Source organism: Vulpes vulpes, chromosome 3 (genome assembly GCF_048418805.1).
Source record: "Vulpes vulpes isolate BD-2025 chromosome 3, VulVul3, whole genome shotgun sequence".
NCBI classification, from domain to species: domain Eukaryota; kingdom Metazoa; phylum Chordata; class Mammalia; order Carnivora; family Canidae; genus Vulpes; species Vulpes vulpes.
In genome coordinates, this window is record NC_132782.1 from 25,024,811 (window position 1) to 25,168,989 (window position 144,179).

General features: G+C 41.3%; 1 protein-coding gene across 1 annotated transcript; it reads left to right on the forward strand.

Annotated features, from left to right (window-relative positions):
* Positions 1–1,880: 1,880 nt before the first annotated feature.
* UBE2E3 (ubiquitin conjugating enzyme E2 E3) lies at positions 1,881–87,489 on the forward strand. The gene is made up of 6 exons (XM_072752093.1): positions 1,881–2,127; positions 3,208–3,426; positions 5,347–5,397; positions 81,568–81,700; positions 85,487–85,634; positions 86,850–87,489. The coding sequence occupies exons 2-6, from the start codon at positions 3,233–3,235 to the stop codon at positions 86,945–86,947; spliced, it is 624 nt and encodes a 207-aa protein (XP_072608194.1). The 5' UTR covers positions 1,881–2,127; positions 3,208–3,232; the 3' UTR covers positions 86,948–87,489.
* Positions 87,490–144,179: the final 56,690 nt, after the last annotated feature.

A 144,179-nucleotide genomic window follows, 5' to 3' on the forward strand; every position in this document is an offset into this window, starting at 1 on the left:
TGGTGGTGGTGGTGGTGGGGTGCGGTGGGGGGGGGGTGCCCTTCTGTGTATATTTTTACCAAGTTCTGTCCACATGCAGCCTTCGATCCCCACAAATCAAAACGCCTGTCAACACACATAGCAGGCTCCCTCTTCCCCATCTCTTGAGACCTGGTGGTTGTGCTGACTCGAGGATCCTTCCTCCTCACCAACCTGGAGAGCCCCAAGGATCTGTTCCCCTCCTGGACTGGGCGCTTCGGGCACAGCGAGCTGGCTTGGCCCTCGCACCGCGTTGGGTGGACTGAGCGTGCAGCACCGAGCAGCAGGGTGCACCGCGTGCCTCTGCATCTGGAAAATCACAGAAATGTGATTTACTCCTCGCAGTTGTACGCAACCCTTAACCCAAACTTTCCTACTTGTTGGAGAAGGTAAGTAAAATATGTTGGTGCATTCAGCAACCCCCCCTCCACCGCCCCCCCTGCAGATTTCTTCTCTTTCTTCCTTTGAGTCCGGTTGCTCTGTTATGGCTGCTGGTCCCGCCGCCTCCGGGAGCTGCACAGGCTCCAGCACCCCTGGCCCTGCCCCTGCCCCCGGCCCCGGCCCCGGCTCCGGCCCCGGCTCCGGCCCCGGCGGGACAGGGATCCACAGCTTCCCGCGGGGCTGCATCACTGGAGCACGTTCCCAGGAGCTGGAGGACCTCTGGGCGGCCCACAGGAAGCTCTGGTACTTCGCACCCCACAGCAGAGAAGGTGCTGGAACGAGCAAGAGCGGCCTGGAGGACGCCGCTCCGAGGCTGCCCCTGCGCGCACGCTCCGGCCCGGCGTGGCCCAGGGCTCCCCGCTGCAGGACCAGGACGGTTGCCCGGCGTGCACACGGGGCCAGGCCGCCAGGGGAGGCAGCCTCGGGGAGCCCCGCGAGCTCAGGCTGCAGCAGGACGTTGAACCCCCCCGCCCCCGCCCCGATTGGGATTATTTTTTAAGTTGTGAAAGCACCGGAGGGCTGGGCTGGCTGCCCCTTGGGCGCGCGGTCCCCGGGGCTGTCAACCTTCCTTCCTCCTCCTTCGATGCCCTCGACCTCGTGTTGGCCTTGGGGCTCCGGGGCGGGCGGGGGGGGGCAGGAGCAGCGCGTCCCCCCTCCCCGCCCCGGGCCCCGCCTCCGCCCTCCCGGGGCCCGCTCCACGACCCCGCAGGTTTGCAGCTCCCAGGGCGGGGGCTCCCGGGCGCGCATCCAGGGCCGTGCGCACCCCGGGGGACCTCGGGGCGCCCCTCCCCCTCCCCCCCCTCCCCCTCGGGAGCGTGCACGGAGGCGCCGCGGGCGGGGGTGCGGGTGCGCGCGCGGGGGCGGGTAGCCCAATGGGCAGCCTCGCTCGGGAGGCGGGCTCAGGCCGGAAGCCGTCCCCGCGCCCCCGCCCTCCCCGGCCCAGGGCGGCAGGGTCCCCGCCCGCGCTCTTTGTCCGGGGCCCGCGTGCGCCCCCGCATCCCCCGCGCGTCCTCCGCGGGGCTCCCCGGCCGGGGGCGCGCGGGCGCGCGGGCGGCGCTCGTGCCCGGCGGCCCCGGGAGCGCGCGCCCCCCCGCCCTCCGCCCTCCGCCCTCCGCCGCCGCCGCCGCCGCCGCCGCGCCCGCCCCTCCCCCTCCCCCGCGGCCGCCGCGGAACTTGCTGACTGCGCGGCCGGGAGGAGCCGAGCCGGGCGGCGGCGGCGGGAGGCCACAGCGCGCGGGGCTGCCCGCGTCCCCGGAGCGCGCCCTCCCCCGCGGCCCCCGCCCCGCGCCCCGCGCCCCGCACGCGCCATTATTTATTTATTTATTTATCCTCCCCTCGCCGTTTATTTATTTTCCTCGCGTCCTCCCCGTCCTCCCTCCCTCGCCTCCGTCCCCTTCCCTCCCCGCCTTCCTCCCTTCCCTGCCGTCCCCGCCGCGGGCGCGGGCGCGGGCGCGGGCGCGGGCGGCGCCACCCTCCGGCCGGAGCGCGGTACTGCACGGCCCCCGCCGACTCTCAATGTTCCACGCTCCCCGGCCGGAGCCTCCGCGGCTTCTTTTTTCCCTCCCCCCGCCCCCCCCGCGCTGCCTCCATTTCCTCAAGGAAGGGTTTTTTTCGCTCTCCCTCCCCCACAGCGTAGCGGCGCGCGAGCGGGCCGGGCGGGCGGCCGAGGTGAGGCGGCGGGGCCGGGGGCGCGGGGGGCGCGGGCGGGCGGGGGCGGGGCGGGGGCGGCAGCTTTGTTCGCGGGCGGCGGGCGGGGGCGGCGGCGGCGGCGGCGGCGGCGCATCCCTCGGCGGCCCCGGCGCCCTCCCCACAAAGGGCCGCGGGGCTGCGGGGCCGCCGCGGCTCGCCGGGCGCGGGGACGTGCTGCACTTCTTGCGGCTTTTGTTTGTTTGTGTTTGCCTCCTCTTTCCCTTTTTTTTTTTTTTTTTGGTTATTTCTGGACAAAATGTCGGTCCGCGATGCGAGCGCGGAGCGGGGGGCCGGGGCGGCGCGGGGAGCCCCGCGGGCGGTGCAGCCGGGGGAGCTCGGGGAGCTCGGGGAGCTCGGGGGGAGCCCGCCCGGGGCACCGGCCGCCGCCGCTCGCCCCCCCGCCCCCCCGCCCCGCGCCGCCAGGGCCGGCTGCACCGAGCAGGAACCGCCACCCCAGCGAGCAGGGGCCGGCCCCGGGGTCCGCGCTCGCGCTGCACGAGGGGACCCGCACGGTCTGCCTGCGCCTGCACCCGTGTCAGCGCCTGGATATTGAGACGTTACTGACTCCTCTCTCTCTTCTCTTTTTTTTTTTTTTTTTTTTGCACATTTTTCAGCCCCAGATCTGTTATGCACAAGGTGTCCTCAATGCTCGTCGCCTAAGTTCCCTGGCCAATGTGCCTCATGCCTTCTGAGAAACTACACAATTGATAGATTGTCCAAGGGATGCTGGAGGGGGGGGGGGGGGTGGAAGGGAAAAAAGAAAAAAAAAAATGTGAGTGGCTTTTTTTTTTTTTTTTTCGTTTTTTTCTTTTTTTTTTTTTTTTTCCTCCGAACTTGAGTTCGGCCAAGGCTTGAACGTGGTGAGACACATCACCTCCCCGTGTAACCTTGCTGGGTGCTGATGAGATCAGTGTGAGCACTGGCAAGTGTTTCTCATTAAAATGCGAAATGTAGGGGAACCTTGGGAGGAGAACGTGCTGTTTGTTGTTGGTTGGTTGGTTTCTCAGGCTTAATATTTCCTTTTTCTCTCTCTTTTTTTTTCCCCCCTCTCTTTAAAAGTTTTCTAAGAAACAAGTTCACCAAGATGTCCAGTGATAGGCAAAGGTCCGATGATGAGAGCCCCAGCACCAGCAGTGGGAGTTCAGATGCAGACCAGCGGGACCCCGCCGCCCCAGAGCCCGAAGAGCAAGAGGAAAGAAAACCTTCTGCCACCCAGCAGAAGAAAAACACCAAACTCTCTAGCAAAACCACTGCTAAGTTATCCACTAGTGCTAAAAGGTAACGTGTCAAAAAAAAAAAAGGACGGAAGCACAGGATGCCGGTTGTCTTCCAGACGACTCACTGTTGGTTTTTTATTTTTATTTATTCATTTATTTATTTTTACATCACTAGCCAGGGTTCGGAGGTATTTACTCGGTGATCACTTCTATCTGCACTTGAATAGCTTGTCATTCTTTAGGTGGGACGTAAGGCACCTCCCTAGAACTGTGCTTCTAAGGGAACTTAACTCTGTACTTTGGTTAACTTCAGGGAGAGTGTCCTTGAGTAGAGAGAGCTTGGACTCCCATCCTGACAGATTGTTTGAGGAGCTGCTGGCAAGGGAAATTTGGTGCGCCCAAATTAGCTGGTACATTGAGGATGTTCCTTTTTATGAGTCATACTCCTCTTCTTCTTCATTGAAATTGACACTTCTGGAGGATCAGCAGCGCCTCTCCAGCCTCTCCATGAAGCCTGATGATTAGAAAGGGGAGTGTGTTTGCTAGGAAATTGGTCAGTTCAAGGCCTGGACTATATTGGAGAGCAGATTTAAAATTTGGGCTCCCCGTTTGCTTTCAGTTTTGCAGATAAGGACTTTAAGTCACGCATCCCAGGTAACTGCTCTTCTGTAGTTAACGGTTGGTTATGCCTCTCTATCCTCGTGAGTGCGCATAAAACTGCAGAGGAGCCATTTACCATTTTGGATGGCACCTGGCTGTCGAAAACTTTCATTGTGTTTGTGGCCCTTCCCTCTGAAACTTGTGGATCTGCTTGACGTGTTAATACCCCACAGCAGAAGAAACCTGTTTTGTTGGGTATATACGAAAGGCCGTTTGTTTCCTGTTGATTTTATATCATCTTTGATGGCAAAAAAGAGAGAGAGAAAAAGAAAAAAAAAAGGATTCTGTCGAGGGGACTCCATTGGTGGCACTAGGGGAATATCCATGAATTCTATTAATTCTACGTCACATGTGTCTATAGCGTTAGCTCATATTGACATTTTGTTGGTTTTTGTTGATCACAACTAAAGGGAGAAGAAAATATAAAAAGTGTTCAAATACTGCGTTCTGTAGTGATTTCGAAGTACTCTTATTTTCCTGTGGACTTTCACCTCTATCAGTAATCGCGTATTAATAACTTGAGAGTAATGTTTTATTAAATAACAGCAGTCTTTTAAATGATTTAGAGTCCCCCTCAATTTGCTGTAATCTCGTTGAGGGACGTGTTAAACACATCTTAAGTTTTGAAAGCGTTTTAAATTTGAATAAAATCAGAGAACTGCTTCCCCTGCTCTCCCCCCCCCCCCCCCCCGCCCCCATCTCAAGGCTGTATATCCTGGTATTTCTTTCCTCTCCACTTTACTCAGTCTTAGTCCTGTACTGAAATTAAGGTCAAGGAAAACAGAATTGGTTAAGTAAGAATGTCAGAGTCCTTTAGAAGTTTTTCACTGGTAAAGAGGTTTGTAAATTTTAAACTTTTTTTTGGCCCCAAATATCCTCAAAACTGTTAACGTGCCCGCGTGATAGCTTGCTGATGCTTACCTCTATAAAAGTGACTTGAAGTCATTGTCAAAAATTCTAGTGCTTTCCCTCCTCCCTTCTTGTCTCATTTGCATATAAGCTTGAAAAGAGAATTTCTTTGGTAAAAAGTGTTTTGAAATAGATCTTCTGTCCTTTATTGAGTCCTAGTAGAGGACTACTTCTCAAATCAGGTGTGCATGTCATACTTATTTACAGTGGCGAGTGAGGAAAAAAGCTGCAAAGTTTCTGCTAAGGGATTTGGGTTATGCCTCTGAGAACAAAGAGGAAGCAGCCATGTTAGCATTACTGAAGGCAAAGCCAGCCTTGCATTTAACTGCATGGTGGTAGAGGGCAGTGTAATTCCCCGGTTATTCTGTAGCCTACCTCAAATCCTTTTTGTCTGTTCTCATTTCACTAACAGAATTCAGAAGGAGCTAGCCGAAATAACTCTGGATCCTCCTCCTAACTGCAGGTAAGACACACATTTTGTTGTTCCGATTTCTTTGAAATGTGGAAAAATATCAGGAGATCGACGTATCGGCTCTGGGTATGTGTGCTGCAGAAGAGCAGCTGCTGTTTGCTTCTCTTCAGTTCTTGCAAGTGGAGCAAATAAAAATTATCCGAGGTGAATTAAACCAGTTTTTTTTGGGGGGGGGGGTGGAATACTCTTCAGCGTGTGTCATACCTCTTAGATTTAGGAATAGACCGACTTCTGGGCTTCTTACTGACATGGGTGTGAGTGGTGCTGATTTTTGTTCCGTTGTAACATCTCGGTAGGGTGTTTTATTCAGAAGTATATTGCAGAAACTTCTACAATTTTGCTAAGCTTTAAAGTTACTGCTCGTGTGCAATCTGAACTGACCTTCCAGATTTAGAAATCGCTGAATGTGGTGTTACAGAATGTAAATGCAGTAAACAAGAGTATAGTTTCTGTTTGATTTATTCAGTAATGTGCCCTAAGGACAAATTTTATGTGCTAAGCTAATGCTTTTAGTTGTTTTCTAGAGAATGCATTGGTGGAATTACTTACTTGTTAATCAAATGTCTTAATTACTTGGGAAAATCCTTAGGAGTCTTGGTCCCTGTAATATGTGTATGGAAAGCAGTAAATGAATTGGAATTTGTAGGAAGAATTCATTACAGTGACATCATGTAGGATAATTTAAAACGGTTGGTTGGTACAAGGTGCTTTAAGTGGTTGACAGTTCTGTTTGTGAACTTTTTTTTTTTTTTTTCCAGTTTGTCTTAGTGCTCTGTTTTCAGCAGTGATTATGTGGCTTCCAAAATTCATCAGACTTAGAAAAAAAAAAAAAAAACAGTGTTGTAGAGACTTTGCATACAGATATGTGCTCAAGAGCAAGAGTGGCAGCTAGAAACAAGGCAGGGTTACGGTTGGATAGGAAAATGATTTTCTCGTCCTAACCTGTATTTTTGATGTGAGTTGTGTTCACATGAGATGATCAGACCTAGCCCTGAAGTCTACTTGAGATGTAATTGGGTGTAACTCCATTGCTTCTTGCTTGTGTGTATTAACCAGATCCTTGGATAAGGTGATCTGATCCTGATTTATTCAGTGAATTAACAGTTTTGCTGATATTCGTAATCAGCTATTTCAGTTCAGAAGGCAAACGTGAATGTAAGCTAATTTTAAACAGGTAGTGGGTATGTTAGATCTCGAAGTTCTAAGAGCTGTGCTGTCCACTAATGCAGCCACTAGCCACTTGTGGCTCTTGACCACTTCAGTTGTCCAAAATGAGATGTGCTCTAAATGTAAAATACACATCAGATTTTGAAAACTTAGTATGAAAAAAAGAATGTATACAGAACCTTAGTAGTGATTTTTAAAACTATCTGTGACGTGTTTAAATGAGAAGTCGGGTATGTTGAGTCACATAGAATGTTTTAAAGTTTTACCTTTTCATCATCTTAATGCAGTTATTAGAAAACTTAAAGATACGTTATGTGGCTTGTATGACATTTCTAGTGAGCAGTGCTGCTGCTTTAGAGAATAAATACATCAAAGTTTTCCTTCCAGCCTTCTCGATTGGGCTGTCAAATCTGTAGCCATTTAGTGAGGTCAAGTTAGATTTGCTCTTGGAAGAATCACTTAACTTGCAGAGTATATTCTGATATTTCCCTTTGTAAAAGATGTAAAGATCTATCAGTTCAAAACCTAAATTGCATGTGAGGTCAAACATTGGTTTCTGTTGATTTTCTGCAAGTGGCACAAACTAGCGTACGTGCATAAATCTAAAGAGTCTAGTAGGCGGAGTGTTGAATGCCCTTGGCGCAGTAGTGTAGTGTTGCAGTTACTGAAGAAGTGTGCTTTACATGGTTAGCCCAGGAATGGTTCCCCAAGGTCACTGAGGATTATTTTAGAGGAAGTTGAATGTTTCTGGGAGGCAGAAAGTTTATTATTCTGTTTATGTGCCATGTTTCATTTTAGTCTGAAATTACGCTTCGCATTTAGTGATCATTGAAATAGCGAACCCGTGGGCTTGGGGACGGTGACATGGACTACATCATCTGTGCGTTCCCTGGTCACAACTTGTGATGATTGTAAACTATTGCAAATTACATATTTCGGTTCTCTAGTTCTTTTAATATTTCAGGGTGGGTTTTTTTTTTTTTTTTTTTTTTTCGGTGGCTATGTGACTAAAGGAAAAACAGAAAAAGTGAGTCTTGACAGGGAACTGGGAGAAGTTGTGTCTTACTAGTTTGGGGACCGTCTTCTTTATATGCCTGACGTAAAATAGATACTTTGTGTCTTTTATTTAAAGCGTCTGGAGATTGTTTTGGGGTGGAAGATGATCTAGTCCTGTCCTCGAGCAGGAATTTGGAATATTGAGTGTTTGGTGGAGACACTTTGGGATGTTGACAATGAAGTCTGAATTGGTGTTGTATTTTTTTTTTTACCTGTCGGAAATGTGTGACAGATCGTGGTGTTCTTGTAGTTCACAGGTGCATGGGTGAGGATTTTAGCTTTATGGTGATTGTATAGTTTAAATTTATTGATTTACGTTATAATTTAAAATGGGATTCCATGTTAATAAGTTTTAAAATGTGTGAGTTCATATTGCCTGAAATCTATGAAACCTTATACTCTCTTGACTTTGATGTTTAACTTTCATGTGCAGTTAATTAATCAGAATTCCATTATGGTTTTGAAAATAATTTTTACAAGCTTGTCAAAGTAGGTGACAGATTTAATTCTTCCTCAGGGAAGAAATGTAAAGTATATCTGTGTACATTCAGGAAAAAGTTGGTTGAAATAAAACTCAGCAAAACCAGAATTAGACAAGACTAAGAATTAGATCCCATCCTCCCTTCTTGTGCTTTATTAATAAAATATTCTTCTCTTATGTTATATATTCCCTTACTATTATATGTCTAATATGTGTATATCGAGAGTGATCTTAGGGTAGACTTACCTGTTGAATTAAGTGTGTGGTTTTAAACAGGTTTGAATATATTTTTGATAGTAATGATATTTCTTTTCCTGATAGTATAAAAGTTGGATAAAGGACTATTTCCAGTGATTTGATGGCATTTTAGTTTTTAGGTAGTGGAGTTCTAACTTAGACCAGAGCATTCTCAACATAGGGATTTAATATTTAATGTAGTGGCCTTGATTTATATGGTTTACATAGTGTATCCTGTGTTATGGTATAGTTGATTCATCAGTGAGAATGAAGAATGAATGATTCATCAGTTTTTGGAGAAAGTGATTGACTAGAATTGTTGAGTACTGTGCTATTAAGACATTTATGTTCCCTCTTTCCCAGAGGGTGCCCTTGTCCTTTCACAGTAACCACTTACAGACCTTTAGGAGGTTGCTAGATCTTTAACTCAACCTCTGACTCTTTCCGTATATGATAAAAGCACAAATACGCACTCTTAAAAAGTTCTTTAATGTGTTGAGGTTGAATCCGTGTCAAAGTTGGATATTCAGGGACGTCTGTAAGTAGTTTTGGATGTGGGAAAGGCCTTACTGGAGGGGGGCCTAATAGTATCAAGTGTGTGCTTGCAGAACTTGAAAAGGTACTTTAATACTTGTAAATTTTGCTAGCAGCATCCTTCTTTTAAAAACAAAATTAATACAAGAGGCAATTAAGTTCTAAACCAGAAGTTGGCAACTCTTGATTTGCTCATAAGCCTCTCATTGTCTAACTGTGGGTGAACCGTACCTCGTGAGGGCTATCGCCGCTTGCCACCATTTTCTAGGGTAGACCAGAATTTTGCTCCTCAGAGAGTGATCTTTAGGTCAGCAAGGTCCGCATCGCAGGTAAGATTGTTAGAAATGCAGAATCTTGCCTCCCCCCGCTGCAGAAGTACTGAATCAGAGACTGAATTTCAGCAAGAATCCCGGTGAATCAAATGTATATTAAGGTTTCAGAAACATTGGTCTGAGTTCAAATCCTCGATCTGCCTCTTATTAGCTGTGCTATTTTAGATCAGTTAGGATCTATTTCTGTCTTTCAGTTTTCTTAAATGTAAAATGGAGATTTTTTTTTTTTAATTTTATTTTATTTATTTATGATAGGCACACAGTGAGAGAGAGAGAGAGGCAGAGACACAGGCAGAGGGAGAAGCAGGCTCCATGCACCGGGAGCCTGACGTGGGATTCGATCCCGAGTCTCCAGGATCGCGCCCTGGGCCAAAGGCAGGCGCCAAACCGCTGCGCCACCCAGGGATCCCTAAAATGGAGATTAAAATAATTCCCCTTCTACAGGTTGAGGATTAAATGAGTTGTTATGTTTTAAAGTTTTGTAATGGTGTAAATTGGGTCAGTAAAGTGACCACAGCATAATTAAGGGGAGAGAGGCAGGTTAGACACCTGTCCTCACTCTTGCTGGCATTTTTCCAATGGATCAACATCGTACTCTAGGAGTAATGTTATTTTAATCAATTTAGCATCTATTTTATTTGAAAACACATCAAGCAAAAAATTTTTAAATACGTATTTATTAGTTAAAGGAGTTCCTTAGAACTTGAGTAAAAAAGAAAATTAACCTAAGGACATTGGGCAAGGATGAAGGACTAGTATATCCCTTTTAGAGGAATATACATAAAGTTAATGATACTTAATTCAATAGAGAATGATCTCTCTCTGCAGTAAATTACAATGAAAAAATTTTGAAAATAAGGGTGATAGTTACGTTTTCCCTTTTTAAAATATCCTGTTTTAAAAATGTGCAGGTTTACTGAGATTGAGATTATATCAATATTTGTAAAACTTGGATTCTGATTTGATGTAGTTTACCAGTAACCTAAATATAAGAACTTTTTTCCTTGCCTGTGATTTTGGAAGCTTTCTGTAATTGGTATATGAAGGCAAGTAATAATCAAAATAACATGTGATATCTACATTGCTTAGTTGGTTGCTTATACAGCATTTTATTTTATTTCATTTTGTTTGGGGGAGGGAGGCAGAGAGGTTGGGCCTGGATCTCACAACCTTGAGATCATTACTTGAGCGGAAATCAAGAATCAGGTTGCTTAATAGATGAGCCACCCAAGTGCCCTTACAGTGCTTGATTTTTTAAAGTCCTCCACATTTATAGATAGATTGCTTTTTTTCTTTTTTACTTATACATGTGTTGTTGTGGTTGATATTAGGTAGCATGTGCTATGTGAAGGAAGATGCCCTCTTTTGTGAAAGATCTCTCGTCATCTAGTCATTTTCAACTCTTCAAAAAAAATTCTGGAACTCTCTCTCTCTCTCTTTTTTTTTTTAATGGAATCTTTACTGGAAGCACAAAGAACTACTCTGATTGTTTCCCTACCACCCTATTGTGGTCATCTACTGATAGATAGTTCTTAATGTTTTATTAATTAAGTTTTGACTTCACAGACTTTCAAAAATCATGAGGATTTTTTTGGAAATTTGGGCATTACTGATAATTTTAAATGATGTTTTATGTTTCATTAGGCTAATACTAGCTTCAACACAGATGAAACCCATAATACAGTATGTTTATGTTGTAGACTATAATTATTTACTTGTTTCTACCTTCTGCAAGGGTAAGTGTTCCTCTGAAAGGAGGGTGTGGTCTTACACATTTTTGTAACTCTTGCTTTACACAGTATTTTGCATATGAAAATTTGTGAAATTAATAGATAAATCGAAATCTGTCGAATTGACCGGAATATAAAGTCCAGGCAAAACAGTTGACTCTGGGTTGGAGAAGACTCTCTTAAAAATACCATATGTTCTGTACTTTTCTTTATAGTAGTAATTTTTAGTATGATTATTCAAAGGCACTTAGCTACTGTTTCTATTATAGAAGGAAACTGATAATACTATATAGTAAGCCTAATTATTTGTCTCATATGCAAGAGTGCTGCAGGAAGACCCAGTGCTGCTGTGACTAAAAACTTTTCCCAAAAGAATGACATGATTGAAAACAGTATTTCTTCCCCTAAAAGGTCATGTTTTTATTAGGGACCTATTATGTTCAAAGCAGATAGTGTAGTTAGAAAGTAGGTGAAAACACTGTGTGCCTTTATTCCCAGTTGTTTTGTCACTTTCTATAGTTAACCAATTGGTACCTTATTCCCTCCTTGAAAAGAGTTGCTGTTAACAACAGATGGATATGTTTAGTTACAAGAAAATCAACAAATCCTTCTTGCTTTGAGTGCAAGGGCATTCAGATTGAGAACGGAGAGCTTGATCTGCCATTCTCATCTTCCCCATAAAATTGGGATTAAAAACATACGATAAAACCACTTGTAGACTTAGAGAAATAGAAATGATTTTTTTTTCTTCCTATACGGCTTTTGTCAGGGAAGTATATTTGTCATTTTATTAGAATCTAGAAAAGAAACTCTTAAACTTTTATTCTTTCTTTTGCCTCTGGATCAGTGGTTCTCAACTGTCGGTGATTTTTGCCTCCCTACTTCTCTCTACCAGCTCCTCCCCCCCCCCCCAAAAAAAAAAAAAAAGCCTAAGGAACAGAGGAACAGTGGACAATGCTTGGAGACTTTTGTGCTTTCTTAACTGGGAGAAGGGGGGGGGTGGCTGCTGATATTTAGTGAGTAGAGGTCAGGGATGCTGCTAAATGCCCTGCAGTGTGTAGGACAACCCCCTCCAACAAAGAATCATCTGGACTAAAGTGTCAGTAGTGCTCAGGTTGAGAAATCCTGCTGTAGATCCTTAACTCTGATACCTTGCTGCCTGAATTGTTGCATAGTTTTCTTTTTACCACTTTGCTATCTTATTAGCGATGCCTGCTTAGTATACTCTCCTACACCTTCTTAGAGCTGATGGCTCTACCTCCCACTACTCCTGTGCTATGGTTTATATTTATTGTGTATTTTTTGACATATGAGTATGTTGTTTTTATGTGAAACCACAGGAATGGCTACCTTGAATACCTGCTAAATTATGGTCTATTGAGGCCAGAAATGCTTTCGGCAGTATTTTTATTTCTTTTCTGTCTTCCACCAGTTAATTATACCCCTGCATGATCTAGCTTTAGGCTGTTGTATCTGTGTTCTACCAGAAATATTGAAGTACGATGCATCAAGGAGAAATACCATTGGAAATTCATCCGCATTCAGTTTTACATTGAATTACAAACAGGTTAGAAAGCCATGCTCTTGATTTGGTTTTTCGTTTCATCGTTAAGACAGTACAGAGATTATTCACTTCTATTATTGTTCTAAGTCCACAGTCTTTTATTTCCAACCCTTGGGGCTAGATGTGTTTCAGGGGACAGAAAATTTTTGATTTTAGAAAGGGAATATGATGTGCTTGCTGTATCTTATATAACAACCCCAGTGGGATCTTCAAACACATAATATTTTTACACCAAAAATGTATGAATATTTATACTAAATGGGATAATAAATAGACATTACAAGTAATTTCAGGTTAGTTCATGTTTGGTGTTGGCTGCCAAATTATTTTTCTCCAAACTTATTTGATTTTTAGAGCTTTTGGGATTCCAGAATTGTGGATAAGCAGTTGTGGGTCCTCTACTCCCTGTGTTAGAATGACAATCGACTACAGCCATTTACAGTGAAAGTGTTTTGAAGTTGGTCGACTTTCCTTTCTTCTACCTGTTTTCTAATAGCAGTTTTCAGTTTCTCACTTTTTATTCTTGGATAATTGCTTTTGTTGTTGTATGACTTGTATGTTTTAATTAGAAAAATAATTTAGCCTCTTGATTTTAGAATTCTTTCTGCTTAAGTTGAAACTATAAGTATCTGTTTCTTTTTAACTCGCGTATAGTGGATTACTTTTCCACTTTGTTCCTAAATACAGTCTTTTAATCATTTCGTTTTTTTTTCTTAATGCACGAAATTACACCAAAACCAGTGCGTCCTTCAATACTTAAACAGAGGACTTGCCATTTTTATGTATGCGTTTTGTCCTGTAGCATTTGAGTACAATTGAGTACAATTGAGTACATTAAATTTTGCAGTGTTGGAAACATATAAGGGTTTACTTCTCTTGCTCATATGAAGTCCACTGTACATGCAGGAGCTCTCCTGGGTAGGTCTTCCATGTATGGACTCTGCTCTCTGCTTCTTGCATCCTGTAGTTGTGCCATTTGAAACCTGTGTCCAAGCAAGAGAGTTAGAGGGTCGTGTGCCAGCTTTTAAGTGCTTCGGTCTGGAAGTAAGACATGAATTCAGCACATGGTCTCAGCTAACTGCAAGGTGGCTGGAAAGTGTGGGGGAGCATATGGATATTCAGTGAGAAATCAGTTTTTCCGCCGCAAAGGATGCATACTTCCATGAATAGATGACTTTCACTCTTACTTCAAAAGAGGAAATAATTGAGCATCCAGCCTGACACTGTACTGGAGTCCATAGTATAATACTTAATACTCTCACTTGTTTAACTCCCAAAAGAACCCTCTAAAGAATCATTCTTTTTAAGATTTCAAAACTGAATCTTAAGAGTAGTTGAGAAAATTGCCAAATGTCACATATGTAGCACATATACATAACAGATGCGGGGCAAAAATCTATGTTTACTTTTTGACATAAAAGTAAGCGCTTCTGCTTTTGTACAGTGCTGCTTGAGAGATCTGGTAAAGACATTCCCAGTTGATTATGGGTCTGTAGGTACATGCTTAGTTTAAGTATATCTCCCATTTGTTTGTTTATAGTTTTTCGAAGGATCCAAAAATACTGTTCCTTGTAGGGTTTTAGAACCTGGCAAGTAAGGTCCAGATGGTGAGTTGGAGAAAAAAAGAGTTTCCTTCTTTGGCTTGGGAGTGCAAGGCTTTCTTACCTTTTTTTTTTTTTTTAATTTATTATCATTTAAGCTTTTTTTTTTTTTTTTTTCCCAGGGAGCATTTCCCCAGTTGTCAGCTCTCTTGCCTTATTCTCTTCCCCTGTAAGAAAGAAGGTCAGGGACTGAGTATGATCATAACGGAAAAAGCAAATCTTTGTTCTCTGCCTTGTAGTTCTTTGTGTATGGCTTTCCTGTGGGCAAAGGAATATCTTTAAATCTACCTCTGCTTTTTTCTCTGGGGTATTGTGAAGCAGTCCATGTTTATGAATTGCTTTGAGGTTGGAAAAAAAATCCATCTGTAGATAAGAATTCCTAGCTTTATGGAGAAAAGTCCCAATCACATAGGATTTTAGGAGAATTTGAATGCTGATTTCTCAGCACCATGTGCACTTACTATTTTTTGATACTGGCACTAGATCTCACTTTTTAACAAATTTGGCTTCATGTTCAAGTTAAGTCCTCTTAATTTTGTCTTTTTTTTCTTATAGCTTCATAGTTCATTTAATCACTGTTTTCCTAAATTTGTGAATTTATACAGAAATTAGATACATGTAGTATGGGGATTTGCTTTTTCTCTTACGAGTGAGTCTCTTTGGAAAAGGAGCTGGTCCACTTAGCAAGACAGACCTACTAACGTTCTCAGGGTGACCTGCTAGGTTTATGTAGTTCATTTTAGATTAATGAGATTAGTTTTATGAATCAATCTGTACCTTGCATTTTGTCTAAAGGCAGTCTTGAATTTTAAACTTGTGGCATTTTCCTCTTTGTTGACATTTCATTGGTTTTATAAGGGTGTGTAGATAAACAGCATAAGCTTATTTTATAGCACTTGTTTTGTATGTGATGGTCAGTAGGAAGCGATTAACCTCAAAAATAACAGCAATGGGGCCAAATTTTTAGATCATTACATTTAAAAAGATTTCAGTCCTTTCTTGATCCTGAAGGTATGATTATTTTAATTTAATGGTTATTTGCAGCGAACAAAACTGAAAGGAATTGCAGTATTTCCGTGTTCATTCATTGTTTGTGGTTTAGTCTGCCTGTTTTGGAGAGATTTGGACCAGTTATTGCCCTTCCAAAGTTTCTTTGCTGCTTCACTGTCCCAGAGCAAATACACTTTGTCATTCTGTTTAACTTCTAGCTTGTCTGGGGAAAAATAAAGACATCTCTTGTCTGAAATTGCTTTTGGGAGTATAGCTCCACATGTTTTGGTCGGAATGAAAGGCCTAGGGAAACATGAATTTTGTTACCTTTTTATTTTATTTTCCTTTACTTATAAATCATCATGATGATCCTCCCTTTACATCCTTGCCTCTCACTTTTTATAAACAACATTCATTCCCTTTCTAAGGGTGGTTATTTGTAGTTTGTTTTGCCATTTACAATCTTATAAGTCCTTTACAAATGGATCATTTTTTCACATTAAATTTTAGTAGGTCAAGAATCCATTTATTCAGGGTCCCCAAGAGCATCGATCTCAGAAGATTGTGGCTACATATTTTTTATGGCTTCCTATTGCTTTCTGTAGTCTTCTCAATTTAAAGAGTAACAACAACAGAATATAAAGGGCACCATAAGGCCTTGGCTTTATGGTTTTATTTTTGTTTCATACTTGTTTCTAAGAGTATTGGTAATATTTGTTGGATCTGTGAAGTATATGCTTGTGGTAAATCCACCTGCTATCACAGTGAGGAAAAATCTGGCCTTTGATGGGTTTGAACATGAATTTAGATGCATGTGTTCCATGTGGAATTAAGTGGCAGTTTTTAACTAGTATTCCTTTAGATTTTATTTTATTTAAACCAGTGTCTGTTTAAAATTTTAAAAGACATTTCTGTTATATCTTCCCAGATGCTTAATATCCCCATATCCATTAGAGGACTATGCCAAGCATGCATTTTGTTCTTTTTTAAAACCCTAAAATAAACATGTTGCAAATGATTGCTTTCCCCTCCTGCTGAGGTTTCTTAGTTTTTTTAAATTAACTTTTTATTATGGACGATTTGAAACATATATGAAAGTAAACAGACTATTATGATGAATCCCCATGTAGCCTGCACCCAGTTTCAGTAGTTACCAATCCTTGACCAGTCTTGTTCCACCTCTAATCCCATCCATCTCACCCTCCCGTATTACATTGAAGCAAATCTCAGACATCATTTCATCTATATTTTTAAAGAACAGATACTGTGCTATGCATTTTCAAAAGATAGAGACTCCTTTCTAACTTAACTACAATGTCATTAACACACCTACATTTAAAAAAATCTAAATTCCTTAATTGTTCAAGTTTACAGATGTCTCATGGATGTCCTAGACAACTGCTCCCTCCCAATTCCCACTCCCTAAATTTACCTGAATCAGTGTCCAAATAAAGTGGACGTATTGAGATTGGTTGGTATGTCTTTTATATCTCTTTTAATCTCTAAATTCTCTTTTTCCCCATTTTTTGCAGTGTAATGAAAGAACTAGGTGAAGTTTCTGAGAGTAGACTTTGCTTATTGCATTTGTATAGTATAGTTTAATATCTTTGCTTTCAATATTTCCTTTAAATTTGGGAGTTTTGTCAAGAGGCTTGATCAGTCAGGTTTGGCTGTTTTGTTTTCTTTTTTTCTTTCCTTTTTCTTTTCTTTTCTTTTCTTTTCTTTCCTTTTTCTTTTCCTTTTCTTTCCTTTCCTTTCCTTTCCTTTCCTTTCCTTTCCTTTCCTTTTCTTTTCTTCAATTGCCTTATGGGTAGTATGGTTTTCTATCAGGAGACTTGTAAGATCTGATTTTCTTCTTGTGATGTTAGCAACCATTGGAATAGATCTCTAAAGAGAAACTTACTGCATCTTCCATTTGTTTACCCAGTTGGGTAAGTTACTTAGTGAAGGCCGACTGTTTTATTCCTTCTCTTATTTATCAGTTTTATTTTTTAGTGCTTTTTCAAAATAATAGTTGGTTTCCTAGTATCCTTTTCAGAATCATTGTGAACTCATATCTGTTGTGTTTCAGTCCCTTGCAGCACTTCCGTATGTTGCCATTATAATCCTTATACACCTGCTTAATTTTAAATAAACTTCAGCTTAAATTGCTTTGCCTTAGGGAACTTTGGATGCATAAAAATTGCATGGACCTATTTTGTGGTAAAAAATAATGCAAATACATACATTCAGCCTAACCATTGCCCTAGATATTTTTTCAAAAACTGAGTACTTTTTTACTCTATTGTTTTAAACAAGTGGTATTCTCCTAGCCACCTCTTCATCATTTGTCAAGGGCTAATTATTAAGTCTTAGCATTAGGATGACTGAAATACCTTTATTGGAACTACAGGTCTGTTTTTAATTTCTGAATTAAAATAAATGAAGGTGGAATGCAGAGACCTTTATCAGAATGAAATTAATTTATCACAAGAAATGAATTTAAAAATCAACCCTGTTGTAATCTAATAAGATCTAACAAGATAAGCAACCTTCCTTGATTGCTTACAGTGTTTCTCATCAGGGTCCCCCTTGGCATTTGGGGCTGGATTGTGCTTTTCGTTGGAAGACATTGAGCATCCTTGGATTCTGCTCGTCAGGCCTGTCCCAGTATTAGGGCCACCAGAAACCACCTTCTCCCATTTCCAGATGTCTTAAGGAGGGGAAAGGGGTTAATCACTCCCCATTACAAATTACTGGTGTAGATTCCACATTGTAATGCTAGCAAATCATAATAGTGTAATAAAAAATTGTATAGCATTGCTTCAAATAATAATGTATAATAATTTTTGGTAGATTTCTAATGTAAAGTCTGTGATGACCCAGTGTGTATGATTTAACTGCCTATGTAATTATCTTTGCAAAAAAATAGATGTTTTCTTCCTCTAGCATTTTACTTTTTACACCTCCCCCAAACTCTGAACTCTCATACTAAATATGAACTTTGTGCATGAGCTCAACATATATATATACACACACACACATTTTTGCAAATATGTATGTATATACATATCTTTTGATCTTTTTGTTTAGAGAGTTCTATTTTATTTAGAGGAAAACCTGTGTACCTGAGGGATTTTTCTGCTGGCCCATTGCCTCCATTAACCTTTCCTGTTTTTCAGAAATTATTAAATTTAATTTTAAATTTAATTATTAAAAGCCCGTTTAATTCTGTCATCTTTTCTCTCCTTATTATCTCCTCTCTGGCTTCTCACTTATCTTTATTGAGCCATGTATGTAGCTATCTCCACATTTGTCTTTTATCTCTTTCATCTTTTTGTAATCTGGCTTTTCGTCTTCTGTTTTATTTCAAAAATGTCATTTGGTAATCTTGGTTGTCCATGTTTTCTTCATATGACTTATTTGTAATTTTTTTAAGTGTTCACCTTGTTATGTCTCTTTACTTTTAAACTTGTTTTCTGTTGTTGATGAAATATTTCTTCTTTCTCCTAATTACTCTTCTTTTGTATTTAGTATTTGTTTCTTCTTAAATGTGGTACCTATTCTTTCTTCACATGTGTATCCTTTTTTTTTTTTAAAGGTTTATTTATTTATTAGAGAACATGAGCGGAGAGAGGAGAGAGGAGGGAGAGGGAGAGGCAGGCTTCTCACTGAGCAGGAACCCAGGATCATAACCTGAGCTGAAGGCAGATGCTTAACCGACCGAGCCCCCCAGGAGCCCCACGTGTGTCTGTTTTATCTCTTATCTTCCCCTGGGCACTCATGCCACATTGTGTCAGAGGGGCCTTTGATTACAGAATTTCCTCAGAAATCTCAGTAATTGTGGGCCACCTGGGTGACTCGGTTCAGCATTAGATATTTGGTTTCTGCTCAGGTCATGGTCCTCACAGCCCTTAAATTGAGCCCTGCATGGGGCTCCATGCTCCCGGGGGAATCTGCTTCAGATTCTCTCTTCTTCCTCTGCCCTTCTGCACCCTCTGCTTGCATGCATTCATGCTCATTCTCTCTCTCTAAAATAAATAAACAAATCTATATTTTCATCTCTTAGTGTAATGTTCTTGCATTACATTTTAGAATAATTTTAATGAACTTGTTAGTTGAAAGCAGCTCTGAAACTAGCCAAACTCTTTTTAAGTATGGAGTGCGCCATAGGAACCCTGCATTGACCATACATCCTGGCTTATGATTATTAATAGCATTAATATTAATAGCATTTGTTTTTACTTTCAGAAATTCCCCATTGTGCTAAATTATAGGGTCATCTTACTCTTACGCTAATGTGGGCAATGTTCTGGTTTGGCTTGGTGAATTAAGATTCTTGTAATCAATTCTCCAGAGCCGAGATTCTGATTTAGTAGTTCCAAGGGTGGCCTGAGGAGGATGTGCATTTTAAGAAGCATGTCTTAGGATTCAGATAGTAGTGGCCCTCTAACCATTTTCTGAGAACTAGCACTCAGACTGAAGATCTTAGTTGGGTTGGGGATAATGGGGAAGCGGCAGAGGAGGTAATAAAATACCACTTATTCTCACTAGAGGAGAACAATTAAGCTCATATTTCTTTCTTGATTTTAATGGCTGTTTTCTTAAGTATCACCTATACTTTGAATGCCAGTGTCATAATACAAGAGTATTGGTAAAAGTGTGTGTGGGAGGAGTCTGCTAAACATTAAGGCTCTGCATGTGTGTATGTAACTAATGACTTAATGAGGACATGAAATTTTAGTGCAAACAGCTGAAAAATACAAGTAAATCAGAACTTAGGCTACAACTTTGGAGTAAGCTGGCTGAGCTAATAACTCCAGAGACAGTTCTGAATCTCACTCATGTGTTTCTATTTTTTTTTTTCATGTGTTTCTATATTTAAAAAAACGAAGAAAATAAAAACACTTCAACAGCAGTCTCTCTTCAGGTATTTAACCAGAGGATGATTGATTTGAAAACCTGAAGTAGATTATTTGTAGACTAACTTTAAAAAATTTATCCTATATACTTTTGTTATATAGCTTTCTCTATGGATTTATGGATATTTCAAACTTCTAGGTGATTTTTTTTACCTTTTATTCGAGAACATAGGAAAACATGAAAAACTATCTTAAAAACTACCTTAAAAATGTTTTGAAGCAAGAATAATCTAAATTCCCAAGCATGATCCCACACTGCCAAAATGACAGTTGTATAATCTCACTGAAGACCAGCAGTATTAAAATTATGGAAACAAGTAGAATTCATTTATTAGACTATTACCCCGCACACAAAGGAAGTTTGTTACAAGACTGTGAAGAGTGGCAGTTTCCAGTCCTGTGACATATTACTACCATAGGCTACAGAAGAAAAAATATAGAATATTTTGAAATAAAGAATTCAAGATAAAAGCATTTTATATATTTTATCCGTTCATCAATTATGGATATTTAGCTCATTTCCATCATTTGGCTGCTCTGAGTGGTGCTGCTGTGAACACTTGCCTACAAGCATTTGTTTGAATACCTGTTTTCAGTTCTTTGGGGTGTATTTCTGAGAGTGGAATTGCCATTTCATGTGGTAGTTCTGTTTAACTTTTTGAGAAACTGCCAAACTGCTTTGCACAATGCTGTAGCATTTTAGTTTCCCACCAACAATGTATGAGGGTTCCAGTTTCTTTACATCCTTGTCACACCTATTTTCTGGTTTTTTGACTATAAGCATCTTAGTGGGTATGAAGTGGCATCTCATTGTGGTTTGGATTTACATTTCCCTAATCTCTTGTGATACTGTGCATCATTTGGTGTATTTTAACTGACTCCCAATTTAAATATTGAAGTAGAAGAGAATTCTCCCTTAAAGTAATAAAATATGCTTCCCTTTGAAAAAGCCAATATTCTTATTGAAAATACTTGTGAACAGTTCTTTAAATTTTGAAGGGAGAAAAGCCAGGGATGCCCCAATTATAACTAATAACTGAGTGACTATAATATAAACGTTGAAGAAGAAAAGATAACAAAGAATATAAATATTGGAAAGGCAGAGACAACCTCCCGACTGCCCCCCAGATGCCCTTTTTAATATATTCAGGAATTCCAACTGACTTAGACAAATAAAAGTTCAAGTCCCGACTCCACAAGGTAGCTGTGAGATTTTGAGCAAGTTAATTTAAATTTCTGTCTCGTAAATGTGGATGATAATCCTATTTCATCTGTTTTTGGTGTATTAGATACTCCGTATCTGGTGTATGTTACATGTAATGGTAAATAGCTGTTTTACAGAAAAATAAACCAGCGTGTTTATGAAATAAGACTTTGAAAAATGAGGTATTAGGGTCAGTTATATACAAAGATTTAAGAAATATTTCTAGTCCACAAAGAGTAGTGATGAGTGGGATAGCATGGCAAAAAAATCTGACATACTATGGTCATTGACTTCTATGGTAAGACTAAGAATTTTGTGTTCTACAGCCATCTTTTACATTTTATATTGTCAGCATTTAGCAGTTTCTGGCACATAGAAGATACATTATATATGTTTTAAAGTTTTGTTGAATACAGGTTCAGGTGGAGACTTATTAGTATATTAAACAAATACCTTTAAAAATACTCAAAGTGACTTTCCAAAACATGATGGAGTTAAGATTACTTAATATGTGAAATCGGAATAAACAAATAGTGCTTTAAAAAGTTGTCACAACTTTTATGATATAACCTCCAGATGGATGAAAATCTTAAGTATATTGTAAATAAAGTCAAACTGTTGGAAAACTTCAGGAAATGGGCCTATGTATTGTTTATTGTTCTAGAACATCCATAGTGTACAACTGCAGGGAGTGTCATTTACACTGTGCTCTGTTCAACACGCCGTGGCACAGACTCTACCATAAGTGGCACCCTGGGGGTTGGGCAGTATGGTGGCCATGATTAGACCTTGACGATTAACTTTTAATTCATAAGTGAAATCATAAAGGAGATGGTTGAAATTCTAATATATATGTAAAGTAAGAGTTCTTGTGCTATGAAAGGAACAGAATTTTAAACAAAGAGAAATACATCTGCATTGCAAAGAATGTATATAAGGAGCTCATATCAATAATAAAACTATTGATTCCTAATGATTAGCTGAAGGATATGAATTCACACAGGCTCCTAAAGACACAAAAACTGGAAACAACACTGGAGGGGTTGCACTCCTTGGACTGCTTCAAAAACCTATCGAAAGCTTATGAACCAACTCTTCAGGGAAATATATGCAGGACATTTCGGGAAGTTTAGGACACCATGAAGATCTTACTAAGCTCTGGAATTTTATAAATGAATTGTTACATTTAATGTCAGTTAGTGCAAAGAAGCAAAATATGCCCGTCACTTTTCAAGAAAGATAGGTGGGAGAGAAATAACTCTGTAGCCTCCAGAAAATTGAGAGCTTGCATGTTGAAAGTAGAATTTAAAGAGTTTTCTTAAATAGCTGGGGGAAAGAAAAATAAAATTATGTTTTGCCTTGAGTCCTGGAAGTCCACCTGCCAGCTATAAATGTGTAAGGGGACAAGAAGTGGAAATAGAGCAAAAGAGATGATTTGGAGAAGGGGTGGTTTGAGACAACATGTCCAGCCCAATGGAAGGATTAGGAAGAAAAGTAGAAAAAAGCAGAGATTAGGCTGGATGTGGTCTGATGAGACCTCTGACACCTGCAGGCAAGCATCCTGACGCAGGACCTGTAAGGGCATTCGGAAGTCTTTGCAGGCTGTTGAAAGGGGAGTTGGGATTTGAGGGTAACAGATTAGCCTGCAGCTTGAGTTGTGGTGGTTAGACAGCCTTGGGTAACTAATTGACAAATAGATGATTCTGGTGGGGACAATGGTCCGGAAGCAGTTCCCCTTGAAATCTGTTAATTACGCGGTTTTCAGATAGTGATGAGGAGATTTTCTAATTTTATTGTTTTAACCTTCCAGTAAGACAGTGCTCCCCTCATTATGAAATATTTAGTAGCTAAAGAAAACATACAATGTTTGTCCGTGTCTGTTTTTTAATAGTGGGAGTTTACGAGGAAGTTGTGCTTTTCTGGTTGTTGCACGTGGAGATTCAAGGTCAAATATCTCAAGCAAAAGGCGATACAGGGGAAGCCCAGTTGGCACTAGCTGGAAGTATATGTGGCTTCCCACACCTCTCTGGCAGTTGGAAGTCTAGGAATGAGGTTGACATTTTCGTTGGTCTGTGAAGTGCCCCTTGGAATGGATTTGTTTTAATGAAAACATCTACCAGTTATTGGCTGTGTGATAAAAACTCTAGTCCGTTAGTAACGGCGTAATGTTTTCTGGTCTGTTTTCAACTGTAATATATATCAATATGTTTCTTTCGTATTGCTCACTGCTGTCAGCAAGGCCTGTTAAGAAGTTATATGAAAATGTGTGGAAGGGGGACAGGAAGTGTAGATCATGCAAAGTGGCAGATACATGTCTCTTTTGTTGTTAAAAACAAATTTAGGAAGCATTACAAACGAAGAAAATGTTCTAAACTCTTAAGTTTAGGTGCCATGATTCAAAATAGTGCTATTTAATAAAAATATAGTGCAAGCCATCTATGTAATTTTTGTTTTCTAGTAGCCACATAAAAAAAAGAAATTTGTGAAAAAATATATATATGTATTTTTTAACCCGAACCATCTCTCAATTTATTTAAACCACTTGAAAGAAACCCAGGTGGTATGACAGACTGGGAGTAAACTGTGTGATCTTGGGTGCCTGACTTCACCTTTTTTGAGTCTTCAGCTATTAGAGTGAAAATTAATTATATTTTTATTAAGTCAAATATCCAGAATTATATTTCAACATGTAACCAACATGAAATTACTAATGAGCTATTTTAACTTTTTTTTGTACAAGATCTTTGAAATCTGGTATGTATTTTACACTTAAAACATATTTCAGTTCATACTACGTAGTCTGTAAGTGCTTAATAGCCAAAGGTAACTAGTGGCTGCTGTATTGGACAGCATGGATTTAGAATGTTTGCTCTGTGTCCTTCCACATATTATGGATTAACTTGGTTTTGCCACCTTATACCTCATTTTTTTTTTGTGCATAGGTATCAAGAATTGGGGCACACCCCTACTTGTAAAAGGAAGATTAATAACCCCTTTGGGCTAGAAGTAATTAGATGTGAAGATCCAAAAGTTCAACAGTACAGAAATGGCTGTTTTCCAAAGGATTTTGTTTTGAAACACAGATCTCTCTGCCCATGGTTCTTCATTATTGGTATCTTATGGTAGGATATTCATAATTGAGAGGGAGTCTCTCTCTATTCTTCTTTTATTGTTTCATTGGTTTTAGAAGCTGAAATGCCATTTGTTGGGTTTGATTTTTTTTTTTTATATCAACACCTAAGCAAACATGAGCTAACATATATATAAATGTTTTACCTTGTTAGAGATAATCTTACTATCAGCCATACTCATATTCAGACAGCCTTTAATGAGAAAATTTAGTGTTCTCATTCTGGACATTTAAAGAAATACTTTGTAAGTAACTTTAATTCAAATTATTTATGTCTTTCTAAGAACTCCTAGGAAGGATAACATCTCAGGATTTAAAGTTCACATAATCTAATTATAGTTTGTTGGACTTTATTTGCCGTAAACTTTAAATAAGATAGAGTTAGTTCCATTTTTTTTTTTTTTTTTGGATCGTGATTTTTCACTACTCTAATGCCATAAGGCGATTTGCTATTTTTGAACACTAAATTTTAATATTAAAAAACTTCCTAAAACAAACTTTGTTTGTACATAGTACATGATAGAACCAGACTATATTTTCCAAGATCTAGTGTTGTACATTTTTATTGCCATTTACTCTTTTCGTCTGTATTGAATTATGACAAGCGTCACTTAATTATGGCAGTGCATGTCCATTTGAAACAATAGCTTTTACTTATTGACTATGCTACGTCCTTTGTTATATAATTTACATATATTTTAAAATTCTTTCCCTGAATATCTCCCTAAAAGGGAGATGTTCTAATCTTTTTAGAAATAAGAATAAATCTTTGAGAGGTTATGTAACTTGTCTAAAGACATACTAATTAATGATGGAAACAAGATTCAAACTTGATCTGATCCCAGAGGTCATGCTGTTCATCACACCCCGTTAGATGTTCTCATGACTGAATCAGGTGTGTGTGGGCAGGGTAGGGGTGAAGAGTAAGGACCATCAGTTTATACAGTACTCTATGACAAGGAATACTTGTCAGTTTATGTTTGTATTGTACACACACGCGTGGGGCTTGTTTCTTTTTAAAGAGGTGAAGGCATAGTTTACTGCGGGGGAAAAAAGTAATACATGTTATATAGTAAGGAAAACCAAGACCACTGTTGCTTCTTGCCAAATGCAGTTGTGAAGTCTGGCATTTGTATGTTAAATCTTTAGGTAGATTATATCTTACATAGAAAATGTTTTGAAAAAATTTCAAGTAAAACCCAAGGGCTTATATTTGCATATACTTACTTGCATATTGGCAGCCTACAAGCCAAACTCAGCACTGTTTGTGTGTGAGTTATTTTTAAAAATTGACTTTGAATGCCTGTATCAAGACTCATTTTGTTGCAGTAGTAGAAAACTTAGACTGAACTGGCTTAAGGAAAACATGTTTGTTGGCATAACCGAATAATGAATGGTACAGCTAAAGAAGTTGTTGCACATAACCGAGAAGTTCAGGGTGGAGTTGGCCTTTAGGCACGTCGTCAGCATCTCACTGACTTGTCCATCTGTTAGCTCTGCTCCCATTTAGTTGACTCCATTACGAGATGGGTTTTCCTGTTGTGGTCACATGATAACTGCTGGTATCACCCAGCTACATCCTTCAGTGTCAGATGCAGTGTGAAATAGTGTGAGAGTCCTGGCTCCGGTATTTTCATCAGAATTCTAATTGCATGTCATTAACACTAATTGGATTCATCATTGAATCAGACACAATGGGGTGAGTGGAGTGGGGTGAAATGTTCTGTACATATGGTTCATGCCTAGGTGACTGCTCTGTCTTCCGACTGGGTTAGAATTCACTCCACTGGAGGCATATATAGGTGCTGAGAAGGGCTGCACATGTGAAATGAGTTACCACAAGTTAGGTGCATAGAGCTGAGTAGCAGATGCAGTGTGCATCTCTTTTGGGGGTGGCAGGCATGTTCTGTTTCACCATAGCCCTCACTCTTCCCAGCATGCTGGCTTACTTAACTAATTTGCGTTACTTACTTGGCAACTTTTGAGCATTTGAGTTTGATTCTCCTGGCTTATAGCTTCCTGTTATAAGGACTATTGAACTTATGGTTATATAAATGTATACTTTTCTCAATTTAACAGATTTATTTTTATAGTTTTAATCTCTGGGTATCTGTGTCTTAGATGTTCTTATAAGTGCATTTGTTTGAGTTGTTGAGCAGCAAAGATGTTTATAGACATACTTCTGAGATGTGGGGGTTCAGTTCCAGACTATTGCAGTAAAGTGAATATCGCAAAAAAGTGCGTTAAATGAGTTTTTTGGTTTCCCAGTGCATATAAAAGTTATGTTTGTGCAATGCTGCAGTCTATTAAGTGTGTGATATCATTAAATTAAAAAATGTCATACCTTAATTTAAAAATGCTTTATTGCTTAAAAACCCTAATCATCATTTAATAAGCTTTCTGCAAATCCTAATTTTTTTTTTTTTTTGCTGGTGGAGAGTCTTGCCTTGATGTTGATGACTACTGACTGATTAGGGTGGTGGTTGATAACGGTAGGTGTAGCTGTGATTGCTTCTTAAAATAAGACAACAGTGAAGTTTGCCACATTGATTGACCTTTCTTTTACAAGTGATTTCTGTGCAGCATGTGATGCTGTTTGATAGCATTGTACCGGAAGTAGGACTTCTTTCAAAGTTGGAGTTCGTTTTCTCAAACCTTCCCTCAGCTTTATCAACTAAGTTTATGTAGCACTCTAAACCTCTTGTTGTTTTTTCAACAATCTTCACAGCATCTTCACCAGGAGTAGATTCCATCTCAAGAAACCACTTTCTTTGCTCATCCATAAGAAGCAACTCCTCATCCACTCAAGTTTTATCATGAGATTGCAGCAATTCAGGCCCATCTTCAGGCTCCATTTTCTAATTCTTGTGCTGTTTTTACCACATCTGCAATTACTTCCTCCATTGAAATCTTGAATCCTTCAGTCATCAGTGATGATTGGAACCAACATCCAAACTCCTGTTAATGTGGAGATTTTGACCTCTTCCCGTGAGTCATGAATATTCTTAATGGCATCTAGAATGGTGAATCCTCTGTAGGAGGTTTTCAATTTACTTTGCCCAGATTCATCAGAGGAATCATTGTCTATGGCAGCTATAGCCTTATGACATGTATTTCTTAAATAATAAGCCCTGAAAATTGAAATGACTCCTTGGTCCATGGGCTGCAAACAGATGTTGAGTTAGCAGGCATGAAAACAACATTAATCTCATTGTACATCTCCATCAGAGCTCGTGGGTGACCAGGTGCATTGTCAACGAGCAGTAGTATTTTGAAAGGAATCTTCTTTTCTGAGCAGTAGGTCCCAACAGTGGGCTTAAAATATTTAGTAAACCACGATGTAGACGGATGTGCTGTTATTTGGCTTTCTTTGTTATTTCATTTATGGAGTACGGACACAGTATATTTAGCAGAATTCTTTTTTTTTTTAAATATTTTATTTATTTATTCATGAGAGGCATAGAGAGAATGGTGGAGAGACAGACACAGGGAGAAGCAGGCCTTGCAGGGAGCCTGATGCAGGACTTGATCCCGGGACTGGGATCATGCCCTGAGCCAAAGGCAGATGCTCGACCACTGAGCCACCCAGGCGTCCCTTTAGCAGAATTCTTAAGAGCTCTAGGATTTTCAGAGTGATAAATAAGCCTTAGCTTCAACTTAAGGTCACCAGCTGCATTAGCCCCTACCAGGAGAGTCAGCCTTTGAAGCTGGAGCCAAGCACTGACTTCTCTCTAGCTATGAAAGTCCTAGAAGGCATCTTCTTCCAATAGAAGCTTGTTTCATCTACATTGAAAATCTATTCTTCAGCCACTTTCATTAATTATTTTAGCTAGATCTTCTCATTTTCACTAATTATCTTAGCTGCATCTTCTGGATAACAGGCTGCAAGTTCTACATCATCACTTGGTGACTCACTTCCTACTTTTATGTTATGGAGATAACTTTTTAAACCTCGAGAACCAACCTCTGCCAGCTTCATGCTTTTCTGCAGCCTCCTCACCTCTCTCAGCCTTCATGGAATTGAAGAGAGTCAGGGCCTTGCTCTGGATTAGGCTTTGACTTAAGGGAATGTTGTGGCTGGTTTGATCTTCTGTCCAGACCACTCAGACCTTCTCCACATCAGCAATAAGTCTGTTTGACTTTCTTCTCATTTGTGTATTTACTGGTATAGTGAGAGACCTGCACTCTTCCCTTCACTTGAGCACTTAGAGGCCATTGTAGGATTATCAATTGGCCTAATTTCAATACTGTTGTGTCTCAGGGACTAAGTAAGGAGGCCCGAGGAGAGGTAGAAACAGGGAATGGCTGGTCAGTAGTGAGAACACACAGCATTTATTAAGCTCTTCTTATGGACGTTGTTCGTGGTGTCCCCAAACAGTTATAGTAGTAACATTAAAGATCTCTGGTTACAGATCACTGTAATAAATAGAATAGTAATGAAAAAGTTTGAAATACTCTGAGAATTATCAAACTGTAGCACAGACACAGAGTAAGAAGATGCTGTTAGAAAAATAGCCCTGATAGACCTCTTGGGGTAGGGTTGCCACAAACCTTCAATTTGTAAAAACACAGCATCTGTGAAGCACAATAAAGCAAAGCGCAGTAAAGCGAAGTGCAATAAAATGAGGTATGCTTGCGCAGAGGATTTGAATTAGTTTTTTAGAATTATTTATTTTTAATTTTTTAATTTTTTAAAGATTTTATTTATTTATTCATGAGAGAGACAGAGAGAGAGAGAGGCCAAGACACAGGCAGAGGGAGAAGCAGGCTCCATGCAGGGAGCCCGACGCTGAACTTGATCCCGGGACCCCAGGATCACGCCCTGGGCTGAAGGGGGCGGGGCGCTAAACCCCTGAGCCCCCCGGGCTGCCCTTGAATCGGTTGTTTAGAGTGACTTTTCCAAAACAAGTTTGTTTACTTGTTGGTTGAACGTCAGCTGGATGTCTTGAACTATTTCACTGCTTCGGGCAGGTTTTAGAAGAGCCTGTAGCTAGATTTTGGCTTGTTTGTATTAGTTACAACTAGACCAAAAGCTACTGATCTAACCCAGTAGACGGGCTGAGCGTCAGGTGGCTGCTGTCGCTGGAATGGAGGGGCTCCAAGCCTAGTTCTTCTGTAGGAACAAAGTGGAGACATTTCCAAAGTCCTTTCGAGTACAGGCCTGAACTCAAGAGCATAGAGAGGCGCAGGTCTGTAGCACTATTTGGGATTTGTGTCAACAAGATGAACTTAACAGAGTGGGAGCTGGATGGAGTTGAGCATAACTAACATAGAAAAGAATTTCTCCAACAGGATTCTCATGAACTGGCATTAGATTCAGCGGCTTAGGGTTTGCTTGTATGCATGTCTTTACCTGTTTTAAAAGCTTATCTCTGTGTAATGTCTGTGTTTATCCATATCGATTGTGATTTCAGATCTTGTCAACTTCCCCTTTTTGCCTAATTTCATGAAGGCTAATACTTCATGAAGATTTCATGAAGGCTAATACTTTTGGGCCTAGAGAGGCCAGATAAAATATAGGACACCTCATTTAAGCTGAATTTCAAGTAAATAACAAGTAACTTGTTAGTGTAAGTATGTCCCAAATATATACAGGGTATACTTCTAAATATTCTTTGTTTATCTTAAATTTGGAATTTATCTGGTTATTCTGTATTTTTCTTCCTTTTTTTTATTTTTAGATAATTGCAGATTTGTGTGCAGTTGCATCAAGTAATTCAGAGAGATCATCTTGTATTTTTGTTTGCTAAATCGAGCAACCTTTTCTGGGTCTTTTTATCATAAGGCAACCCAACCTCAAAACAGTTGTGTTTTGCAAAAAATAAATACTAGATAGAAACCCTTTGGGGGCCCTCTGACACTTTAGCAGAGACTGATACTTGAAAGAATAATCTTTGAGGAAAGATACTACTACTAAAAGTGCTTAAACATTTCTAAATTTCAGAATAAAATTACTTTAAAAGCTATACAGGATTTCGGATATTTTATAATTCCATCTCCTTTCTAGCAAGGTGTAGTGTATTGGAAATATTATGAAACAATGAACTAACTTGGCTTGTGACATCTCTGAGCATTATTTTGAGCCAGATAGTTTCACGTCTCTTTCCTCTCTCAGTCTTTCAAATTTGTTCCAACTCTCTTGACCCGGATTTGGCAAGAGGGTTATTATAATCCTGTCTTTTCCTGAAGTTCGTGGTGATTGCAGGCTGGAGTCATAATTTGAATAAATCAGAACCTAAATGCCTACCACTCCGTTGAATAAGATCAGAAAAGAAAAGAAGTGATCCTTCACATTTTCAAAGTTCTTGAGTCAGGGTTACAGCTTGTTTCCCTTTTCTTTTCCCTCATCTGGATGGTGGGTGGTAGGGCACAGGGAGAAACATGGCCAGCTTGTTTCCCACACAACTACTTAGTTCCAGCTGTTACTCCCCATTGGTAAACAAACTTGATTAGTACTTTTTTTGTTTTATCAAGCAAGTAGATTGAACTGGGGAAAGAAGAGGAAGCGGAACTAAGTAAAACTAAACTAAAATTGATCATCTCTTTTTTTCCTTTATGCTTGGAAATACCTGGGTGAATGGCTATAGAATGTTGTTCTTTAAGGAGGAGATGGAAGTTGGAGCTTCAGTTAGTTAGGCTGTTGGACCTTCGACTGGATCAGTTTTGGTCTCCAGCTTTACTTCCTCTGAAGGAGCTTGGAATCAGCAGGATTTTTCTGCCACGGCTCAGTGGGAGGCAAGACAGTGATTGGAGGCCAGTAGATCAGATGGTTAGTGCCATAGGGCTTTGCGCCAGTGTTGTCCAAAAGAACTTTCTTCAGTGGTAGCAAAGTTTGATATCTGTCATATGTGGGAACTGAGCACTTCAAATGTGGCTAGTACCACTGAATGACTGAATTTGTAATTTAATTTTACTTATTTATTACATGTAATCGCTCCATGTGGCAAGGGGCTAGCTACCGTATTAGGGATGGAGTCTTGAACCTTCATCGAAACTTGTACAGGAATGAAGAAGTCATTTTGTGCTTATAATCCAAGCATACACTGAAAATAAAATCATACAAATACAGTATTTTGTATTCTGAATAGTCTGTAGTCTGGCTTTTTAAAGTAGGACTTCACAGGGACGCCTGGGTGGCTCAGCGGTTGAGTACCTGCCCTCGGCCCAGGGCGTGATCCCGGAGTCCAGGGATCAAGTCCCACATCAGGCTCCCTGCATGGAGCCTGCTTCTCCCTCTGTGTCTCTGTCCCTCATGAATGAATAAATCTTAAAAAAATAAAATAAATAAACACACGATTTTATAAACAAAGTAGGACTTGAGAAATATTAAGATAATGCATTTAAAGCTTTGGCCTTCATGATAAAATTACTAGTTGTGACATCGTGGGGTCTCTGCTATAAACAAATATGATTGCTCTGCCACTCAGGCATTTATTTTGCATAAGGGTTTTATTGAGGTTTGGCTGGACACTTTGCAAATAATTCTGCTAATGTTTACTGAAAATTACTATATGCCAGGCATTGTTCTGAGTCTGTAGCAGTCTTATGAATGTTATTTTTACATTGAGATGAGAAAACTGAGGGACAGGGAGTTAATTACCTAATATTGTATAGGTGGTAAAAGGGGGAACTAGGATTTGAACTCAGGTTCCAGAGTTCATGCTCTTACCTGCTACACTGCTCTGGTCTAGCAAGTTGTTGAAGCCGCCGTAGGTATTTTGTTTGTATGCACAGAGGTTGACTCCTGGTGGAAAAGCTTTCTTTGTTCCAGCTGAGGGATCTATATTATAGCCCTGCTTGTGGCAGGAAAGGTTTCCTAGTTTTCAGCTATTGAGGGCAGTTTTACAGGCAGCTCTGGGTTCTAGCAGCAGGAGAGCTGGCTCTGACACTGTGTGTAGTAGTAAAAGGAGGGTAATGGAGAGGGAACGGAATTCCTCCATGGCTTTGGGCTGGAAAAGGGCAAACTGCAACTGGGTTGGAGAGCACTGGGCATGCTTTAGCGCAGGTCAGCTTCTAGGAGGAAACATTAAACAGTTACTGGGAGGTGAGGGTTTAATTTCTTGAGAGCTAAGTTTGGAATAATAATTTGATAGATTATGACCATGATTGTCCCTGATAGTCTTTAACAGAGTCAGTCATTCTCACATTATTCTTTTTCTCATCACACTAGGCTGTAATTTGTTTTAACAGAATAACATCGGGTCTTGATGCATTAAATACAATAGGAATGCTAAAGGTAATTATTCTAAAACAGCGTATTTTATACTATTTGCATAAAATGGTAAAAAGGCATAAGATACAGTTATTTTTGTAAGCCAACTGATTTAGTCACCTGCCTGTGCCTTTTGAAAGAATATCCTATCTAATCCCTGATTTTCTTCAGTAATTATTAATTTAATGCTACGTAATGTTTTTCCTGGGCATGTAGTATTTTTGATACTGAGAGATTGGGCACATTACAAAACAAAACTGAAGGGTCTTTTTTCACTATTTATCTATGAAGTTATCTATGAATTATTAAACTGCCACATTGCATTTGTTTGTTGTGGTGTATAGACCTGCTTGGAGTCAATGAACAAATATAATTTACTTCCTTTCAGTGTTTATTTTCTTCTAAAGGGGTGATTGTGAAAATTTCTTATTTTACTCCTGCACTCTAAAGTACATGCTAATACGAATTCCTCTAAGAAGTGGACAAAGCACTGTTTTAAGAAGTTGTTGATATCTAGAATCCAAGGTGGTATTAAAGCACATTGGTGCTTAGCTACTTTATATTTTTATTGTAAAAGGTACAATCTATTATTTTTCTTGATAAACTATTCCAGTTTAATACATTTGTTTAGTCTTAATTGTCCTCCGATGTATTTTTATTTTGATATTGTAAATGCTATTACTATTTTCTATTATATTCTGGCCGGATACATGGTTGTAATAAGATTCCAGTCACGTCCTTTTTTTTCTTTTTTTTTCCTTAACCCTTTCTGGACCATTGTAATGTTTTTATAAACTAGAAACAGAGTAAGATGAAAGTCACCTAAAGTATTATTTCTGCTATAGTACTGGTATAATAATTAGAAGATACGTAATTTGTGGTAGGTCAGCTGTATTCTTTTGTATTAACTGTGCTTTACTGTATAGTTCCTGTGTTCATTCAAAAAAGTCATTAAGTAGAAGATGCAATTTCAGGTGTGTTAGAACTGGTTGCTGACTTGTTATTGAATCATTTTCTTGTTTGTTCTATCCTTTATAATGACTGGTTAATTTTTGAAGTGGTCGCTTTTAGCTGATTGCTTTTTAAAGTAAGAGTAGTGGTTGCTTTTCCTAGCTGTAGAAGAAGTCAAAGGGATATTCATATTTCAGTTTTGCCTATCTGCCTTAATCTTTTTATGTGCTCTTTGGTAATAGGGGGATCTTTAGCAGGTTTTTAATATTTCTATAAGATAGAAAATCTTCCTTGCCATGGTGTAAAAATTCGAGTAGGATTGGCACTATTTTAGTCAGATTTTGGCAATTGTTTTATAGCTGCCAAAAATGGATTCAGAAGTTACATATGAAGTTGGTTTTACAGTTAGATATAAAAGGAAAACAGTAGCTAGTAGAATTTTTCTCAATATCATATTATACTTTCCTTTTTTTATGTTTGGATAAACAATGTTTTCTAGTGGGACTTCAGAATAACTAAAACAGCCTTTGATGTTAGGGGAAAAAAATCCTTTTTGATGAAGTATGATGTCTTAAGAGTATTGGAAATATATACTTCCTGCTGGCAGTTTGTGCTACATCCTCTTCTTTTTTTTTTTTTTTTTTTTTTTTTGCGTTTTATTCCTCCATGGATGTGCTTATTGGCAATATTCAAATATGTCTCAGACTTAATGTGTGTTTTGAGTACCTCTGCAGAAATGAACCTACTTGTGTCCTTATTAGTGAGTGATGGGAGTTAAAATTTCCTACTGAAGGCTTAGCTTTTGCACATCATATGCCATGCAAGGCCATTATGGACCTACCTCTCACTTTGTTAGTAAAATCAAGGAGTGACTTAGTGACTTGGCCACAAGATCTTGACTCCTTTTGATCAGAGCCAGAAAAAATCCAGATCTCTAGGCTCGAGTCCAGTGTTATTTCTAGTGCTCCTCAAATAAAATTTTCTTTTAGAAAGATAACCCAGAGACTGCAAGGGAACCACGCTATAGAAGTGTCATTTCTAACTCTATTAGTTGCCAGGTAATATGCTTCCATTTTTCAACTTTTATCTTAATGTCAGCATTGTGTGAGCTATAACAGTTTAATCACTGAGATCCTCTGGCAAGTAGTGTTAGAAAAATTGGATCATACCATTATTTATTGTTCTTATTTTAGCTTTTCAAATGAACAAACCACATGTCCCTCCTTTTAACTGCTTTTAGGAAGAACAAATGATAAAGATTGATTAACATTTTTTCCCGATTATCTAATTTCACTTTATGGACAGTAATTTTTTGTTTATTTGCTTTTAAATTCCCTGAGTAAGGTTTGTTAGGCAAAGTGGACTCCATAGAATTCATCATGTTTTCATCACTTTAGTGATTTCAGAACTAGACTATCATTTTATGTGCAAGGGGCAGCTCTGTTTTGCTTCACTGTAAGGTAGAAGACTCAGTTACTAGGTGGAAGGTGGAAAAATTAATTATTTTCTTTTGAGAGAAAGCATTGTGATTGGTCACTAGCTATGGATTTGTTTTGCCCCCTGCCAAGTACATTTTTGAATAGTATGCATACTCCTTTTTTATGCAGCAGTGCTGCTAGCAACACCAATTAGATTAGTTTTAACAAATCTATTATATGTAATAGTGTTTGCTATAAATTTGCAACATAGCTCAGACACACTTTTTTTATTCACTTGGTTAAAAGTCAAGATGGCTTGTCATTACAGTTGTCATTTGAAATCAGTATTGTCTTATGATTTACATTATTTCCTAGATAGTTTGCTGTGTATTTTAGGTACCTGCTAGCCCTTAAAAACAAACATGGTCAGGGTGGGTGTGTCTGTTCGCATGTATATGTTGTATACACACATGCATATGTATGTGTATTTTCATAGATTCATGTCTGTGTAATTTTAAGTTATTTATGCAACAGCCAAACATTGTCAGATAAGCCCAAGGAGATTTAACACTTATTGTCACCGGACGTAATCTCTTTGTTATGCCTGAAGCCAGTTTGGAAGATCTAACTAGTAAAATGAGTGCAGTATACTTTATTTACTAATCCTTTGGTACACACATAGAAACACACAGTCCTATTTCTGTTTGCCATTTATTTATTTATTTTAAAGATTTTATTTATTCATGAGAGACAGAGAGAGGCAGAGACACAGGCAGAGGGAGAGGCAGGCTCCATGCAGGGAGATCCCAGGACCCCAGGATCACAACCTGGACCTGAGCCAAAGGCAGATGCTCAACCACTGAGCCACCCAGGGGCCCCGTCTTGTCACATATTCATATATATTTACTTACTTGTAATTTTGTGTTTTAAATTGAGGTATTAAGGCATTTGATGACATCAACACATTAAAGTTTTATCATTATCTTATAACACATTTATAATTATGAATTTAGAGATATTGGTAAGCATTGGCATCTTTCAATGAATATTTCTGGAGGACCTACTATGTATTAGACATTCCTTGGTGTCCAGCATGTAACAGTGAGCAAGGAAGGCTTTGTCTCTGCTTATTTGTTTTTTTTTTTTTAGGAAGCTGCATACATTTTTTTTTTCTTTTATTGCAAATATGTGGGGCACCTGGGTAATTCAGTAGGTGAAGTGGCTGCCTTGGGCTCAGGTCATGATCCCAGGGTCCTGGGATAGAGTCCCACATTGGGCTCCCAGCTCAGCCAGGAGCCTGCTTCTCCCTGTCCCGCTGCCCCACCCCTTGCTTTTGTGCGTGCTCTCTCTCTCTCACAAAATCTTTAAAAAAAAAAAAGAATTTCAAGCATGTTAAATATAACAAAAATACTAAGTGTTATCATAGGGTACCAGAGAGGTTGTGTTAGTTATCTATTGCTATTTAATAAATTGCTCCCAACTTAGTAGGCCAAAAGAGGAAACACTATCTTATACTTTCTATGAGTCAGGAATTTGGGAGAGGATTAGCTGAGTGGTTCTGGTTCAGGATCTTCCACCAAGCTGCCGTCATGGTATCAGCAGGCTATAGTTATCTGCAGACTTGATTAGATTAGAGGATCCGTTTTCTCGGCGGCTCACTCACATAGCTATTGGCAGGAGGTCTCAGTTCCTCACTGTCTGTTGGCAGGAAGACTTAGTTTTTTGCCATATAGGCCTCTTCATAGGGTGCTTAAATGTCCTCATAATATAGAGCTGACTCTCTCCTGAGTAAGCATTTGGGCAAGCATTATGAGACAAAGACTGAATGAGAGGGAGACAACTACGTGGAAGCCTCCTTGCCTTTTTGTGATCTAGCCTGGGAAGTCATACAGCATCACTTCTGTACTCCGTTCACCAAGTTACTTCCAGAGCCTCAACCAAATTCAAAAGAGGTCTATCTCTCGATAGACCATGCCTCTTAATGGGGAACGGCAAGGTTCCAGAAAAGCATTTGCACCACAAGTATCGATGTCATTTTTAGAAAATATAATCTGTGGAAGGGAGAATGAGAGGAGATCCTAGCAGATCCGTTAACATGCTTCTGGTAGTTCAGGAAAGAGGTGATGGTGGTGGAGATGGAAAGAAATGGATACCTGGAAGAAATATGCCAGAAGATGGAAAGAATCTTGTGATTGGAAAGATGTGGGTGGTGAAGGAGATGGGATATCATGTATGACTCCCATGTTTCTGACACGAGCAATCAAATGAAGGTGGTGTGATATCTGGCATAGGGAAGTCTGGATAAAGGCCAGAGTGGCTACCGAGGTTTATTTTGTTTTTTGTTTTTTGTTTTTTTTTCTCAATGGTTGTGGTTGTGGTGAGCTTAGCTGGTGGGAAGATGCTAAGTTCATTTCTGAATGAACTGAGTTTGAGTTACATGAGAGACATTCAGTGGAAATGGAATGTTGCTAGTCTACGTAAGAGATGTAGTCTGGGCTGGAAATAAATATTTGAGAATTGTAGGTTTATAGCTGGCAATTTAAAGCGTGTAAGTATCAAAGTTCAGACTTGGGCACATGTAGACTGAGAAGATAAATTTTAAAAAAGAGCTCTGAGGAATAACATCTTTTAATGGTTGATTAGAGGAAAGCTAATCAGCAAGTAAGGCTGAGAAAGAGTGGCCTGAGAGGTAAGAGAAAAACCAGAAGGATAGATGTCAAGAAAACCTAAGGAAGATTGTGTTTCGGGCAAACCAAAGTCAAGTAGGTTGAGGATTGAATAATGTTTACTGGATTTGGCTTCTTAGAGGTGACTTTAGCAAAATTGTTTTTGAAGAATGTTGGTGGTGAAGGCAAGTTGGAGTAGTGTGAAAAGTGAGTGGGAAAGGAGGCAACGGAGGTGCCCGGTGAGACCACTCTTACGTTGAGTCGGTGTGGGGAGAAGAGGGACTGAGGCCACTAGCTGCAGAGGAAGGTGAAGTACAGAGATTTTTTTTTTTTTTAATGAAAATTTTCCCCTTTTAAAATGAAGGGGATTGATACCTTGAAATGTTAAAGGATCAAGAAAGAGAAAAACGAGGACAGAACTGTAGTTATACTGTCAACTTAGTTTAAAGGGACATACAAAAGGATACTTAAATATTGAAATAAGGTATTCATGGCCCAATATATAAAGCCACTCTTAACCTATAGCCACATTTAGCCTTTCCAAAATCACAGTTTTGGTAAAAACAAGCTAATTGGCTTAGGAAGTCCCCAAGAAATAATAGATATTTAAAAAACAGATGCTACAAATTCCATCAACAGTGAATGGTAACCAAAATTTGGCAAGTACTTAAAAGAATGTAAAGTAGTCTGAAATGGATTTAGTCACTAAACAATCACTTAGTCCTTGCCCCATGTACTAGAGATGAGACTTACAGGAATTACAGCTAACCATACTGTAGAGCCCAAGTAGAAATTGGGTCCTATTCTCACCCTGTTGAGAATGTTGTATAATACCATGGAGCATGTTAGAGCTATGAAAATGGGATTGGAGTAATTGCCAGTGAAGATTAAAATTTGACCAATTAGCCTAGTTTTATCAAGTTACAGGAATTATTAGGAAGGTAAAAAATATCTGCAGTGCTGCCTCTGGTGTTCATTCATCTGCAGGCTTTGAAATAAATGCTAGTGAGTAGTGTAAGGGGTTCAGTGTTAGAAGAACTGAATTTTAATCTAAATCTGCTACCACTTTAGCTGCACAAACCTGGGTAAGAGCTATAACCTTTTTGTTCCTCGATAAAATGGTGGAGCTGGAGTCAGGCTATGAAAAAACTCAAATTTATTAAGCAGCAGCTATGTTGACAGGCATATTGTCATTTTCTTAATACTTTCTCGTTTAATCCTTACAGCCATCCTATGAAGCTGCCCATGTCCATTTCAGAGATGAGGCTAGGTAACTTTGCAGTTGATAAAGGTGGAAGTCCGTTGACCCCTAAACTGATGCTTTTTACACAGCATCATGTGTCGCAGACTTCATTCATTTTTGTACCTTTTTTTTTTTTTTTTTTTGAGAGGAAGAGAGAATCTTAAACAGGATCCACACCCAGCGTAGAGCCTGATGGAGGGCTTGATTTCATGATCCTGAGGTCATGACTTAAGCCAAAATCAAGAGTCAGACACTTAACTGAGTGACCCAGGTGCCCCATTTTCGTACCTTTTAAAAAACTGTTGCCCTTTTGGTGTGTTGCTACTACTGTTATTTATTTGATATTTTTCTTTAAGTCTATGCACATATTTTACTCAGATTTATTTCAGAAGGAAACTACCTGGCAAATAAAAACAAAAATGAAACAAACTGATGTGGAAGACTGGAAAGACCAGGAGTTCTCCCTCCTTTCCTTGGGGTGGGAGGGGGAGGGAGGGAAGGAGGGAGGGAGGAAGGAAGGAAGGAAGGAAGGAAAGAAGGAAGGAAGGTAGGTAGGTTGGAAGGTAGGGAAAAAAAAAGGTAGGTAGGAAGGTAGGTAGGAAGGAAGGTAGGAAGGAAGGTAGGAAGGTGGTAGGAAGGTAGGTAGGAAGGTAGGAAGGTAGGTAGGAAGGTAGGTTAGAGGCCAGGGCCTGGAAATGCCAGAACATTACAGAGAAGTGTGTTTGGGACTGGCAATTTGAATCCCAAATGGGAACTATATCACAGACAAGAAGATGGAAATAAGTCAGGAGCACCTGCATTTGATTTAAAAGAGCTGGGGGTTAGGAGAAAGACTTGGGCCAGGAGTGGAACCTGGATTATCAGAGGGTCTGGAACTGAGAGGTTGGAATGCTTCCTGGGAGAGGGGAGAAGGGTAGAGCCTCAAAAAGTACCACAAAGATTGGGAATTATGGAAAAAAGAGGACAGGGAGCTCAGATTAAAGCAGGACAGTGGCTGGAGCTCTCCAGAGACTGAAGGAATGCTCAGGTGAAGGCTGGGGCCCTAGCTGGAGGCTCAGAAATGAAAGCTTAAAGGTGGGTACCTCTAAGATTGGGGCCCTAGAGGCTGAGTTGGGAGCACAGGGATGGGGAGGGAACCAAATGTGATTCTCTTCAGTATTAAGCCCATAGTTTTTCTCCTAAGACTTAGATCATGAGTGCTACAGTTCTGGGAAATTCTCTCCATGAGACAGTTTACATATGGTCTGAAATAATCTTTTGTACATGCAGTAGTAGTATATACACTGCCCTTTTGGTAAACGTGGTTACTCCTAGATTTAATTCATCTGTCCCTTCTAACCCTGGGTTTTCCCTTGACTTGTTTTGTCAAGTCCTTACTCTCTCGTGTTATAGGTTCATTTAAAACAGGGTTAAATAAGAGGTTTAAACATTTCTTAAATTTAAATAATATTTAGATCTAGAATATTCCTATAGCTTGCTTTGTCTTTCAGCTCCCAACTAAGAAGGGGACTGTCATAAGCAGGGCGTAGGAGGGGAATTAGTCTGCCTTTCTAAAGAGAGGGATTGACCGGAGAGGCTGAGCATCCTGCTTCGGGATTTCTAGGTCACAGGAGTCCCGTCTTTCCTGTTGTCAGCCATCGTTTTCCAGTTGCCTCTGAGTTTGTTTTACTTTTTTCTCCATTTTTTTTTCAGCAGTATCTTTACTTTCTGCTCTCTCTTTCTGCATATATGTTCACCTTAGTAGATTTTGTTGCTGTTCTTCTCGTTTTTACCTAGTTCTACATAATGACACTACCCTGATGCGTGTGCTTGGGGTTCATTCGTGCCTGTTGGACTTTGATTTTCTTTGCTCTTGGAATTTTGTTGGCTGTCTTTCCTACAATGCGTAGGTAACTCTTGAACAATTAACCAAAGATTATAAAAAAAGATTAAATTATAAACTAAAATTATAAACTAAAAAAGATTATATTATAGTAGTACCGTATGCCACTAAAATCTAAAAAATACTATTTATATTTAAAGATTCTGCCTTAGAGGAATGTATGTTAGTGACGTACGTGCATACATAAGTACACACATATAAGTGCCCGTATTTACACACATGGTTAATATTTCATCTACACATAGTGTTTTTGACCTATAGGAAGACATAGTGTGTCCTATATATTTATGAGGGCGTTGTGTGTGTATATACGTAATATATAAGCACATACTTCAGAGGATTCCTTGATTATTAGCTTTTGGGCTAAAGGACGTAGGGGAGTGTAGGTTAGTTAAAACCGTGGGCCTTATTGCTGACACCTCTGCATTTTGTTTCAATTTCTAATGTTTGTTCTTTTACTAGACCTTTTAATAAGCAGGTTCTAAAGAGGTTGAAGAGGGAAGTAAGTTTAATTGCAGGAGTTAGTTTGGTCTTTCTCATTCTCGTTTTTCATTCCACCAGTAGTCTTCATCTTTGATTTCATACAACAGTAATATCTCAGTAAATGGCCATAGTGTAGTAGTATAATATATATACATTTTTCTTCTTATTAGTATCCAGAGGATCTAGAAAAGCTCATGCCTTTTGTATTAGAGAATTATTATCCTGATAAATAGTTACCTAGGCAATGAGCAGAAGAGATCCAGGCTCCCTGGTATCAGATTTTTCATTGTAAAATGAGGAAGTTGGAAACAAATTCTGAAGTTCCCTTGCTGCTCTAAAATTGATGAGAGTATGGGTCTGTGAAATTGTTGGTTGACAGACGTTTAATCATGGAACATGTTCAGCCAGTGCTCAAAATTTTCTGCCCATAAATGTCACTCAGAAGCATATTAACTTTGCATTAATCTCTTTCTATCCTACCAGTGTAAACTTTCAAACTTTGAAGATAACGGTGCATAGTGGCATTTCTAACTTATTTTTGCAGGTTGTTACTTTGGAAAACAGCATGGATTTAGTTTTAATTTGCATTTTGAAGGCATAATAGCAACTATAGGACTCTCATTCGGTGGGAGCTTCGTTTGTACTTACAACAACATTTATTTTCATTGCAGGGCATAATATGCCAGAATTTTTTTAAGTCTATTTAATATCAGTTGTTTTGTTTTGCTTTGAAGGTTGATGTATTCGTTTCTTTGGGCTCCTGTAACAACATACCCTGAACTGGATGCCTTTATTTATTTTTTTTTTTTTAAGATTTTATTTATATATTCATGAGAAATAGAGAGAGGAAGAAACATAGGCCAAGGGAGAAGTAGGCTCCCTGGGGGAGCCCAAGCGGGATTCAGTCTCAGGACTCCAGGATCACGCCCTGAGCCAAAGGCAGATGCTCAACCACGGAGTCCCACAGGTGTCCGAACTGTATGGCTTTCAACATAAATTTACTGTCTCACAGATCTGGGAGCCAGAAGTTCTCAAAGGCAAGGTATGGGTAGGGTCATGTGCCCTCTGAAGCCTTTCCTTGACTCTTCTAACTTCTGGTGTTTGCTGGCTTTCCTTGGCATGTGTATATATGTCATTCCGTTGTCCTTTGTCACATGGCCATCTTCTTGAGTGCTATAAAGACAAAGGCCATATTGGATTAAGGGCCAACCTTACTTAGGATCTCAACTTACTTGCAGTGATTCTGTTTCTAAATATGGTCACATTTTGAGGTACTCTAAGTTAGGAGCAAAACATCTTTGGCGAAAGGGAGGGGGACAGGACACGCTCACCCCAGGACAGCTGTTAAGGTTGTGATTGCAAATAATCATGTACTAAGCCCAGATTATTGTCCTTTTATTCCTCATTTCCTAATTCTTTCAACACTGCCACTACCACCTTTCCATCTGCTGAACAAATGTTCTTGAACTTTTTTTTTTTTGTTTCTGGCATCTAACATCAAATAAAAAGCTCTAGTATAGATTTAGAGGAAATGTTCAAACTAGTTTTCATATTAAGCTGAAAGAAAGTGAACAGTTAAAAGTGAGTTTCACATGACATTAGGTAATCATAGGAACTAGACAATTTTAAATTTACTTTAACATACCCTGGAATTCCTTGATATGAGTGTAAAATCTAGTGACATGTTTGTAGCATGCTGGGTAAAGTTTTCATTAAAATTTTAGATTTACAGAATGATAAAAGGCAAGAAAAGGGGGGGGGGATTTTATCCTTCCTGTTTCATAGTATTTTATTTGGAAATGTTCCAGTATTTTAATGCATTTGAAATTAATGAAAGGGTTAGCACATACTTTGTCAACAATTTTATAGAGTATGGTGCATAAAAAAACAGTAATTATGTTGAGAAAGGTGGCTTGGGTATAGAAATATGGAGTAGATAATTGCTACAGCAATATACCACTCTTTGTGGACTTGAATATATAGTAACATAGTTAAAACTAAAAAACATGAGGTTAGTCAGGATTCTGTGCTTTTACTGGCAAATAAGATACTAATCTCAGTAGAGTGTTATGTTTTCTCTTGATATTATATATTCATTTAAGTTCTGCTCTTCTGTTCTTATCCAAGTTTTCAAAATTATTCAAATGTGAATGCTGCTTAGAGCTTTTCATTTAAATGTGTAATATGTTAATATCTGTGGTCATGGAACCAAGTAAAGTGATTTAGTGGTATTTGAACTGATAGATTTCTTAATATTCTTTTAGATTAATTATTTATTTCTTTAGAGTTATACTTCCGTCTTTTTCAAGAACCATGTGTAGGTTGGAAAATGTTTTTGGATTCTGTTTTCTTAACTTAAATGATTTCCAAGTACATCTTCAGATTCAGAGTAATAGTCCTGAGAATCCATGACTTAGTCTCACCTAGATGTGAAACCACCAGCTTTTCTCTTTTGATCAGTTAAGAGTAAAAGCTACCTTGCCTCACATACAACTTTTATGAAAATAACAATGGGTGCATCATTTTGGAAATTGCAAAATGCAGTACAGGTGGAATAACATAGCATTAAAAATAATAGAATCTAAGTGGGAATCTGTATTGTTATCTTCCAGTTAATGTTTGTTACGGTAAATGTGGTTATAAGTCTAGGAACCATGGACAACATTTTAAAAACGAATGTTCAATAGTTATCTGATGATTAGGAACTATAACCTTTCCTGGTAAAACTCTTGAAAATAAGATTAATTTTACTAGCTCCATTCATTTCAGGAAGATTAATGAGATGGTTAGAAAAGGAAATTCATTTGATTTTGATTATTTGCAGTGGTTATGTTGCCACAAACATTGGATTAGTGAACACTGAACTAGTGCTCCTAGGAGACGTACAGGGTTAGGTTCCTGTGAGCCTCTGGTTACATTTCATCACAAGTCAGTGCCTGACTTATGTTTCTGTTTAAAGACAGTTATTTAATATGTATTGTTAATTTATTAATCCTGAACCCATGGCCAGTGACACTAACTCAAGCCTGAGTGAAGCTTATCTATCTGACACATGTGTTTTCTCTAAGGCACACCAGAACTTTTGTGCACTTTTGGGGACACTACACAGCACTTCAGCACTGAACTTGAGGCCGTTTCAGACAGTGAAAAGCACAAAAATGAAGAAATGTGGTACTAAATAGACCATGAAAAGAGCACTTGTTTACAGTGTGAGAACTGAAACAAGAAGCCTGAGAATTGCTTTATTTTATTACCTAAGCTGGGACTCATATTTTCTACCACTGTGCATATGCCTCTAATGACTGCAGAAAAGTACCGCTAATATTCATTCAGGTTATGGAAATACATTTGGTGAGTAGGTGAATTCAGTGTCAAAATCCAGGAATGAATGAGGATGTTGTAAATGCAACAGTGAAAGATTGAGTTATTAAGTTGTTATAGTTGGATTCAGATACTTTGTATCTTAATTTCCTCAATTTACATTTAAAGTAAATAGTACATCCTCTCTTTGTCTTCTGATTTCTCAAACAGTGTAACTACAAATTCTCCATTATCAATGATACCTGTAACAAATAATTTAATGCCTTGCCCTTTTATTTGATGCTAAGAAATTTGTGACTTAAAAGAATCATGCGTTGCTCTATAATATCAGAAGGAAGACAGAGGACTTTGATCACTGTAGTGAGTGTACAACATCCCTTACACTATTTGAGTCAATAATACCTGTGCTCTTTAAGTAATTCCATTCTCCCAACCTCCAGGTATTTCTGGGCATAAAAATCAGGGACATTCTGGAACATATTAAAAGTGTTAAGAGTGGAGGTCCTATCTTGGTCTCATCACTTGATGTGTGAATTTAGGTCTATTAAGTTCTTTGTGTCACAGGTTCTTTTATACAGTGAGAATAATAATAGTATCTACCTCATGATTTTGGTGGGAGAATTCAGTGAACTGATACACGGAACATACTTAGAATAATGCCCACCACTTAAGTTAGTGCTCAGTAAATGTTAACTGTCATCATTATTACTATTGTTATTCTCCTAAATTTAAGTAGACCCTTTTATTCCTTCTACCTCTTACTGTCGGGGGGGGGGGGGGGGGGGGTAATAAAACAACCGAAAAACCTTTGTTTTATGGTATTTCTCATTTGCAGCCTCTCCCAGTACTCCTGTTTATCATTGATCTGATGAGTTATGCCCCTCCTCCCTATTTTTACTATCATTGCATGAGGTCATGTAGAAGAGATAAACATGTATGTTCAGTCCTCCATCACGAGCCAGAAGTTGATATGGGGACTTAAGGTGATGAGTCACCAAAGGAATTTTAAAAATACTTGTTAATTCCTTCTTCTTCTATTTTCTTCAAAGATTTTGACTGACTTGTTCTCAGAAATGGTTGGCAGTGTATATGTAAGATTGATTCTTACAGTGAATTATGGATTATGTTAAGACTTCATTAGGCAAAAGTGAGACTATCCTTCCATCCTGCCATCCTGTCATCTATGTACCTTGTATGAAAAATAATCCAGAAAAGTGTTCAAAAAGGAAGGATGTTTTAATAATGTATTTTGGAAACTGAGTTTCAGTCATCATGAAATAAACAGGCAATAACCAGGTTAAGGTAAAGCTCCAATAAAGTAGAATTATAGAACTATAAATTATACTTTGAAATTTTTTCGATTTATTTTCAAACTTTACATTTTATATATAATTTTGTAAAGATAATAATTTCAGTGTGCTGGAATTTTCAGTGTGCTGTTATGTAGGAAGGAGTCAGTGTTATAGTAATCTGTTTTTCTCTCAGGATTTTTATTATGAAAATGTTTAAACATACAGCAAAGCTAAAAATTTTACAGTGATACCTGTATGCCTACCACTTAGATTCTTTCATTGAGTAATTCATTTTTATAAAGACAGTTTGATGTAGCAGTATTATAAATGAAAAACCGTGCCCTCTATAAACAAATATGTGAGGGGCACCAAGGTGGTAGTTGGTTGAGGCTCCAGCTCTTAGTTTTGACTCCAGTTGTTATCTCAGGGTCTTAGATCAAGTCCCACATTAGGCTCTAACTCAGCTCAGAGTCTGTTTGGGTTTCTCTCTCCCTTTCCCTCCGCTCCCTCCCCCCGCACTTGCATGCACACTCAGATAATTGGGAAAGAGAGAGAAAGAGAGTGGAGGAGAGGACAGAAGGACGGGGAGAGAGAGAACCTGAAGCAGATTCCACACTGAGCGTGGAGCCCAAAGTAGGGCTCAGCTGCATGACCCTGACATCATGACCTGAGCCAAAGTCAGGACTCAGATGCTCAACCAACTGAGCCACCCAGTAAGTAAATCTTAAAAAAAAAAAAAAAAAAAAAAAAAAAAAAAAAAAAAAAAAGTGATCACCAAAATCTTTAATAGAAATGAAATAAAAGTCATCTGATTTTTTCTTATGTAATTGACTTGAATGATAGTAATTCAAATGTAGTAACTTCAAAAATGGGTTTTTCTGATATATATTATGATAATTGTTTCATGTTAGCTCCATTAATAGAAGCCAAATAATAGAGTAATTCTCTGTTCCCATTGGCAGGATAGCCAATTAAAAAAACAATTGTTGGGGCACCTGGGTGGCTCAGTTGGTTAAGCCTCTGAGTGTTGATCTCAGGATTGCATGTGTAAGCCCTGTGTTGGGCTCCATGCTGGGCATGAAGCCTACTTTTAAAAAAATTGTTAATAAAGAGTTTTAGAATCCTGCATAACCATTTCTTATGGCTTTAGTCAGTCACACATGGGTGGGTTCTGGTACCAAAGTTGGAAGTATTCTTGGAGAATTAAAAATAAATAATTTTTAGGGACAACAGTATTTCGAGGTCCAGTTTTGGATTTAGGATGGGTCTGAGCATTTGTTTAGGAAGCAGACCACTTTGCCCAATGTATTTGAATTCCTAATTGTTTTCGCTAGCCTAGATACTCTCCAAAATAGAGCAGAAATCCTACTCTTAATGACATAAAGACAATGAAATGAGTTTGTTTTCTGAACGTGTTTTCATTTTCATCACCAATATTTTACTTACAAATAAATACCCTTTCACAGTGTCATTTTGTTGATTTTCGCAGTGAAAATGTTATCTATTTTTTTCCACTGATATTTGATGTTAAAATGTGTTCAGCTCGTTAGGTGAGATAACTTAAGTATTTTTCTCCAGTATTTATTGTGAAAACAGGTCTAATTGCTTGGAATATATGCATTTAAAGGTATGCCTTTAGAATAGTTATCTAAGGGATTATTTATTTTTGAAAAGATTCTGTTGACTTATTTGACAGAGAGAGAGAATGCACAAGCAGGTGGAACAGCAGGCAGAGGGAGACGGAGAAGCAGGGTTCCTGCTGAGTGGAGAGCCAGGCATGGGGCTTGAACCCAGGACTCTGGGATCATGACCTGAGCCTAAGACAGCCGCTTAATGAACTGAGCCACCCAGGAGCCCCTAGGAGATACTTCTAATCATAGTTGTTAAATACTACATGTCATTTTCTGGATTTAAGCAGCTACCATGCTGTAGTACTGAACTTGTCTCAGAAATGATGGAAATACACTGTCATTAAATTAATTCTAGATTTGAATCATATTATTGGCTATTAATAATCTTCCAGAATCACATCTACATATTTTAGCAGTAAAGAATTTTAGTGACAATCTGTAAGACTTAATAAAAAAGAAAAAAAATGTGAGTTCACACCTTGTCTTCTGTGAGAGCAAATCTGATGTCAATGTACAGCCCTTTCTTTTTTGTTTTTAAAACACTCAAGATAGTTCAGTTTTATATGGAAACATTTTTCAAAAGAGCAGGAAATGGATTTATGGAAATTTGCACATAAACTTGCACTCACATTTTACCTAACATGTATACAGATTGGGGTACCTGGGTGGCTCAGTTAAGTGTCTGCCTTCGTCTCAGGTCATGATCCCAGAGGCATCATTTCTCCCTCTCCCTCTGCCTACTGCTCCCTCTGCTTGTGTGCATGCGTGCTCTCTCTCTCCCTCTGTCAAATAAATAAGATCTTTTAAAAAAATGTGTACAGATTATTTTTAGTGTTCAAAAAATGTTAAAATTGAATAATATCAAAGAATTTTATTTCATTTAGGGGGTCCATAGGATAGTTAATAAAATGGTGATAGAACTGAAGAGACTTTCATCATAGGATCAAGTGTGTTGGGATCATGAATTCTTAAATAGTTCCAATTATGAAACAGCAGGAAAACCTGAAAAAAAAAAAAAAACAACCCATTGATTTAGTAAAAAATTTGGAATATAATAATTTGAGGCTAATATTTTAGACAATCTCGTGGAAACAAAAATACGTTTTTGAATATTGCAGAGATAGAGTACATATTCTATAGATTATTCTGGCATTTTCTTGTAATCTGATTTTTTTCTTTTTAAATTTAAGAATACATTGAATAAGCTTTAGGTAACTTCTTCAGTTAAAATTCTTGAAAAGACAACTGCAGTCTCTCTTGGAGTATTTGGATTTCTGCTGGTTCCTATATCTTTTTTGTCTGAAGATAGGGAAGAGGGTGTGTGTGTGTATGTGTGCGTATTTTCTGTCAGTTGGGTTAGTAAATCTTTGAGCCATCTTTTGATAATTGTGGGGAAATGTCCTCCAAAAGTTGAGGGAAAAAAAGAGGAGGAAAAGCTGCATGTAATGAATATTAGATAGGATAAATAGTGTTCTTCAAGTTGCAGTAATGCCATTCATTTAAATGTTTGGCTCAGGCCTTTTGTTAGATGACATAGGTAGATCTCGTATAAGCACTGTGGTTGTGCTTAATTAAACCTTTGGCAATGGCTATACTGGATATATTGTACGTATATTGTCAGTAAACTTAAAATAGTTTGATACAGATTAAAATTCTTGTCTAACTTGAGTCTGTTGACCATATGACATTTTGTGTAATTTCTATGGTTATTATAAAGTTGATAACCAGTTACCCAGGCAATTGATATTTTAAATGTTTTGAGTTTCACTAATCAAATATCTCTATCCATGAAGCTAATGAATGATTTGTTAGTAAGATTAGTGAATGAGAATTGTGCAGAACATTCAGACTTTTAATTTTATCTGTTCTTCCTAATTTATACTACATTTAGGAATGTTCTTAATATTTTAGTTTTATTTGGAATTGTTTTGTTCATTAATACTATTTTAAAATGGTATCTGCAACTTTTAAAACAAAAGGGTTATGTATTCTGTAACGTGAATTTCAAATTTATAACATATATGCATGTGTATATGAATTAAATTTTAGATGGAAAGATGGACTGTAACAACAAGTGTGGGCATAAAGTCACAATATCCTTCTTTTTAGCTTTTCTGGGTAAGATGTTAGTAACTATATCATGACCAGCCAGACCTCTTGTTTGAAATCAGAGGCATGGTTAATTATAAGTAAAGATGCCAAATAAATTTGAAAGGAGAATTGTTTGAGCTACTGAGTGAAAAGATCTCACTAGGAATTCCTAGATTATCAAGTCATTTAATTCTGAGCTCTAACTTAAAAACATAAAAGGATTTGAAAAATAATCCATTTGTGGGTAGACTCTTAAAAAGTTTTGTCACTTGCACATAGCTGAGGCTAGAGACTTTATTTCTTTTATTTGAAGGTCTGGGGGGAAGAAACCTCACATATAATTAGGAGCAGGAGAACTAGAGCATATTGTATCTTTCAGAGGTCTTTTAGACAGAAGAGCCCAGCTTCTCTCCTAGTACTGTTTTTAAATACATGTTTGAAGTTGAGTATTATTCAGCTGTAAGATATTTTTAATTATCCGTGGTTATCAATGTTAACTACACTTACTGCAGTGATTGTTTTGCAATATATACATATATTGAATCACTACATTATAAACTTGAAACATGTTTTCTTGTAACTGTTGGGTATTTGGCTGTCTTTGAGAAACTCTGTTTTCAGATCTTCTGCCCATTTTTATCTATTTATTTTTAAGGATTTATATACTTATTTTAGAAAGAGAATGCAATGCATACATGAGTAGGGGGAAGGAGCAAAGGCAGAGGGAGAGAAGCTGACTCCCTGCTGAGGGCAGAGCCTGATGTGGGACTCGATCCCAGGACCCTGGTATCCTGGCCTGAGCCAAAGGCAGACAAATCACTGAGCCACCCAAGTGTCCCTCCCCTGCCCATTTTTAATTAAAACAAACAAATCTTTTTTTTTTTTTTTTTTTTGCTTTTGAGTTGTAGGAGTTTTTTATATATTTTGGATATTAACTCCTTAATTAAATGGATCTGCAAATATTTTCTTCCGTTAGGCTTTTTATTTTGCTGATGGTTTCCCTTTGCTGTCTACAAGCTTTTAAATTTGATTTAGCCCTGTTTATTTATTTTTCCTTTTGTTGACTTTGATATTGGTGACTGATGCCAAGCAGCTTGCTGGGTGTGATTTCTTTGAGGAGTTTTATGGTTTCTGGTCTTTTATTCAAGTCTTTATTGCATTTTGAGTTGGTTTTTGTGTATACTACCTTCATTGGAAAGGGGAGCACCTGTACACTTTGTTTCTTAATGCTGAATCCAACCATAAGCCGTCTTGCTGACCTTCAGCATATTACGGTCACTCAACTATTGGAAGATCATTATAAATCATAACAACCTGTGTCCTGGGAAATGCAGTACAGTGTCACAGAAACGTGGCCTCTATCTAACTTATGATTCTGAATAGATGAAGAGAGACATTTTATAAGAATACACTGCAATTTTAATACTGTCAACTAATGTGATTAAAGCTAAAGTTTCCCTTTAATGACAAAAAAAGTGTAAATTAATGGTTTCGGGTTTTTTGCATGTGTTTGTCCAGTTTTCCCAGCACCATTTATTGAAGAGACTGTCCTCTTTCCCCAGTGCATATTCTTGGCTCCTTTTTTGTAAATTAATTGACTAATTGTGCCTGGGTTTATTTCTGGACTCTTTATATGTTCCAGTCATTTCACGTGTCTGTTTTTATGCCAATACTGTACTGTTTTGATTACTGTAGCTTTGTAATAAAGTTCAAAATCAGGAAGCGTGATGCTTCCAGATTGCTTCGGCTATTTGGAATCTCTTGTAGTTACTTCATACAGATCAGGATTGTTTGTTCTACTTCTGTGAAGAATGTCATTGGAATTTTGATTGAGATTTCGTTGAATCTGTAGATTGCTTTGTCAGTATGGACATTTTAACAGTTTTGCATTTCCTAATCCATGAGCATGTGTAATCATTCTATTTATTTGTTCTGTTTCTTCCATCATGTCTTAAAGTTTTTAGTGTACAAATCTTTCACCCTCTTGGTTAAAATTTATCCCTAGGTGTTTTAGTCTTTTGGATGCAAATGTAAATGGAATTATTTTCTTAGTTTCTCTTTCTATTACCTCATTATTAGTGTGTAGAAACTCAACTGATTTTTGTATATTGATTTTGTTTTCTGCAACTGAATTCGCTTAATTAGTTCAAACAGTTTTTTGGTGTATGTAGTCTTTAGGGTTGTCCGTATATATCATGCCATCTGCACATAGACAATTTAACTTCTTCCTTTTTGGTTTGGATTCCCTTTATTTCTTTATCTTGCCTAACTGTTCTAGCTAGGATTTGCAACATTGTGTTGAATAAAAGTGGTGAGGGTAGTTATCATTGTCTTGTTTCTGATCATAGAGGAAACACTTTTAGCTTTTCTTCGAGTATGATATTAGCTGTGGGCTTTTTGCTATTTGCTTTCTGTGTCTACCATGTTGAGAGTTTTTATCATAATTGGAGGTTGAATTTTATAAAATTCTTTATCTGTTGAGATCATCATGATTTTTATCCTTTTGTTAATATAGTATATCACATTGATTGATTTGCACATATTGAACCATCCTTGCATTCCTTCAATAAATCTAACCTGATCATGTTGTAAGATCCTTTTAATGTTTTGCTGAATTCGGTTTGTTCATATCTTGTTGAAGAATTTTACTCTGTGTTCATCAGGGTTATTGGCTTATAATTTTCTTGTAATGCCCTTGTCTGGTTTTGATATCAGAGTAATGCTGACCTCATAAAATGAGTTTGGAAGTGTTACTTTCTCTTCTGTCTTTTGGAAGAATTTGAGAAGAATTGATATGAATTCTTCTTAAATGTTTGGTACAATTCACCAGTGAAGTCATCTGATTACTGATTCAATCTCCTTGCTAGTAATTGGTCTGTTCAGGTTTTTTATTTCTTCACAATTAAATCTTTGGTAGGTTGTGTGTTTCTAGGAATTTACCTACTTCTTTTCTTTCTCCAGTGTGTTGGTGCATAATTATTAACACAGGATCATAAGAGACTACTATCATCAGTTGTTGTATTTACCATTTCACTTCTAATTTTATTTATTTGAGTACTCTCTCTTTTTTTTGATGAGTCTGGCTAGAGGTTTGTCCTTTTTATCTTCTCAAAAAGCCAGCTCTTCTTCATTTCAGTGATCTTTTCTTTGTCTTTTTAGCCTCTCTGTCATTTACTTTTGCTTTTTGTTGATTTTTCCTTCAACTTTCAGCTTAGTTTGCTCTGTTTCTAATTTTTTTGAGGTATAAAGTTAGGTTGTTTAATTGAGCTCTTTCTTGTTTCTTAATGTAGGCATTTATTGCTATGAACTCTATCTTACTATGGGTTTTGCTGCATTATGTAAGTTTTGTTATATTTTCATTTGTGTCAAGGTATTTTTAAATTTTTGAAAGTTTATTCTTTGACCCATGGGTTGTTCAGTGGCATGTTGTTTAATCTTCACATATTTGTGTATTGTGCCATTTTCTTTTTGTAATTGACTTCTGGTTTTATACTTTTGTAGTTGGAAAAGATTCTTTATGATTTCAGCCTTCTTAAGCTTATTAAGACTGGTTTTGTGCTCTAACATGACTTATCCTAGAAATGTTTTGTGTATGCTTGATAAGAATGTGTATTTTGTTGCTCTTGGGTGAAATATTCTGTATATGTCTGTTAAGTCCATCTGGTCTAACTTGTTGTTTAAGACTACTATTTCCTTACTGATTTTTGGTCTGGATGAACTGTCTTTTAATGAAAGTAAAGTATGAAAGTCCTCTACTGTTATTTTATTTCTGAATATTTTCCCTCTGTGACTGTTAATATTTGCTTTATATATTTAGATAATCCTATGTTTGGTGTATAAATACTTACAAATGTTGTATTGTCTTATTGGATTTTTCATTTATCATTATCTAATCACCTTCTTTGTCTCTTATTAAATTCTTTATCTTAAATTCTTTGTTGCTTTCCATTTGCATGTATTCTTTTTCCATCCTTTTACTTTCAGTGTGTGTCTGTCCTTATATCTAAAGTGAATCTCTTATAGTGGATATATAGGTGGCTCTGGGTGTTTGTTTGTTTGTTTGTTTGTTTGTTTGTTTTTGGTTTTATTTTGGCTCTGGGTTTTTTAATGCATTCAGCCAGTCTTTGGTTTTTGGTTGGAGGATTTAGTACATTTACATTTAAGGTAATTATTGATAGGCATGGATTTACTGCCATTTTGTAAATTTTTTTCTGGCTGTTTTATAATTCCTTTGTTCCTTCTTTCCTTGATCTATTTCTTTGTGATTTATTTCCTGTAGTGATGTGCTTATATTCTTTTTCTCTTTATCTTTTGTGTATATACTGTAAGATTTTGCTTTGTGGTTACCATGAGGTTTATGTTAAAACAGCTTCTAATTAATAGTCCATTTTAAGCTAATAGCAACTTTGAATGAATATTCTAACTTTCTACATTTTTACTTTACTTCCCCATATTTATGTTTATGTTACCATCACATCTTTTTGTGTATCCATTAACAAGTATTGTAGTTAGAGTTATTTTTAATGCTTTTTGTTTTAACCTTCATATGAGATTCATAAGTGATTAACATACCATCTTTACATTAGAGTGTTCTGAATTTTACTATGTATTTATTTTACCAGAGAGATTTGTACTTTCATATGTGTCTCTGTGACTAATTAGCACTCTTTCATTCCAGTTAAAAAAGTCCCTTTAACATTCTTTGTAAGGCCAGTTTAGTGGTGGTGAACTCCTTTAGCTTTTGCTTGTCTGGAGAAAACTCATTGAATTCTGAACAGCTTTGTTGGTCAGGTATTGTCATTTGGCTTTTTTTTTTTTTTCTTTTATCACTTTGTTTGAATATCTCTTTCCTGTCCCTTCTGGCCTGCAATATCTGCTGAAGAATCTGTTTATAGTCTTGGGGGTCTACCTTATATATTACAAGTTGTTTTTCTTACACTGCTTTTAAGATTTTTTTCTTGTCTTTTACTTTTGATAATTTATAATGTGTCTTGATGTGGGTCTCTTTGGAGTCATCTTGTTTAGGTCTCTTTGGGCTTCCTGGGTGTGGATATTTGTTTCCTTCTCCGAGTTAGTGAAGTTTTCAGCCATTATTTCTTCAAAAAAGTTTTCTGCTCTTTTATTTTTCTCTTTTTTTTTTTCTGGGACTCCTATAATGCAAATGTTAGTCCACTCAATGTTTTGCCAATAAGTCTCTTAAGCTATCCCCACTTTTTTCTCTTTTAGTCTTTGTTTTTAAATGTCTGTGGCTGCTCTGATTGGATAAGTCCCACTGCCTTGTCTTTAAGGTCACTGATTCTTTCTTTTACTTCATTTAGTCTTATTGAACCTCTCTATTGTATTTTTCAGTTCAGTTTTGTATTCTTCAGCTCTGTGATTTCTCTTTGGCATTTTCTTGTATTTTCTATCTCTGTTCAAAATCTCACTTTATATATTTTTCTCTTGACTTGAGTATATGACTACTATTTTGAACTTTTTATTTTATTTTTTTTTTATTCATTTATGATAGAGAGAGAGAGAGAGAGAGAGGCAGAGACATAGGCAGAAGGAAGGAGAAGCAGGCTCCATGCACTGGGAGCCCGATGTGGGACTCGATCCCGGGTCTCTAGGATCGCGCCCTGGGCCAAAGGCAGGCGCCAAACCGCTGCGCCACCCAGGGATCCCCTATTTTGAACTTTTTATCAAGTAAATCACTTCTGTTTCATCATTAAGTTGTCTTTCTGAGGTTTTATCTTCCTTCATTTGGAATATATTTCTCTTTTATTTTCCTTGACTCTGTGTCTTGGTTTTTATACATTAGATAAAATGCCACCTCTCTCAGTTTTAAAAGACTGTCCTAGTTTAGATGAATCTCATTTTAAACCCTATGCCAGCTCTTAGTTGTCTTTCAAACCTTGTGATTGTCCATTCAGCCTCTTTTGTTCTTTGTTACTCACTGTAATTCAGGGTGTGTTAACATTTGTCTGTGTTCCAAAGGGGAGGATCTCCATCAGCACATAGATTCAGGTTGATTAGAAGCTGAATTTTTGAGGCGATATCTTTAAAGTATGCAGTTATACTTCTTTCAGAGAACACCTGGGAAATGGATGCTCTCTCCGTTTTCTCTGAACTGAGCCTTGGGGTGTTTTCTGCCATCTGTTGAACCTGTCAACAGAAGCCCTTTGGCCATCAGAGCTGGGCTGTCAAGGGAGTGCCACACGTGTTCATAAACTCCTTTCTAGGCAATACCAGTGACCTAGAGTGAAGTAAAAGGAGACAGTGATGATGGTGCCCACTGGCCTTTGTGGGTGTTTTTGGATAGTATTTTAGTAGGCTCCTAGATATGTTGTTAAATTAGATTCCTGCCTTATAGGTAGAAGCTTTCAAGATAAACGCTTAGGCCTCTATAATGGAAAAATTGGGTATTTCAATCAGCTGCTTCCGCTCTAGGCCCTGGGTATAGCTTCCATGAATATGTGTGAACCCCTTAAGACGTGGTTCCCTGTTTGTGGTAGCTTTGTGGATATTGTGGTCATATGCACTGTTGCCTTTAAAGCTGATGTTTTGTAGGCCCATCTCTTAGGTACAGGTCTTAAATATTGTACCAGATGTGGGGCATTTTAGGGAGAAACATCCCTTTGTTTCTCAAGGAGAATCTCAGAATTGTGAGTTTTCTCCTGATGTGGGTCCCCACACCAGGGTGTGGTGAGATCATGTCTCAACCTCTTCTGCCCATTTTATTGTAGAGTTTTTCTTGTTCACACAATGTGTAGGAGTAACTCCACTCCCACTGGTTTTTAGGTTTCTTTCAGAGAGAATTGTTCCATATGTAGCTGTAGATTCAGAGTGTCCAGGGGAGGAAGTGAGTTCAGGATCCTTCTACATTGCCACCTTGAGGCAAAACTCCTTTTTCTCTTACATCTTGTTTCAAGACTTGAGTCATGGCATGTAGCTATAGTTCACTAAGTTTTCTACTGTATACCACTGTCCTATGTGAATATACCTTGATATAGTTTACTGTAGTAGGAAATACTGGGCGTTCTAGGCTTATTTTGTCATGAGCAATTTTAATGTGAAGATCATTTAACATGTATTTTGGTATATTGGTATATGTGAGTAGATTCTTTAGTTGTATATCTAGGAATGGAAGAGGTGGCGGGGGGGGAAGGTCACAGGGTAATGTACATGTTCATCCATGCAAGATCATGCTAAATTGGTGATGCATCCTTGTGTAGTCCCACCAGTAGAGTATAATTACTTTTGCTCTGTATGCTTTTCAACACTTGACAGGTTTCATATCTTTTTTTTTTCTAATCCATGTGTGTAAAAGTGGTATCTTACCATGGTTTAATTTTGCATTTTCCTGAATGATAATGAGGTTGAACATCCTTTTATGATTAATTTCCAATCCAACTTTTTTCTGCAGTTAGTTGTATCAGTTTCTTGTATAGTTAGCCCTTTTTAAAAATGTCATGGTTAAGAATTGTTTACTTGTTATAAGGACTTCAAGGTAATATCAATATTTTATTTTTTAAAAGTTTGCTCCTCATATTTATATTATACCTATCAGGAATTGATTCTTTGGACCGTGTAAGTTAGTGATGCTATTGCATGTTCCCCATATGAATGACTGTTCTAGTACCTTTTATTGACTAGTCTTTCCATTGCCTAGAGTGCCACCTCTGTCATTTCATGATTCTGTATTTGTGTGTTTTCTATGTTGGGTTCTTCTGTTTTATCAATCAGGTTGTCTGTCGCTGCACAAATATTAAATTATACTGTTTTAATTACCATAATTCTAATGAGTCTTGATGCATGTGTGGTAGGGCAAGAATCCACATTTCCATCAGGAGCTGCTTGCCTCAGTCATTTGCATTGGGAATCAGCTTATCAAATTCTTGAAAATTCTTTTTTGTTTTGATTGAAATTTTGTTAAATTTATTTATCAAATTGGAGAGAAGTAAAATTGTTAAAAATGTTGAGTGATTGTACATGAACATAGTGCATCACTCTACTAATTTTGGATTTCCTTGATTACAGTTATAATTTGTCTATATAAGCATCACCTGTGTTTTGTTAGATTTATTTCTAGGTGTTTAATATTTTTGTTGGTATTATAAATTACATCATCCAAAAATTTCAGTTACCATTCTGCTGTGTAGAAATTGAGTTGATTTTTTTTTGTTGTCTTTGAAATAAACTCTTACCAGATCTAATAATTTGCTTATATATTTGTTGAACTTTCTATATAGACAATTCTGTTATCTGTGAATGACAGTTCTCTTAATTTTTTTTTGAAGTCCTTTTCTTTCTGTTTTTTTTCCTTGCTGTAATGTTCATATCTACAAGGTCATAAGTGTGCTTCCTGTCTTGTTCCAGGTCTTAAACACGAATGATACAGATTTTCACCTTTGAATATGATGTTACTTGTGGGTCTTTGTCAGTTAATAAAAGTCCCCTGGTCTTTTATTTTCTAATTTTCTTTTTTTTAATAATAAGTTTATTTTTTATTGGTGTTCAATTTGCCAACATACAGAATAACACCCAGTGCTCATCCTGTCGTTTTATTTTTTTTATTTTCTAATTTTCTAATTTTTTAAAATTTCTCTTTCTAATTTTTCTAATTTTCTAAGGAAGTATTTTGGCTGTTTTTGTTAGTGGTGTTCTTAGGTAAAATATTTATTGGTTATTTAATTTTATCAAATGTTTATCTGCTATCAAGAAATAATCATGGTTTTCCTTTAATCTGGAATTGTGTTTGTATATTTTTCTGTCTAACTTGCATCACAGTTTGGTTATGGTATACTATCTTTTTAAATAAGGACACTCTTGGGTATGGTTTATTACTAAGAGTTTGCATCTGTGTTCCTTAATGAGATTCGTTTTTAAGTTTTTTTGAATTGTACTTTTAAAGTCTTTTTTAAATATCAAAGTTATATTGGCCTCAGAAGAAAGAATGATGTATTGCTTAAAATTTGTGAGAGCTTCTCTGTAAAATAATATTTGGAAGTTTTACATTTGAGGTGGTGTAGGATAGGAAAAACATAAAGAATACCAATCCATTACTTTTTTATTATAGCAGTATTCTCATAGTCTTTTCCTTTTGATAACTTGCGTTTTTCTAAGTGTAGGATCATTTGTCTAAGATTTATTTATGGTGGTGTTTGTGCCTTCTCTCATTCAGTCTTTTTGGAGGTTTATATATTTTACAAAAAAAAAAAAGGAAAAAATCTTTCTTGATTCTGTATTTTGTGTTTGTGTTCTGTTTCACTGATTTTTATACTCTTACCTCTGTAACTTCTGTATTTATTGTAACTTCATACTTTTGTTCTTTTTGTAGTTTTTTAGGTTGGGGATTTAGCTTGGTGATCTTAAGCTTTTTTACATTAATGTAAGCCTCCAAACTGTAACTTTACCTCTAATTACTGCTATGATGGTGATTTTAAATATTTGATGAAATTTGCTTTTTGGCTTAATACACAGTTGAATTTTGTAAGTATTGTCAGTATGTTGAAGAAAAATGTCTTTTCAGGGTGCCTCAGTGGCTCAGTGGTTAAGCGTCTACCATTGGCTCTGGTCGTGATTCTGGGGTCCTGGGATCAAGCCCCACATCAAGCTCACCATAGGGAGCCTGCTTCTCCCCCTGCCTGTGTCTCTGTCTCTCATAAATAAATAAATAAATAAATAAATAAATAATCTTTAAAAAAAAGAAAAATATGTTTTTTCTAATTGTTAGGTTCTGTATGCCTCCACTGTATAAAATCTATATGTCTCCAATATGTTAGCTGTGTGATTCAAATATTTTATATTTTCATTATTTCCCCTGCTTGACTTATCAAAAACAAAATAGAAATGTGGGAATATATGGATTTGTATAATTGTTTCCTGTATCTTGAGGATATTTTTTTTAGGTGAAGTAAGCTAAAAATGATATGCCTCAGTAAATGAAACATTTATCTTCATTGCTTTTGCTTTTTTGTCTGTTAAAAGTACCATATTACTGTGTGTATATGTGTATATGTGTGTGTGTGTGTGTGAGTGAATTCAGTTTGGCAGTCTCTGAAAAGTGATCTATTTATATGGTGGTTGGGCTTGTTTCTGCCATGTACTTAGTACTTTATCTTTTCTGTCTCTGTCCTCCTACCTCCTCCCCCTTTTCTTGTACTTTCTCTTTCTCCCTTTGTAAATTTGTTGAAGACTTTCTACTTGTTAGTTGCTTTTTTAAAAAAATTTCCTATTTCTTTTATATCCATTTTGGAAGATAAACACTATTTCAGTTTTCTTATAGTTCTTTTGAAATTTTACCATGCCCACTTAAATCCTAAGTTAGTGTCTTAATGCCTTCTCATACAACACAGGGCCTGTGGAACAGTTTAACTCTGGTCAGCTTCTTCCCGGATTTAAGTGGTTCCAGACTAATGATTTTTTAAATGCTGTTGTTTGAGTCTAACTCAAAGTTAGCCAGGCCCACAGATGCCAATTTGGAAGTGCCATGTACCTATTCTAACCATCCATTGCTACTTTGAGCAGATTCTATGTCCACCTTTTGTTGGGAGACGTCTCTGACAAAAATAAAGCTTTATGTTGAAGTAATACCTTGTGAAAGCTAAAGTGAACATCATTATTTCAAAAGAAAAATAGAACTTGGCCTTACTTATTCATCCGGTAGCAATTGTATGAAATAATGCATACTCAATATTAATATTTAAGTGGTGATATTTATTTTTCTGGAGAGTCAGGTTCTGCTGATGAAAATGTGTATTATTCTTGCATATATAGAGACTACAGAAAAGCCATTTGGCTAATTTATTCTTATGGCGCCTATCAAAGGGAATCTCTGTGTTACAGATAATGTGGGTAAAATAATGAAATTTCAAAAAAATATTAGAGCAAATCATTCTGTGTTCTTGAATATGTTCTTTGTATCTTAACATTTTCTCATTTGTACACTTTGTTAACTCAAACTTTAAGTTGGTATTTTTCTAAATGTGAAAAATTTCTAAATAAAAATTCATAGTCTGAAAAATAAAAGAAACTTTTAAGTATATCATAATTTGGACATACAAAGAAAATGAGATTGGAGAAATATATTTTTTAAATCTGCTTCCTATTCCCAACTATGTTTAAGAACCACTGATTTTGGGCAGCCCCGGTGGCTCAGCAGTTTAGTGCCGCCTTCAGCCGGGGGTGTGATCCTGGAGACCCGGGATCGAATCCCACATCGGGCTCCCTGCATGGAGCCTGCTTTTCCTTCTGCCTGTGTCTCTGCCTCTCTCTCTCTCTCTCTCTCTCTCTATGTCTCTCATGAATAAATAGATCAATAAAATCTTAAAAAAAAACCCACTGAAATTTATGAGTAAACATTTGAAGTAATTTTAGGTTTATCAAACACTATCTAAAATTTGCTAGAACTAGCATGTCACAATATTATTTCATGCCCCACTCAACTTATAGTGTGTATACTCAGTTGTACTTCATTTCTGTTCATATTCATTTTGATATTTGAGAAGTGGTATTGAACTGAAATGTGGTTTTCAACAGGTGAAATGGTTTGAATATTAGAAAAAGAAAGGTAAAGCACTAGTATTTAGTTTATAGGTAGATGAATTCTACTTAGCTAACGGTGAAAACTCATTTGGAAAAGCTACATAATATCTATAATATAAAAATCATTCATAAACTAAGTTATTTAAATGAGAATTTGCACTTAAACACAACTTTATCATTGTCATGGAGTTTTTTTTTCTGAAGCTAACATTTTTAAAGGATACATGATAACATTCAAGGAAGAAATTTTGACATTTGTAATTTATGAAAGGAAGAGAAAAAAGGACTTACTGAATTTTTAAAATGTGTTTTTAAAGAATATGAATTAGTTTTTAAATAATAATTATTGCTAATACAAATCTTGCTCTGTAAGTTCCTAGGGTTCTTGCACTGTGGGCAGGAGGGCAGGAGGAGGGTTATATAATAAGGCAACGTAAGCTTGTAATACATTCTTTTGCTCTCTTCAGCTGTCTTAGGGTTCAAGATTGATTTTATGTGAAATTGAACTCTTGGTGTATGTTAAAGTAAGCCTCTGGTGTGGTAGGTGATATAAATACAGTACGTTCTTTAAGCAGCAGAGATACAATTCTCGTTTTCTTCAGTGGCATTTTTGAAATAACCAGGTTTTTTTCAGATTTATTTATTTATTTTAGAAAGAGAGAGTGCAAGCAGCTGGAGAGGCAGAAGGAAAGGGAGAGAAACCCCCAAACAGACTCCCCACCAAGTCTGGAGCCTGACATAGGGTTCAATCCCAGGACCCTGAAATAATGACCTGAGATGAAATCAAGAGTCAGATGGTAAACAGACTAAGCCACCCAGGCAGGCGTCCCTGAAATATCCATTTTTTAACAGAAATGGACAGGATGGAGGGATTAGATCATGTCTGGCACCATTTCGGACATTCTCATTTTTGAAAATGAAAAAATAGGACTCACGTTACCTGCCATAACATATAAAGCTACAGATAGTGTGGTATTGGCAGGAGGATAGACCTATAGATCAGTGGAACAGAATAGAGAGCCCCAAAATAGATCTACACATTAACGGTCAGTTTACTTTTGACAAAAGTGTGAAAGTTAATTCAGTAGGGAAAGGATTTCAACAGATGGTGCTAGAATAACTGAATATCTATTTGTAGAATAATGAACTTTGACCATTGTCTCTCATCATACATAAAAATTAACTCAAATTGGGTCATAGAGCTACATGTTTAGAAGCTAATGTGATAAAAACCTCAAGAATAAAATATAAGAGAAAGTTTTCGTGACCTTGGATTAAGCAAAGATTTCTTAGGATACAAAATCATGAAATAAAAAAATGGGTACATTGATTTCATCAAAATAGAAGACTCTGTTGAGAAAATGAAAAGTCCACTTATAGACAGGGAGAAAATATTTGCAAAACCTATGTCTGATGAAAGACTTGTATCCAGAATGTTCAGAGAATTCCTACATCTTAATTCTGAGAAAAATCCAAAATGGGCAAAAGATTGAATAGACATGTCACTTACAAAGCCTTATAAATTCTAGTGATGCTTAACATCATTAGTCATGAAGGAAGTGCAAATCAAAACCATAGTGAGATACAACTGCACATGGACTTTAAAATAAAAAAAAAAAAAAGAAAACAAAAACAGATCATACCAAGTGTTGGGGTGGATGTGGAGTTGTCACCACACATTACTGTAAACAAAGGCAAAATGGTATAGTCACTTTGAATGATAGATTGGCATTTTTTTGTTACAAACATACACTTACCTTATGACCCAGTGCAGTGGGTTGAGTTACATCCCCCCAAAAGGTTATATTTAAGGCCTCCCTGTCACTACTTCAGGATGTGACCTTATGTGGAAATGGGGCCGTTGCAGTTTAAGATAAGGTCATTTGGACTAGGGAATTCTTAAGCCAGCATGACCTGTGTTCTTATAAAGAGAGAGAGAGCCACAGAAGACCTAGAAGGGAGAGAAAGCCACATAAAGACAGAGACATAAAAGGAGAAAAAGAATATATCCATCGTATTTAACTGGGTATGAGATGAAGCTCTATGCATGTCTGAATATATGGCAATTTTCCATTTTCCCAGTAAAAAAAAGAAAAAGAATATTCCATCCTTATAAGGATGGAAGCAGAGGTTGAAGTTAACCAGTTTTAAACCAATGGCTGCCAGTACCAGTACTCCACCAGTTGCTAAGAAAAAAGACATAGGACAGATCTGTTCCTAAAGGCTTCAGGAGAGCATGGCTCTACCCACACCTTGATCTCATGCTTCTAGCCTACACACACTTGTAAGGGAATATATTTGTTGTTGTAAGCCACCTATGTTGTGATACTTTGTTACAGCAGCATTAGGAAGCTAATACACCCAGTAATAGGCATTTACTTAAGAAAAATGAAAGCATATTTTCAGAGATGTACTTGAATATTCGTAGCAGTTGTATAGTTTTAATAGCCAGAAGCTGACAATAATATTGTCTACTAATTGGGTGAGTGAATAAACAGATGGTAATATATCTGTGTGATTGAATGAACTGATACACACCCACAACATGAATGAGTCTTAACAGGGTTACGCTAACTGAATGAACTCAGTTACAAAATTCTACGTGGTGTGTGCTGCTAGTGATTAGACATCCTAGAAAAGCCAAAACCATAGTGGCAGAAGTAGATCAGTAGTTAACCAAGAGCCAGGAGGTGGAGAGAGGGGATTAACTGCCAAGGGAACGCCAGGGAACTCTTCTGGGATAGTAGAAATGTTCTAGATCATGATTGTGGAGATGCTATAGGGTTGTGTACGTTTGTCAAAACTCATCAAAATGTTTGCTTCACAATGGTGAATTTTATTATAAATAAACCATACCTCAACAAAGCTCATTAAAATATTTGCTTCAAAATGGTGAATTTTATTATAAATAAATTACACCTCAACAAAGCTGATTAAAACAGTTAAAAGAGTAGAATAAATGGTTATATTGAGAATATAATGAATATACTTTTAGGTTGAGTGAAAAGAACATTGATCTTAACATTGTACAAATGATATTTCTGGCTGATAAAATTTTTGATAACGGCATCAACTGCACAGGCAAAAAGTGCTGCATCTCAATAATTTAGAATTAAAGATAATGTACTCTGGAAAAGGATTCTAGTGTTGATAATGACACTAATGTTCAGGAATTTTAATGAAACAGTAGAGGAAAGCATTATTTGTAAGTTAATTTAGTGTTATATTGGGTGATTTTAAATATCTGTAGATGAACTAGATATTTCAAGTGTTTCCTTGGCATTCCAAAAAATCATACACTTAAATTGGGAGAGGAAAATTATTTTTTTCTTTTTTTACTGGGAAAATGGAGAATTGCCATATATTCAGGCATGCATAGAGCTTCGTCTTATACCCAGTTAAATAGAATTGATACATTCTTTTTCATCCTTCCATGGGTCATTGAACTATCTCTAGTTCTGCACCTCTTAAACTGTATTGCATTTAACCATTTTCGTATCTGTAAATTCAGTTAGGTGGCATCTTATTTGTCCCTACCACAGTCTACGCTACCTGATTTCTGGTGTACATAAAGTAAAAGATTGGTGGATGGGACAAAGCAGTTTTTATAAACAATCAGTTGTGTGCCATCGTGCCTTTTATGATGTTTGACATTTATTCAGCAAGCACTTATTGTTATGTGGAAAGCATTATACTAGCTGCTTTGGGACATACAAAAATGCTGTAACATCTAAACTTTTAGGATTAAAATAAAATGTAATCTATTTAGTGAAAGGTGTGACAAAAAGGATGAGGGTAGGTAATCACTAGAGCTTTCAGGTAGATCATAGGTTAAAAATACTGGAGAAACTATTTAGTCCGATGACAGAGGGAAATCACTTCAGCCGCCACAATAGGCAAAATAATCATAGTTTGGATGTCATTTAACAACATTTCCTGGGATTTTTATAAAACCATTCTCCTTACTGTCATATTGTTAAGTTGATCAAAAGAGTTGGACTGTGCAGTAAATGAAATGCTCTTCACCTTATAAGAACGGAAGACTTGAATTTTCCTAAGTAGGCTCCTAGCGATTCCTTCTGATGCTTCAGCATATTTTTCTTTTCTCTAAAGAAGTAGAAGAAAGAATAATGCCTCCAAGATTGACCATTATTTGTTTGTTTTTTACCCTTTTAAGTAGATTTTGGTCCTCACATGGGGTCAAATAGCTGTGAGACAACACCTTTAGCTCTCCTCATAGGGGCATTGAACAGGACATAGAAGCTTAATATGAGCTATTTTTTTTAAATCAGTATAGCTTCATACTAATTGTTAAAATGGATGTCAGAGTTTTCCGTGAATAGTGTGGAACATAAGGATTCTTAATATACTGCAAATTGTGATAAGGCTTGGTCAAATAGAATTATTCATGGCTGATGCTTTCACTCGGTGAATTGAGTGAAAACCAAGCCTTGGACATGAGCTGTGCGTGTGGTCCAGAAGAGCACTGGAGCGGGAGGCAGACGACCCCTCCTCTCTACCATCAGAGTGGATGGAGATGGTCTCGGTATTCCTTAGAACGCCTGGTTCAGTGCTGTACTGATGCCTGTCCTCCAGGCACCAGCAAGCAGTCGTACATGAGAAGGCCCTTTTGAAGCCTCTGCTACATTTATCAAAACTAATTAATATTAGATAATTAGAAATTAATATTGGTAGGTTACTATTAATTCCAGGCTTTATTCATATTTATTAACATTTTTTTCATTAATGCTCTCTTTTGATTCCAGGGTCTATTCAAGGATACCACACTGGATGCAGTTGTCCCGTTTCTTTGGCCCTAACACATTAATTTTCAAGCACTTTCTAAAATACGTTTTACAGATGTTGGAAAATTAATGTTTTCCCATCTTAGGAAACAGAGTATGTACTGAACCTCAGTCTTTTCTTTTAACTCAAGGCTGTTATTTTGAAACATGTTACTATTCTGTGCCTTCAGGGGTTGTTTACATGTTTCATGTTTTTTTGCCCTGACCTCAAGCCACCGCGCTCTTCTTCTAGCTGGCCTTCCGTCAGCGTGCCCTAACCGAAAGCCAAACAGCAGAGTGTGCTCAGGAAGTTCAAAAAGAGGGAGGAGTCTTGTAGAGCCATGGAAGGCCTTCTGTTTGTCAATGAATTCAGATAAAGAGTATTGAGAGAAGCAGGAGTGTTCAGGGAGGTAGAAGATACGGCATAAACAAAAAGGCTTGAGGAATTTTTCAAGGATTCTAAAGGACTTCCATGCCTTTCCAATAGTTTGCTACTTCCATTCTTGCGATAGAAGAAAGATCGCATGAAAGGAATTCCTGAAACATTGGTCCTGGTGAGGAAGGAGGCTTAAACTTAAAGTTTCATGTCTGTACAACTGGAATGATAAATGAAAGTGCCATTTAAAAACCCCTTTTTTTCTGATTATAAAAGTATAATTATCATAAACATCTGGTTAAGACACAAAGGCAGAAAAATACATAATAAAATTGACTAGCTCACTGTAGATACAACCAGTTTATGTTTTTATCCATATACATATTTTACACAGTTAGATTACTACTGGTATACAGTGTTGTGACTTTTCTCGCTTTAATCCATCATATTTTTCCACCATATTTTCCATATATTTCCATTCCACTAAATAGCCTTCAAAACTTGATATTTAGTGGCTACATCGTAGTTCACTGAAAACCAGACGTGATTTAACTATTACTTTTTTGTTGGACAATGAAATTATTTTGAGTCTCATTACTGGTGTATTTCTTTCAGCTTCCTTACAGAAAAATCTGTAATCACATTTGTATTTATTCTCTTAGGACATTTTCTTAGGGGTGGGATTACTTATCAAATGGGTTTTGACACATGTGGCTAAGGAACCTTTAAAAAGTTGTATTTCTTCTGTCACCAGCAGTGTATAAGCATGACTGTCTGTCCCACCCTTTTGCCATCAAATACTACAATTTGTGGACTTTAGAAGAGCCAGGAGGGCCAGGTTTGCATTGAAGATTATTTTGACTTCATGGAGTTTCAAGTGACAATTAGACAAGTAAAGTAGTACTAGAAGAAGCAGAGTGATAAATGTGTATATATTAGTACAACTGAAGATTTGGAAACTGTTGTTTATATGAAATAGGATATTTCTAAGCTATAAGTATAGTATGGGTAATGATATCTGTGGCATTGACAGAGCAAAAAGTGGGGAGCTCAGGACTGAACTTCAGGGAAAGCCCAGGTAATATGAGACAGAAGTGGAGAAAAGGATCTTTCAAGGTGGTAGAGAAGGCTGGAGATGATATACAGGGCGGGTTTATATTAGGCCTTACAGAAAATGTGACCTATTTTCTGTAAGGCTGTAAGGCCTATCCTAAGGAATATTTGGTTTTAGCTTATTACTATATAGCGACTCCTTTTGTAATTTCAAATTTCTGACCCAATCTCAATATTCCACTGTTATACCAATAAAACTGTTTTATGCCATGTAGATTAATATGTTGTTGATCTTCTTCGTGAATCTTGGCTTTTTTAATAATATTCTCTTAGATGGTAAGGCATTACTAAAGTCCTTGAATGGCTGTTAGAGGCCTCAAAACAGTTTAGTTCTGTTTAAAAGTATTTTATAGGGTATCCCTGGGTGGCTCAGCAGTTTGGCGCCTGCCTTTGACCCAGGGTGTGATGCTGGAGTCCTGGGATCAAGTCCCACGTCGGGCTCCCGGCATGGATCCTGCTTTTCACTCTGCCTGTGTCTCTGCCTCTCTCTCTTTCTCTCTTTGTGTGTATCATCAATCAATCAATCTTTAAAAAAATAAAAAAAGTATTTTATAGCACAATGGTCATATAGTACTAGTGATGTTACTGGTGAGTGTTCTAGATTTAATAATTATATATTACAAATAATAAATATATTTTCCCATTATGTAGAATTTTCTAAATGTTGAACATAAAGTGAGAGAATTTAATAAATGTTTAAGTAAAATTTTAAAATAACACTTACCTCTTTCTGATAGCCCTACTTGTGTTTATGCTTTTAAGTCTGTTTCTGCTTTATAAGCAGAAAGGGAGGGAATTGACAGACTTAGAGTAGAAAGAGCAAGGATTGTAAACTGTGATAACAGCATTTTACTTTTTAATGACAAACATTATGGGCAAAAGTAATTGTGCATTATGTGAGTAGAATATTTTTGAGACCTTTCCTCATTTAACCAATGTTTTGAAAAGTTGTTGTATTCTGAGGGTTATCATTGCAACTCTTTTGAGATGGTGATAGGGAGGTTGTCCAGGGAGGCTGGCATGAACCTGGCTGAGCCTAACAGAGCAGCAGTACCTTAGTAAATTCAGTGTACTCCGAAGATGATGATGAGTTTTGGCAAAAAAGTTATTATAGTCTCTTATATCTGTCTACCCAGTAGGAGTAACATTTACGGAGTCCAGGTAGTTATGTCATATCTGAGAACTGGAATATTTTCTCATGTTTCCATTCTGTCATTTCCCAGTCTTCCTGTATGTGAGATCTCTTTTTTTTTTCCCCAGTTGCTTTGAATCTTGACTGCACCTGAGAGTTTTTAAGCCTCTGCAATCTTGGATCACACTTGTGCTGATTAAATGAGTCTCCTAGTTAGGGCCTAGAAATCAGTAATTTTTAAAGCTCCATGGGCAGCCAGGGTTATGATCTCTGGTTTTAGATGTAGTAATGCTATCAGTGAACTCAGTAGTTCTTAAGGGGGTTGCTTATTAAAATCACCTGGAAGATTTCGCCACATGATTCCTTCCCGTCCCTTTCCCCTTATTACTTGAGTGATCCAGTGCTCCCTGCTGGGAGTATAGCCCATGCCTTCGATGTATCAGGACAAAAAAACCCCCAAAGGATTAGGATTTTAAATACTGTTTTCCTGGTAGATACTCTGTTTAAGTGACTTTGCATTTATCCAGTGTTATTCCATATTAATAATTTTGTGTTATTCGTTCACTTATTTGCATATTCTCTTTGAAGGCAGACACCATATCTGTTCTGTTCATCACTCTGTTTTCAGTACCTCACAGTGCCCAGCGCATAGTGGGTACTCAGGAAATGTTACAAGAATGAATCGTTAACTCTGAGTTTTGGGAGTACCTCACTGTTGTATGTCTATATGCACTACCTATATTATTAAGCTTTATAATTACATTATCCACCGAGGAGAAAGAACTTCTGTAAAGCAAAACATAAGTAGGAAACAGATTTATTGAATTTTGAAAGTCTTTTTTCAGGTCAGGGATTCGTGTGTGGACATTATTAAGGTTTGAACAAAAATTGCAGTTCATAAGACAAACATTTCCCGGTAGAAGTGTTTGCATACTTAGCCCTCATATCAAGTGTCAGACCAAAACGCATAGAAAAACTAGTGAACAAACAGGTACTTTTAAGAGTCTGTGCTTAATTCAAACTTTATGATAAACTAGACTAGAGCTTGGCATATATATCAGCTTGTTGGTTGTATTTTACTCAAAGTCTTTCTTAAAGTATAAGGTGGAAACTAAAAAGGAGATGATCCTGTAAAATGTGGTTGATTTGTAATACAGATTTACAGTATATTGACAGAATGGCTTAAATTTTAATGAGCCTTTAGTTTTACAGTTTGTAAAGAATGGGGTAAGGGAAGGTACCTGAGAAAGTCTGAGTAGTTCTAGCTAACATATCTCAAAGCTCTTATTAAATCTCTCTTATTTCAGAGTTAGGGAATCTCTGACACCAGAATTCTCCAGTTTTAGGATTGAGGATAACAAAATATATCATATAAACTCTGCATAATTAAAATCCTCTATGGTTTAGATTTTCTTCGGTAATCATAGGGTTTCAGTGATAGAAAACTCACTGGGGTTTTTTTCCCCCTTAATTTTTTAAAGTAAAAAAAGTTAGAAAAAACCATTTTTGGACAAGTAATTAATTCAGAATAGAAAAGAATAAACAGGGAGAATTAGGTTCCTTTCTGTCCCAAAACATCAGATCCTTCTTGGAGCGAACCACTATTGGCATTTTCTTGTGTATCTTCCCGGAAAGAGTTGGTTCCTTTTGCCAGTATACGCATGCACATAGCTTTTGTAGTTTACACTAGAATAGAATCATTGACATCCACTGCTCTGTGCCGCTGCCTTCTTCTTTTTTTTTTTTTTTCCAAACATATATCTTGGAGATCTTTGTAGATTACATTTTTTATTTTCCTCCTTGTGAGTTGTTTATGATCCCCATCTCTTTACCAGGTGAACTCTTCCTTATTTTTTCTAATGTCCTTTTCAAACCCAGCTTCTCTTGTATCTCTTCACGTACTTCATTTATCCTCTGCTTTGCTTCCATTTACTTTCTCTGTCCTTCTCTTATATGCTGCTGCAAGTCCGCCTTTTCATGACTTCTATATGATTCTCCCATCCCAGGTGTCCGTTATCCCAGTTTGGCCCCTCCCACCTGCAGGACCGTAATTCCCACCTAAATACTAAGGTTTCACAAATATACACACATGCACACACACACACAGAGCCCAGGCCCAAATTTGAGGTGTCCATATATATCTCCTTGACATATCATTTCTTGTCTATCTCTAAGACATCTTAATCCTACTACATCCAAAATCAGCTCCTTTTTTAAGTGTCCCTATCTTAGTAAATGGCATCTATATCCATTTCAGTTGTATACTCCAGAAAACTATGAGCTATTCTTGATAGCCCTTCTCATGGTGCTAAAAACATAACTTTGGTTGAGTTTTATTTCCTAAGTCCCTCTCAAATCTATCCTGTTCTCTTTGTCTCTAATATTGCCTGAGTCCAGCCTACCATTTTCACCTGGATTACCACAATAGTCCACTCACAGCCCCCTCTGGTCGTCTTCCAGACCATTCTCCACACATCAATCTGGGGAAGCTTTCCAAAATATAAATATTAGTATGACACCCTCACCTCCCACTTAATTATTTATTGACTTTCTGTTGCTTTTAGGATGAAGCCAAATATCTTTAATAGCCTGACAAGATCCTACAAGGGCATTCATTACTATTTCCCTCTTTAGTTATCTCTCACTCCACTCTCCCTTGTTCTTTTTGTTCCTGCCACATTGACCTTATTTCCAGTTCCTGCTACTCAGCTTTGCTCCTTACTGCCTCGGGGTATTTGCATATGCTATTCAGTCTTCAAGGGCTTGGCCCTTCCCTTTTACCTTTTCCTAGGTAACTCCCATTGGGTGTTTCAAATATCATCTCAAGCATTGCTTCCTTTGGGAAACTTCCCTGGTCTTCATAACTAGGTCACATTCCCCTAGAACTGAGCATGGTATAACTCTCCTTTGTAGCAAGTTTTCTATTTTACTTTTAGTGTGTGTGCATTTATTTAATATTTATATCTCCCCCCCCCCCCGCTAGATGGTAATCTGTCTAAAGGCAATGTCCATTATATCTTCAGTTTCCAGCATAGATGCCCACCTCAAAATAGTAGACACTTAAGTCTTTAGTGAATGATTGAATTTATTTCTATTTTCTCCATTGAATCTACTATAGAAAGTATGCAAAGTACTATACCTTGCATATTATAAAAGCTCAAATACATTTTTTCAGATACAGAGTGAAATCATATGCTCAACACAGTGTAGGGTATGGATTAATAAGCAATAAATGCCATCATTTTCCAGAAGACTTAGAAAGAGGTCATTCTGGGAGAGGGGAATAGGAAGATAATTTTGTGATCTGCTAGCAGATAGCTAGGTCTGTCTTTTTAGTTAGTAGGATTATTTCCTTATATTGTTTCTTAAGCTATCTCCCCTCTCCCATTGTCTTATATCTCTCTCTAGTAAGTCATGAACTTCTAATTATATTTAAACTAGAGAAATATAACTATTTCCAAAACACTCAGGAGTAGCACCTGTTTACTTAAAACAAATTGCCTAGGACACTTGGGTGGCTCAGTCAGTTAAGCATCTGGCTCTTCAGCTCAGGTCATGACCCAGGGTCCTAGAATCGAATCCTGCATCCGGCTCCTTGCTCAAGCGGGGAGTTTGCTGCTTCCTCTGTCCCTCCCCACTTCTCGTGATCCCTATGTTATGGTTCCTCTCTCTCGCTAATAAGTAAATAAAATTTTTTAAAAATTGCCTAAATTTTGGAAAGAAATCTAGAGATGTGGTTAAGCTTATATATAATTCTCCTTAGATAGACTCCTTAGATAGACTCCTTGTGTCTGCCTTCCTACTGCTATGCTAGCCAGAAGATTTTAGGGGAAGCAGCTGAGCTGCTGTGAAGCTGGGGTAGTTAAAGTATCTATCCCATAGTATCACTGTGAGGATTAAATGAGATAGATAACATTTAACATCTTGACTCTTGGCAACATACAAGTACTCAGTCAATGCTAAATAGTTGATTTTGTTGCTGCAGCTGCTTTTACAAGTTAGGACACATTTTCCCAACGCAAGGTTGCTTAGGTTTCCAGTTGGTTCATACATAATCATTTAGCACTTGAAGTACTTAGTAGAGTTTTTTTCTACATGCCGAGGATGTTCTAAAGCCCTCAATACCACTGATGACCCTGTTTATATGAACAACTCATTGATAACTACTATTACCTTTATCCCTCTTCCCGTGTTCCATGGAAGAAGATAGAACATGGGAGAGAAAGCAGTTTGTAGTTGAGGTTGGGTATTCGTGATGCCTCCATTAGTAAGAGAAAAATCAGGAATCTGCAGATACATAGCACTTCATTTATTTATTTATTTTTAAAGATTTTATTTATTTATTCATGAGAGAGAGAGAGAAAGAGAGAGAAAGAGGCAGAGACAGAAGCAGGCTCCATGCAGGGAGCCTGACGTGGGACTCGATCCCGGGTCTCCAGGATCAGGCCCTGGACTGAAAGCGACGCTTAAATCGCTGAGCCACCCAGGCTGCCCGTAGCACTTCATTTAAAGCTAGGGAGGAAAGGCTTTAAATAGACTTTGTGAGCCAGCATTGAAATCACCATTTATCTTACTGTAGTTCAAATGTGTTTCAAGTCCCTAAGGACCTGATTTTAAGACAAATTTTTGGAAAGCATCCCTTTGTAAACTTTATTGGTATGTTTTAAATTAATAAACTTTAATAGCAGTTTTAGTTTCACAGCAAAATTGACCAGAAAGTACAGAGTTCGCATATACCTGCTGTCTCCACACTGCACAGCCTACGCACTGCAAACATCCTGTGCCACAGGGGCACATTAGTTACAGTTGATGAACCTACATTTGGTAGGTTATTGATCAAAGTTCATAGTTTACCTTAGGGTTCACTCCTAGTGTTCTGCAGTCTGGGTTTTGACAACGTATAATGACGCGTCAGCATTGTAGTCTCCTACAGAAAGTTAATACTGTCCTGAAGGTGCTCTGTACTTTGCCTGTTCATCTTCTCTTCCCACTAAACCCTGGCAACCACTGATCTTTTTACTATCTTCATGGCTTTGCCTCTTCCAGAGGGTCATATGGTTGGAATCATACAATATGTAGCCTGTTCACATTGGCTGCTTCCATTTAGTAATACGCATTTACATTTTTTCCATGTTTTTTCATGGCTTGATAGCTCATTTCTTTTGAGCATCAAATAATGTTCCATCCGTTGTCTGGATGTACCACAGTTTACCCTTTCACCTACTGAAGGACATTTTGGTTACTTCAGGTTTGGATCGTTACGAATAAAGCTGGGATAACCATCTGTGTGCAGGTTTTGTGTGGACATAAGCTTTCAGTTCATTAAATACCAAGGAACACAATTGCTGGATTGTGTGTTAAGAATATGTTTAGTTAAGATGCTGTCAAACTGTCTGCCAAAGTGGCTGCACCATCTTGCATTCCTCCCAGCAAATGAATGGAGGTTCCCGCACATCCTTGCCAGAATTTATTGTGGTCAGAGTTTTAGATGTTGGCCATTCTAATAGGTATGTAGCGGTATCTCGTTGTTGGTTTAATTTGCAGTTCTCTAATAACATGTCCCTAATACCGTAGACTTGGTGGCTTACAAGCAACAGAAATTTATTTCTCACAGTTGTGAAGGCTCGGAAGTCTAAGATTTGGCGTCTGGTCTTCTTGCTTTGTCCTTCCATAGCAGAAGGGACAGAGAGTTCCGGGGCTCTTTTTTTTTTTTTTTTTTTACAAGGGCACTAATTCCATTCAAGAAGCCCACACGCTCCTAACCTCAATAGCTTCCCTCCTAATACTGGGGGTTAGGGTTTCAACATGCATTTGAGGGGGGGACACAAGCATTCAGTCCATAACACCGTATGATGTTGAACCTCTTTTCATATATTTATTTGCCATGTATATATATACTTTGGTGAGGTTTCTGTAGAGATCTTTTGCCTATTTTTTAATTGGGTTTATATTTTTTTATTGTTGAATTTTAAGAGTTCTTTGTATATCTTGGATAACAATCTTTTATCAGATAGGTCTTTAGCATATATTTTTCTCCCAGGTTTGACTTCTCTTTCATTCTCTTGACATTGTCTTTTGCAGAGAAGAATTAAATTTTAATAAGTCCAGCTTACCATTTTTTTTTTTTCCCATGGACTGTGCCTTTGCTGTTTTATCTAAAAAGTTACTGCCATACCCAAGGTCACCTGGGTTTTTCCCCTGTGTTCTCTTCTAGGAGTTTTATAGTTTCACGTTTTATAGTAGTTCTGTGGTCTATTTTGAATTAATGTTTGTGAAAGGTAAAAGGTCTTTATCTAAATTTTATTTTTTTTTACATGTGGATGTCCAGGTGTTCTCCAGTGCCATTTCTTGAGAAGACTGTCTTTATCTTTGCTCTATTCTATTTTGTTTGCTCCTTTGTCAAAGGTCACTTGACTTTATTTATGTGGGTCTATTTCTGGGCTCTCTATTCTCTTCCATTGATCTGTTTTTCACTTCTTTTGTCCATGCCACACTAACTTGATTACTACTGCTTTTACACTAAGCCTTGAAGTTGGATAGTGTCTGACTTGGTTCTCCTTCAGTATTGTGTCAGCTATTATTTGCCTCTCCGTATAAACTGTATCATCAGTTTGTTGATACCCACAAAACAACCTGGTGGGATTTTGATTAGGATTGTATTAAACCTATAGATGAAGTTGTGAAGAACTGACATCTTGACACTTGAGTCATCTTACCCATGAACATTTTGATTTTATTTGTATTTTTAATAGATTTCATATTACTATATAGTGCTTTAAAATTCAGTGAGGGGTGGGTAAGTCCTATTGAAGTTAAACCAATATGGCATCTTAATTCAGGCTCTTCCATTATGTAACCCATGCTTCAATAGGAACTCTGTGTTAGTAGAGGTTTTTTTTTTTTTTTTTCCATTTCAAAAGCATCCTACGCTATGTGTACACAGTATACATAGGAATAGTTATTTTAATATTTTAATAATTTAAAATGGGACACTTGCTTGTATACCACAGTTTTCAGTTATGTTTTGTGTTAAGTCATTGTTATATCATTTTCTCTTTGAACTTAGTTCATCTCATTTTTAAGACTTTTTGTCATAGGGATAAAAAGCACATAGAATTTTAGTATAAATATTTGCATTTAATTTGGTACAGGATTAAAAAGTTGTGTGCATAAAATCATTGTGTAAAAATAATGCTTATTTGTAAAATGAGTCACTATTGAGCATTTGAAATTTTGTACAAGGAATCTTTCCAGTGCTGGGAAAGTATAGTGTTTATGACCCTTGCAGTAATAGTAATTGTTTGAATTAATATTCAAGCAATGAGAAAATGGGTTTTGCTAATATATCAATCCTCATGCTGCAGTGTTTAAAGTTATGTCACTTGGGGACGCCTGGGTGGCTCAGCAGTTAAGCGTCTGCCTTCTGGCTCAGGGCATGATCCTGGAGTCCTGGGATCCAGTTTTGTATCGGGCTCCGTGCATGGGGCCTGCTTCTGTCTCTGCCTCTCTGCCTCTCTCTCTCTCTCTCTCTCTCTCTCTCTGAGTCTCTCATGAATAAATAAAAAAAAAAAATCTTTAAAAAAGAAAATAAAGTTATGTCACTTGTTAATCAGAGCAGCTAGTAACAAAATTTTTAGGGTAAGTTTGTCAGTACCTAAACTTTCTACCTGCTTTTTACTTCTGTTGTTTTGTGTAGAACATATAGCTTATGGGAAACATGGTATTAGAAGGAGGGATGAATGTTTGTAGGGTGAAAAACAATAGAATAGAGGTACTTCTCATTCTCTTAGTAACCTTTAAGCCACAAATTGTGTACTCCAGTATGGAATGTAATAATTGATTTTTTTTTTTTTTTTTTTTTGGTATTTGTGCATATTGAGGATTCAGTAACAAAGGTCCTGTTAATTTTGTCTCTGCTTTCTCATAATTTGACTCAGAACTAGAATAAATTTTACTTTTGCTGTATCGGTGAAGTAAATTAAATAAATGAACCTTTTATGAAGGTAATACAAGAAGATGTTCTCTTTCCTTCTCCTCCCCTCCCCTCCTCTCCCTTTCCCCTGCTGTTACACTTGCTTTGTGAGATCTTCCTTTCCTCTCACCTTGGGCAGGTGCCACAGCTCTTTAGCCATTTTGAGTTACTAAAATATTTCTAATTTTCAGGGCATAAGAAGCACAGTCCCCACTGTAAGTTATAGAGCCCAGTCTATATTTTATAGCCTTGTGGAGCCTACGTTCTAGTAAGACAGACAAACGGTAATATAAATAGGTAAACTATATAATATGTTAGAGAGTTTTAAATGCTATGGAGAAAAAAATAGAAAGGAATACATAAATTGTGTGGAGATGATGTGTGACATTTTTTGATAGAGTGGCCAGGAAAGGCCTCACTGAAAAGGTGACTTTTCAGTCAAGACCTATAGAAGGTGATGAACCTGAACCATGTTGCCATCGTGAAGAACAACATTCCAGGCAGAGCTCCATCTGTGCAGAAGCCCTGAGGTGGAAGTCTACACTGTGTGTTGGAGAAACCGGTTGCTACAGCCAGTTGAACAAGGAAGACAAGAACAGATAAGAAGGATGAAGGTAGTGGTGGCGGCAGTAAATTATACAGTGCCTCGTAGGTCATAAGAGTTTAACACAGAATAGGAGGGTATGCCTTTGGAAAGTTTTGGCCAGACTTCGTTGATCTGATTTACCTTCTATCTTTGCCTAATTGTCACTTGCAAATAGACTCCCATGGTAGGAGTAGGCTCAAAGGTGGAAGGAGAGAGGCTGTTGTAACTAACCAGGAGAGAATTCTAGTGTTTTGAATCAAAGTCAAGATGGTAGGAGTTGGGAGAAATAGTAGAATTTTCAGTTTGTTTCGAAGATAAAATCAACAGAATTTGTCAGCATACCTGGATGTGTGGTAGTGTTGTCAAAGATGAGGTCTCTGCTTTTGCAAGAATGAAGAATGGCATTAACTGAATGAAATCGGGAAGATTGTAGGAGGAGTTCAGGAACTTATTTTGGGACTTGTTAAAATATGAAGCACTTTTCAAAATTATTAGATTCAAGACATTAGATTTCAAAACAAAGACTGTTCAGTAAGCATTTAGTTGTATACCTCTGAAATTCAGGATAAAAAAATCTAGGCTGGAGATACAGATTTCAGAATTAAGAGCCTACTGGTGCTGTCGGAAGCCCTAAAAATGCATGAGATCAGCAAATGAGTGGATGTGAGTAGAAAAGAGAAGAGGTCCGAGGTCTGAGTTCTGGAGGACTGGCTATATTGATAGGTTAGGGAGATAAGGAGCAGCACTAGTGGTTGAGAAGGCAGGACCAGAAAAGTTAGGAAGAAAACCAGGAAGTTTGTTACTCTGGCAACAAAACAGTGTTCTATCAAGGAGGAAGAAGTGATCCTGTGTCCAGTGTTGCTGGGTCAGTCACATAAGACGAAGATTGAGAAATAAGCATTGGGTCTAGTGATGAGGTCACTGGTGACCTTTGATGAATGCTGTTTCAGAGTAGTGATGAGGAGTAAAAGCCTGTTAAGAAATCATTGACATGGGGCCTGGAAGGGGTAGAGTAATAGAGATCTGTTTTTTAATAAAGATTGGGGAAATGCTATTTGTGATACTCTTACGAATATGATTCAACAGAGAGGGGAAAAACAAATGATCTAGGATGGCATGTGGAACTGCTTGTGTCAGAGAGAGAGAGAATGCAAACTAGTGAAAAGCTATGAATAGCACCTGTCTGGAGATTGTTAGCATTTATCACTCATTTTCTACTCAGCTGTGAGGCCTCAGTGGCAGGTCAGATGCTAGCCTGTAAAATGCTTTGCTTGAATTTGGGTGGAGTCAGCTCTTGCATCCAACATCTCATCCCCCACACCCGCCACCAAGAATGTCTTGATGTGCAGTTGACACCTTTATGAGAAGGAAAGGGGCTCCTTATTCCAAACGAGGCCGCCAACACAAGGGCTGGATTGTAGCCCTCACCCGCCTTAGGCTCAGTATTCTTGGAACAGTAAAGGAATCCTACTACCATAAGCTGGGGCCTTCCTCAGTCTTCCCTGAGACAAGGAAAGTCACATTTAATATTCTGCTGTAATAAACATATCATTTGTCCTGTAGCAAAACAGCATAAATGAGAAGAAAGCAAATTTAAGAACCAGTACAAATTTCGTGTAGGAATCCCAGTCCTTCTGCCAACTGGCAAAGGGGATTTAAGACGCATCATATACTTTCTGTGCCTTGGTTTTTTCAACTGTAAAGGGTGGGGGTGTGGGGGGGGCGGCTTCAACCAGTTTCTTTTCAGTCTGAAATAATGCGACTCATTAGAATATAGTAATCCCCAACTTTTGTGTATCCCTTGAAGCATAGCATATTCCTGTAAGAACTGAGAAATAGCACTGAGGAAGTTTGGTTTTAGGTTTTTGTTTCTGTTGTTTTGTTTGAGTAACAGCACCCCTTGAATTTTTACACAAATAAGCATTAGCAAAATTTGAAGATTAAATTAGATGTAGCAGCACTGAAATTAGTAAGAGGAAATATATAGCAAACCATTGAGGACAGTGCAGACTAGTTCACAGACTGTCCAAGTTCTGTCTGAGTCATTTTTGGCTATGGGACATATGGAAAGTTATTTAATGCTCTGAACCTTTGTTTCCTCATCTAAAAATAGGAATGTACTAATAGTACCTACTTCATAGATTGTAGGGAGGATTAAATGAGTTATGTACTATGCTTTGAACAATGCCTGGCTTGTGGTAAAGATGGAATAAACCTTAAGTAATGTTGTTTTTAGTATTTTTTATTATTATTACCACTACCATGGTGTGACATGTATAGTTTAGCAACATTTTAGTAAAGTGGCCATATCATAAAAGTCTTTGACACTGTAATTTAATTGTATAATGATTATCTTAAGTCACCAAGGGAAAAATTTGCTTGGAAAAAGAAATGCTCTTGAAACAGGTTAAAACCCTTTTTCGTTTGTTTACAAAATTAGGACTCAATTTTATGTTTTTAGTTACAATAAAAATTCACTTAGGGAATATAGCTGATTCTCAAGTGATGACAGAACAGTGAGCCATTATTGTGATTAGTTTCAATGCTGTGTATACTTGAATCATATAAAACAGTATTTATTTAAAAAATATTTTTCCCTACATAGGCCAAAATAGTAAGATTTTATTGTTGATGTACCTACCTTAAAGATAGGTATTTAAAGCATGCTGCCAACATTTTGATTATACCATCAAGTTTTCTACACCCTTCTGTATGAACTATTTTTCAGAGCATACCTTTGATTATTGATAACATCACTTACCTGACTTTTCAATTCAGTTTGTTGTACAGAATTAATAAGACACAGTTAAATTATTTTAACTATACTTGAAAGTCCTATTGTGATTAATGTGGACTATTTATCAATGCAGGTTTATCCTTATTTCAAATCAAACATGCAGATCATTTCTATTTCTAGACTCTAGTGGTCACTTTAAGAGAAGAAATGCTGTATATGCATTATACATTAGTTCAGAAAGTCAAGATAATTTATGATGTTAAAGGTCAGGGGAAAATGGAAGTCTGTAGGTAAATTGGAAGAGAATTTAAGGATTGTTGAATGTTCCTTACCAGCCAGTAATTGTGAGGCTAAATTTTATTTGAATTATCTCTCTTTTTCAAATTTTATAAATGAAATAATAATATTGTTGAGCACAGTGCAGTGTACCTGGAACTCAATAGCACCTAGCATTGACCATTCCCTAAATGTGAGACTAAAAGGAACCAGACAGAGCTCCTTAAGGAAATGACTGATTCCAAAGCTGGAATCCTGAACATCTAGTTATGCCAGAAAATTAAAGAAGTACTCATAAATTACAACAGCCTGTCACAAGACTACAGGGGCCATTTTGAAGGATCTCCCACTGGCCAAATTTGGGATAATTTGAGCATCAAAACAATTAAAGGTGGTGATGAATTCTATATAAATCATTAGGAAAAAGTAAGAATCCAGGAAACCACACCAATAATACACAGATTCATACCAACGGAACAGGAGCGGGATCAAGGGCTAGCTGGTAAATGTGGAGGAAATGCTGAATTTGGAAAATCATGATTTTATCACCATCACAGTGTAGTTTAGTTCAGCCAAGAATCACCGTTGGGTGTTGAATCTAGGGAAAAAATTTTGATGAAGAGCAGAATATTGGTATGGTCGAAAAGTATCTGTCCAAAGGTTATTTATTGATTGCAGGGGAAAGATAATAAGCAGTAGGAAAATCGGACAGCACTTGATCTAGATGATGAAAATTAACATCACCAATTAGAGATAAGTGAATGAATACCTTGGTACCGTGAGAACACATCATTTACGTACTGCCGTGGCTGGGAATGCACTGTCTGCATCTAATTATGAGGAAACATCAGATAACTCCAAAAAGATGAGGATTCTATTAAAAGAAGGAGGTGATAGGGAGGGAGATGAATGTATTCTTAAAAAATGTTAATGTATAAAAAGTCAAAGGTAGAGGGTTCCATGTTAAAGGAAACTAAAGACATGGAACGTAGATGATCACAAGACTGGATTCTGTATCTGGATGGAAATTAAATTTTTTAAAAGGTGTTATTGAGTGTGGACATTATTTTGCAGATTATAGGTTAAAGTGTGTTTTACTGATATATTTACTAAAATTGTAGCTGCATTGTGATTATATTGGAAGTTAATTTAGGGAATGTGCACACTTAAGTATTTATGGGGAAAGGCTTACTCTCAAATGGCTTAAAAAAAGCACTGGGTGTCGGTGTGTGCGTGTATACACAGACACAGACGTAGAAAGCATGAGAAGGAGGGAAAGATGAAACAGCTAATGGGGCAAAATGCTAACAAGGAGATTCTGGGTAAGGTTATGCTGGTATTCTTTATTCTTGCAGTTTTTCTGTAAATTTGAAATATTTGCACATAAGTTTATACATTTGTATGTACACATTGGGGCTTATTTCTTTTATATTTATCTCATTGCTCTAGGTTGCTAATTTACCTTTAATACCTAATTGGTTTAAGATGTTAACATCCATTGCTTACAGATACACACATTGATCTTTAATTTCTTTTAAATAGTGCTGGGCCTAAAGGAGATAACATTTATGAATGGAGATCGACTATACTTGGTCCACCAGGTTCTGTATATGAAGGTGGTGTGTTTTTTCTGGATATCACTTTTTCATCTGATTATCCATTTAAGCCACCAAAGGTAAGAACCTAGATGTCCATTCTTTAATATTTATCCTTCTCTGAAATGCTAGAGATTAAATGTGTATTTATGTAGTCATTTTCATTTCATTGCTTTTCATGAAGTGATACGGAAACTCTCATGTAACCAAGGATTTTAAAACTGAAAGAAATTGATTTCTGCCTTATACAAATAGCTTTATAATCAGCGGAAAGAGGGTTTGTTAATTGCGAATAAAAATATGCTACTTTGCATACCAATAAAGCAGATGCAATTCAGATTTATGTTTTAAGGGAAAATATCCTATGAACCTTCTTTGAGAAAAATATGCGGGTAAAAAGTAAACAGAATTAAGTAAGAATTAAATAGCTTGAGTTTTGTGCTCAATAAATACCTTACCGTTACAGATCAGCAAAAACTAGCAAACCATAGCAAAGAAGAGGGAAACTACTATTATTTAATCAGCTTACTTTGTGCCCTCTGTAGATACAATGTAGAAATGAGAATGAGAGTAGTTGGGTAGCTTAGGCCTCAGTTGGCTCAGTATGAACTGGATGGATAACAGAAGGGTTGAGTTGTGCCTTGTGAGGATTGGCAATTATTTTTCACATCTTAAACATGACAATTACCTGAGTAGTTTCCTCCTCTCACTTCTCATTATAAAGTGGTCAAGCAAACAGGTAAAAACCGCCAGTATTAAGCCTGAACATAATTATGGTTTAGTTACAGGGACTTCTGACATGTCAGGGGAAAAGTATGTTGTTATCAAGCCTCTAACTAGGATGAAATGTTTTTCCTTTCAACATAGTTCCTTGTGTTTCCTACACTATTTAAAATACATGTAGCAATTTAATGCCTGCACTCACCTGGATGCATAGGTGGGGTTGGGGGTAGGGTTGAGATTGAGAGAGAGTAAAAATTAAAGGTATTTTTTTTGAAACCCAAGATTATTTCTCCATTATCTAATAAGGTAACAACAGGGATCCCTGAGTGGCGCAGCCGTTTGGCGCCTGCCTTTGGCACAGGGCGCGATCCTGGAGACCCGGGATCGAATCCCACATCAGGCTCCCGGTGCATGGAGCCTGCTTCTCCCTCCGCCTGTGTCTCTGCCTCTCTCTCTCTCTCTCTCTCTCTCTCTCTGTGACTATCATAAATAAATAAAAAATTAAAAAAAAAAAAATTTATAAGGTAACAACAGTTCCACCTAGTGGTATCTACCTCAAAATACAGACGCAGAGCTCCCTATCACCTAGAGGTATTTACTGTCAACTGGAGTTATCAGTGATCCCATCAGAATTTAAGATCTTTAAACGACTGTCTTATTGAATGTTTTCACGTATGTAGAGTATATCTTGCTAGATCAAATAAAGGAACAAAAAGCCCTTATGTTATTAATACTACAAATTGTATTCACATTCAAAATGACACGTTAAGTGCTGATATGTCCATAACTGCTCAATTTTGCATTCTTTGGTTAAGTTTCCCATGTTACAGAAAACAAAACCACAGCAAAATAGCCATGGCTGTATTTGCAAATAGTGATACTTCTTTCCAGATGCCTCATTTTTCTTGAAATTGGTTTTAATGTGGCAGCAAAATTAGAAAAAGTTTGCAAGATGTATTTTTTACAAAATTATTTTTGTGAGGGAAGATTTATTAAAGAAAGACTCCTATTTTTCTTAGCATCTTTTAATGTAAAATAGAAATTGACTAACAAGAGTTTCAAACTATAGTTCTGTGTATGATTTATCAGTTGTTTTGGTTACTATAGTGGTTATGTTTTAATTTAGCATTAATTTTTTTTTCTGAAGTCTTAGTATTTTAATTTTCTAACCCTTCCATGTTGAATCATTCCTTTTGCCCAAGATCTCTCACACAGTGTTATGAACCACTATCCAGATCTGTGGTTGGACACGTGAAAAAGAAAGAATACTTCTGCTCTTATCTTGGTGTTAGGTATAATTATTTCTATACAGTTCTTCTTATTTTTGAGGTTCAGATAAGGTGCTGAACTTCTTGAGGGATAATACAAATTTAATTCTCTTCCATTCACAATTATAATACCTGAAAGGATTCAAAGTATTTTTAAAAATATTTTTTGAAAATATATTTATTTGAGAGAGAGAGCATGTGCACGCAAGAGCAAGCAGAGGGAGAGAGAGAAGCAGACTCCCTGCTGAACAGGGAGCCAGATGTGGAGCTCGATCCCAGGACTCTGGGATCACGACCTGAGCTGAAGGCGGGGCTTAATGGACTGAGCCACCCAAGCGTCCCTAAAGGATTCAAAGTATTAATTGCATTGTGTTTATAAACCACAGTCTTTTTAGTAGTCAGCTGTCGGTGATCTAAACATATATTATTCCCATATTCTAGAGCAGAAGTGTCTGACAAAAATAAAGCAAGCTACACGTGTTATTTTAAATTTTCTATGAGCTACATTAAAAAGGGTAGAAAAAGTGAAATTAATTTTAATAACATCTAGTACATCCAAATTCTCATCATTTGAATATGAGACCAGTGTAAGTATTATTAATGTGATATTTTACACACTCTTTTTCATACTGTGTCTTTGAAATCTGGTATATATTGTACATTTTTAGCCCATCTCACTTCAACTAGCCACATCTTAAGAGCTATAAAGCTAGTGTGTGTACCCTATTACACAGAGGTTTTGGAGCTACAGTCTCTTCCTTTTTCTTATTGAATGTTTTCAGTTGAATGCTAGACCACTGGTTTCTTTTTTGTTTTTTTTTTTTCTTTTTTTGAAATTTTCTTATTTTTAATTATGCATCCTTATCAGAAATATACTTTTGAGAACTTTTAATCTTTTCTTTCTAGACTCCATCTGGGAGATCATGTAGTATCCTGCTAGTTCTAAAACATCAGGAACTTTTTCTTTTTTTCTCTGCTACTCCATATTAAGAATTAGCCACCCCGTTAGTGTTGGTGAGTCTTTAAAACTTGCCAGTACTTGTTCCTATGATTTATTCTTTTTTTCCACATATCTCAGATGTATTAGTTTCCTTTATTCATTACCTCAGGACCTTGCTTGTTTCTTTTTACTGTCTTAGTCTAACAAGACGCTGAACCAGCAGCAGAAATGAAAGGCTGAAAAATAGACAAGTGATTTCATCAACCTTCCTCTAAATCCTTGGCCGATATTTTCTGATACATGACAGGACATTAGCTGAGTTGATACTGATCTTTTCTACTAAGAAACTAATGTGACTTTTGTTTTATGGTTAAAAAATAAAATAAAACTTCACGAGTTCCTTCTTACCTCTGGCACTAAAGCATTTCTGTTTTCTCTCACTTGCTTTACACAGAGAGCTGTATGTGCACACGTGTGCACTGTATATATGGTCATACATACATAGAATTACTGTATCATTCATTTAGCATAAACCAAGCAACCAAATCAGCTACTCACTTTGGTGTAAATTGATGAAGTTCCTTATCTGCTGGGTAAAAAAGGTTTCAGTTTAGTTAAATAAAACCGTTTACTTTTTTTTTTCTTTAATTAGGCTCCATGCCCATCGTGGAGCCCAGTGTGGGGCTTGACCTCACTATCCTGAGATCAAGACCTGAGCTGAGACCAAGAAAGATGCTTAATCAACTGAGCCACCCAGGCGCCCCAAATAAAATCATTTACTTTTGATGTTACTTAAACATGGTATTTAATTAACTCTTCAGTTAAATTATTTTCTATTTAGTATCTATGATGTGTTACTCGTCACTTTTGCTGGTGAGAGTTTTAGTTGGTAATAGAGCATTCATTTTCTTTGTTTTTAATGGAACTGCCTTTAGGTTACTTTCCGCACCAGAATCTATCATTGCAACATCAACAGTCAGGGAGTCATCTGTCTGGACATCCTTAAAGACAACTGGAGTCCTGCTTTGACTATTTCAAAGGTTTTGCTGTCGATTTGTTCTCTTTTGACAGATTGCAACCCTGGTAAGCAAATCTTTATTAACACATACCGTGGGGCTACAGAAACCAGTGTGTTTTTGTGGTTGCTAAACTGTGGATTTGAGCAAGTAAATGCTATTAGTGGAAAGATCAGCGTAAATCATTTTGCAAGGAAATTATCAATGCCATTTCATTTAGAATAGATTAGAAGTTTCACAATAACTTTTAGTTTATCAATGGTGTGCTACCTATAATTATTTTCTTTCTGTCACTGATGGATTTTTTTTTTCTTAATAATGTAGCTGTACAAAGCATGTTTGACAAGAATAAAGCAATGACTGACACCAGTGTTTCCTTTTCTTGCACCTTCCATGCTACCATGTGCTTTAAAGCAGCCACTTAGTAACGAAGGGCTTCTTAGTCTCCCTTCTCTCTTGGATTACAGTTAGTTGTCTTAGAGGTGGTAATAACGGATATTAAAATGATAGCTGATGAGTTGGACCAGATTATGACATATAACCTCAGAGATAAACTCATTAATACATAATTCCTAACATTTTCAAGAGATGCATACTTGCCACATAGTAACTTGTATAGTTGACTTGAAAAGTGATGTTTAGGTCTGAGATTTTGCATATGTTACCTTACTAAGTGGTCATTTTTTAAAGAAGCTGAATTACCTTTTCTATATATTGGACTAATCACCAAAGGTGTTTTCTAATATCTTAAGCCCAAGAGAGAAAACAGAATTATAAGGAGTGGTGAGACCACTCTAAATGGACTTATAGGGAAGGTTCTTCAAGATATATTAAGTGAAAGAGCAAAGTACTGGAAAAATGTACATATGCATAACAATATTTTAAATGCTTGTGAATGTGCATAATATCTAGATAGAAATGCTGTAAACTCTATTGCATGATTTGGGTTTTTATCTAAAAATTACATTTTTAAACATCCATAAGCAGGGAGACCTATAATCACCCTGCATGCTTTCATAGCTGAATAAAATGCCAAGAATATTAGTATTAAAGGCACACATTTTTTTAAAAAACTCAAATTTATTGTCAACATGCATTTTTTAGTTAAAAGGGCTTTTCTAATTTGAACATTAGAATATTTATGTTGAGCATTTTAGCCTTGAAAATTCAGCCATTATATATCAAGGTGCTCCTAAAAAATTAGTGTTTCAGTTTAATAGACTAGTTAAGCTGTAACTTGAAGACGCCATCTAATCTCTTACTGTTGTTTCTGCTTTTCCAGCGGATCCTCTGGTTGGAAGCATAGCCACTCAGTATTTGACCAACAGAGCAGAACATGACAGGATAGCCAGACAGTGGACCAAGAGATACGCCACATAATTCACAGAATTTGTATGCGGTGTGAAGGAGCAGAGGGCCCCTTCCCACTGTGCTGCAAATCTTTATAGCCTTTACAATACGGACTTCTGTGTATATGTTATACTGATTCTACTCTCTGCTTTTATCCTTTGGAGACTGGGAGACTCCCCAAAAAAGGTAAATGCTATCAAGAGTAGAACTTTGTAGCTGTAGATTAGTTATGTTTAAAACGCCTACTTGCAAGTCTTGCTTCTTTGGGATATCAAAATGTATTTTGTGATGTACTAAGGATACTGGTCCTGAAGTCTACCAAATATTATAGTGCATTTTAGCCTAATTCATTATCTGTATGAAGTTATAAAAGTAGCTGTAGATGACTAGGAATTATGTCATTTGTATTAAACCCAGATCTATTTCTGAGTATGTGGTTCATGCTGTTGTGAAAAATGTTTTACCTTTTACCTTTGTCAGTTTGTAATGAGAGGATTTCCTTTTACCCTTTGTAGCTCAGAGAGCACCTGATGTATCATCTCAAACACAATAAACATGCTCCTGAAGGCATAGTTTCCTGTCGTAATATTTTAAGTCAACCTTGTTAGAGGGTGTGTCTGAGATGATTGTTGATGAAATAAAAATGCGGATATGAAGATTGACTATTAAGGACCAGTACAAATAAATGAATTGTTAAATTGAAAACATTTGAATTCGTGTTAAATGTGTAGAGTTTTCTTTTCCTTAAAGTACTAATGAGAGAATATAACGAGCTTAAGTATGTAAAACTGGATTTTAAGTCATTGATCTCAAAACACATAATGCTTTACGTCGATAAGATGATATTTGAGCAAAAGATAATATGAAATTGTGACTCGTTTGGGCATCTGGTATTAACTTAAGGAACATTTTGTTTCCTAATTGGTGATGTCCATCCACCATTAGACCATATTGTCAAATAACTTTAATCTGGTAGTGCTTCTGGTGTCGTTGGTATATTTTTTACTTTACTTCTAATTGTGGTCTTGAATTTTCGTGGTGTGTAGTGTGCATTACCATTCTTATTATGGCACTTGGCCAGCAGATACCTAGAGGCAGAGTTGAACACAAAAACCATTGTCTGCCCTGAAGGTAGAATAGAATTCTGGATTATTGTGCAGATGCAACGTTTATTTCTCATTTGAAAAAATAACAGAATTTTAAGGGTTTTACAGCTTCTTTTGGTGTTAAGGGTTTTACAGCTTCTTTTTGGTTACAATGATCAAATATGAGACTAGGAGTTAAAATTACTTTGCTGTATTCAGGTTTGGTAAACAGTATAAATGTGCTTATTTTTTTCCATGACTACGATAAAATTATTGAGGTAATTCTCTCTGGTCAAGCAGCCAAGATTGTGGAATGTGGTGCAGATGTCTTCAGTAGTCCTAAACATGGAACCTAGAGTACCATCTTAAAACTTACAGAATTGGAGTTACTAGTATAAAAATACATTGCTTCAAGCTAAAGTAAAACATTTATAGTTGCATCTACTCTCACTGAGAATAGTGGGCCTCCTACTTGAGTACTTGTCAACAGAAGTCTTAAATCAGGGTAAAAATAAAGTTATATTTATGTGTATTTTTCACTCCCTCCTTCCTCCCACTCCAACCCCCAATCTCCATATTACAGAAGGAACAACACTAAACAAATGGGTAGTATTTTGAAGACTTGAGGCTTAGGTCTATGAAAACCTCCGAGCCTTGACTATTTTAGGTGGTAATCATCTCCACTGGAGTTCAAGTCAGTGTGATGACAGTAGGGACCTTTTATGTAATCTGTATGCATTTCTGTGCAGGTGAGCTGCAGACTGTTGTTTTTTTCCCCACTTCCAATATGTAGATTCTGCATCCTAGAGTAATGAGCATCTCTCTTGATGCTAGAAGAGCTTTCATCATAATGAATATTAGGGTGTTGGAGATGCTATCGTTAGACTTCCTCTATCTCCCTAATTAGTACCACCATCCTTTTTTGCTACTTGCTATACCCCAAACTCACTTGGGACAGAGAAGAGGGAACTGGTTACTTAAAAGTGTTTGTGGCTCTTTCACAAACTACCTTTGTGGTAGCCTTGAATAAGACACTGTAACTTCTTTGAATTTTAGTTTACTCATATATGAAACAAAAATTGAATTTGATTAATCCTTATTCTCTATTTTCTTATTCTCTATACTGAGCCCTCAGACTCAGTAGTTCTAATCCTATTACATTTGTTACCCTTTTTCTCTCTCTTTTAGGACCTGGCACAATTTCAAATGGACTGAAAACTAAAAATTGTCATTTGGTTTCTTAACCGTTAGGTTCCCTTAAAATCCTGAAATTCTTTTTACCTTGTTTCCTATTTCTGAAAAACCACAGATCCACTTTTCAGTTACATAGGTATTCATCTATGAATACTACAAATAGGGTGTGTTTTTCCCCCCATGAAACTTTGCCCTGGATGTAATTTGTGATATTTCAGAACCTCAATTTTTTTCTTACCCATTCAGAACAAATTTTGCAAGTGAAAGTCCGAATGTAACTTTATAAGTATTCAAGAGTCATCATGCCACTATGCATCGCATTGAGCCTGCAGTGTTCTAATTATGGTCATGTGGCCTCAGGAGCCATATAGTGCGCCACTACCTGCCAGGCACTGCTGAGTTACTGATGCACCGTGTCTCGTACTGACTATCCCCTGCAGAGCTTTAGGGGAGGAGACCCTGACGATCTTTGGTTGACAGAGTGAAACTGATGCATACACAGGTTAAATAACTTGGCCAGGTAGGTTACACAAGCCAGTATGATAGGGAGGGTATAGTCTCCAGTCTTCACCAAGTTGGGGTTTGTAACATCACAGTTAGTACTGATTATATATGTGTGTATATGTGACAGCAGACATAGGTAGATTGATAACTCCTGAAAATGACTCTATCGGATAAAGTGCAGTTTGCATTTTAGTAGCATTTTAAATTCTGTTTTAAAGTCTCAAATGTAACTTACAAAATAAGACTTTATTAATTGATCCCAGTGAATATGAGATACATTTTCTGCCGTAGATATTTGTCATGGGAATACTTTAAACATCCCTAATTTCCCTTTGTTAATTGGAAAAATGAGTTTAAATGATGTTATCTTAAATTTTTTTGACTATACGTACATAACCACAACAGGAAATTTATATTGATAAATATGTGTCAAGCATTTAATGACTATCTTTTTCAAGCTAACGAGATGTATTACTTATCTAGACATTGCTTTTTTTCTTTCTTTAAAGCAGGAAATCTTAAGGAATCCCAGGGATAAAAAAATTGTGTAGGCATTTGTGGTTTGACCCTGAAAGTTCCTGTAAGAACTTTGCAGTGTTGGACTTTGAGTCAGCCCACTGATTTGTCCGGGCGTATTGTGACAATACAAGAATGAATTGTAAAATTTAAAAGTCTGTTTCAGTCCTATGACTTCATGTATTAACATGTGTTATAGTTATGTTAATGCAATGCATTAACACGTTTTCCGTTGAATTTATATGGTGGTCTTTGGACAGAATTATGGCATGATGTGAAAACATTATTTTTATAAAACCGCTGCAGATTGTTTTAAGAGGCTGATAATGGGTCTACAGTAATCACATTACAGTTAGTGTTCTTTATTTTAGATGAGTAGAATATATAAATAGATTTGTTGCACGTCTAAATAAATTACTAAGTTTTTCAGGTAATTCCCAAATAAAAAATAATTCATAATTGCATTTTGATAGATAGGCATTATTTGAAGCATCAATTTCATGTAAGTAATTTGTCAACTTTTTTTTGGATAAAATTTTTCAGTGATACATAGGCCTTTCAAAATGGTTATAAAATGAATTTCTTAAGAAAAAGAATTTCTGAGACTGGTCTGTAAACCAGATTGCCAGCAGCAATGGGTAGTGTTAAAGCCTCGTCAGACAGAGCCAACCTTGTTAACTAGAAATGAAGAGTGATCCTCTATGGTGGAGGCATATTACCACACCTATCCTCACTTTTCTCTTTTTCTCCGTGATGCCCTCCATAAACTCATAAGCACTTCTCTGAGGGGAATATCCTGGATTTTGAGTGGTGTCTCTTGTTTAGTTTGCCATCTGCTATGCTCTCAGCTTCTTGTGGTTCCAGTAGTTCATATGACTAGAAGCCCTCGGTGATTTTTAAGTGATAAGTATCCTGTAAGACCAAACTTTCAGAAGCTAAGTTTGAAAATTACAAAAAAAAAAAAAAAAAAAAAAGGCAAGAGATGACCCAGATTCAGGCACATGGACAGTGTAGACAACCTGTGACGGTATTTACTGTTAATTAGTTGTCTGTGAGAAGGGAGTGAGTTGACCCTGATGAGGAGCAGAGCTCTGGGTCCTAGACCTGGGTATATTCAGAAATAAACAGAATATGGCGTAGCAAAGAGAATTGGTCAACAAGCCTAGACGTTACCAGTGAGTGTATCTGGAGGTACTTAAATTCACATTAAATCTCCACAGCCAGGTTGCCTTGTTGAAATCCATCCAGTAAGGCTAAAGCCGATTATGCCAGTCTGCCCAACACAAAGCATTAAAAGCAGTTTTTTTCCCCTAAATCCTCCAATCTCTAAAGTTTATCCCAAGTCCGGATCTTTCCATGAAACCTTTCTATTTCACTGTCGTGTACTTTTTAGTCTGTTTCTCTTGAGACACCATGTGCACAAACATCAGATATAATAAAAAGGATTCAAGCCTGTGGTATATTTCCAAGTGCCAGCAGCAAGCCAGGTGCCTTCCTCCGCAAGGATCCTTTTCTCCTTTTCTTTTTTTCTACCAGAGTGGGCAGGTAGTGGTTGGTTATGCCGTAGAACCCCTTTGCTGACCTCCAGGTCATTCATTCTACGCGTTTTAAGCGCTTGCTAATGGAAGATCCTTTCAAACACCGTGATGCGTAGAGATGAAGACATTGTCACATCCTTAAATAGTTTATCATTTTCTTGTCTGGATAAGATTTTCCCCTCCTCTTAGCAGAGGAGAAAACATCTTTGCTAATGTGTATCCATTTTCTGTTGAATGAGAAATTGAACAGATGTCCCTGCTGATTTAGTTATGAAAATATTAGTATAATAATTTGGTAAGTTTTACTCAACCTATAGGATATTAAACATCCTTCATACTATTTGATGCTTTTAAAATAATTACCTTCTTTCAAACTACTCTTAGTACCCAGCGTCTGTGGTATGCATTTTGGCATCTGACTACATTCAGCTTTATACCTTACACATATTTCTGGAGGATAATGTCTCTACTCCTTGTCTCTGTATCTCAGCCTAATACCTAACATGAAATATGTTTGCTGAATGAATTAATATTATAGGTATAAGTCTTTTCCGGAAGGTTATCCAGAGACCATATGAAGCAAATCATTCGTGTCGTCTTTAATTCCCTACCGCCCTATTCAGTGCTTAATATCCAGTAGGTGTTGGATTAGGTTGTGTTCACTTGAAATAATCTGAAGTAGCAATGGGTTTTTCCCATAACCTACTTGATGTCTAGTTGTTTGAAATGGAGAATGAAATCAATCTGGTAATTTTCAAAGTCCTTAAAGATCCCCAAATGCATTTTGGCTTACAGAGTTTGCATAATTTTCCATTGTCATTACTTTCTTCTTGAATGGATGTATTTCTCCTATCCCATTTAATTGGCAAAAAGAAGAAAAAAACACAAAGGAATACATGTATTTGCTTACAGTATTCTTCTAGAAAAATCTAAGAGGAAAATGAAAAGGTACAGCCTTTGAAAAAATCTATGTTAACAGAACTATTTCAGGGAAAAGGAACCTAGTGTGCTCTCGAGTAGTACGGGGGGCGGGAGGCGGTCCTTGAGGACTGTTGAAGTTGGCTACTTGAAATACTGTCTCTGTCTCATTTATTTTTCTTCCCCACTTGTAGCTTCTGTGAGAAAGGGGATAGGATAAAGAATCAGAGAAGCTGGTTTGTGTTTTTCTGTATTGCTCCCTATTAGTCCTGCATCAAGAGATAAGAATTGAAAGGTGAGTGAGAAGGAAGCTCCCTAATTCTAGAAACGTCATTCCAGCAACTTCTCATTCATCGTAACATGAGTGGTTCATAGATGAGCTGAGTAGGCTCGGGTAGGCTGGCTGCTGGTCACTCCAGGCCCACCTCAGACCGAGGGGAGAAAGGCAAACCTGTGGAGAAGTGGGTTCCTGAGACGTATTGGCACCGTGAGAAATGCCGACAATTGTGGGGCCAAGGGCTTGAGGAAAATTAGATTCCCCAGTAGCTGAAATTGTTTTGACAGGTCTTTACATAAACATTTCACATTTTCATCTACAGCGTGATGGAGAGAAGTAATTAGGAACACGAGGCAGTGAGGGAATAAAGCTGTATGTCGAGGTGTCCCTGGCACCCCTTCCCTGATTCCCTCATCGTGTTTCCAGAGCACTTTCACCCTCTGCTGAACTCTGACCACTCCGCTCCCAGTGGGAAAAGTCATTTTAAATATACATGTGAGGTGTTCTTTTTCTTTTTCTTTTCTTTTTCTTTTTCTTTTTCTTTTTCTCTTTCTCTTTCTCTTTCTCTTTCTCTTTCTCTCTTTTCTTTTCTTTCTTTTCTTTTCTTTTCTTTTCTTTTCTTTTCTTTTCTTTTTTCTTTTCTTTTCTTTCTTTCTTTCCTCTCTTTATTTCCTCTCTTTCTCTATTTTTCTTTCTCTTTTTCTCTTTTCTTTCCTTTTTTCTTTTTTCTTTTCCTTCCTTTTTTTTTTTTTTTTTAAGGATTTTATTTGCTGCGGAGAGAGAAAGTGGGAGGTGGAGCACAAGGGAAGAGAGACCCGGGGTCTTAAGCAGACTCCGCACTGAGCATGGAGCCTGACGTGGGGCTCGATTTCCAGGACCCTGAGGTCACGACCTGAGCCCAGACCAAGAGTCAGATGCTCGACCGACTGAGCCACCCAGATGCCCTAAGATGATGTTTTTTTTTTTTTTTTTTAATATTTATTTATTTATGATAGTCACAGAGAGAGAGAGAGAGGCAGAGACACAGGCAGAGGGAGAAGCAGGCTCCATGCACCGGGAGCCCGACGTGGGATTCGATCCCGGGTCTCCAGGATCGCGCCCTGAGCCAAAGGCAGGCGCTAAACCGCTACGCCACCCAGGGATCCCTAAGATGATGTTCTTTTTAATGACACACTTTATTCGTGTTTGTGTGTCATCCTTCTTGATCCTGAGCCCCTAGAAATCAAGGATCCAGTTCACTTAGTAGGTTACTAGTTACGTACTCTCCTCAATGTTGTTGAGGGTGTTTAGGGTTAGCAGGGAACAAACCGTGTGAAAGCCCCTGTCCTTACGGTGTTACTTGCCAGTGTCGACCCTGCCGTGAGAGCCTGGCCACGGCACGCAAAACGCCAGCAAGGGCCGGGGGAGGTGGAGAAGGGTGGGCGACTAGGAAGGGGGCGGCAGGCGAGGTCAGGACTGTGACAGCGGGCCCGACCACATAGGGTCCTGCAGACCCCTGAAGGGAGGAGGAGGAGTAGGACCACTGTGAGTAGTCGTCTAGGACACGAAGCCTTTGGAAGGTGTTCTGTTGGGATCCCTGAGTACTGGGACGGCGGAGAATTGGTGGTGAGGCGGGGGTCAGGGTAAAGGACGGCGATGGCTTCTCGCTGGGTGGCGTCGGGGCGCCAGTGATAGCAGGTGGTGACATGTGATCCGAGGCTGGCTGACGGCAGGGCTAACGAGACTGATGATGCCTTTAACCCCGTGGTGTGCAAAAGGAATCCGCGTTGGCACCGACGCAGATTGGGAGGCCGGAGTCGCTGGAGTCGACTAGGATGAGGGACCCGAGGTGGAGGAGCCTGGGGAGAGTCGCGAGCTCAGTTTTGACCGGTGACGTTTGCAGTGCCTGTGCAGTGGGCGAATGGGGGTGTCGGCATTCAGGACTGGTCGTGCGCCTGGCGTGGGCCTTGGGGCACCGTGAGGCCCCGGGGGACCCTCCAGGACACATGCTGCCAGAGGAGGAGGAGGCCGGGGCGCAGCGACGCCCCGGAGCCGAGGAGGTGAGGCAGCAGCCGGGCGCCCAGGAAGGAGCCATCCGGGCAAGGAAAAGCCCCCCAGCGCGTGGGTGCCTGGAAAGGTAGTGAGCCCCTCGGAGGGGCGGGGGTGACCGGGGTCCGCCACGGTCGGGAGGTCGGATGAGCACCGAAGGGTCCACCTCCCTCAGCGGCTGCCGGGCTGCGGTGGCCGCGGTGCTGGAGTGGGGAGGACAGAAGCTGGACGGGGGAGCGGGGCCCCTGGGGACACCCGACGGTTCTGCGGCCCCGGGGAGGGGCGCACCCGCAGGTGGCACGGTTGTCCTTTGCGGGAGACTCCGGCGTCACCAGCCTCGGTCCCAGGAGGGCGCAGGAGAGGCGGCCGGGCCAGAGGGCGGCGCAGCCGGAGCCTCCCTGGCTTTTAGCCTCGTGAACCAGGGGGGTTAGTGCCTGAGGCCCGGGCCCGGCCCCCGGGGCGTGTGTTCGCGGGACGCCTCGTGCCCTGCACGATCGGTGCGTGACCGAGTGGTCACTATTGTCTGGATGGGCCTCTAGCCTCATGGCTGCGTGTTGGGGACGCAGTGAAGATCCCAGCGGCGCTCGGGAAGGCTCGTCCCCCGGTCAAGCGGGGCCAGCAGCCGTGGCCGGTGTCCGCCTCCAGCACCTTCTGTTCTCTGCCCTCCGAGCGCTTCTCCTCGTGTCACTGGAGCATCTGCCGCGGCGCCGGGTGTAACCCCACGAAGTTCGGGGCTTCCTGAGAGCAAGCAGGTCTGTAAGTGCAGGACGCCGACCTGGGTGTCGGGGGAGCTCCCCACGGCCCGGTGGGGACGGGCCGTCCTGGCGAGCCCCGCGCGTGGACGCCCCGGCGATGCGCACACGGGGCCAGCGAAATGGTTCGTCGGGGTCCTTGCCCGCCCGTCGCGGATTCTGGGACCCCGGGCGGCTTTGTGGATGTGAAGGGCCGAGGACTAGCGGCGCCCGCTCCGGTTAGCCGGGCTCCCACCCTGGGCCCGTGGGAAGGCGCCCCCAGTTCAGCCTTCGGGCCTTCGGGCCCACCTCGCCCGGGGAGTCGGGAGGACCCTCGAGGCGCAGGCCTCACTTCGGGAGCCGCGGGCCGGCGACCGTGGGACCAGGCCCCACCGTCCACTGCGCTTTGCCCTCCCTGCTACGGTCCTGACCTCCAGCTCCGCGAGGCTCCCAAGGAGGAAGGGGCCTGGCTGGCTTACGTGCCCCGGAGACCCAGTCACGGGCCTGCCTCCTCTGGTTCAACCACTTAACTACTTGCTCAAGAGTTAACAGATGCAAGTGACCCCCCCCCCCCCCCACTGAGTCGTGCGGGGATGGGGGGGACCCTCCCTACCCAGAGGCACCGTGACCGTCGCACGGTTAAACCCAGCCTAACCCAGCCGCGCTTAGGATCTGACGTTAGATGGGACGTGGCTCTTCTTTCCCAAGTGACTAGTGTCCTTGAGGACATTTCGCATCCACCCCGCGGGCTACGAGCTGCTGTTTCCCCTTATTGCTGAAGGGCGCGCTTCTGTGTTCTGCCCTTCCCCGTCCTACTCGCTCTTCCTGTGCTTCACTAACTGATTTCTTTCAAGGAGGCTCCGCACCCCGTGCCTAGTCCCTCGTGGGGCTTGAACTCACAACCCTGAGAGCCAAGACCTGAGCTGAGACCAGGAGTCGGGTGCTCACCCTGACTGCGCCCCCCACCCGGTCGCCCCCCCCCCCCCCCCCCCCGTTCTCTTAATCTATCCGTGTTTAACAACTGAGCTGGCCGCACGCCCCGGTCCTTGTCCTGCTCTCGGCCCCGCGGTTATCAGGGTCTGGAGGAGCCTTCTTGAGGTGTCGGGCAAGGGGCCCCGATGTGTCCCTCAGCCCCACCCCAGGTCCTCCCCGAGGATGCCCCTTACAGGGACACCCCGGGGCCCCCGGACTGGTGAGAGTGGTAGCCTGGAGCGCACTGAGGGGGTGCCGAGTCCCTTGCGGGCCCCCCCCCGTCAGGGCAGCAGCGTGCTCTGGCTCAGCACCACCGTGCATGCACCTGCTGGGCCCCCGGAGCCCTGCTGCACCCCACCCCCGTCAGGGCAGCAGCGTGCTCCGGCTCAGCACCACCATGCATGCACCTGCTGGGCCCCCGGAGCCCTGCTGCACCCCCCCCCCCCCCGCCGGTCAGGGCAGCAGCGTGCTCTGGCTCAGCACCACCATGCATGCACCTGCTGGGCCCCCGGAGCCCTGCTGCACCCCCCCCCCCCCCCGTCAGGGCAGTAGCGTGCTCCGGCTCAGCACCACCGTGCATGCACCTGCCGGGCCCCTGGAGCCCTGCTGCACCCCCCCCCCCCCCCGTCAGGGCAGCAGCGTGCTCCGGCTCAGCACCACCGTGCATGCACCTGCCGGGCCCCCGGAGCCCTGCTGCTCCCCCTCCCCCCGGCAGCGGGTTGAGCATCCCTCACACGGTCGCCCGGAAGAACAGCCATCCCGGCCCCCTGACAGCCCTTCCTGAGTCCTCTTGCTCCTCAAGGCTCTGCTCGCAGGACCACAACTCTGATGCTCTGACATTTTTATAATTTCTTTTCCAACTAGCGGCTCGGAGTGTTGATGCACGTAACCTTGTCGCGGGCCGCGTTACGTTTCGAGCTTCAGAAAATGGATTACTTAGGATACATGGCTGGGCACCCCAGGATTTTAGATCCGAACTGATATCCTTGGTGCTTCAAGACAGATGGTGCATTGCTTCTGTGCCTAAGAGCATTTGGCAGTACTGAGCCTGCGCCTTCTGTTCAGTCCAGAATAATTCAGCGATGAGTGGGCAACTTTGTACTTTTTTTTTTTTAAGAATTTTATTTATTTATTTAATTAATTAATTTTTTTTGCTGAATTTGAATATTTGGAAGTGTTTCAGCTCACAGATTAAGCAGGAGCGCCTTCCTAAGATGACATTGCAGGTGTAGGGAGGTACAGGCCCGGGGTAGGCGCTGCGTATGGGTTTGGCATATGGCACCCCTTGTTTTTATTTTCATTACCGTGATATGTTTCCAGGAAGATTACCGAGTATTTGGCCACAATTAAACACGGGCGTCTCAAACTTTTGCAGATTCAGGTTAACTGCTAGCTGGACTAATGTTGGTCAAGATCAGAAGGGGAGCTTCCCAAATGGGAAGGAGGTTTAAAGGAGCAGAGGTGTCCACGTCCGGTGTTGGCCGCTGTCCCCGGATGCGCTGTATCGCCTGGTTACCACCTCTTCGGGCACCTGCGAAGACGGCAAGGTTCCTCCTTGAAGGCCTGGCTGGGGGACCCAGGGAGAAGCACCTCTGACGCCCTGTATTTTGATACTTGGAATTAGAAATCGTGTATTCCTCTTGGTGCGCAGCTTGAGAGAGAGCCTTCTCGGTGATTAGCTAGGGAGGTACTTTTTCTCTTCGTGTGTTTTCAAAGTAGCATTTATGTGACCGTGTGGTTATCCTCTGGGGACACTGGGCGTTAACTCTAGGAGGCCCGAAGCCCACAGGTGACACTCTGGAGGGGATCCCTGAAGAAGAGTAGCGAAGGCGCCCCTATCCTGCGCTTGGCTGTGGCTCCTGGGTTGATGCAGAACCACGCGGTTGACCTAGGAGAGGGGACTGCACTGTGCAGAAGACGTCCAGGACCCTTTGACCCTTGGGAACTTGGGTCGAAAAGACTGGATCGCCTGCGCTCACAACGCTGGGAGGACGAAGACATCGATAGGAAGTCTAGATTCCGTGAATCAGACTGGCCTCTGTTTTGTCTACGTTTCCTATGTCACCACGTCAAATGGGGGCGCCCACAGACTGCGGCCACTCCTCTAGGTTCCTGGCATGTTCAGTGGCCGTGCACTGACCTCCTCGGGGGCCACCTCACTTTCAGCAGCTGCACCTTGGTGCACGACCGGACGACCCAGCCTCTGTTACGGGGTGGCATATGCATGCTTGGGAGCGTGGAACTAGCAGATTGACTTAGGGGGTCCCCACCTCTGCTGACACACACACACGGCTGATGATCTCTCTGAAAAATCACTGGACTCTGCGTATTCAACACACTAGGGTTAGTAACCTCAGCTCCTGGGGTCCTGCCCAGGAATCTTTAAAATCATTTCCACAATACAGCTGTATCATCAAATGAAATCTATATTTTATATATATACACACATATACATATACATATATATAACATATATAGTTATATAGTAATATAAACTAATATATAGAGAATATATAGATTAGTTCTAATATATATATTAGAACTATAATATTAGTTCTCATATATATGTATATATGAGAACTAATTACCAAGGGTTGCAGCCTGATGTATTTTGACACTTTCTCTAGAAAGAAATGAATCCTGGAGATCGTAGCCTTTACATCTTAGAGAAATTCCAAGTCAATTGATGTATCACAATAGTTTGCTCGTGAGTAAAACACTCAATAATCATTATTTCAGTTTGGACTTGTGGGTCTTTAGGATACCGAACTCTAGAGCCGTAAGTTTAATTAACCTAACCGGCCTGTAGTAGAGTGAGTAAGCTTTCAAATTTCTTTTTTCTTTTTCTTTCTTTTTTTTTTTTAGCTTTCACATTTCTTACTTACTACTGTCTTGTTCTCTAAGGAGGATTTTTTGTTTTTTTTTAACTTCTCTGGGCCTGAATTTTCTCAATTCTGTAACTGAACAAAAACTGAGGAACAACATTGCAGAAATATTGTAGTGATGGGGGAAAAAAAAACCCTGGTAAGACCCTGGGTGTTTTAAAGAATGTGGAAAGACTTTTTAAAGCAGTAAACCAAGACAATTGCAAACTGTATAGATAATTACATGTTTAGTGCAGCGTGCAGCTTCACTATTAGAACACCGTTTCTGCTTGTGCTAATCGGTGGCGTCGCATCTTTTTTTGTTGTTTTTTTTGTTTGTTTTTGTCTCTGGGCTCTGAAGATTGAAGTGGACTATTAATTGCCAAGAAGGACATAAGTGAGTATATTTCTAATTTTAAATTTAACCACACCAATCACAGACGCGTACTTACTTAGTAGAGGGTGTTTGGTTATAATTGAGCACATGTAGCTGCCGTAAGCTTCTTCTTCTAGGGTTTTACATTTGGGAGCTGGTCTAGTCTAATCATTTTTAGATGATTCTCCTGAATCCCAGGCACAAATGAAAGAGCGAAGGAGTTAAACAATTGAGGAGCATTCTGGGTGGGCTGGGAACAAATTCATGCACATTCTTCTGAAGAGAAAAATCACACATTTCCTAATCCTTGAGGTTTCTTTGACTCCCATGCTATTTCCTCTAGTCCAAAAGTAAGATGTTTTCATTTTTTCCCCATTCTTTTCTTTCCCCCCCTCCCCCCCACCACCATAAGAGGTGTGGTGGGTCTGCTAGGACCAGAGGCTAAGCACACAGCAGTTTAAAACCATGAAACAAGCAAAAATCTTTATTTCAGTTTCCAGAATTCTTCTCCAAACTTTTCGTTAAAAGAGTGATGTAAAGAAGTCCCATCGAGTTGTTTCCATAGGAAATGAGGAAGCAGAAGCAGGCAGGTGTAGAGCGAGCACTCAGCCCTTCCCACGCTCACCAAAGTCGGGGAGTCTCTCCCAAGGCCACTCAACATTGATTTCCCGGAGCCTTTGGAAAGGACAGAGGCGAAACACAGAGCCACACTTTACGGACAGTGCTAGGCATTTGTGAAAACTCAGGGCAAGTAGCAACATTTTGGTTGATTTTTTTTTTATTGCAAAGGAAATGCAGTCTATTTGGATGAGCCTGGTTAAATGCGGAGCGATCTGCCAAAAAGCTCACACACATGTATTTGCTTAAAGGAACTTTACTGCTGGATGTAATAGGATTCACCCCACAGGGAGGGACAGATGAACTCAAGGGATGTAGGGGAAAACCTGGAAGACTTACCTCCCCTGTGTTTCCCTTCCCTGGCTGCCTTCACCGTAGGAAGAAAAAAGCAGGTGAACACACACGTACTCGCTCCTTTGAACAGAGTCGCAGGGTTTTGGGGACACCTGTCTCACAACTGCAAAGCCAACCAGCTCTTTGCCACCCCCTCGTATCATCGTCCCGCGTCATTTCAGCATCTTGCGACTTTGGCCAGTGTTTTTAGGTGGGTACCAAGCAAAAATTCAAACATACGAGAAGTGGACTTTTCTTTTCAAGTCCATTTATATCTATTCCTGCTGCTGTGGATAAAGACCAGCAAGGAGCCTCTGCTCCTCTGCAGCTGTTGTGGGGTGTGCAGTCCCACGGCGCGCCATAAATCTCCACTAGATGTCAGTGTGTCACTAAGTGAAACTGGTTCCGCGTGCTTTCCCGATGGGTTCTTGGAGCCTTACTGGAAGGGTGAACCCATTTATAACTGTTCATCGGAACGAGACAGAGACCTCTTAATCTGCAGGTTAGCAATGAGTTATGTGTGCCCTAATCACTGTTAGTTGATTAAGACGAGTTCTCTTATTTAAGAAATCTAGTACCTGTTCTTTACCTGAGGATTTTCTTCCCTTGTATTTTGGTTTTGCCATCATCTCCTCAAAGAGACAGAAGGCAAATATCCATTTCACGTCTTCCAGTGGTGTTAACCGGCAGAGGACAAAAGGGTTGGCCCAGCATCACGTGCTGGTCATCTCATGGGCCCAGGCTGGTTTCCTGCGATCGCAGAACCTACCCACCTAAACCGTGCTGCGGAGGGGTGAAGTGTACTTAGCTGCAGATTCCCCTTGCCTGCAGCTTGTATGAGCTACCTTGCCTCCCAGACAAGTTCAAGGAGAGTGTAATCATAAAGAACCACTGTGGCTGCTGCTTAGGTTAGTATGGGGCTGTCTGACGTGTGATTTGAAGGTTTTAGTGAGACCGTACACAGACGACGCGCCAAACAGCCAAGGCCCTAGCAGCCTAGATGCCTCGCATCCCCGTTTTAGAGCAGATGAACCCAGACTAACGTGAGCCTCATCTTTAGTTCATGTTCTCAGGTGGACAAGGCAAGAGAGGCAGTTGCGGTTTGGTCATCAAGTTCTAAGCTCTTGGGTATTTGGGGATTGCGAGGCATAGTGTAGGTGTACACTGGGTGATTTCCTAAAAGAGGAGTCTGCCTATAGTCCTGGACATGAGTATTTAAATAGTGGTTTTCCCCCGAATTGTGTAAATACGCCAGTTATAACCACGTAAAAGTTATATTTGTGGATAAAGATCTAAAGCATCCGCAGAGAAGATGTGAGGGTGGCGGATTTGTGGGTCAATTTAACCTTTTCCCTTCATGCAGTAATATTGTTCTTATGATAAATAAAAATAGAGAAAAAATGATCTCCTTTATTGTCCATCTTGTAAAGACTTACTACAACCTCAGGCTTATTTCGTAACCAGGAGGTACATTGTAAACAATGAAAATTCCAGTTTTGCTTTGGTTTGTTTCCTTCAAATGTGCCACTTAAGTCAGAAATCATGCTTAAATTGGTGGAAGTACAGGATCATATTTTCAAACTTTACTGTGAATTTTAATTGAAAATAAATGATCGTCCAAATCCCAGCAGGCTACTTGCTGTAATATTTAGTGCATTGTAAATGTTAACTAAATATTGATGAAAAAGTGTTTAATAAATGGAGCTCTCCTCAGTCTGTGGTTTCATTTTAAAGGATGCAAGATTAAAAGAGTTACCGTAAAGTCAGAAAAATTTTCAAGATTAAAAATCATTAAAGCTGTTGTTGATTTTGCATGTCTGGACCTATGTTTTGATTCAGAATGTGTGTGTATCAAATCACGCATGGATTTCAGAATCGAGATATGAAATGACTTGACATACGTGAAAGAAAACTTGTACTTTTGGGATAAGTCTCCTTGCAAGTAATGACGGTAGCCGTCCTTGAATTACGTATAAATACTTCATGGACAGGAATAAAACTCACACAGCCGATCGGTGATTATCCGTTGGAGGAGTTGAGCATGTGTATCAGAATCACCTAGAAAACTTTAAAAACCCTACATACTTCCCTGCCACCAGCCCCCTCCTGTAACCGTGATATTTGTGAAACCTGGATTTCCAGACTTGGCCATGGATGGGTGGAAGGAGCAAGCAAGAACGTGCAATTCCAGGACTTCTCAGAGGGCTGCAAAGTACTGGTGCATTTCCAGGTGCAAAATCACACCCCACCCCACCCCCACCACCACCCCAGGTGTACGCTCAGGTTAAGTGAATTCTTGGGCCCCAGGAGCCACTTCCTAAAACACAGTGAATCCTGGGCTCACTCACGGTGGTCTGGAGTTAGGAGAAGTTGAAATAAACCTAGGCGACAGGTTAGTAAAGGTTATTGGATTCCCACTTAGGAGGGAATTCTCTGTTTAACCTAAAGGAAAGGAATCCAAGGAAGAGCAAGACCAGCTCGGCTCGCCTCCAGTCCCATCTGTGGCACCTCAAGACTACAACTTCCACAAAACCTTTACTGTCTCTCCCAGTCTCGTTTCTCTGTGCCTAGAATCCACCGTTAGAGATTCATTCTTTGGCTTAAAACATGACCCTCTCCAGCAATCTCTTCCTTTCAGTGCTGATATTACAGGCAATCTGTAGCACATGGAGTGTATCAGTGACCCTGCGTAAGCGCATCAGCCCCAGGAGCCACTTGCCGTCCTGTCCACACCGGCCCAGCAAAGTTGTGGGGCAAGTGGGGGGCTTGACGGAGGAGGGGATGCAGCAAGGCCCGGGCACTGCAGCTGCTGCCCGGGGGCCACCGGCTCACCGAGACCTCCAGGCTCCCAGGTGCCCAGGAGGCACCCAAGCTCCTTGACCTGCGGGTGTCCCGAGCAGGTGCTAGAGCCCAGCCTGCGGCCGGGCCTTCCCCCGAGACTGCGAGTGTGAGGACCTGAGCTGGCCCCTGGCCTCCGGCGCCCCGAGGGTCTACTGCAAGGTGAGCTCCGCTGCTTATGCCCCAGACTAGCGGCCGGGGGTGCCCCCCTGTGAGCCCTCCCGCGGGCTCGCTCTTTGTGAGCTGAGCCAGGCTCGGGGAGTTCAAGGGTTGGTACTGATGCCTTGCACCCCAAGTTATAGGAGGGTACAGAAGGGGATTGTGCACGCGGGGGCCTCAGGATCACCTGTGTCCCCGTTTCCCAGCCCCGGTGGGTCGACTGGCTCAAAATCTGCAACCCGGGGAAGGATATTCAGCGGGAGTTAGGGACGATGCCGTTTTTAAACATTTTGGGCTTTTCTTGGCAAATTCTGTTCACAGCCTCCCCGGAGATATTTTGAAGAACTTGGGACTTCTTGAGTTTGGAGAAAATTTTGTTTTCACATTTAAGAATTCAACATTTTGAAAGTATTGAGAAAAACGTCCGTAGGCAATTGGGAGAAACGTCTGAAAGTGTGTATCTCCCTAGAACAATGCTGCTCCTATTTTTTTTTTTAAGTTAAAGGGTAAAGATGGGGCATTTTAAATATCAAAGTTTTATAGCTTAAAACAAGTTGCCTTGAAAGGAATTGCAGTCTTAATCATTATCGCAACAACCTAAAATGCAAGACGGTTACTCAAATTCCTCTTTTCCACCAAGCAGTTCCCTTTCCACTTCAATCAGCTCTTTTCCTTGGTACCTTTGAATGGGGGGGGGGTCCCCATCATTATGAGACACGTGGCTACAGGGCCTTAAACCTTTCGTAGCAGTGTTTGATAATCATTGCTTCACTTTAAGGGTCCTCAAAATTTAATCTTCGAAGATTAAATATGGTAAATGTAACGTTCAAAAACACATTGTAAAACACGTTAAGGGAAATGTACTCCTTGCGTTAATACATAGCCGTCCGGTTTGAGCTACAGCGTGCGGCGATTTGTGAAATTTCTCTCAGTGGGCATGAATTTAAGATCATTAGCTTTCCTCATTGGGAATTTGTGAGACGACTGATAAATAATAGAGTATACCGTGCCCCAGCTGGGTATGTCAATTGGAAATAGCTTGGAAACCCTGGTTTCCTAACAACTGCTGTAGGAAACGACGATAATAAGATTCATCGAATATGGCTTGTTACAGGCTGGTCTATTTAGTGCCAATCCACATCATATTTCCCTCCCTCCGTCCCTCCCTCCCTCCCTTCCTCCCTCCCTTCCTTCCTTCCTTCCTTCCTCCCACCTACCCACCCAACTACCCACCCAACTACCCACCTACCCAACTACCCACCTACCTATAGGTCATCTACTGTAGCAGGTGGATTTCTTAAATAACTTCCAGTGTTAAGAGTTCAGTCACCTTACGGGCTGGTCTGTTCCTATAAGAGGTTTCACGTGGGAAACCTTCTCCACCACACGAGCCCGCTCAGGCCGATGCCCTTTGTGCTGTTCTCTCCTACAACCGGGCTCTTTCCTTAGTGGGAATCGCCTCAGTCTGTAATTAGGGTATTTTCTCACTCGTGGATCTAGTTGGCCGCATGTGTCCCCCACCTGAGCATCTGGAGCCCCTGAGCACGAGGACCTGCCTCCGCGCCCTTCATGACGCCCGGGGCCCAGCAGGTGGTAGCAGCTCAAGGAGTAACGCTCACTGCCAGTTATTTGCTATTCATGATGCCTCTGTACTCGGGCCTCTGGGGGGCTGCGTGCTTGAGCCTCTGCCTTGGGCTCCGGGCGTGACTCCAGGGTCCTGGGATCAAGTCCCCATCGGGCTCCCTGCGTGGAGCCTGCTTCTCCCCCTGCCTGTGTCTCTGCCTCTCTCTCTCCCTGGGTCTCCCATGCATAAATAAATACAAATTTTTTTAAAAAAAAGATGCCTCTATACTCCTATGTGACAGATATTAATTCCCTGGGTCATCAGCATCGAGGGCCAATCAAGATGTGTGTTAACAGCTACTGTGTTCTTTGGCCCCCCAATTTCTCTGGCGTTGGTAACTGCCCCGCACCTGCCACCCTGTGCCTGGGGTGGGAGGACCCCCCCACGGCTGCGTCCCCCCAGGAGCTGGGGGCCCCCTCGCAGAGCCGGGCTTCTCCCCAGGGCCCGGAGCCCCACTCCTCCGATTCCCTTCCCGGGCACCCCCCACCCCCAAGGTTGGAGATTGGTGAGCCCCTCTCTCGTCTCCTCCTGGCCTGCGGCTGGCCCGTGGGCCGCGGTGCCGTCCCCTTGGGTCTGCGGCATCGGGCTGATGAGGTTGCGCTGTGTGCCGTCGGGGGGCTCCCGCGGGCAAGGCCTGGCTGCTGCCCAGCTGGGAACCGGGGCGCCGCCTCTGTCCCTCTCCCATGAGCTGAACCCTGCGCAGGGGCCACCGGGGGAGGCCCGCTCTTCCCGAGGCTTCGCCAGCTCTTCTGCAGAGCTGCTACCGTCCCCGGCTGCGGCAGGTGCACCTCCCAGGGTGCTGCCCGGGCCCCCGGCCCCCCCACATCCTCCTGCGTGGCCCTCAGGGGACCTGCAGAGGCGAACGTTTGGCATCAGATTTACTCCACGCTGAGCACCTGCTATTCGGGAAGGGCCTGTAGCTATAGAATGTTCTGGGAGTCCCAGGGGCTTGCAACAGGGTGCTAACCAGGCCTTCCACTCCTACTGGCCGGGCCCGTTCGCCCCGGTTGCATCTCTTCTCTTTCCTAATGGGACAACTTGGTTCTAGACCCTGGGGTCGTGGCTGGCTCTTCGCACCCTCATTTGCCTCAAGACAGCACCTTCCCTTCCCGTTCCTCGGGCATCTTTCCCACAGCAGGACCCACTTACCTGGATTAATTCACGTCTTTAGTGTTATGCTCAGTAGAGAGAGAGAGAGGATGAGGTGATAGTTACCGCAGGGCTTTTAGCAAGATTCCTGTCCTGTTTTCCCACTTTAGGAGACGTAGACAAAATGTGACCAGTTTAAAATGAATTTCGGGATCACACAGTAAAAGAGCACAGGCTCCCTACGTCCCGCTCGCGCTTAACCTTCCGTGAATTGCTTAGCCTCTCTGTGGTTTAAATCCTTCATGTGTAGCGTGTCCGTGACCGTCGGACCGATCTCCCGGGGTGCTGGAAGCATCGGCTGTGGGGGGACACTGTGAGGAGCGTGACCCAGCCCCACGCCCGCCCGGCACATCTGGGCGCTGCAGCAGGGCCCGCTCTGGTCCTTACACGTGCACAACATCGAACGGGGCTCCCCAAGGTCTTTATTTCCAGAAAAGGAGCCCTATTTCCCTGCGTCTGACTAGCCTTGCTCTTCCTCTAGCTCTCATCTCAGGATTAACTGTGCCTGCTTCACCCTGCTATAGGGGCTCACTTTCCTTCGTGGGCATAAGCATTTCCAACCATTAACTGAACTTAAAAAAAATTGTTACCGGAGAATAATAGAGCCGTAGGTAGCTTGTGTGTCCTAGAAAAGCCTCCTTATGGTGATACTGCGGAAGCCTCCGTGCTTCCACCCGAGTCCCAGAACATATTCTAGTCACCTTTTCCTTGGCAAATGTTTCAATAAACCTCTTAATCATTATTAAGTCCTAAACGTGTTGAACCCGAGTGAGAACAGCTCCTCTGGACCCCACATGCTCGGCCGGTCACTGGGGCTCACACATGTTGCTCTTCTTTTCCTGCCAGTTGTTCCGGTGGCCACTGCTGGGCTCGGGACCGTGCTCCCGATGTGGACACGCAGGCCTTCAAAATCCGCTTCCTGGAACAGGCCGCAGCAACACCAAGGCAGCAAAATTCCTCCTGTTTGTGTGCTTGGGTGTTTTTTTTTTTTTTTTTTTTTTTCCTTTTCGATCATCGCTTCATATTCTGTGTAATTGTGCTCTTTAATACCTGGATCTATCCTCTCTCTATATCCTGATTTCTGACCATCCCTTACTTAACGCGTGTTTATTGATTTACTGGTGTCCTGACATTAGTTCTTGGCATTTAGCTTTCAGAAAGTATTTGGAGGAACCAAGGTAGGGCGGTACAGTAGCTGTGCTTCACGATTAATCACTTGAAATGTTTTCCGTCCTTGAATACAGAATTCAGTTTTTCCTTCTTGGGAAGAAATCCCTTTTCTCGGAACTGACTCTTGATTCCTTGTTGTCTAGGCCTCTCCATTTCTAATTAGCAGAGATGATCTTTGTATCTTAACTCCTTTTGTTAGCACACACGCAAGGGAAACTCCCTTTGCTCAGATTGAAACAGTGGCATCATTTTATCTAAGAGATCTGGGCCGGGGGTGGGGGGGATTGGCGTGTCTGTCCCAGGAGGTAAGCCTGGGGTAAGCTGGCTGTAGGCGTCGTTTTGCACACGCAGCCCTAGGAGCCTCAAGAGGGCAGAGGCAGGTACAGTGGCCGACATTAAGGATGACTCCACCAGAGCTTGTGTTGAAAGGTTACTCTTGAGCCCCTCCCGAAGCGGTCCAGGTGCAGAAGGAGCTCCCGGGAGGGAGTAACCCACGTGTGGGGCCTCACAGCTTGGACCAAAGCGCCGGCTGCTGCTCAGCTCCCTTGTTACCCTCAGGACGCCCGGGCAGCACTGAATGATCACAGGCTTTGTGCCATTCTGAGAGCCCGAGACGCCCTCTCCTACAGAGGAATAGAACGTTCTAGATAAAGGAGGCATCAGGCATAAAGGACTAATAGAGCACGTGGCCGTCGGCAAGGTTTGCAGGAGCAGAGCCCAGAGACTTGGTGATTAATTGGATGAGGCGCATGAGGGTGGATTTTTACAAACGGCCCTGAACCTTCTGCTTTGGAAGACTTACTGACAGTCCGGAAAGGAAATGCTGCTAAGAAAGGGAGTGAGAGAAGGTGAAAACTCACTACTTCTGTGCCTTGTCATCCCCATGTGAGGTTTCCCTGATTCCCTTAAAAAAAAAAAAAAAAAAAAAACACAGTGCAAAATATTCTATTGAGACGGATTTGCTCAGGGTGGCAAAGCTAACATGAAAGAACCAGGATTCGAACTCAGGCCCCTATACCTGCTGAGCCAGTGCCCTTTCGTTGCACCACGACGAAGAGGAACACAGGCTGCCCTCTCCTAGGATGGACGCTGCTTATGCAGCTAGTCCCGTGCCCGGATTCTAAAAATGATCCTATGTCCGGAAAGGCCGGGGAATCCATCGTCCTTTCTCAAGTTGCATCAGGGGCCAATGATTTAATTGAAGAGAAACTTCCACCCAATCGGATCACTGAAACGGCAGCACTGAAGTCCTGCGTTGCTCAGGGCCCATTCGGGCGCGATGAGCTGCCTCCGAGCAGAGCCCGGACTGGCTCAGGCCCAGGATAATCCTGGGTGGAGGGGACACCCAGCAGCGTTCCCCTCATTTCTCATCACAGAGAGGACAGGACCTCTGTCACCCAAGAGCCGAAGCAGCGCTTCTAAAGTATGGTCCCGCCGCTCATCTGGCCTGGGAGTTCATCTAGGGGTGCTGGGCCCCACCCCAGGCCTACTCTAACAGAAATTATTGCCAAGTGCTCTGAGAATCTGCATTTTAATGTCCAATATGATTTCCCTGTACACTAATGTTTAAAAAAATGGGCCAAGAAGTTTGTAGATCGGCCTTGTTGGAATACAGCGTAAAAGGCATGAACATGCGCTTAGAAAGGTTTTTCTACAACCATCTCTTGTTCATTTTCTTTTTAAAAAAAAATATTTATGTGAGAGAGCGTGAGGGTGGGGGAGAGGGAGAGGGAGAAGCAAACTCCCAGAGGGGCTTGATCCCAGGACTTCTCATTCATTTTCTTATAGACATTCTGAGATAGTTAAGAACACAAAAAGTTCTCTCTCTCTCTTTTTTTTAAGATTTTATTTATTCATGAGTGAGACAGAGGCGCAGAGACACAGGCCGAGGGAGAAGCAGACTCCATGCAGGGAGTCCAATGCAGGACTCGACCCCAGGACCCCGGGGTCACGCCCTGAGCAGAATGGTAGATGCTCAACTGATGAGCCACCTAAGCATCCCCTCATTTTTATTTTTGTTTTTTAAGATTTTATTTATTTGAGAGAGCGAGTGAGCCCGAGCTGGGGGAGAGGCAGAAGCAGGTTCCCCGCTGAACAGAGAGCCTGACATGGGGCTCGATTCCAGGACCCGGAGATCATGACCCAACCGGGAGGCAGATGCTCAACCAACGGAGCCACCCAGGCTCCCCAGAAAGTCCTCATTTTTGTGTTTGATTATTCAGGATACCTATCATATAGCAGTAGTTTCTAGAACGATGTTGCAAGGTGCCTGGTTTAAGTGTCTGCCTTCAGATCCCAGGGTCCTGGGATCGAGCCCCAAGTCGGGCTCCCTGCTCAGTGGGGAGCCTGCTTCTCTCTCTCTCTCCTCCTGCACCTTGACCCCACTTGTGCTCTCTCTCCTTCTCTGTCAAATAAATAAAATCCTTAAAAAAAAAAAAGTAATAAAAAGATGTCTCTTGCCAGTTAAAAGGTTACATAGTGCAGTGGAGGGGCCTGTCCTATTGTGCGGAGTCTTCACAGCACTTCTCTTTAGTTTCCGTAGTTGTAACCTGCAGTGGTTTTTTTTGGGGGGGCCCGAGAATGTTTCCCCCCCAGTTAAGGCACCATCACAGCGCAGTGCTCGCCACTACGATGCTCCATCAATGACACTGGAAGCAAACATAGGTCCCCGGGGAGCACAGCACGCCCCCCCCCCACCTCGCTCTGACTTCTTGAACAGTATCATGTGGCCCCAAGAGACACCAGGAAAAAGCAAAGCAAAGTGTGTTTCTGTGAACAGCTCTGTAGACCCCAAATTCCATTATTTCCGTATTGATAGAGTGATCGAGAAAACAATCTGATGCCCCTCCCCGTGCTCCCGAAGGCGTGAGATGTTGATTGAAGACCCTCAGCCAACAAGCTGCTGTGCCCCAAAACCATACTCAGTAGCCGCAGGGGCTCCTCTTCGAGACCCTTGTCCCTGAGCATCTGCTCAGTACACAGCAGACCTGCTCGGGGAGCCGGGCCCACCTTCCCCAGGTAGCACCTTCTGTCCTTGTGACCGAGGTGGGCAGCTTGGGAGCATCAGCCAAAGCATCGGGACATGGAATTGGTATAAGATCCCAAATAAATGAGAACCAGCCTGATTTTGCATTTTTACGAATGATTTCTGCTCCAAACACGTGGCTGAAAATTTGAAAAACCTGGACAAGTCGGCGCTTGTCTCTACAATATTAAACAGTTATTGGCTGCTGCGTTACAGGTTATTTTTGGCTGAAGTTACTGCACCACCTCTGAGGTGGCCTCGAGACCAAGGTACACGCACGTGAAAAGATAAGGATTAATCATCAAATCTATGTCTTGAAACCAGTCCTGAAAACTAGTAGGTTCCCTGAGACTTAGGGGGCGCGTCCAACACCTTCTGGCCCGGGGGCTTCGAGACACATGCTCGGAGGGTGCAAGTGCCCGGTAGGGATGACCGCCCCTGTGAACATGCACCCACCGCGGAGGTTGAGCAGGGACCCGGGGACTCGCCTCACCGCGTCTCCTGCGCTGGGAGGGCGCCCACGGCGGTGGTGTCCCTTCACTGTGTCCACTCTATTTGGTCACAAAGCAAAGGTTAACACAATGGTAAAGCAGGTTCAGGATCCCAAACCTAAGGATGTTTCCCCTCACTCCCTGCATCCCGTCTGTCCCTCCTGTCCATCCCATCCCATCCCTCGCTCCCATCCCTCTCATCCTTCCCATCCATCCCATCCATTCATCCCATCCATCACCCCACCCATCCCATCCCATCCATCCATCCATCCATCTGTCCATTATCCCATCCATCCATCCCATCCCCTCTGTCCCATCTGTCCCATCCCTATCATCCATCATCCCATCCATCCCTCCCTCCCTCCCATCATCCCATCCATCCATCCATCCATCCCATCTGTCCCATCCCTATCATCCATCATCCCATCCCTCCCTCCCTCCCTCCCTCCCTCCCTCCCTCCCTCCCATCATCCCATCCATCTCATCCATCCATCCATCCATCCATCCCCTCCCTCCCATCCCTATCATCCATCGTCCCTCCCATCCCTCCCATCCATCCAGCGAGCTCGCTCTGTACCCAACGTGGGGTCAACCCTGATACCAAGGGTCGTGCGCTCTTCCCACTGAGCCAACAGGCGCCCCCCCCATCAATGCAACGTCGCCCACACAACGAACCGGACTGGGCGAGGCCGAGGCAGCCCCCAGCCGTGAGGGGCCACGAGGGCGCGGGGGCGGAGGCCCGGCCTCAGTGGGTCCCCGGGCGCGTCCCGCCCCTTCAAGCCCAGGAGGGTCGCGCGGCGGGATCCCTGCAGCGGCCGGGGCAGGGGTGTCCCTGCGGAGGGGGGGGGGGGGGCGGGGGGGAGGGGCGGGGGGAGGGGCCTCTGCGGGGCACCGCCTGGCCAGGGAGGCCCGACACCACCTCTGGGGCTGCGCCGCCCTCGGGGTCGCGGGGTCCTCGCCCGCCCCGGGGTCTCCCCGCCGTCCCGCGACCCCGACCCCGACGATGGCCCCTGCTCCGCGCCAGGTGCGCCCCGAGCCGCCCGCCCGAGGAGGCCGCCGCCCCCAGGAGCCGCCCCCAGGAGCCGCCGGCGCCCTCCCGCCTCGGGCCGCGACGACCCGCGGGCTCCGCTCGCTCCGCCCACCTGCTCGGGCCTGCGCCTCTGCCCACCCGGGCGCTCCTCCTGCGTCTCTTTCTAGAAGGAAGCCCCATTACTTTGGGTGATCAGGGTCCTCCCTGTCCACCTCTGCCCTCCTCCCCCTCCCCTCCTCCTCCCCTCCTTCCTCCTCCTTCCTCCTCCCCTCCTTGCTCCTTCCCCTCTTCCTCCCCTCCTCCTCTCTCCTCCTCCTCTCTCCTCTTCCGCCCTCCTCCCTCCTCTCTTCCCCCCTCTCCCCCCTCCTCCTCCCTCTCTCCCCCTTCCTCCTCCCCCTCCTCCTCCCCTCCTTCCTCCTCCCCTCCTCCTCCCCCTTCCTCCCCTCCTCCTCCCTCCTCCTTCCTCCCCTCCTCCTCCTTCCTCCCCTCCTTCCTCCCCTCCTTCCTCCTCCCCTCCTCCTCCCCTCCTCCCCCTCTCTCCTCCCTCCTTCTCCCTCTTCATCCCTCCTCCCTCCTCTCTCCTCCCTCCTCCTCCCTCCTCCCCCCTCTCCTCCCTCTTTCTCCCTCCTCCTCCCCTCCACCTCCTTCCTCCTTCTCTCCACCTCCCTCCTCTTCCTCCCTTCCCTCCTTCCTCCCCTCCTCCTCCCCTTCTCTGTCCTCCTCCCTCTCCCTCCCCCCTCCCCCCTCCCCGCTCCCCCCTGGCCCTGGGAAGAGGCCTAGGAGGCTGCGGCTGCCAGGAGGGCCCCGCGGCCTGGCCTCCTCTGGCGGCTGCTGGAGCAGCTGAGAGCCCAGGTCCGGCACTTCTGGCCCAGCACCTCCTGGGCTTCCCGTCCACGCGCGTTCCCTCCTAATCGCCCCTGTAACCACGCGGGGGGTGCAACGAGCCCCACTTGTGTGTGTGTGGAACGCAGGATGGGACGCAAACTGTTCTAGGACCAGCTCTAGGACCCTACAGCAAATCGAGACAAAATAAGGATTTGAAATCCGCTGGGTCTCCAGGGCCTCAGAGGAGGCCCTCTGCATTCCCAGCTCCTTTCCACCATCTCCGCCTCTTCCAGTCCTTTCCCTCGGCCTGTGGCTCCAGTGAAAGAAGAACTGCCCCCGGGTTCGTGTGAGCCTAACCCCCAGCTCGCAGTCTCTGAAATTACTATTAAAACGTAAAGCCTTGAACCAACGTGCCTCACATGACGGGTCCTCTGCATGCATTCCTCTGTCCTGAAATCACACAGGACTAACCAGGCTGCCTCTGCTTTTCCATTTTCCGTAAGGCTTTCTTAGGAGCAGGTCTTCTGTTCCTCCTCGGCTTTCACGTCCATTCTCAATAGGTCCTTAAGGTGCTAGAGGACCCGTCAGGTCCCCCAGAGAAGCAGACCCAATAGGATGCAGGGAACTACCCAGATGGAAAGGGAGAGAGCTTTGCTTAAGGAACCGGCTCCCATGGCTTGATGGAGGCTGGCAGGCTGGAGACCCAGGGAGGAATTGCCTTTTTTGGGGATTCCAGTCTGTTTTCTCTTGAGATCTTCAACTGATTGAATGAGGCCAACCCACATTATGGAGGGTTATTTGTTTCACTCAAAGTCTACTGATTTAAATATTAGGCCCATCCAACAAATTCCTTCAGAGAAGCATCTAGAATAGCGTTTAACCAAATATCTGGGTACTGTAACCTAATCAAGTTGACGCATAAAATTAACCACGACAACCACTTAGCCCCGGGTAGCTTCTTTTACAAGGTGTACATTTGTGTGTGCAGGAAAAAACATCCTGACGTCCACACGCCAGATTCTTTGCAGCTGGAGAGGATTTGTTACTCTGGGCCGTGGGGAAGGAGGAGAAACTTTCTTTTTTGGTTGTCCTATTCTGTATTGCTCATTTTTTTTTTTCTCCCAGAAGGTATTGTGATTACTGTTACTTGTATTTTCAAAGCTTTTAGTCAAAATAAGGGACACATATCCTTAAAGTAATATAATACTACAGAGCTAATGGGGAATTGCACAGGCTTCTGTTCCAACACTCCGTGCCCCCTGACTCCCAGTTCCCACATTCACTTTTAACTTTTTCATTCTGGATTTGTTTGTTTGTTTACTTACTTATTCTAAGATTTTATTTATTTATTCATGACAGACACAGAGACACAGGCAGAGAGAGAAGCAGGATCCCTGCAGGGAGCCCTATGCTGGACTCGATCCTGGGACCCCGGGATTATGCCCTGAGCCAAAGGCAGATGCTCAACCGCTGAGCCACCCAGGCATCCCTCGTTCTGGTTTTAAACTGTTTCCATAGTGCATGTGTACTGCTCTCTCTTGGCTTCCTAGTTTGAGGCATTATCTACTGACAGGACGTTCTGTCATGGAACATGGAGCTTAACGCCCTGTCCCAGGTCCTCTCCACGTTTCCCTCGTTCCACTTCCCCCAGACCATGTCACATTTGGCTTACGTATCTATTCAGTGTTACATTAGTTTGACCGACCGCATAAAATACATACTGTTCCTGCTTATTTGCTTTGGTTTCCTTCACATCAGAAGGTTCCCTTAGATGCCAGGTGATTCTTCACCGTTCATATCGAAGAGCCAGCCACTAAAAAGCTGATTGGAAGTTTTATGTGCGTGGTTGTGCTTCTTGACTATATGGGTTTCACCAGAGGATGATGAGGATTTTCAATGATAAGAACTGGCTAACGGGCCAATATATGTAAGGGTTTTTCTTTTGGGTTTAGTTTACTAACCAAAGGAATTTCCCAGTTATCAGTGTAGGAGTGTGGTGATGTTGCAGGTGGGGGTGAGGAATGGACTATCACTGCTGTTGTTATACAGATGCTTTAATATTTCTGTTTTCTATAGATGTCTCACCCTTTCTTTAGCTGTTTGTTGTCCTGGGAGCACTTGTAGTATAAGAATAGTGAGAGGTTGTACAGGGCGGTGGTGAGAGTCTCGGTGTCCAGTTGCCAATTGGACAAATTTATCTTTCAATGCTCCATGCCCATGATCCCGCCTTGGATGGTTCCAGTTCTGAGGCCTTTTCAAAAGGGAAAAAAAAATAGGTAAATAGAATTTACTTTTCCTCTTAAATTTTTTTATGTTTGATGGTTATTGCAGAAATTATAACACCATTTGGCGTAGTTTTAAATGTGTGCAGAGAAAATAGTTAAGGCAATTATAAACAGAGGAAAAGAAAGTGATGTTATAGAGAGGTAAGTTTTCCATTCTTCACTTGAATTGGTAAAAGATCGACGCTGGTAAAATGTGATGTTACGTACAGGTGATGTGTACCTAAAACAATCACTGAAATGATATACAATGAGATATATCCAAAACCACAATAGATGAATCAAAATGAAATTCTAAAAAAATGTTCTAGTAACTCATAAGAAGGCAAGAAGGGAAAAACTAAGAAATTAAAAACAGAACAAACAATAAAATGACAGACTTATGCCTTATCATGTCAATAAATACACTAAATAAAAGCTCTAAACCAATTGAAAGACAGTGGATTTAAAAACATGACCCAAGGGGTGCCTGAGTGGCTCAGTTGGTTAAACAACCGACTCTTGATTTCAGCTCAGGTCGTGATCTCAGAGTGGTAAGGTCAAACCCAATGTTGGGCTCCAGGCTTAAGATTCTCTTTCTCCCTCTCTCCTTCTTCCTCTCCCCATTCACTCACATGCTCACTCGCTCACTCTTTCTCAAAACAAACCCTACAAAAAACACATGACCCAACTATTTCGCTTATAAAAGACTTATTTAAAACGTAATCATATAGGCAGGTTGAAAGTGAAAGGGTGGAAAAATACACATTGTGCTAACTTTAATCAAAGGAAAGTAGGAGTGGCTGTATTAACATGGATAGACTTCAGAGCAAAGAACATTACAAGATATAGAGAGGGACATTCTATAATGGTCTGAGTGTCAGACTACCCAAAAGACCTAGTAATCCTAAATATGCATGCCCTAAACAAAGGAGATGCAAAATATGTGGAGCAAAAGCTGATAGAATTGAAAGGAAAAAAATAGAAGAATCCACAATGATAGTTGGAGACTTCAATCCCTCTTTATTACCAATTGTTAGAGCTAGAAAGATCAGCAAGGGTATGAGAAAAACTCAACAACACTGTCAACCAATAATGTCTAATGACATTTATAGAACACTCTATTTAAACAGTAACAGTACATATTTTTTAGGTACCCATAGAGCACACACCAAGATGAACCAAATCCTGAGCCGTAAAACAAAATCAACTTTTAAAGAATTGAAATCCTAGAGCGTGTGCTCTCTGACCACAATAGTATCAAAATAGAAGTGAACAAAAGAGAGGTAGAAACATTTCCAAATACTCAGAAACTAAACACTACACCTCTAAATAATCCATGCATCAAAGAGGAAGTCTTAGGTGAAATTTAAAAATATACATTAAACTGAGTGAAAATAAGCCTGTCATATATCAGAACTTCTGGGATACAGCTGAAGCAATGCTGAAAGGAAAGTTGATAGCACTAAATATTTATATTAGAAAAGAGGAAAAGTATTAAATTAGTGATATAAGCACCCACCTCAAGAAACAAAAGCAAAATAAACCCAAAGAAGAAAGGAAATAATAAAGGATAGAAATCAATAGCATTGAAAAGAGAAAATCAATGCAGATAAAAAGGTGATTCCTAGAAACGTTCAGTAACATTTACAAACCTCTAGCAAGACTGACTAAAAAAAAAAAAATGGAGAAAAGACATAAATGATCAATATTGGGTGGAATGGAATGAGAGATATCACTACACATCCTACAGATCTCAGAAATATAAAAGGAGAACACTATCAATAACACTACAAACATAAATTTACCAAGTCAGATGTAGTGAACAAATTAAAAAAAAAAAAACTCCTACAACTCACCCAGTGAGAAATAGATAACTTGAATAGCCCTATGACTATTAAGAAAATTTAATTCATAATTAAAATACTCCCAAAAAAGGAATCTCCAGGCCAGATACCTTCACAAGAAAAGTCTACCAAATGTTTAATAAAAGAATTCATGCCAATTCTACACAATGTCTCCCAATAAAGAGGAGATGAAGGAATAATTCCAATTTATTTATATAAAGCTAGTAAAAACCTGATGCTAAAAGCAGTGATAGAACAACGCAAAGTACAAATGACTGTCCCTCACAAATATAGACACATAAATGCTTAATAGTAAATAGTAAATGAAATTGAGCGATATCTAGAAAAGATTCCCAGTTTTCATCCCAGGTATGCAAACCAGCTTCAATATATGAAAATCAATCAATGTAGTCTACTATATTGATAAAAAAATCATCAGTTGATGCAGAAAAAGCACTGGACAAAATGTAACAATGATTCACGATTAAAAATATAAAAAAATAGAAATAGAGGAGAACTTATTAGCTTGATAAAGATATTCTATAGAATACGTACACTTGGTACACCTGGGTGGCTCGGCGGTTGCGTGTCTGCCTTTGGCTCAGGGTGTGATCTCGGGTCCTGGGGTCGAGTCCCATGTAGGCCTCCCTGTGAGGAGCCTGCTTCTCTTTCTGCCTCTCTCTCTCTCTCTCTCTCTCTCTCATGAATAAGAAAATTAATAAATATATTAAACATCGGTCTTAATGGTGAAAGACTGAGTGCTTTCCCTCTCAGAGCAAAGCAAGGATGTCCACACTCATCATCCTCCTTCAACATGACACTGGGGAACTTCCAGCCTACGCATTAAGGTAAGAAAAGGAAATTAAAAAAGGAAAACAAATTGGGAAGGAATAAAGCTGTCCATATTTGCAGATGGCATGGTGGTTCATGTAGAAAATCCCAAGGGAACTATAGAAGACTTCTAGAACTAATAATAAGTGAGTTCAGTATGGTTATAAGACATAAGACAAACATACAAAAGTAAATAGGATTTCTAGGTGCTAACAAATGAGACCACGGACTTTGAAATGAAAGAAACAGCGTTATTTAAAATCACAAGAGGAGAGAAACCACTTAAATCTAACAAAACATGTAGAATGCTATGTGCATGACAACCACACAGCACTGACACAAGAGATCAAAGATCTATGTGAAGGCAGAGGCACACCATAGTAATGGGTTGGTCGACTTAACAAGCCAAGGCCCATTTTCCCCGAGTTAATATATGTGTTTGAATTCAGTTATCAAAATCCCAGCAAGGTTATTTGCAGATAAAGGAAAGGTTATTCTAGAATATGTATGGAGAGGCAAAGGAGCTAAAATAGCTAAAACCATTTTGAAAAAAGAAGAATAAAGTGAGAGGAATTTGTGTACCTGATTTTAAGACCTTGTATAGCTATAGTAATCAAGACTGTGTGGTAGTGGCAGGGGAAGAACCTAAAACTAGATTCACAGAAATATGCCCAACTAATTTTGGACAAATGTGCAAAAGCTGTTTAATGGAGGAAAGACAATATTGTTTTTTTTAAATTTTTTTTGAAAGACAATATTGTTAAAAAACAAATGGTGCTAGAACAACTGAACATCTGTAGGCCAAAAATTGAAATTTGAACTAAATATTTATATAAAACATTTAATAAACTTTATACAAAAATTAAATGGAGCATGTACTTAAATCATAAATCTCGAAAACTTTTAGATTAAAAAAAAACAATACAAGCAAATCTTTGGGATCTAGAGGTAGGCAAAATGTTCTTAAACTCTACAGCAAAATCCCAATCCCTAAAAAGAATTAGATTTGATCAACCTTCAAAACTAAAACTTTCAATCTAGGAAAGACCGTAGGAAGAAGAGAAAAAGAAAAGTACAGACTGGGAGAAAGTATGTACAAACATATCTGACAAACAACTAATATGTAGAACATGTAAAGAACCCTGAAAAGTCAACCTTTAAAAAAAAATCCAATAAAAAAACAAACAGAAGATGTGAGGAAGCATGTCACTGGTGGCAAATAAGCCCAGGGATAGATGGTCAACTCTCTAGTTATTTGAGGTGCAAATTAAGACCATCATGAGATTATTCACCTCATAGCCCAGCTAAAATAAACAATGACCATATCACATGATGGCAAGGAATCAGGGAAACTGAGCCAGTCATACAATTGCTGGGGGGAATGTAAGATGGTGTAGCCACTCCGGAAAGCAGGTTGCATTTTGTTACACACACACACACACACACACACACACACACACACACATACGTAACCACGATATGACCGAGAGATTGAACTCCTGGGTATTTATTCCAGAGAATGGAAGGAATTATATTTGTGCAAGAAACCTGTACACAAATAATTATAGCAACTTTACTGGTAGTGGCTCCAAACTAGAGGCAACCTAGATGTCCTGCAGCGAGTGTTTAAACAAGTGATGGCATTTCCGCATGATGGGATCTTACTTAGCAGTTACAAGGAACCAACTATTAGTATAGACGACACCTTGGATGAATCTCCAGAGAATTATACCAAGTAAAAAGCACCAGTCCCCCAGTTACATAGCGCATGATACCACTGATATAACATTCTTGAAATGATAAAATGATAGAAATGAAGAACACGTTAGTGGTGGCCAGGGGTTAAGAAGGCAGTGGGGGGTTAGAGAGGCCCGGGCATGGCTCTGAAAGGATAGCGCGAGTGATGCTTTTGGTGACGAAAATGTTTTATATCTTGACTGTATGTCAGTGTCTTGGTTGTGATTTTGCAAGATGATGCTATTGGGGGAAACTGGGTAAATAGTCACAGAATCTCCTGTATTAGCTCTCACAACTGTGCTTTAACGTACAGTAATCTCAAAATGGAAACATAATTTAAAAAAATTAAACCTGTTGAAAATAGTATGTAAATTCAATGTAGAAGTATATTGGTTATGCTGTTTTTAAGGGTCGGTGTCTGTAGTAGTGAGCGATGATGCCTTTATTTTCATTATTTTTTTAATGCATTTCTGTCCAAAAGCTATGAGGCTAGACTAGACTCATGAGAACATCTTACTTTGGTGTCTTGCTTCTTGGACACGTCTTCTTTCTCATGCTTTGCCCAAACAGAACCTGTCACTTGTGACCATAGATAATCCTAAAATATTTGATGATAATTTTCAACATCTCAAATGTTAGATTTATAGCATGCATTAATTCAAGATACCTTTTGCCCTCAACAGGGTATAGTGCCGATCTCATGCCGAGTCCCAGAAACTATTTGTTGTTGAATGACTAAGTATTCTATATTTACTTATGAACTTTTTATAGAATTTAACACCTGGAAAAGTAGCTGTAGGAGAGTTCTCCAGAGAAAGAGAAATAGGATAGTGTGTGCGCGCGCGCGTGTGCATGTTTGTAGGTAGGTGTGCAGGTGTTTATTATAAGGAATTAATTCACTTGATTATGGAAGCCGAGAAGCCGAGAAGCCCAGAGCCCGGGGTAGTTCCCGGCTGACTCTGCGGGTCTGGGAACCAGGAGAGCCGGTGGCAAAACTGTAACTGAACCCAGACTTGCTGTGCTCACTGCTCGACAGGCCACCGAGCCGAGAGGCAAGAAGCAAACAACGGCATTCAGAGAGCGGCCGGCTGGCTCTTGTCCCAAAGAACCACCTGCCCTCCGCAGGACATCCCAGCTGCTTTCATGTCGGCAAAAGGGGACACAGGGAGGGGGTTGGAATCCAAAGGTGGCTGACGTCTGTAGACCTCCGAGGAAGGTCGCACAACTCTGTCCTTGGTCGGTTGACCTTTGGATACGGCCATCTGGTCACGTCGGTCCTGTAGAAGCAATGTGGAGTCAGATGCGCTAAGTTTCTCCAGTACCTTCCAATCTGAATTTGGGTCTCGAGACAGAAGGCTGGTGTCCCAGCTCAAAGATGGGCAGAGAAAATAAATTCTTTCTTAAAGTGAGCCTTGCAGGCCTTCGAGGGATTGGGTTAGGGGACCACTCACACTCGGGAGCGTAGTTTGCTTTACTCATTCGACCGAATCAGATGTTAATCTCACCTACAAACCCCCTCACAGACCTATCTAGAATAACACTGAACCAAGTATCTGGGTTACCCTATGGCCCAGTCCAGTTGACACCTAAAATTAAGCTTTGAAATCTAGTGAATAACTTGAGTGTCAACAAGAGAGGCCTCTGAGCAGCAGAGAGGTCAGGTGCTTCTCTTTCATGAGGGCCGCAGGGCCTCCTGGCCCGCGTTCTCCTACTCCCCTCTCCAGGCCCACGACCTCAGTTTCTCTCCGTCTCATCCAAAACCTGTGATTTTTTTCTTCCCCCTTTTCAACCTGCCAGCAGAGTCCTCAGGATCTTCTCCAGGACTTCTTAGAGGCGGTTCATTTTGTGAGGCTCCCAGAATGACAAAAACTGAAGGACTGCTAAGTGTGGAGAACAGAGATGCTAGGACACGTCACTGTGCACGTCGAACGGCTGAACCTGGTAACACGACAGCTCACAGTGGACCTCGTCCCCTGCCTGGGTTAGCTGGCTCCCCCCAGGGCCCCCTGGGGACGATAATGGCTGACCTCAAAGAGCACAGTTCTTGGTGAAGGCTGGGCTGAGTCCCAAAGGGCAGGTCTCCTTTCTCCTCTCTTAAAGGAGGTCATACACCTTCCCTCCTCCTTGTCACTTCCTAATCCTTCTCAACCCTTCTGCCTTGAGCAACCAGGGCTCCTCCCGTGTGCTCTCCTGCGGCTCAGCCCAGGGGACAGAGGGCCCCAAGCATCCTGCCTCCACTCAGGTTTGTGGAGCTTGTCAAACCCTGAGTGAAATGGTTTTAGCATCTCACGACTTTAATTTGATGCCTTTTACAAACAATTTCTCCCCTCTGACCTGTAATCACATTTTCCTTTTATAGAGGAAAACAGTAACCAGTTTTTGCCACGGGTACGTTAAATTTTGATTCACATTCAGTGTGATAAATATTTCTCCAAATGCAAAGTTTTCACAGGTGGTTTTATTGATTTTTTTTTTTTTTTTAGAAAGCCACCTGTAATAGTCTATTTGAATCACGTTACTATTTTTTAGGTTTAAAAATTTATTTAGCTTTGAATGGGGATGTGTCCACATGGTGTGAACTACAAAACGTCTCCTTCCCACCTTGGCTTCCAATTGGTCCAGTTTCCCCTCTGTGGATGTAAGTTTTCTGGCTTCTTACCTGTTCTTCCGGAGGCGCTGTATACACCTAAAAGGGGACCTATATTTTTATCCAAGCGGTAGTATTCGAAACACATTGTTCTACATCTTGCTTTTCCCCCCACTGACCCAATTTCTTAAGAGAATGTCTCATGACTAGATAGAGATCTATCTTACGCTTTGTGTGTGTGCCATAATTTACGTAAGCAACTCTACTGATCAACGGTAAAGCTATCACAGATAATTCTATAATCTTTGGCACGTATATCTGTAGGTTCTAGAGTGTGGGATAATTCTCTAGAAATTCACCCACTTTTTTTTTTTTAAATGGGCAGCTGTTAAATCAGAATTTTCAGGTGCTTAATAAATGCAGAAAGCAAACATGACTTTAAGTAATGTTTTAATTTTAATTGGTAACAGCCTGTGAATTTTATGAGGAACTAGATCGTAAGACCTGGGAATTTTATGTGTACTTGTTTTTGTCTTATTTTTACTTCTTTTCTTTCTTTCCTCTTTTTTAATATTCTCATTTTTCTTTTTCTCCTTCCTTTCTTCTTTGCTCCTTCCTTCTTTCCTTCCTTCCCTTCTTTCTTTCTCATTTTGCTTTTAAAATACCCCAACAGCTACTATTTGGTTTTTATTAATGGGCCGATTGAGAGCTATGTAACCACTAGGTGGTGGTACAAGAACATAGGGAGAAGTATTTTCGTAAACAGACGTGGAATTAGTTTTGATTTCCTGCTCAGTTTTTAAATTGCTATACACTTGGGCCCTTAAATGCCTCCTCAGGGATGTCATTGTGATTGCTGTTTAGCAGTTGAGCTGACATAAAATTGATGTTGAGCTTTACAACAGCTGTTCTGGACCACTTTATGTTGATGTTGAGACTTTTTAAAAATGCTCGGTGCTGGAAAATGTTAACTCTTCAGTAGGAACCTAAAGTTTTTTGAGTGATTTGAAGGGCTTGCTTATATTTCTGACTGATTTACACATCTTATAATGTTACAGTTGAGACTACTTAGAATTTATAATCCCGCTTTATTTAGCTGACTGAATTTTCAGTAAAGAAATGACAGGTTCCTAGCTACTTCCTATGGAAACGACAAAAGGCATCTGCTTACCATGGTTTTACCCTATCGACTGCAATCTGGTGTTTTATACAACCTCGCAACACTGATCTTCATTTAAATGTGTAAAACGTGTACTTGAAGTGATTTTGGAATCTGATGCAAGAGTATTTTCTGTGTGGGGGTTAGCTTCATTAATTTTTAGACGCCTAATATTTGTCCTTTTTAATATTCTGAGTCCGTGTGTAGAAATTTTGGGTTGGCTAATTCTCCTTAAATCACACACACAAAAGGGAATCCAGCATAAATATTGAAGGATCTCTGCGTATGTTGGAATCGCCTGATCATTTGCATTTACCTTCTGCTGAAATTCTGTTTGACTTATTCAGCACAGGAGTGTGGTTACCCGGGAATGGGGGCCCCCAGTTACCTGGGAACATCCTGCTGGACACCAGCCCATGCACGCTCTCCTCCTCTCTGGGCCCCTGGTGGCTTCATAGAAGTGGACAGACATAGAGCAGGAGAACTCTCCTGCTTTGTCACCGCATGTCACGTCAAGTGGCAGGTCCACCTCTTCCTGAGAAGGAACCTTCTAACAAAGTTCCTGCTGACTTGCTTCGGTGGGTTGGTTATTTTTGGACGAGTGTCAGAGTCTACCACCTCGTTTCCATAGCTGTTGATAGTTCTACATGTCATTTTTACTAGTGCTTGCTGGGTTAGAAAATAGAAAATGAAGAACCAACATTTTAGCTAACTTGTCTCCCAGGTTTTGAGGATAATAGCACCGTCTTACCATTTAACACGTCGTCTTCCTAATGAAGTTCCATCAGGCGGTGTCCAATAGTGTTTGCCAGAAGAGCACACCTGAAGCCTTCGTGCAGGGCTTTCGGTGTTTAAAAGGAAAAGTGGCTTCTTGGAACCTGTTAACACATTAGGGAAAAAATAATCGCTGGGTTCAAGTCCACGGAAGAGCACTAATTTGGAAGAAGCCTCCCTTAGATGATGAAACCATTACAACATTGTTCTAGGAAATAAAATCAACCACCGCCGATTCCTTGGTTTTATTAGGAAAGATAGCCCATTTTGTGGTCCGTAATGTTTAAATCAATTGAACGATACTGAAATCTCTCCCCTGAAATGGCTATTACACAGCTTGCAACCTTTTGTTCAAGAGATTAAGTTTGCATCTCCTCACATTATCTCCTTGTAATTGGAAAACTTTCATTTTGACAGAGAAAATGTGCCAGTATCCCTGTGAGCTTTGCCACAAGCCAATGCAGAATGCCATCTGGAGGATGCGTGCCCAAGCCCTGCAACAGCCTCCTGTCGGGTTGTATCTGGAACTTTGCAACCGAACAACTAATAGCATCTTAAGCTCCATTTGTCTAGCTCGCTAGTGCTCTTGGCAGAGGTCATAACCAGCAGTGGTTTTGTTGATTTGCTGCATCAAATGTAATTAGGTTAAAGCACTCGCTGACAGAGGCTCCGATAATGGCATGAAAGCCCGAGGCTTAAATTTACCCATTGTGTCAAATTTAAGTTTCGATCAACAAAGACATACTAATTTCATCACTGGAACAATAGAACTTAATAAATTTTAAAGATGCTTATTTGAGACAATGAGATTTTTTTTTTTCTTATGGACTTTGTAATTTCTTTTTCTTTTTGTTTTTAGCCATTGGCTTCCAGTGAAGTCGTCGATCTTTCTTGCAAGGAAAGATGCCCTGTGTACACGAGCCATACGTCCCTTCCGAACCTAACCTTTGAGTACCTTATGGAAAATGATAAGAACGTTTTTCATGTTTTAGCAAGCGACTGTGAACTCGATGAAACACAACAGTTTCATACTCTTAGGGTAGAAGTAACATTATTACTGGGCCTTTACCCCTTGCTTACTGGAAAACTCTAATAGCGCCAAGAGCCTCTTTATAAATGAGTCAGTTGCAGGCTCTGAGTAAGAAAGAGAAACCATTACTTGGGGTTAAATTTAGGGCAAGGCTGGGCCCAGGGCATGAGACAGGTTTTAGCTGTTACTGAGAGTCAGCCATTAAGGAAACTACAAAAAATTTCTGCTTATTGCCGAGAAGGAAAAATTGAGCTGAAGCGAGGTTGACCAGTTTTGTGCATAAATGTTGTCAAACAAGTCAGCAGGGGTCTATGTTGGAGAGGGAGAGGTTGGGCCTCGGCTCAGCATGGCGGTAGCTCTTCCCTGGATCTGGATGAGGCCCCTCGAAGGACTAGCCGAGGAGTTAAGCATGATGTCATATACAAATTAATGATGATACGTGACATGCCTTTTTTTTTTTTTTTTTTATTGACTTCTCCATTTCCTCTCACTTTTGCTGGCTCTCGGTTGCACCTGTGACACTAGATCTTACAAAGAAATCCCTCTGAAATTTCCAGGGGGATGGGGGTGATTTCTGGTGGACTTTGTACCTCACTGTGGAAGCTGTCTTAGTTGGAGCTTTCCAGGTATGCTGCTTTTGATAAAAGCAGTAGGCATATGTGAGAATGAGGTTAAGTAAGTGTTTATTTGAGGATTTAATATCGTATACACTCTAGGAGTAAAGCAATTATCATGCTGTTAATTTCATATTCATGTATGGCTTATTTATTTGTTGTTTACCTCTCTGCATAATGAAAATGCCACGGAAATCTGCTTCTTCTGGCGCTCTAATTTTAAATGAAGCTAAATGTCATGTATAATTTTAAGTTACAGATTGCTAATTCCGTTCTATTTTAACTACTCTATGAGAAGCCCCTTTGTTCTTCCAGAATCCTTTTTAAGAAGAATTAAAGCATAATTGTCCAAGTAATTATAGAATAGTAGACTAGGTAATTAATAGATTAGAACACGAATCCTGAGCATTATAGGTAAAATTTGAACCACAAAGTTACCCGAGCTTTTATGTGTGTGCCTGTATGTATGTATATTTCTAAGGTTCAACACCTTAGAGACTTTTCTGGCAACTATAATGTTGTCAGAAAATAATGACACATTGCCCCTACTGGTAAGTTATTTGTATCCGGCCTTCTTGTAATCTGGTGGCAATGTTTGGTGAAATGCTTCAGAGAGCTCCAGGGCAACACAGTCATCTATTTACATGACAGGATTTTTAAAAAAAATATTTTATTTTATTTATTTATTTGAGAGAGAGAGTATGGGCATGAGCATGAGCAGCTGGGAGGGGTGGAAGGAGAGGGAGAAGCAGACTCCCCACTGAGCAGGGAATTCCCCTGCAGGACTCGATCCCAGGACCTTGGGATCATGACCTGAGCCTAAGGCAGACACTTAACTGACTGGGCCACCCAGGCGCCCATGACATGATAGTTTTAAGAACCAGCCACTGGCAGATTTCAAAGTTAGTTCATCTCCTGAGAATGTAATTACAAAAGGAGGGAAGGAAGGAAAGAAATCTGTATCCAGTGCATGCGAAGTCCCTCCAGTGTGGGAATCCACTCAAGTGACATGCCTCAGATTCCACTTCCTGACCCTTCCTGCTCTTCTCTGCTTAATACTAGATCCGTGCCTAGAACCAGAGGGGCGTGCCACCCAAGTTCTCCTAAGCATTTTTTATTAACCTGACAAGCACCACTGTGGGCCACCATACGCCCAGATAAGGTCCCTACCCCTGGGTGGCTGTAGCCTGATTGAGAAGATAACCCACAGACGTGAAATATTGAATAAATAATTCTGCAAGTCAGCATACATTTAAATACTCCAAAGGGCAGAAATTGTTGAGGAAATTCATTTCCGAGAACCCCTAACACAGTCTGCAAAGCTTGGTATGTGCCAGTTGTTCAATTTCCATTGTTATTTACAAAAGTGACGCTTTGAATTAAGAAAAAAAAATGCACCATCTGCCTACCCGTGTAATAATGCTTGGTTTTATTCCCAAGCATATCAACCACTGGCTTGGCATTTTAACTAACTGAAGCACTTTTCTCATTAGAGTGTGTCTGTGTCTACAAAAGGCCTTTTCTCCTGGTTGCTCATTTTAATATATTTTTTTTGCCCCCTTACTCTGCCTTTCGCTGGACTCGAAGCTTTCTCTGTTCTCATATGGCAAGCTTGTCGATGGCCTTTGCGTTCCAGGTGCCTCGCTTGCAGGCCCCACCTGATGCCTCCCTCTCGTCGGTCCCTCATTCAGTCAATCCTTTTTATCACCTAACTGTCTACCACATAGTCTACGGAGCGCCTGTCTTCTGGACACAGGGTGCATGCGGCCCTTTTTGGGTGCAAAGCTGGACAATATGGTACCCGCCCTCCACTAAATTTCAGTCAACGGAAAAATACATGTGAAAATACTCCGTCTTAAGCAGAGTCTTCTAAGTGCCAGAGTGAATGTTGCACATTTACTCATTCAGTCAATCATCTACTCAACAAATATTTATTGAGTGTTGTGATGTGTCAAGTACAGTGTGATTCACTGGAGATATAAACATGAATAAATCATACATGGCGCCTGCTCTGCTCTTCATGGAGGAAGTAGTTGCCTCCGTAGGAGAGACTGTGCTACTCAGAGCGTAGCCGAGGATCAGCGGCCTAGGCGTCCCCTAGGAGCTGGTTAGAAATGCCAAATCTCAGGCCACGTCCAGATCTTTTGACTCCCAATCTGCATTTTAACCAGATGCCCAAGGGACTCTTAAAAGCACTGGCCACGGGGAGTACAGAGTGCTTGGGAAGGGGGGCCCAAATAAGGAGTCACCAGGTCTTATTTAAGAGGGAGGAAAGCAAATTGAGGCAGATTAAAGTCCTTTTCTCACTCTGTTGGGCTGTTAGAATATGATAGACTGGGGTGGGGGGAGCTTAGAAATAAGATAAATTTATTTCACACAGTTCTGGAATCTGGGAATCCAAGATCAAGGTGCCAGGCCATGTGGTGTCTGATGTGGGCTTGCTTTCTGCTTCATAGACCTCTGTGATCTTAGGCCTTATAGATAGGCCTACAGATAGGCCTCTGTAAGGGCACTAATCCCGTTCGTGAGGGCTCTGCTCACGTGGCCTAATCACCTCTCAAAGGCCCTGCCTTCTGATACCATCACACTGAGGAATAGAGTTAGGGGCACCTGGGTGGCTCAGCGGTTGGCGCCTGCTTTCGGCTCAGGTTGTGATCTTGGGGTCCCAGGATTGAGTCCCACGTTGGGCTCCCGGCACGGAGCCTGCTTCTCCCTCTGCCTGTGTCTCTGTCTTTCTCTCTCTTTGTCTCATGAATAAATAAATAAAATCTTAAAAAAAAAAAAAAGCAGTAGGGTTCAACCTGAGTTTTGAGGGGACACAAACGTCCTGCCATAGCAGAGCGGATTAGCTGTGGTCTAAATACGATTCAAGGAGTGAAATTTTGGGGGCTAGCTCTTTAACGGTCCTGTAGTTTGTGATGGTCCACAGAGAGTAGTGGATTGATGATGTGTGATTATATGAAATTCAAAGCTGGGAGGAAGGAGAAGGGTTTAGATTCTAGACTCTAGAAGTAGGGATGGGTTGCCATTGGCGATACTTTCTTATCCAAAACCTGGGGAGGTAACCATTAATATTCTCTACGGCGATTTTTTTTTAAAGATTTATTTATTTATTTATTTATTTATTTATTTATTTATTTATTTATTTATGAGATACACAGAGAGAGGGAGAGAGAGGAGAGGCAGAGACATAGGCAGAGGGAGAAGCAGGCTCCATGCAGGAGCCCGATGGGACTCGATCCCGGGTCTCCAGGCTCACGCCCTGGGCCAAAGGCAGACACTTAACCGACTGAGCCACCCCAGCACCCCATACACCAATTTTTCTTTTTTTTTTTTCTTTTACACCAATTTTTCTAAAACACATGTAATTTAGCAGACCTTAGATGAGGGAGTAAAGGATGTATTAGGGTCAGTAGTCTTGCTTCAAAATTAATGGAGGATGTTATTCAGAGGGAAAAGTCTGTTTACATCTTTACACAAAGTTATATTGTTTTTATAATCAGCGAAATCCTCCACATGACTATGAGAAAATGAATTTTATCTGTCGTGCCTTTATCTACTTCAGTCATCCTTGCTGTTACCTGCACCCTCTGTCCCCCCCACCCCTGCTTTGTGGTCTTTGACACATGAGAAAATGCAGATTGCATTATGGCCAAAGCCAGTAGGGGTAGTAGCGGGAGGGGCTGATGACCTAATCAAGGCAGGCTTTGAGTCACACCAAGCCCAGCCCTTTCTGTCCTGGTGTAAGCCCTGTTCTGTCCTCTTTGCGGGGACACTTCCATTCTCAGGTCTGTAAGAATTTGAGGGGTCACTTCCGGCAATCTTAGGGCGATCAGGAAAATTTACGTTTGCTCACCAGGCTCTTACGACCGCCTCAGCAGATGATTTGGTTTCTGAGATGGTTCAAATGACATCCGTGTCTCATGTTGTACGGGCATCTGTTAGCGTGGCATTCCATGTGCTTTACACACATGACTTATCTGCGCGCAAACCCGAGCTGACAGGGGAAGCCTGCAGCTCTCCAGTAAATGCCAGACTTAATCAGGGAGACGCAGAGCCTAGAGCGGCGTGCTGGACGAGGCCGACCCCACAGGGCTCACCCAGCACCGCTCGGGAGCGCTCAGTGCTGATGTTGCAGGTGCATCACAGGGCGGTGAGAAGGGATTCTTTACCCCGAGTAGAATGTCTCAAAACATCGTGATAACCCCAGGATTTTAGGGTTTTTTTAAAGATTTTATTTATTTATTCATGAGACACACACACACACACACACACACACACACACAGGCAGAGACACAGGCAGAGGGAGAAGCAGGCTCCCCGCATGGAGCCCCAGGCAGGGCTTGATCCCAGGACCCCGGGGTCATGACCTGACCACTGAGCCACCCAGGTGCCCCCAGGATTCTAATTTTTTAACCCATAAATATACAAAGCTGAGAATGAAATGTGGCAAGGTAGGGGCTTTGGAAGAAGAGTTTTCTAGCTCAAGGTAAGGTCCATTGGTGACATTTTTGTAGCAAGTTGAAAGATTAGTGGATCTAATGATCTGGAATAGTATTTTCGAAGTGAAATTATTTTACTGTAATTTAGACAGACTGTTTGGGGGTGAGTGCTCTCTACCCAGCCATAGAAATGAATTTGTAGTTATTTTGAGCATTAGTAAATATGTAGTGTGTAAAGGCTGATAAAGACGTGTCATGATTTGGAGTTCCATAAGAAAGCACGTTGCTTTACAAATACGAGCTACGTGGCGGGTGACTATTGCACTGGTGGCTATTTTCTCGGTCTTTGAGGTAGATTGGATATTTTGCTTTTGAAGATCATCTGGAGCCATACATGATAAACTGGTCGGGTGGTCGATGTGTAGTGAACTGTCTTAGGTCCAGAGAAAGAGGGAAGGAGGGGTGAATGGAAGGAGGGAAAGCGAGGAGGCAAGGAAACTAGACCTGGTAACTATGAACAAGAGTTTGACACTTGGGTATTGAAATTCTTAGTTCCAAATGGTCTTGGCCTCCCTGGCTTCACACTCATTCCGAAGGGGCTGTGATGGCAGCAAACACGTGAATATACGTGTTCCAGTGCGTTTGTCCCAAATAGGTCTCATTGCTCTTCTAGCCTCAATGTTTCATTGTTTTTCCAGCTTCTCCAGATTTAATGCATACGCACTCCTGAATTTTAGCAATCAGTCCTCAATGATCATTTCTCTAATGAAAGCTGCACACAAGGTGCAAGGGAACTATTTTTATCCTACCCGATAATAGAAGGCCTCAGATTTTTTTTTTTTTTTTTTTTTGGTGTGTATGAGAATGGGAGTTTACAACGCGTCATGTAATTGGAAAGTGCGGAGCAAGTAAGCGTATTTTTCTGAATTCCTCAGAGAATCACCACATGTTATGAGAAAATCCACTAACCTCAACAAACACCATTTCTGAAAAAAATCAAGGTAGGGCCGATGCTCCCCTAACAGACGCTCTGAGGCCGTCTCTGTCTTTCCTGTCTGCTTGGACATCCCGTGGCCGAGCCCTGCATTTCGTCTGTCTCGATGCTGACCTTTCACGTCAAGCTTCTTTCCCACCACGACAAGGTCCCACCGGTGACAGTGACTCCCCATCGGCCTCCCCGTTAAGGAAGATCAGAGCACAACAGGACAAAAACCTGGGTGCTGATGGAGACGCTGCGGAGCACTGGCTCCTGGAGCTCGGCCAGCGAAGGAGAAAAAGGTGGAGGCAAAAGTGGCACCACGTGAACGAGTATCACTGGAAAAAATGTCACACGTCATGTGGCCTCTGTCTGTTAATTTAATGTGATGCACTTGAGTGTAAAAATAACGGGCTCTGTCAGCCTTATTAATGATCTGTGCTTGTTCTGGAAGTCGGTGGTGAAGTGGCCCCAAAGCACCCGATGTGATGGGCATCGTGGTGCTCCCCGGGGTTGGGGGGGGTGTGTGCACGGGCCACTGCGGCCCCAGGGCCCAGCTCACCTGTGCTCTGGAACGTTCTTCGAGCCAGACTCGTCTAATAGCCACATTGGCCACAAGGTGATGGGATAATCAGTCTTTCTGTAGTGGGTTTCTTTGGCCTGGTGGGACAGATTTCCTGGTTAATGAAACCATTTTGGTGCCTGGGGCCCTTCCTGAGCTCGGGCTGCCTCTGTGTGGCCCTTCTAGTTTCAATCTACCACATTTATGGTAATGGCAAAAGCAAATGAAGTCTGCTTTAATTCCTCACGTGCACACGTCTCTGGGGTGCTCGTTAGTCCGGCCCCCAGGACCCCGGGGACGAGCTAGCCACGTAGCGCCCTGACACTGGGCCCGATCTTCGTGTCTGGGGAGTCACTGATGGGACATTTTACGAGGGAGATGAGTGTGGGTGAGACACTGTGAGGAAAGAGCTGGCTGCTGAGGCCCATTGCTGCTTTCCCTCTTCAAGCGAGCTGGTCCGTTTTGGGGTGTCTGTGTGTGTGTGTGCGTGTACGTGTACATTCACATTATGAGCAGCTGAAGGATAAAGGGCACGTGTCTCTTTCTGCCCCGGATCTTGGGGCACTGTTAAGTACCCAGTGACTTTGTCATCCGTGTTAGTGAGGGGATGGGTATTCAGGTGAAAATACATGAAGATCAAGATGCTGCTGCTGATGTATTAAATAGGCTTTAAGATCTGATGTAACCCTATAGATTTTATTTATTATTTATCTTAGCCCTATGGATTTTAACACTATGTTGATCTTTCTTACAAAGTCCAGGAGAACATTTTTTTGCTCATGTCTTCTGTGCAACTCCTTATAGATCTTGTTTTCAAGGAGTAGAGTCTTCTTAGGTCATTCGTGAAGGAGAAAAACATTGCGAAGGGATCAACGTGGAAACTTGATGTCAAATATTCAGGTCCACGAGCCATGTATAAGAACTATGAAGCATTCTCATTAGAGAAAGATCATGATTTATATAGTTTCTTCCCATTGTAACTAGATTAATAACCAGATTCCGTTATGCCCCTTAGGTGTATGCCTCATCAACACGGAATGATTAGTCAACATATACCAACAAAACCTTTCCCTTTGCCCTTTGACAGTGAGAGCTAGTTGTTCAGCTAAAGTTCTGTGACACTGAGAAAGTCATTTAAGCCACTTGGACTTTGGTTTGATTGTATACGATGAGGGAGTAACATTGAAGTATCTCTAAGGCCCTTTTTAGCTCTGAAAAGATTTGGCTCTGTGATTGTGTCTCCCAGTATGTCAGAAATAAATGATATTACACTGTTCACACCAGGGAAAGAATCATCTTCAGCTATCTGAAATGGCTCTTTTCAGCCGGTTATCCTGGGTTATATAACCTATTCATTTTCCTTTGTAGCTTTGACTGCCTCTAATTATCTTGTTTTTTGTTTTTTTTTTTTTGTTTTTTTTTTTTTTTTTTTTTTTTTTATTTTCTTATTTAGGGTTTGCCTTTCCATGAGGCTGGAGACTCTTTCGATCACATAGTGATGCCCAGCATTTAGAAAAACTGAGTGCCTGGCACATTGGGAAGTCCAATAAATGTTTGTTGAGTGGATGAATGATTGAGTACATGATGTCAGCTCTGTCCCCAGAGTACAGCCTTTTTAGTCTTTAAAACAACTTTACTGGAGTTCAGTGGGTTAAAGATGTGGTTGAAACGACCATTTATATAAAATAATCACTAGAGGCTACATGTTTTGCTTCATATATATATATATGCTTCATATATACAAATATATATATATCTCCACCATCTGTATTTTATTTATTTATGGCATTACCACTTTAGCTTATCAAGAGTGGGATTTTTCATCAGTATGTTGTTTTTGTGCTTTTTTTTTTTAAACAACTAAATTTAATTAGCCATTTTGTTCCTAAAATTTATGATTAGCTGTCATACCTGAGTACATAGTAATGTCTTGGTTCAGTTTTGCATCATGTAAATAAATTTGCCTGTTGGGGGCATGCATTTTCACATGAGAGAAGGATTTTTATCACCATTAAACGTGAACTGTAAATTTTAGAATTTGTTGTGGAAAGTAGTACATCTTGTCATTTCCTACGAAGCTATTAGAGCATCACCTGATGTGATTTCCCGTAACATGGAAACGTTAGAAAACCTTGTCATTTATCCTTTGCAAACTGGCTGAATTACTCCTGGCTTCAACATACGTTCAAGTTAAGGTCAATCTGGGGGCTGTTTTCTGAGCCTTAAATTTGTGGCAAAGGTAGACCATTCTTTGTGACACATTACGCTATGGACCCTGTCTCCCAGTGAAGTAAAGCCTTTCAAATTAGAAAAAAAAAATTCCAGTTGTGTTGGAATACAGGATTCTGAATATCCGTGACAATAGGGTCTGTTCCTCCTTGTTGTAGGACTAATTCCTCTCTTTTGAGCAGTTAAAGGGAGCATCATCTTTCATTGTCCTTGTTGTTTATACACGACATGTAGTTTTTCTAACAACGTCCATTTGTTCTATGAACTGACATGTTTTTCTCATTGAAAAGCTGTCAGGGATCCCTGGGTGGCGCAGCGGTTTGGCACCTTCCTTTGGCCCAGGGCGCGATCCTGGAGACCCGGGATCGAATCCCACGTCGGGCTCCCAGTGCACGGAGCCTGCTTCTCCCTCTGCCTATGTCTCTGCCTCTCTCTCTCTCTCTCTCTCTGTGACTATCATAAATAAATTAAAATAAAATAAAATTCTTTAAAAAAAATGAAGAGCTGTCAGATTTTGATTAAGCATATTTATGACAATTTGTTGGAGACAAACCTTTGCAGCCTTTGGTTATGATTTGCCCCTGCAGTAGATCTGGGAACCATTCCCGACAGTTGAGCTAAGCCCGCGTGTTTCATGAGCACACTTTAGATTGCAAATGAGCCAGGAGGTAAAAACCAACCCAGTGACTTACTAAGGAACCCAGGTTTTGGTGGCATGGTGGGGACAAAAGGAAGGAAAATCCTCTTGCATTGTCTTGCCTGCAGGATGTTTGCTGGGTGCCTCAGCCGCTGGGGCAAATGTGTTCCTCAGGATATTCCTGCTGCAAAGCCAGAGAGTTGAACAAGAGCCTCTCATCACAAACTTTACCCAGTATCACACACACATATGCATACTTCCCCGGCACTTGCATTTTGACAATTCTGGAACTGCAACACGTTGCATTTTAATTAAGTACAACTGGTTTTGAATAGTCTTTAAAAAGGTGCAAATTATGGCCTCAGAGTGACCTGAGAGAGGTGCAAATGAACGTTAGCACAACATTTCTAAAATGGAACCATTTTAAATATACACATTCAGACGCGAATTCAGAGTCAGTCTACTTCATTTTTTGGTTGGGAGTTTACTGCCTTAAAATGGGAAATAAATGTGTGAATGCTATCAAGGGTGTGAAATCCTCCATTTGTACAGACTGGAAACTTGGTAATAATTATGAATATAGAAATAGCAGGAATTATACAAAAGTTTAGCAACATTTTAATTTTAAATGCAAGTATTTCAGGGGAAGAGTTTAAATACGCTTGGAGAGATTTTCTTGCAGTCTTTGATACTTAAAAAGTTAGGGATTTCCAACCAGCTTTTATAAATGCTAATTTTCCTGTAATTTTAAAACAGAAAATTGCATTGACTAATCTTTTTTTTTTTTTTTTAAATTTCAGAAGCTGCTTATTCTAAGTGTGTCTGAATCTGATAAACTCAGGAGCCCCAACTTAACCCGACCTAAATGAAACTTAACCTTTTCTCCCTTCTCACATGAGTGGACAATGGGTCTCAGCTGCAGGGGAGCATTGGAGAAGCTTGCCCAATCTCTAGGCCAGCTGGAAGGCCAGGCTCCCCTGCTTTTCAGCCAAATAGACACTGGCGCGGAGTTACCCTAGGGCAGAGGCTTAACATGGCCTGAACGAAGCTTGGATTTTGAAGTATCCATCTCTTTAGGTTGATGTCATCAGGAGTCCAAGACTCCTCTTTCATTAACTGGCCTCTCACGTAGATGGCAATAGGGACCAAAAAAAAAAAAAAAAAGCCAACCACTAAAACAGTTGGTTCTTTTTTATTATTTGTAATTTTGTCTATTTGCATGAGAGCTTGGCAGCATATGGCCTGATGAATTAGAAAAACCCAAACCCCTGTGAAGTCTCATCTTCCGGCCAGAGCCTCTAGCTCAGGGCATCAGCGGGGCCCAGGGTGCCCCACCTGCCCCTGGTCTGGAGGGTGGGGGCAGGGCCCCTGGGGGTGTTCCTCTGTGCTGCAGGCTCCCGGAGGCCAAGGGGGGGCCCGAGGCTGCACCCAGGCCCCTGGTGCCTACACACCAGGCCCCTGGCGCCTGCACACAGGCCTGTGCGGTCACAGCGTTGTTCCCGCTAAAGGGATGAGCAGCAAGCCAGGGAAAGAAAGAAACCCCCTCGCGGGGCATCTGCTTCCTTTTCCTCTCGGTCACTTCCAAGGCAAAGACTTGTCTAGTTCTCGCCTGTTGGTTTTTCTGAATTAGCCATTTTTTTTAATAAACTTATTTTTTATTGGTGTTCAATTTGCCAACATATAGAATAACACCCAGTGCTTATCCCATCAAGTGCCCCCCTCAGTGCCTGTCACCCAGTCACCCCCACCCTACGACCTAGCAATTGCACTGCTGGGGATTTACCCCAAAGATACAGATGAATTAGCCGTTTTCTTTAGGATTTTTTTCCGAGCGCTGAACATTCATTTGCCTGAAACAGGGAAATTGAGATGACTTAGGCGCCGGCTTCAGAGTCCAACCAAGTTACAAACCTTGCTCTCCTTGATGTTGTGTGTATGTGGTTATATGATGTCAGACAAACCGCACGATGTGGAAACTACGTCCAGACCTTTATTAATTTGTTATGCAAGTCAAAAAAAAAAAAAAAAAGATGGGGGGGGGGGTCTTTTTGAAAGCCAAAGTCCATTCTGATGTAAAGATCTTTCATTTTTCCTGCATTGTAAGATTCCTAAATACATGCATGCTAAAGACATGTGAGTCACAAGTGCCAGGATCAAAGAGGGGAAGGGATAATCTGGGGGAGGGGGGAGCCTCTATGATCTCATGAAGTGAGAGATTTTCTTGATAAACCAGAGCAGACTGGGGACTGTGAGATTAAGGACAGAACGGTTCCCAGCATAGAACACAAATCCCCGCTAAGTGCTAAGCATTGCCATCCCACTGCAGCCTGAGCGTAACCGTGTGAGGTTTGGGACGTTGATGATTTTATGTGTAGCCACCAGCAGAGCATGGGCCCTGGCCAGTCAGAGGAGCAGCCCTGGGACAGGATCCCCAAAGCCTCTCTGCTTGGTGAGGTTTTGACCCTTGGTTCCCGAATTTGGGGGAGGTCCAGAGGCTCCTGGTGTAGGGTGGGGTATGGGGGTTGGTGGGACCTGGGCAGCAACCGTTTACCAATATAGGGAAGTGCTTCTTCAATGATTTATTAACTTTCTCGTGGCTGAACATGGGTCCCACAGGTTGGCACTATTTTATAGATGAAGACACTGTGGCTTAGAGAAATTAATGAATTTATTCCAAATCACATAGCTGATAGGGGGCAGAGCTAGGAGTCAAATCCCTCTCTGTCTACAAAGACCGAATGGACTCTTCTGCGTCATGCTGCTCCTGAACTGCTTCCCGGAAACTTCACACTAAAGATTTGAGCCCAATTTTTGCTGATATTCCATCCGGGTATAATGTGGATAAAGATATCAGATAGGCCCTTAGCAAGTGAGGAAGCTCACCCGAGAGCAGAGAAAGTCTCTTTTAAACTCAGTGGCCTCGGACATTAGATTTTATAAGTTCCCACGGGTAATTGGTGCTTGATAGTTTGTTGAATACTTTCACATAGAGAGGTATGTGGGATATACCCCAGTCAACATTTTTTTTTTTTAGATAAGACGCAATTTTAGGTAAGGGCAAGCCATTAAACTATTAAAAATGTAGTTATTTGTTTCCAGTGGAAGCGATCTAGTTTAAACCGAACTCAGCGAGGGAGTTTTGTCTCAATTCGAAATGAATACAAATGACTAAAGCTTTAGTTAAAAGGAATACTTCAAGGTTTAAAATGTTCACAGGAAGGAGTAAAATTTGTCCAGAGACGTAGCATGTATTAAGGGCTATGTGGTAATTGATTTCTTCCTAAGGAAACAAAAACATTTTGCAAAGAAATTGGAAAGTGATGGGACGTTAAGCTCTTTCCCTTCTTATGGGACCAATTAAGGAAAGATTAGATACACTCAAACATATAACCACATTCCACTTAGAAAAGTTCAAGAACATTGGTTTTACTGGATAAAATGTAGCTGCGAACATTCCCTAATATATGAACAGATTTTGTTCCAAATGTTTGTTTGTAATGTGATGTTCAAATTTCCATATATAAAATTGAAATGGCAGTGGCTTTGTCCTCACTCTAAACAGTGGAATCTATTTTACATATAATGCATTTCAACTATAGAATTAATTAAACTCGTTGTGTTTTAGGCTCTACTTTCTATGTATTGTTAAGGAGAGGAAACACATTCCAAGTTCCAAGGTAATTTCCTGAAACATGCTTGCATCTGGACCTCCAGACTTGCCATAAAGCAAGCAAACCAACCAAAACCCATGGTTTGGATCACATCCTCCCGTATCTTCTGACGACTAAGACAGGGATTCATCAAGGAAGGGGCTGAAGGATGAGGCCATTTGCTTAGATTTGCAGAGGGTCAACAGGAGGTGCCTGGGGGGCAAGGTGGGCTAAGCCTCTGATTCTTGGATTTGGCTCAGGTTGTGATCCCAGGGTCGTGAGATTAAGCCTGGATCCGGCTCAGTGTGGAGTCTCCTTGGCACTCTTTCTCTCTCTCCCTCTGTTTCCTTCCACATATACTGCCCACCCCACCCCCCCCATCCTATATGGTGCATGCTCACTCTCTTGCTCTCTCTCTCTCTCTCCCTCCCCCTCTCTCTAAAATAATTTTTTTCTTTAAAATTTGCAGTATGATTCTGGGAAAACACTTTGAAGGATGCTGGAAATCTAAGTATTCCAGATTCCAACTCTTGGCGTAGATTGTAGGAGCCCTGAGATCACCGAGTTAGGCATATCCATCTCATGTGAATAAACGGAATGGAGCTCTTTTCCTTCCCTCTTCCGCCAATCCACAAACACAGGTCAGGGCTAAAGAATCTTCACAGCTTTGCCTGGCCCCACTTTTCTTCTTGGTATGATCCAATCTAGCTGTATGGCAAGATTTACAAAATATTTAAAGCCTACATGCTAAGAAATAGTTATTTTTCATTGCAACCTTCTTTCATCAAAGCATCCGTTCTATTAGCCGAGTCTGCTTATTGTGCAAATATTTCTTAAATTTCTATCCCGTGTACAGTATAATCCTAGCTGACGGGTAAATATGTAAAATAAATAACACGTGGTTTCTACTTTCAAGGTGATCGTTTTCCAGGAGTGCCTGGGTGGCTCCGTCGCTGGAGCTCAGCTCAGGTCAGGATCTCAGGGTCGTGAGATCGAGTCCTGCATCAGCTCCATGCTGGACGTGGAGCCTGCTTGGGGTTGTCCCTCCTCCCTCCCCCTGTCCCTCTCTCACCTCAATAAAGATGATTTTCTAGGCGAGAACCAAAGATACAAGGGAGTCAAATAGCAGCTCAAGAAAGTAAAGAAAGTAAAGAAATGCTTCCAAAATAAATTTCAGACGGGAGGTACCATGAGTTCAGAAGGAAGGAGCACTGTATGGGCATCGAGGCGGGTTGATTGGTGAGAGGGCAGGGCGGCGGAGGTGGCATGTCAAGCATTTGAGTGGATGACGGTGGAGCAAACAGTGAGCCCCGGCTGCAAAGGGCTCAGTACCAATGGCTGATTAGTTGGTAAGAGTCACAGAGTCCTGGAAAGGGGACAGAGTCCGGGGTTGGTGTGTGACACCTGCACTAAACCATCGTCGGCCACCAACAAGCTGGTAGGAGCAGTGATGACCTGGTCAGGGGCACCGGGCCTGAATCTGGTGGAGCTGGGACGGGGTGTCAGGGGACAGAGGTTCCTCTCCACTACATCCCAGAGGTAGGGTTGTTGATGAGAAGCTGGACGTCTCCTGTTTTCAAATGTGAAATTGGGGGGGGGGGTGCTGGGTGGCTCCAAAATGCCACCCGGCTCCGGGTCTCTAAGGGATCCATCGTGATGGAACAAGAGTAGTGGGGTAGTTGCTGAACAGAGGATGAAAGGAGTCTAAGGGAAGGGCTCTGAAGAGGACCAGGGGGCGGGGGGGGGGGGCGACAGGTGCCGAGCCGAGGGGAGGCAGGAGTGTCGGGGGGCACCTCTACCTTGGAATGGCACCTGGGCCCGGCCTGAGGATTTGCCCCGCCACCCTCTGTAAAGGCCCGTGTTCATTCCCTACCGTCTCCTCTTCCCTCCGCCTCCTTGGGGGCCTTGCACCCCGGCCCCCAGCCGCGGGCCCCCCAGCCGTAGAGAGCAGGGCGCAGAGGAAATGGGTTATCTGCTTCCCCGATCTCTTGCTTTTCCCTTTTAGATTTGCACACTTTGCCTCGCCCTTGCTGGTGGCAACTGCAGCTCCGCTCCGTGGGTGCGCGTGTGCAAGGCTGGGAGCTGGGGGGCTGTAACCCTCCCGGACCTACCTGCAGGCCACACCTGAAGCATCTCTAGCGCCGGGCGGGATAGAGGCAATTTTGGGGGGCCACAGGAGACCTTGGGGCGCACACTCCAGAGATCCCAAGGGAAAAGGACCGCTGGTGGCAGCAGGGGTACAGTGGCGCTGGGGAGCCAGCGGGTTTCTGCATCTGCTGAACGGCAGGTGTGACCCTTGCAGCGACCTCGGCCATGCAGCACCTGGCGTGTGCCACCTGCCGGCGCAGCGGCCGCGGTCTCCGTGGGGCCCGAGTCATCCTGTGAAATGAAAATAAAGTAGATAGAGTTTCTTCAAAAAGGGATTCGTATTTAAAATCTATCTCTACTTTATGAGTTAGGGTTTAGCACGTTCACCACTGAAAACCTGTGAATATCCTACTTTTTTTGGGGGGCCCGAACTGTATCATTGAAGGCACCGCCCTGAGGCATTCTGTTAGCACTTTTAATGTGCTCGATCTTCAACTAAAATATTTCTTAAAAAGTGTGACAGGGATATGCCCGCTGTTTATTTTTGTGGTGCGAAAAGGGCCTCCTGACATTGGGAATCTGCCTGTTAATGCCTTGGTCTCCGCTGGGGTCAGGGTCCTCTGTGCTTGGGGGTCTAGACCCCCCGCCTCGGCCGCAGGAGACTCAGGCTCCGGGGGTGCACCCCCTGGGAACGCCACCCACTCTTCTCACCGTGGAAACAATCTCCCTTGACCTAGCTCTCACACCGTTAGGTCCCCGTCTCCCCACTTGGGGCCCAGCATACTCAGTAGAGGCTTCCACTGTCCTCCCGCATGATGCTCAGGTTACTTGCTGCGGTTTCTTTCCACAGCTAGATTTTACGACCCTGGGGGCCAGGACTGTGTCTTTTTTTTTTTATTATTTAATTTTTAAAAAGATTTTATTTATTCATGAGAGATACAGGAGAGAGAGAGGCAGAGACCCAGGCAGAGGGAGACGCAGGCTCCAGCAGGGAGCCCGGCATAGGACTCGATCTCAGGACCCTGGGGTCACGCCCTGGGCCCGAGGCAGACGCTCCACTGCTGACCCCCGGGGGCCCCAGGGACTGTGTCTTATTTGTGGTCTATCCTCGGGGCCTGGAGACGGGGAGCTTGATAAATTAGGTGAATGAGGACATGGGTGAGGGGATGGGTAAGCAAGTAGTGGACAGAGGCGCGGTTCCCGGGGGTGGCAGGAGGTGAGCTGGGAGCCTGGGGGACCTGGGGGGGGGGGGCGTGGGGGGCGCTGGGGGAGCTGGGGGTCTGGGGGCGGAGGGGCCTGAGGTGCTGGGCCCTGGAGGCGTGGGGGCCTGGGGAGCTGGGGGGTGGGGGCCAGGGGGGCTGGGGGCCTGGGGGCCTGGGGAGCTGGGGGCCCTGGGTGGCTGGGGGCTTGAGGGAGCTGGGGGTCTGGAGGCCTGGGGGCACAGGGGCCTGGGGAGCTGGGGGGCTGGGGGCCAGGGGGCATGGGTGTCTGGGGGCTTGAGGGAGCTGGGGGTCTGGAGGCCTGGGGGTGCGGGGGCCTGGGGGACTGGGGGCCTTGGGGTGGGGGTCCTGAGGTGCTGGGGGCGTGAGGGCGCTGTGGGCCTGGGGGGCTGGGGGCCTGGGGGCGCGGGGGACTGCAGGTGCTGGGGGCGTGGGGGGCTGCAGGTGCTGGGGGGCTGGGGGCGGTGGGGGCGCAGGGGCCTGGGGGCACTGGGGCGCGACCTTAACCCCGGGGGCCGGGTCTCCGAGCGCCGCTGCGTCCTGGCTCCGAGGCCCCCTCACCCCTGCCCCCTGCCCCCGGGCGCCCCATCTCCAGGCCGGGTCTGGGGGATCCCGGAGGCTGTGAGCGAAACAGGAGCCCGGGTCCCTGGGCCGTCTGCAAGGAGGAGGACCTGTGGTCTGCGCGAGAGGCGATGCTTGCTTTTCTTCTTTTCTTCTCTTTTCTTCTCTTTTCTTCTCTTTTCTTCTCTTTTCTTCTCTTTTCTTCTCTTCTCTTCTCTTCTCTTCTCTTCTCTTCTCTTCTCTTCTCTTTTCTCTTTCTTCTTTTTGATGGATGGTTATTGGAATTTTAAAAGTCAAATGATGGCGAGCAAATGTCACTGAAGGAGTATTAATCCCTTGCATTTCTTTTTTTTTTCTTTTTATTTCATTCTGCAATTCTACCATTAAGCCCCAAATGCAAAGCAAAACGTATGAAGCAACCCCCAGAGATACAGGCCTGTTGCTCAGCAGCCCCCCCCCCACCCCCCAATCAGGGCTTGTAAACTTGAGGCGGATTCCACACCGCGTCCAGACTGTCCTGGTAAACACGGAGCACTTGGCTATTTCATGTGGATCTTTTATAATCCTCTAAAAATGCTACAGGTTTCAGTGTTTGAAACAGTCCCCCCCCCCGCCCCCATATGGGAACCATTAGATTATTAGGGGACCCCCAAACCTTCCTTTTCATAAGAAGGGGACAGAGACGTGCCGGGTCTCTGCAGCCCGTGTCTTCAGGGCTCTGCCTCCCTCTGAGCCCCGGGCTCTGGGGCTTTCTCGGGGCTGCCTCCACTCCTCCCCTTCGCCCCCCCACACAGCAACCAGGACCCATCCGTCACATAAAACCAAAGGCTTTGAGGACATTCAGACAAGCTCCTTTCAGTCTTGAGTTTTCCTTGTTTCGCACATTTTCCCTGCTGCCCCCTGTTATCATGACAGTTGCAAGTTGGCATATTGGCAGGTGGAAGGGACCAACCGGGGCAGCTCTAGCCCGTGTAGACCACGCTGGGCCTCTCCGCAACCTCTCGGGCGACAGCTTTGTGCTCTTGGTGCCGACTCGAAGGCTCTGGGCCTGGATCTGAGTTTACCCCAGAATTTCACTTTTTCCTCCACCTGAGATGATACTGGATTTCACAGCGACACGGCCCTCCCCCTCGCGGGTGGCTCTAACCTCCAGACCCTCTCTGGCCTCCACACACGTGGCGAGCCAAGGGGAAGCGCTGGCACCTGCATCCCCTTCGTGTACCAATACTTTGTTGTCCTGCTGGATATCAGGTTGTCGGTAGATTCCAGAGACGAGCAAACTCCAATTTCTGGCAAAGAGCGCTGTGGACTCCAGAGCCAGCCTGCACGCACTCCAATCCCTACACCCCTGCTTAGGGGCCATGAGACCGTGGGTGAGTCCCCTAACTGCTGTCTGCCTCAGTTTCCTCACCTCGAGGGGAGGGGTTTCCACCGCCCCGGGCTGTTCAACGACAGGATGGTGCATGGCAAGCATGCGGCCCACACGCCCTACTCCTTACGTTTCCATCAAACCTAAATAAGTAAGCGAGGGCTCAACTTCCCCGACAGGCAGGGGAAGGACGCTCCAAGGAGCACGAAGGCGCCACTTTACATGCAGCAAATCATTAAAAGTTCGAAAGGGCACTTGGTGGCAGGCAGGCGTATACTCCTTGGCAGCCTGTAGAAACGCCACTTGTGACGACCTGTTGGCAACCCAGTCTGGCCAGATCCGTGACCTTTACTGTGATATGTTCTCAAGTGCCAACCCCAGCCTACCGTGCCCTTGGCACCCGCACCCAGGCTCGAGGTCTCC

What these genes read in the sequence shown, in the direction of transcription:
- UBE2E3 (XM_072752093.1), top strand. Translation starts at nt 3,233, where the DNA reads ATGTCCAGTGATAGGCAAAGGTCCGATGATGAGAGCCCCAGCACCAGC. An exon ending in GATCCTCCTCCTAACTGCAG is followed by an intron (nt 5,398 to 81,567) that starts GTAAGACACACA and finishes TCTTTTAAATAG; the next exon opens with TGCTGGGCCTAAAGGAGATA. An exon ending in ATCCATTTAAGCCACCAAAG is followed by an intron (nt 81,701 to 85,486) that starts GTAAGAACCTAG and finishes AACTGCCTTTAG; the next exon opens with GTTACTTTCCGCACCAGAAT.